Below are 121,896 nucleotides of genomic sequence, written 5' to 3' on the forward strand. Positions count from 1 at the left end.
AAAAAACCAAAACAGAACTCAGGTCTTGTCTGTAATCAAAATAAATGCTGATATTTTCAGGTTCAAGTTGTATCTGTATCCTAGTGGGGTTCATTTGGGAATTGCTTTTTAATTGTTTTATGGAGTCACTACTGGTTAAACTACACCAATATTTCTTATGTATAATTGTGGTGATTTTGTCCTTGTGGGAAATATACAATAACTCCCCTTTTATATAGCGTAGAGCCAGCCTGTAGTGACATATTATGGCGGTGTTGACTTTCAATAATCACAAGGGATGACCATGACAGCCTGTCAGTAGGAACATACGTGCCGAGTCCGGGGGTCCGACACTCCTGTTTACCAAATACAGAGCTCTCCATAGCAGCTTGTTCAGCATTGTGTGAACTCATTTAGCAAAATCTCAGCAGAAGCATTCATTGATTTAGTTTATATATTTAATTCAGCATTTATTTAGTCCTTACTGTGATTATTTATTTACATATGTATTGTTTTGTTTTTTACTTATAGATTTGAATTTTCTTTTTTCTTTGTTGACACTGTCTTTTCCTTTGTTTGTTTTCATGCAAACAGCCAGGTGAGCATTTTATTTTAACCACCTGTGACCTCATATGTGCACTTTAAAGTAAGGTCACCAGCAGTGTGAGTGCACACAGCGGACTACAGGCTGTCATACACAAAATCACATACAGGCCAGAATACATAATGAAAGGTATGCTGTTATATGTGTACTAAAAGGTTGATTTCAACAAACTAATCCTGCAATGACTGAAATGAAATGGGCCGTGTGCCCCAATATTCACACTTTGACATCATGCAAAACTCAGCTAACCTGCAGAGGCCACCAATCATAAATCAGCCGGTGGACAAAAGCACCAATTGTGTTTTGTCAGTCAGGGATAAAGTTTTGCGGGCCGAGGGGCCAAGAAGAACAATTCCATATACAAAGTCACTCTTACAACAAGAGCTTAGGATGTGAAGTTAAACCATCTGTGACTATAATGTTACAGGCACAACATTTTGAGTTAAACAACAAGCCAAAACAAATCTGGTATTAAGACTTCTGTTAAGTTCAGCTCTGAAGGAACCTCGAAGAAGCAGGGACATTTATTTTAAAACCCAGTTTTAGTTAAAGCATCCTGAAAATGATTTGGAGTTATACTACTATGGGGCCACACTGCAAAGTATTCTGTATGAAACGGTATACCGCCAAGCACTACCGTGATACATCCTATTGTTTTGCCTCCTTTCTTGTGGCATAATCAGAGGGGAAAGAAGTACTAAGACCCTTTTTCCCGAGTAAAAGTTCCTAAGTATTACCAACAAAGTGAACTCACTAGTGTGAAATCGCCTATTTGGTATTAAATGTGTCTAGGAGTTGTTGAAATATTTGATTCTTAGGCTGTGACTCTAATGCAGGTTCAAAAGCAAAGTATGTATTCAGAGCTTTGATACAAATGGCAAAGAAAAAAAGGCATACTTTGCTTTTGAACACCCTAGCTTTAATTTAGTATGAAACAACAAAGATTCTGGACAAGAAGTTTAAGAACTGTAATCATTTTTTTTTATTCAGAGGTTTGTTAGAAGGATAAAACAGGTTAAAACAGAAGCAAGAACTGATTTGACGAGCTGCATCAATATTTGTAGTTAGTGCCTTGAGCTTAAATACAATTGATGTTAGCGCAGTAAACGCTTGGTGGCTCAGCATTAGCGTTCGGTGATGATATTAATTGTGTTTTGTTAATGGTTGTGGTCATTCATTTTGTGTATCCTTTTCTTTTGTTTAATTAAATCCATGTAATTTGTACAATGCTAAACAGTTAGCATATTAGCATGGGATTGTTGACTCTCATTACGTTGTAGCTAAGTAAGTTATTAGTTATTTAAAATCAATATTCATTCCCACCTGTTGCTAACGTCCAGACCCCTGTAGCACCTGTGCTGGGCCTCGTTGTTGGTCAATAGGTGCATACTGTTATAAACATAATAACGTTTTCTGTGGTGTTAAAGCAAATATGATAGTGGATCAAATATTAGCCTCTCTACCTAGAGCTCGCATGCCGCCGATAGGTATACAGTATTTATGAATATTTTTCCAACTTCCTGTGTCGCTGTTTGAGTTCTGGCTTTGACCTTGAACTGTTAGGGTCAGGATATTGATCAGCACATAGGACCAGAACAGTAATGGTATTCACATGGACCACTGGCTAATTCTTGCACTTAAATGCTACTAGGCAGATGGGGTTTGCTCTTAAGGCAGTTGGATTCATAATAATCCCTGGACCTTCAGTAGCCAGCTGTAGCGGCTGCCTGCTTTAAATGTTATGCAAAGAATTCTAGTCACGTTGCTGATGGTAACACGTCACATGACCTACATTTTACGACTCATTGCCTGGCTAATGCTCTACGATTTATTTACTCTGGACTGAAACAAAGTAGCAGTAGAATTGAACTGCTTAACTTTGTCATCATAACTGTCAGCTGAGACGACATGAAATGGTTTTAATCACACACATTTGCATGCATTGAGACAACCTTCCCAAGATCAGGGCGAGTTAAGTGTTCAATCTGCTACGTACTACAAAGTGTGGTCTGAACATGTCCTCAGATAAAGGTGTTTGTAGGCTGTTTCCTCTCTGGAAGCAGGATTTGCTTGGTAAAAATACAATGCCCCATGATGGTAGCTGCAAACAGTCCCAGGGCAGCAAAAGTTGCTAAACTAAAGCTAACACTCATGACCATAATACCTTGCTAAATAGATTGTTAGAATTAAATTAGTCATGCCTTGGAAGTGAGCAAACATCCTGTTGTAAAAGCATTAAGGCTGGAGGTTCATGGGGGTTGTGGATGTGTAATACGGCAAAGTGTGATGGAAACAGAGAGGCTATGAGACCTGAAGCCTGACTCTCCCTGATGGAGCCTATACTTCTATCAGCAGTGGCAGATGCTGGAGATGGAGCTCTTAAAAAGATCCCAGGAAATGTCGAAGCTGTGTTGAAGTCAGTAGCACGAGAACAATGCTAACGGAGCAAATCTGGACGACACGTTTACAGGTTATCACTAAATGTGTAAATTACTGCAGAAAGAGCAGATGTGAAATTCAACCTCTATATCCCTCATAGTGCTGATGTTTTATTCAATGACAGCGATGACATTACAAACGCATAAATAGAATCCATTTCCCATGACCCCTTGCAACCTCACCCTGGCAAGCACAAACACACATATCTAGATGCATCCTCTTGAAATAAGACAGCACTATGTGAACAACCTGCCTATTTTATGAGGAAATAAAATGGATTTAATGACAGCAGTGGTACATCCAAAGTGCGTGTGTGTGTGTGGGATTGTTGTGACCCGGGCCACTCCAAGGCACATTAGATGACGCAGCAGCAGCAGCAAATACTGCTCCCTTTCCTCACTCCACGTGATGCATTATGCCACACACACACAGATCAAAATACAGCATGTTTTTAGGATGACACTGTATCCATTATATTACACCAAGAGCTCAAAATATGATCTGGCAGATAAATGCATAGAAAAGACTGGAATTGCTTGTTTTCTGGAAAATGTTATCATAGGTTGAAGAACATTTTAAAATCCGTTTCTCTTGACTGATGAGTCCAAAACAAGAGAGATTTAGCAAAGGACAGCTTTTTTTCAATATCGCCACCTTGTGAAACGTATAGAACACTACAGGTTCACCAAACAGTGGCGTTAGAGTGCACTCTAGTGGCAGAAAACCAGACAGGAGGCGCCCTATACTCTCACTTCTGGTTTTACATAATCTGAGACACTGACCGAAGAAATTCCATTAAGAAAAAATACCCACTTAAAATGGCAACAGCGTATATATCCTTTGGTGTGTTCAAAGACTAAAGCGGAACTATGTAAAATGTAGATTATAGAAGGAACGCTGCAAGCATGCAACAAGGACATGAACTGCTAGATTTTTAAGAAAATGATCAGCATTGCAAATGTTTGAAGGAAATGCACTCTAGGTTTCTAAGACTGATGCACACATTGCATCTGGGGGATTCAAACTGAATGCAGACACATTTTGCTTGAGGAATATATAATAATAAGGGCAGGCTTATTCAATGTGAAGCATTTTTCAAAGGTTTGATAGTAGCATTTCCCTGCAAATGAAGTAGATCCATAAAATATATGTTAGTGGTAGCAAAAAGAAATGTGTACTGCACAATAACGTGTGCAGTTAATTGTGCTTTACATGAGCAAACACCGCACAGACGTGAAATCCAGAACAAGTTGTAATACCTGGATTATTCCTTTAAAAACAGTAATTACGTAAAAACACATTTGCATTAAAGAAAAAAGAGCCAAAGTACAATCAGGGAATTAAATTCTTTTATTAGAATTTCAACAATTTTCTAATGACAGGAATCGATAAAACCAGATGGGTGTTTCTACAGAGGGTTGTGTCCGTCTGACTGTGGGTCAGGAGCGAGCGCCCCTCCTCGTTAAATATACATTATTAGCAGCCCTGTGCAGAGCAGCAGGCAGGAACATAAATATAGAAAACTGCTGTGCGCACCGTGGAAGTTTGGGCGGGGGGGGGGGGGTTTAGATGTGTCACCTGGAGACTGAGGCTCAGTGGAGGAATAAAGTGGGGGGGTTTACTCTGTGAGGCCGAGCTTCTTCTTCAGAGACTCTGGCATCTCGGGGGGAGGGGGGCGGGGCAGGCGGAAGTAGACCTTGACGGAGTCGTAGATGAACCACTGCAGGGCGGTCAGAGTACCGATCATGATGATACGGGCAACCAGACCCTTCCACACACCTGGAGAGACACACACACACACACTATCAGATTCTGAAAACAGCCCAATCATGCTCATGCTGCAAGGTAAGGAGTATCTAAACACTGATATACAGAAGAAATTAGAATACTCGAATATCACTATCTACTTATAAACATAGTGAACTACAGACATGTCATGCAAACACCACATCATTTGTCTGGTTTTAGATGACCAGAGTGTCCGTCCCCCAGGCTAGCATCACTGGGAGCTCCCTGTCTGTAGAGGACAGGGTTGCCAGAGCTGCAGTTGGGCTGGGGGGACAGGTAGACTGCTCTCACACGCCAATGACTCAAGCACCTCCAACTGTACAGCCAGAAAGCTGCAGAGGAGCTCCGTTCAGAGCCCCTCCAGAGGTGGATCTAAGGAGCGTGTTGGCAAAGCCGAATGGTACACAAAGCTACTGCAGGTACATGCGTGACAGGGTTACAGACCTTTGGGTCCCAGCTTCTTGAGGACCTGGGCAGCGGTGCTGCCCTGCTCCTTGTTCAGTACAGACACCACGGAGTCAGCCGGGTGGGACACGATGGCACAGAACACACCAGCTGCACAGAGAGATAACACGTCAGAGACCAGCTGCAGTATCAATGTTAAGAAAAAGGGAATCTAAATGGACACATTACTAGAGCTAGTGCTTATATCATCTTCCTTGGTACCGTTTCATTAACTAGATGGATATTAGGGTTTCTAGCTTACAGAGCGTCATGGCGGGTTAGTGATGTGTTACTCACCAATATAACCGGCAACGAAGGTGACCACCAGCTGCTCAGATTTGCTGCACTCGCTACGGGGCTTGGGAACAGCGTACTTGTAGAGCAACTCCACGGTGCGCTCGAAGCAGGAGAACTTCATCATGGTGTAGGGGATCTGCCTCATCCAGAGGGGAACCACACCCTTATAGAAACTAAAGGGAAAGATGGGAGAGATGAGCTCACCAGGAACAAACTGTTAACATGTGACAGCTGAACTCTCCTTCTGGTTCAAACCCATTGGTGTTGAGTTCTGGTTTAGCAGAACTGAAATGATGAATTGTAGTATGGAACATTCACAGGTACTCTGCTGTGATTGGACGGTTTAGCATTCATCTTTATCAGCTGGCAGGATGACATACGATTAAGTCCCAAAACCTCATACGAGGACATTAAATAACTCCTTGGTGTCTTTTGAAGATGGCTCAGAAAAATCAATGAAAGGACCCAAGCACATTGGCAGGTCGGACTCCATGCAATGGCAAAGTTTGACAGTTTATAAGTCGCTCCCAGAGACGTCGACCTAGGTCTGCAGTTTCAAAATATATTAAAAAAACAAACTGAACATTTGACATGCATGTTATTCCAACAACATATCATTGGTCTGGTTTTACATGACCAGAGTGTCCGTCCCCCAGGCTAGCGTCACTGGGAGCTCCCCGTCTGTAGAAGACAGGGTTGCCAGAGCTGCAGTTGGGCTGGGGGACAGGTATACTGCTCTCACACGCCAATGACTCAAGCACCTCCAACTGTACAGCCAGAAAGCTGCCGAGGAGCTCCGTTCAGAGCCCCTCCAGAGGTGGATCTAAGGAGCGTGTTGTCATCACAAATACATTTATCAATACTACAATCCCTAATAGCACCCTACACTGGAATCACTTGGCAGCCTCACTGAGTGTGACTGAAAACAGAAATGGAGTTTGGAGAAGAAGGTGGTGCACTTACGCCCAAACGCCCTCCTCTGCGTACATCTTGGGGACACACTCTCTGAGGGTGTTTGCGTAGCCTGGCTTGGTTTGGATACGAACTTTGACAGCCTCCATGGGAGCCAGAGCAATGTCTGCAAAGAACTCTGCACTGGCTGAGGCAGCCAGGTACAGCGATGTCCTCCACAGGTAGGTGTTCTCCTGTTTGGTGTAAACAGCACAAATGGTGAGACGGGTCACATGACAGACTTCCCATTATTTGCAAAGCCACAGAAAAAAACAGAAGTAATACAAATAGTCGCCACAGAGCGGAGGTGTGTGTGTCGTTGAAAGCTGTATCTGCACTCACCTCTCCCAACAAGTCACTGTAGAAGATCTTAAACACTTCATAGAAGCCAAACTTGCAGAGTCCCTGCATGGAGTAGCCAATGAAGGTGGGGGCCCAGCCCTTTGCCAGTCCCCTGGCACCATCTTCCCTCACTGTCACTCTGAAGCCGTTACCGATGCTCTTGAACTTTTCAGGGTCCACCTGAGAAGGAAAATCCAGAGTGATGAAGCATGTCATCCTGGTTGGTTCTTGGATCTGTGTTTAATGCTGATATGTTGAAGATTATAAGACAGGAAGTCATCGGTATGGACCTATACAGAAGTTACTGATAACAGTTTTACTTGTATGTGTTAAGTGCTCGGACATTTTAAACTATATTAGCTTAAAAAAGTCATTCTTTGCAAATCCATCATAATGACCTATGCATTAAGCAATGCCAACTAAAGTAGGTGTACTGTTTAACAATGCTGTGCACCACTACTGCTGCTTTGCTGAAGTACATGAGGCCCAGGAGCTGAGAGGGGGTGGGGCTGCTGGCTACGTGTTGCTTCTTTACAAACCTGCAGGCGACACTTGACAAGGTCGAGGGGCACTACTGCTGTGTGTGTGAGGCCGCAGCTCAGGATACCCCCAAAACCACACAGGGCATAGTACTTTGAGGAGCCAAAATCGCAGCTGACCTCTGTGGAAGGGAGGGGGGGACACATACATGCAACATGCAGGGTCACATGCAGCACATGACAAAAATCAACACCAAACCAGAGCCACAAAATGGAAGAGTTGTCAATGAACAATAAAACTGTTGGATTCAGTGACCGGACTCTCCCATTATGTGATGCTCTGCCACTTACAGGCCACCATTTATTAAGATCACACCAATTTTGATTCAAATTATACAAGTGATTCACTTTAAACTTTCATGGACCACAGCACTGTTTGGTTTTTCTAAAGTAACTGAATGCTTAACTTTTTCTAAAGCAAACCAGAAGTTTCTAGGTTTGTTTCCTACCTTCGTTGCAGCCACTGATTTCATTTACAGTCTATAAAAAATGATTGAATCATGAATCATTTATAACAAGGAATAAACTTGAGGATCGAAGATAACAGATTAAATTAGGCATCATAATCACCATAACGCCTCTAGATCAAATTACCTTTTGACTGTCATCATTTACAGATTGAGCAGAGACACAGTTAATCAATCAGTCACCGTCTTAGCAAAGTGACTGGCAATGTCTGCGTTACATTTCTCATCATTGTCTTTACAGTCAGACCAGGTTAAAGAGTACAGAACGCATACAGAAGGACATTTTCTCCTTCGTGCCTGGCACTGCTGACCTTCACAACTCCTCCCCTGTTGACTCAGTGGGGGCTGCTTGGGTAAAAAAAATCTTTCAACATACAGGAACACCGGCGCAAAATCATGCAATCATTAGGATCACTCCAACACATTAGGGAATCAAATACACGATGATAAAAAAAAAAAAGCTTCACAACGGTGCTGACGGCATTTCTTCCATGCAGATTGGTGCATTTTCAAAAAAAGACAAACAGCCATGGGGGGATGACGCGTGACGTTAGAAAAACACGGCACCGAGCCAAACACAGACCTGCAATCTGCATTTGACCAGATCGAGTGGAACGACAGCTGTGTGCGTGGTGCCACAGCTCAGAATCCCACCAAAGCCGCACAGGAGGAAATACTTCTGAGAGCCGAACTCAACCATGTCTCCCTCTGAAGAAACACAGGTTAAACTTTAATAAACAGGACACCTCGGGGCTAGGAAAGGATGATACCGTCTTGGAGCGCAGAACTGACGTGTTAAGATAACTGTTCTAAAAGTGATGTTATATGCAGTCAATGAAGCTGGATGTCACAAGTTAAAAGCTGTAATATGGAGACATTTCTTTTAGGGCCAGTCTCGCCCTTATGCAACAGGTTTCAACTTGCCTACCAACTATTTAGTTTATACACAGAGCTGTGTAAGCCCATAACAAAAAACTATTAAATGAATCACTGTTGTCAACCAGAAACTGTTAGGATAAAGGCTGAGCTTATTACTATAATGGTGGCGAAAAGAGCATATGTACATCTCAAGCGGTTGCTTACATATTCTTGATTCATGCACCTTGAAGGCACAACTTCAAAAGCATCCTTTCACAAACGGTTAAAACAAGTGAAGGTGAACTAGCCCAGTTCTTGTTGCTGTAGCCCGTTGGGGATTGAAAACATGTTAGCAGAAACCTTGTGGGCCTAAAAGGGCAGAGTTGATGTTATGAGGTTCTGTTTGGTATGGATTTAACAACCAGTCATAAATATAATCAAGCTAGGACAATTTGTTCTTGTCAACCCCCTACGTAGTTCAGGGGTCACACTTATTTCTCGAAGTTTGCCAAAACGCAATTTAATAACCGATGCTCCCCTAAAAAAAAAGTTCCAGTCATGGTGCATGCACTAGTTGCACGACACGTCAAATACAATTTGGTGCAGAGCAAAAGCAAGATACCACTGTGTCCTTCCTTGTCCTCCACAGGCAGTAAAGGCCTAGAAGCTTACTGCCTCAACAAATTCTTCAACATGTACACCAATAAAACAGTTGCAACAATAACCTGCAACACGCGCAAAAGGCAATTATGCTAAATAAAAAAGTTGCTGCTCTGGATCACGCAGAGACGTAGGCCGCACCGGGGCGTCTCTGGTGGGCTAAGCTATTGCAGCTAACGCGGACTCTGCAGCGGGGTTTACCGTCAGCGGTGGCTGCTGCTGCCAGTGTTCGGGTCCTCTGTCCATGGAGGCTCTGTTGGGGTTCTTCCACTTTCTGGACGTTGAACAGGGGAGAGCTGAATGGGTTGCCCCGGGCCAGCTGCGTCAGTGCGGTGGGGTACATGGTGGTGTCCTGCCTGCTGGCGGAGCTGCAAAGACCTACAAGTTAGCTGTGCTTCCTAAAGCTAATGGCAGATGTAACTGGAAACACATCGACACATGAACCCAGGGATATCACGTGCTGGTTAGCTTAGCGGACAGGAAACGCTTAATTTAGCTCATTGAATGAACATTGAGCCAATACTAAAATGGTACACAAAGGTTAAAATCTATACAGGCACATGTCAAAATCTCAACGCCGTCTTAAGAGTCAAGTCTTTTAGCATGGCTCTTTTCCCTTTCTAGCATAGCTGAAGCTAAATTTATGCTAAGCTAACTTGACCGCTCCAAGGTTGAAGCTCTCTAAACAGAAAAAAAGTGAAAGTAGCATGAACAAAAGAACGGCCAAAAGAAGTGACTGTTTTGTTAAATACATACTCCATAAATGACTTTAAATGTAATATTGCATATGTCGGATTTTTTTTAGATAAATAATTGTACTCACTCTCTCAGTATCTTAAGATGGCGCCTCCTCTGAGCTGCAACCGGCGACTCGGAGAGAACGGATGACCTCGCTTTAAACCGATTTGTCCTATCGTGACGTCAACTACAACCTTGGGCGGGTTTATCCGCTACTCTGTCCAATAAGGAAAGGCTGTATAGCTGCCAATCAAGATCACTTGTCCAATCAAGGACCGCCTTGATTGTTGGTCTGTGATAAATCAAGGCGGTCCTTGTAGGAACTTTATAGGGAATTCTTTCAGCCAATCTAAATGTTCCTTCTCAGGTTAATTTACACATGCATCTTGAAAAATGTTTTACAGATGTGTGTGACAGAGAATGACTCCTTAATGACAAACCCTGAGAAGAACACAAGTGGGTTACCTGTTGGCAGTTGTTTCTATTCTTGTCGCCAGTAATGCGACTGAGAGTGAAGCCCCCCTCTAGAGATGGTAACTTAGTGATTTCACCTCAAAGGTAGATCTATTTTAGGTCATGTGGTTGTTATTAACCAGAGGATGGGTGCATACCATTTCCCATGTATGAATACACTGGCACTTCCTTACTTGCTATTTGATTGCTGGGCAGAAGAGATAAACCCACTGCATGCCTGAGACTGATGCCTTGTCAACCTGGACATCTTTAAATAGACGTTTGTGAATCAGGAGGAAAGCACTGATGAAAGCCTGGAACAACTAAAGACAGAAGACATTATGCAGACCATGTACCACCTGTTGAAATGCCCCCCAGTTATCACCAAATACCTGGTAAAATCTGACCTTATCAGCTGTGTCCCTCTATTTGGCAGAGCATGTTTGCTATGGAGTCTAAAGGTGACCAGCTTTATGACTGTATAACTGTCAAGCAATCGGTTATTTTTCAATTGTATTTTTTTTACAAGGACTTTTATTATATGAAAGTATTCAGTATTTTAAAAAGGAAGGTAGCACCTATTAATTATACAACAAATATATTTGTAATTATCTTTTGACCACTCGCATTTACCTTGGGGCACCTGGTGGGATCCCAAACCATATGGTAGCAACCAATGCTGGACTAAAGACAAAATAAAGTTGTCAAGTTACATAGCGAGAGATTACAAATTCAGTTCAACTGCTCATATTTTATTTGAACAGGTATTTCATCCATATTCAATGTAAATATTGCTTTATTTGAATGTTCTTAAAATTGTTTTCTATCACTGTTTTATTTTTATGTATGCACCAAAAACACATACCAAGTCACTGTATGTGTTAACCTACTTGGTAAAAAACCTGTTTCTGATTCAGATTTTTAAAAGACGTGAAAGTTTTGTTGCCTTGCAATTGTTTTGTTTAAATATATATATATATATATATATATATATATATAGAACTTATATTACAACTTTATAAAAACAAAAACCTCTTACAGGCACAGTAAAGTCATAATAGTTTATTGAGTGGATATTCAATATTTTTGACAGTGAATACATAATTAAGTAGAACACAATAGGTCATTCAATTTATAAGAGGAACACATTAAGAAAATATCTGTGTGGGGTTTAATAAGATTGAAAAGGAATTGGTGTATAATAACAAGCCTCCCTGTCTCATTAACAATGATGGTCAAGTAAGGAACAAAAAAGAAAGGAAATACAGGTTCAAACTCCATCTTCACAGCTGTTAATGACTAACAGATTTACACTAAGGCATAATGTGAAAAACCCTCACTCACTCTCACACACACACATCAAACACACAACAAAAATGAACATGGTAATACAAAGTTTGAGTCAGCAAAGGAGTTACTTTGCTTTCATAACATGGAGATTTCAGTGTCAATGCAACTGCTACATTGCTTCTCTAAAGGGATTCACTGAATATTGATACAGAAATTTAAAAAAAGGAAAAAACGTGACAAAATGCGGGCGAAGATGTTAGGTCGTTTCACAGCGCCGATGGATAAAATGGCTACAAAGCAGATTCACAATATTTTCACACTTGTGCTTTCTACGCTGTGCCGCCACTGGCCACTTTGGCGTCTGAGGGTTTAAAAGGGGTGAGGATGTTGGTCTCCATGGCTTGGTAAACCAAGAATAGGAAACCAGCCACCACGGCCAGCAAGAACAGCTTTTTCCACAGGGACATGCTGCGGGAGGCTGCTTTGATTTGGCCTGCAGGGGGAACTGCAGAAAGAAGCCTGGAGGAGGAGGAGGAGGAGGAGAAAGAGGAGCTGGAGGTAGAGTTAGAAACGGGCAAGCTGGTGACTCTGTTGTCGGTGTAGCTCTGTGTGTAAGATGAGAAGGAACTTGTTGTCTTGGTGGTCTTTGGTGAAAAGATGCTGTTTTGATCATTCCACAGGTCACTGGACTTCACCGGGCGACGGGCAGCGCCTCTGATGGGTCGTCGGCAGGTAGCACTGAAGAAAAAAGGGAATTCAGTCTTTGTTTTTGAGTGTGAGATTAATCGGAATACTTTATTTATCCCGGGGGGAACTGGGTTTTGTGACTGTTGCTGCAATTTAGAATGAAATAAATGGAAATTTGAATCAAATAAAATGAGCTGGTAAGAGCTTTGGTTCTGTCCTATAAAGTGGTACAGGAATGAGTCCTAAAACCCAGCAATGAGTTAGCATTTTAGCCCTTCTGGTTTGTTCATCACAAATTCAACAGGTATCTTTGAATGGGTATTTTGGTTGAATTACCTAGCTAACAAGTGGCTAGTTATTGATGCTAACTTCTTGATTTACACTATAACTAAATGACTGCTGAATAAAAGCAAAACGTTTTGAGGACTTTTCTTTTGACAACAAAAAGTATTAACTCATAACAAAAGTATATCATTTGTTCCTTACGTGATTCCTGTGGGACTGTTGATGTCATTGGGGAACAGCTCCTTCAGAACCTCAGTCTCCTCCACTTGTGCTGGTTGCTCCCTTGCTGCAATCTTCTCCACCTAAAAAGAGACAAAACAACCATGCACCATTAAACACAGATGATAGAAGGATACATTCCCTCCATTACCTGTAGGGGAGGGTTTGGACCTGCAGAGGGCACCCTACTGGATATTAGACACCTTTCACCACGTGAGCTATTCAAATTGGGTACCACCATGTTGAAGACTGAACCACCTCGTGAAGGTCCCCTGCAGATATAACCCTGTAAGTGTAGGCAACAATCTTACTGGTCATTAATCAATGCCGTTTGAAGCTGGTATGGCATCCTCAACGCAACACTTTCTGAGTACTTACATCAACAACTAAACGGAGAGGTTGCTACTGATGGTACCTCTGGTTTGGGCAGAATGTCCCATGTCTTAAGCTCTCTTGTTACCTCAACCGAGGTGCTACCACAAAAAAAAGCAGGTACGGTTTGAGTTGAGCCTTGCAGTGGCAACAGTCTACCTTTCTCACTAACACATCCTTGGACAGTATAGATGTGCAGCTGAGCGTCTCCACAGGGCTGCACTTGGACATGAAGCTGGTGATTTTCTGCTGCCTCCTTCCATGCAGCAGGACATCTGGAGGGGCACACTCGTCCTGCTCACAAACAATGTATGCGTGTTGATTTTTTAACAAGCCAGCGGCTCAGCTGTCACACAACTGTCTCTGCAGAGCTCGGACAGCTGCACACCCAGCGGAGCGATTGACTGTGAACAACCCTCTACAATTAACTATACATTGTGCACTCTTCATACTGAACCACGGAAAATGTACCACCAATAAGTGAAGGACGGTAAAAAGAAAAAGAGAATAGAATGAAATGCAACCACCACAGATGTACAAATAAAAATGTACCCTAGCTACGGAGACACCATTGGGATTGGATCCAGACCGGTCGGACAGAGACTCGTAGTACACTGGTCTCCTTATGGGTGAGATTTCACACATAGGGCTAAAAGTGAGAGGGTCCACTGTGGCGAGTGGAACCAGAGGGGAAGAAGGTCTTGATGGTTTGGCGGTCAGTAGCTGACTCTGTTTAGCACAAGTCAAAGGTCCTGCCTTAGATATAGCGTTTAGGAATGTACAAATATGACCAAAAAGAGAAAAATCAGTAATACATTTAATTCCACCCACCCTCACTCCTGGTTTCAAAGGTTTAATATTTGGTTCAGGTTCCTAAGACAGCAACAAAAACAGGCAAAGATCAAGTCAAACTGATCAGAATTCAGGATGAGAAACAACACACCGTCTACACCAGCCACATTTCAGCGGCCATCCTTTTCTGTGTTATTAACTACAATATAGACATCCAAACCGCGTGACACTTCAGGTGGCTACATGGCTGATGTAGGCATGTGTGACAAAATCAGGTAAAATAATTGGCACTCAACAACCTCAACAACTGTAATAAGAAGCCTAAGGTTAAAAAAACAAAGCAGTGTGTGCGTCACAGAGCCTACAATACACCATTTCCCACAATTCATCACCAGTGTGCTGCCTGATGAACAGGTGTTGAAATGTGGAAGGTACATTTGTGTAAAGACAATTGCAATTTTTTTCAGTTCTCTTTTTTTTTTAGTTCCAAGAATTATAAATAATGTCAGGTATTTTTGATAATAATAATTTTTAAAAATGTATTAATACATGAGACTCATTGACCAGTCTCAGCCATGCCCAACCACCTGACAACTGGCCGGTTTCAAACAATAGCTTAATTTGTGAAAGGAGTTTTTGTTGAAGACAGATGGCAAACATTCGAAAGGCTCACCTCTAACCAAGTAGTGTTGAGCAGACTGACTGGCTTGCGAGGGGAATCCTTGCTGGGTTTGGGAAGTAGCACAAGTTCTTTGTCTTTGAGCTACCGGTTTCAAACAGAAGGTGTGCAAACATCATCATTTATTTCAGGATTCTTAGAAAAGGAATTCTTTCTCACACCACAGCGTCAGAGCTGGTTAAACTTTGTGGCAATACAGAAAAACAAATAGGAACATCACCAAACACCCCCACAAAAAGTTCCTAATGGCTGATGGTGACAAAGTGACATCCTCACATTTGTGACCATCGGCCTGTTTGATAGCGCAAAACATAGCCACCATTGGGTGCAGTTTGAGAGGGTATGAAAGGCAAAGGGTATCTTTGTTCAGATCTTTGACAGAACAGAAAATATTGGAACCAACCGACCCGTGAGTCCATGGAGGTGTCATTGAGTGAACAAACAGCCCAGAGGTACCTGCACAGGTCTTGACGAGATAGGGGGAGGTTCAGCCCGAACTGGACTGTCCATTCTTTGGCTAACCCTCCTGTTGGACTTTACCTGGAACTGATCCGTCAATAAAGGCCTGAAATCCTCAGGCACTGTCTGATGGGACGGAAAAAAGCAGAACTATTGAGAGAGTATAGAAAGAGCGTTGGACAGGAAGTGATAGATCAGAGGTGCGAAATAGAAGACGGAAATAAAAGGATGAAGGAATAAGTACAAGCATGATGGAGAAGTCTGCTTCCAGACTTCTTCATCATGCTAAAGCACCTCGTCTTGGAACTGGATTGCTTCAATTATGTCTGAATTGAAAACCAGCATGAATAGGAAACCTTTTGGCAGTTTGAGTCAGATTTGTAGGTAGGCGGAGATATGTCCTCCAGGAAGTAGCTGTAAGATGGTGCAGCATTACCAGAGAACGATCAACCAAAATTAAGCTATTGCTGAAATGATCCCCAATTGATAATCAATGTATTATCCAGGTAACTTTACTGGGGAAAAAAACTCATGCTGGTTTGAGCTTAGAGCTTATTTCCCCGTTTTAAAACCTAGTAAACCAACTTTGGGTTTTAGAATACAGAGACCGAGCTGCATGAAGCCAGGTGAGTAGGTGGGGAACGCTTCATGACAGATCGGAGTGAAACTGTACACCGGTGGGTTTACTTCATAGTGTTGAAGTGCAGAGGAAGGGGTGAGAGGAGGTAGAGGAGGGGACAGTATTCACCATTCTATTAGACGGCCTCCTGGATCTGCGCTTTACTTGCAGGACAGACTCGCTATCCTCATCATCTTCCTCATCCATCAACTGGTCTCTCTACACATGGTATGCACATCACAGCGGACAATGAGAATACCGGCGTTTGAAGTACAGCTCATTCATCGGCGTTTATGTCTGCTGTACATTGAGTCCAGACAATGCTTTGGCTGATCAACGGGAAAACTAACACTAAGAATTCTTCAAACCAAAATGTCAACCATTTGCTGTTTGTAGTTTATAAAAGTAGTGAATAACGGCCACATTGTTGTAAAGACTATCAAATAATAACGCAGATACTTCTTTGTCTGACCCATGAATCCAAACGGTGGCAAAACATTCTCAGCGGCGACATTCCTCCCAATTTGACTATTTACCCGGGCAGATACCTGAATGTACACACACACCTCCGGCTCCACCCACACTGCTCCTATCAGTTTATTCTCTGCAACAACAATACAAGCGCCTGTTGTTCCAGATGTCATCAGCTCAACAGGTGCCTGTTCATTGGTGGAACAGCAGGAGGAGCTGTTTGCATTCAGAGGGGCACCCAGCAACACGGCTGAATAACACATGTGGGACACAAGTGTATTTCCCAAAAAGGCTATGGACTTTAATATCTACAGGTTAAAATAAAAAAGGTGGATAGTTTTACTCCAACTGTATAAAAACAGGGATGACAAACACCAGAATAAAATCAATAGAACAAATGGAGGTTGGGGAAAAACATGATCCCTGAATAGAAAAGTCAGTGTGTGAAGAGGTCCAGCACGTGCATGGCAGCCACTAATCCATATCATGTGCTTTGAATCTCACAGGCAGCGAGCCGCACTGATACACTGAACTAGAGGCTCACAGTGAGCTGGGTGTGACTGTTCTCCAATAAAACGGAAAACCGCTTCCGTTACCAGAGTCAGAGGAAAGGGGGTAATGAACCCCAGCTGCTGGGTGTCACATCCTACCTATTTAAATGCACACAAACCCTTTGGTGGACAGGGGGAAAAGAATGCTTGAATTAGTTCACTTTCTTTGCTAAATTTGCCTTAAAGTTAAACAAGTGGTCTTGATTGTTGTTTTTAAATACAGATTGTGAATCTTTAATGGTTAATGAAGTATTGTGAGACCAACTGTTGGCTGCTACTTTACCATATTGTGTCTCGAGAAACAACTGTAAGAGGGAGAGAGTTCTTGTGTTGGCGGATCGACCTTCTGGTTATCAACACCAAGGTAGTGCGCCATTGCGTTGTAGGACTAATGGAGCTGGAAGAAAAATGTTCATCAGCTGCTGTTTACACAGTGATGCTTATGAGATTAGCCCTCCTTCAGAGGGGGGGGGGGATCAGCTGGTCATGATACAGCAATAAGAGTCACTGCTTTATATTGAGAACATCTAATCTCCTTATACAGTGGGGCAAAATAGTATTTAGTCAGCCACCAATTGTGCAAGTTCTCCCATTTAAAAAGATGAGAGATGCCTGTAATGTTCATCATAGGTACACTTCAACTATGAGAGACAGAATGGGGGAAACAATCCAGGAAATCACATTGTAGGATTTTTAATGAATTAATTGGTAAATTCCTCGGTAAAATAAGTATTTGGTCACCTACAAACAAGCAAGATTTCTGGCTCTCACAGACCTGTGACTTCTTCTTTAAGAGGCTCCTCTGTCCTCCACTCGTTACCTGTATTAATGGCACCTTTTTGAACTCGCTATCAGTATAAAAGACACCTGTCCACAACCTCAAACAGTCATACTCCAAACTCCACTATGGCCAAGACCAAAGAGCTGTCAAAGGCGACCAGAGACAAAATTGTAGACCTGCACCAGGCTGGGAAAACTGAATCTGCAATAGGTAAGCAGCTTGGTGTGAAGAAGTCAACTGTGGGAGCAATTATTAGAAAATGGAAGACATACAAGACCACTGCTAATCTCCCTCGATCTGGGGCTCCACGCAAGATCTCACCCCGTGGGGTCAAAATGATCACAAGAACGGTGAGCAAAAATCCCAGAACCACACGGGGGGACCTAGTGAATGACCTGCAGAGAGCTGGGACCAAAGTAACAGAGGCTACCATCAGTAACACACTACGCCGCCAGGGACTTAAATCCTGCAGTTCCAGACGTGTCCCCCTGCTTAAGCCAGTACATGTCCAGGCCCGTCTGAAGTTTGCTAGAGGGCATTTGGATGATCCAGAAGAGGATTGGGAGAATGTCATATGGTCAGATGAAACCAAAATAGAACTTTTTGGTAAAAACTCAACTCGTCGTGTTTGGAGGAGAAAGAATGCAGAGTTGCATCCAAAGAACACCATACCTACTGTGAAGCATGGGGGTGGAAACATCATGCTTTGGGGCTGTTTTTCTGCAAAGGGACCAGGACGACTGATCCGTGTAAAGGAAAGAATGAATGGGGCCATGTATCGTGAGATTTTGAGTGAAAACCTCCTTCCATCAGCAAGGGCACTGAAGATGAAGCGTGGCTGGGTCTTTCAGCATGACAATGATCCCAAACACACCGCCAGGGCAAAGAAGGAGTGGCTTCGTAAGAAGCATTTCAAGGTCCTGGAGTGGCCTAGCCAGTCTCCAGATCTCAACCCTATAGAAAATCTTTGGAGGGAGTTGAAAGTCCGTGTTGCCCAGCGACAGCCCCAAAACATCACTGCTTTAGAGGAGATCTGCATGGAGGAATGGGCCAAAATACCAGCAACAGTGTGTGAAAACCTTGTGAAGACTTACAGAAAACGTTTGACCTCTGTCATTGCCAACAAAGGGTAAATAACAAAGTATTGAGATGAACTTTTGTTATTGACCAAATACTTATTTTCCACAATAATTGGAAAATTACAGGCCTCTCATCTTTTTAAATGGGAGAACTTGCACAATTGGTGGCTGACTAAATACTTTTTTGCCCCACTGTATTTATCCAATATAACATGTGGTCAGTTACTCTCTTACACTGCATAGCACTCTAACTAAATGTAATTTCTCATTGAATTACTTTCAACGGGTCTATCTGAAAGAAATTAAGCAGGCGTTGGGGTTCACTCGCACATTTCTAGAACAAACTTGGATCCATTATTGGATATAAGAAATTGAAGTTGTTGTTTGTCACTGACCGTGTGGTGCTGGCTGCTGCGGGTGCGGGTGGTGACGGGTGTCTTCCCTCGGCTCCGTAGCGGCCTGTCCACCACTGGGATTGGTTCAGGTTCAGGCACAGGTTCTGGCTCTGCTGTCACTTCTGTTAGAACCGAGTACATACACATAATGCTGAGGGACACACAGGTGGGTTTAGTTTATTTAAGAAGGGGTGGCAAGATGACAGAACACATTTTTTTAAACCAAAATTGGTCTAAAAATCATCCCAAATTGTACTTCAAACTTTCTGTTACTAGTATATGAACGTTTAACCTGCCGTAGTGTGGAGCATACCATCAGTAATATCAGATTAAATGGCGTCACACAGTTCTTACCATCCTCCTTGTCGCTGTACAGGTCTGACTCAGAGTTGCCGTTGTGGTTCACTTGTGTCTCTGTGACGATGACCTCCGGCAGCGGCGGCTGTGCAGGACCGTCATCCAGAAGCTTCTGCAGCTTCTTCTCATACAGCTTACGGGTGGAGGCTGCGAGGACGAGGAGGAGGGAGGGACATTTAATTATATTTAAGTTGAATTAATCTGTCAATGACTTTAAATGGCAGGGCAAGTTTATTCATACTCCACATTGCAACAAGGCAATTCAAAATCCTTTGCCAAAAACTGTAATGGCATTTAGACAATAGAAAAACTTTCAGCAGCAGTGGGATGGATCTATAGTAGCTCATTGACTTCTGGGGAAGCATGTAGAACAGGGACTATAAAACCAAAACAATGGAGTAAATACTACTCACATACCTTAACTAACCCTAAGTGCAGCGTGCCACGCCTTTAGTTGACACAGGCCTTTATTACAGCATTAATAACTCACAACAACATGAGTCATGACAGAAACATGATAAACATTAAGATAAGCCATACTATTCTCAGTACATTTTAGCTATCTTAAAGTCTGGTCTTGATAAATTCAACATAACTCATGTCTTGAACAGAAACACTATGCACTAAAATGTAATTTAAAACACTTATTTTATGTTTATCTCATTGATTTTCAGCTATCACTACGGAGCACCCTCCCTCGCGTGGCAGTGTTGATGTAAAACATCTGAAGCTGCTACGTGAAATTAACTGTAGCTCAAAACTGATGGACAAATACAGCATTTCTGTTAAAAAGTGAGCACAGGGGTGAGGATGACACTAATGGAACTGGGGCTCTGCTATAATTACCAGCGGTCCACCTTTCCTTGTCACGGTTTTTATTAGTTGTATTTGTGATTTTATGACAGTGTTGTGCTTACATGACTGTGTCTTGCTTGGCTAAACTAACTGACCATGGATTTCCAGGGTTCAGTCCTCTCAGCACTCACCCACAATCGGCCCCGCGTTCACTCCGTGCTTCAGCAGCTCGTTCTTCAGGCTGTCATCCGTCAGCACAGTGACGTCCATCTCGTCGGGCAAAACCTTGTCCGTTTTCCTGGTGGCTTTCTGCGGGAGGAGGACAAGAGAGCCCGTTTAGAAAATCATAAACTTTCCTTGATGCTAAAAAAAAAAAACTATATATTTTTTAAAGCTTTCACACACACTGCTGAGAAGGTGCCATCTGCTCAGGGACACACACACACATTTACACTTCACTGACCATCAGGGGCAATTTGGGTTTAAGTTTCTTGCCCAAGGATACATTGACATGTCGCCTGCACAAGCTGCTGATCGAACCACCGACCTTCCGGTTGGAAGGCAACCATCTACCACCAACTGGCATGGATTTATTTTTGTCCTGAGGCCGTGTAATCAGCAATGGCAACAGACAGTTGTGTGTCTGCATGTAAGCGGTGTGCGAACCGCAAACCAAGAGGACACACTGTTGAAGCGTGACACTCTTCTAGTTATAGTACAAACTATCGTAGAAATGATCATGAGTCTAATTTAATTTTATACATGTCATTATGGTATGTTTTATACTGCCTTGTCTCCCAGTATATATCAGTTCAACGTAAACTATAGGTGTCCCAGCCAGGCTATTATCACACCTTTAAAGCAAAAGACTGGCAACTTTCTGTTCTCAGGCATTCGACAGACAGAAGGGGACCACTGTGACCATTTTCAGACAAATTACCATTGGTTATACTAACCATGTCAAAGCTTAACCCCATCTAGCCAGCAATCTTGCAATACCCTGTCATGTAGAATTTCATTGGCTGTTCCCCTTCCCATTTTCGTCTTCCTTCCCTTTAAGAGTCTTGTTTTCTGTTTGATCGGGGTCAGACCCTTGTACTACATTGGTTCTGCAGGTTATCTGGCCTTCCAGCTGGAACTTGATTCTGTTAAATGCTTTACTCTTTACTAAATAACACAACTTTGATCTGAAGCTTGTAGATTTGTTCTGTTCTTACCAGAAGGTGATAAGTGTGGAATTTCCAACCACACAAACTTTCACTTTTAAGTTTTCTGGAACGTGGAATGATGAGACGGCTTATTTTTTCAAGTGGCTCGCCTTCTTTTTTCACTGATTAAATTGTCTAATTTACAGCTAGCAGAACTGGTTTACAAGTTGGCCGAATGACTGTTAGCTAAATCCAGCCCCTCGAAGACAGACTCGCCAATCATAGCGCAGCATCGGACAGAGACAGAGGGTTCCACAAAGGATCAACTTTATGCATTGTTGCTTTGAATAAAGACAAATGGATGCCTGTGTTAAAGTTCAGGAAAAGAATGTAGGTGGACTCAAGATTTACGAAAAAAATCAAACGCTGCTTAATTTCATGCACGATCACACATGATTTACAGAGAGGCTTTAACTTGAGGAGTTCCCATCAATAACATGAGGTGGGGAAAACAAAGCAGCATTTCTAGGCAGATGGAGCAGGCACATCATGATAGCAAACAACGTGCTGTTCTGAAGTCGACACACACACACACACACACACACACACACACAAACACAGGAAATTACTTAGTTTGAAACCAGCTGCCTCCGAAATGAAGCTATGTGCCTCGTCCTTAGCTCACATCTGCAGGACGCTCTGCTTTTTGAGTAAATAATGCGTGCGGAAAACGTTGAGCTTGAAAACGATGTGCGCAGATTGTATGCTGCCATGATATGACCTAAATGTCCTTAAGAAAAAGGAATCAAACATTGGTCAGCGTTACGTGTCAAGTTATGCTTCGGTCGGGGTAAAGTTCCTTCCGTAGTTGGCATGGACATGGTTTGGACACGGACATGGTTCGGTGAAGGACGGCCTTGTCCTGGTGCTGCTCAAAGCAACGTGTGAACTGTACATATGTAGGTTTTACAAAAACAAGTAAAGAACCCCCGTTTGGCAGAATCAAACGTGCCGGATGGTTGGTTAAAGAATAATCATTGAGAAGCTGGAATTTCGGAAAGGGGCAGGAACGTTCACAAAACTCCTTGCAGTAGTGTTTTGTCAACTTGAAGAAATAACCAATCCAGAGCAGAGTACGTACATTAAAAAGCCTAAAATAACGCACAAAGGCATCAAACTGATTAGAGGCAAGACACAATCTGCTGCTTCACATCTCCACGCTTGAACACACTGCAATATGTCTTAGTTGAGTAAATAATGCCGCGAAAATTGAAGGCTTTTACTTGTCGCACCAGGAGAATACCTCCATTATTACTTAAGATGCGTAACGATTTTCACCCACAAACTGGAGACGGAAGAATGGGATGTTTTCACTTCCTTCAGGGATGTGGCCTCACTTTTACATTCCCCTGTACTAGGTGTACATATATGGACATTACAGTCATTATCTTGTTTCTTTAAATAGCGCATAGGGTTGTAAAGATAAAATCCTCACTGCATCTGTGTTCCTTAAAACATCTGATGTCAGAGACACCGTCGTCCAGCAGTGGCTCAGTCAGTAGGGGCTTGGACTGGGAATCGTAGGGTCGCCGGTTCAAGTCCCCGAACAGACTTGAAAAAATATGGAAAGTGGACTGCTACTTGGAGAGGTCCCAGTTCACCTCCTAGGCCCTGCTGTGGTGCCCTTGAGCAAGGCACCGGACACATCCAATCCCCCCTCCCCATTGCTCCCCGAGCGCTGCACAATAGCTGCCCACTGCTCCTAGCACTAGGATGGGTTAAAGCATGTATGTGACCAATAAAGAGGGTTCCATCCTCCGATTCTATCTTCTATCTCTATACAAAATACTACATACTAATATAATTTTGCTGCCTAAAATATCTTAACTCTTGCAATACAAGTAATAATATAAATACTCTTCTGTGCTCCTACTTCCTGTTGATGTTAGCTGTTATTTGCAAATGGATAAAAGCCTTTCCTTGAAGTCTAGAATCGAGTAAATTAACCTGTCACATTTGAGTCATTCTCATTGGTGCGCTACCTAGACATTTTAATTAAAGTATCTTTGATAAAAGGGATCAATTTGTGCATACTTTGTTATACACATAACAAACAAGAAGCTATGATGAGCAAACATGGCTGCCTTTTTAGTTGGTGACATAGTAATCCTATAACACAATAAATCTTGTGTGATTCCAAACAACCACCTCTGCTCTTTGATTTACGTCAGTGGATCAAAGTTGGTGAACGTTTAGCAGCACCAAACCCCAAACTTCTCATTGTAATTCTCACTGTGACCACACTTGGACTCAACATCTGGGGCCTGTGGCGACTCTACAACCCATTAAGTTGGCAGCAAATCATCGGAAAATGTGAGGAATGCAAAGATGATATGCTCCACTTCAGTGACGAGAGGCGGCCGTGAGGTGTTCACAGCATGCAAAAAATGTGGGAGACACAGAGAGAGGCTGTCTCACCCCGGGTCTCAGTGGGCCCTCTGCAAGGTTTAGTCTGGAGGTGAGCCAGGCTGTTTCATAATAACATCAGTCTGAGCTGAGGAGAGCAGGGGGAGAGTGGGAGGAGGGGGGGAATGCCTCTGTGATCCCTCCCCTGCAGACCACACCCTGGCCTTTAATGGCATTACTAAAGCTTGAGCTCACAGTTTGGCTCGAGGAGTAAACTCACAACTGAAAAACAACCTCAGACTTTCCTTTACTACTCCTCATTGAAGCCTGGATTGAGTAGCATGAGGGTAAGACACGCCAGGACCTGTGGCTGCGTGATGCAACACCCCTGCTCGGCTGAACAACAGCAGAGGATGTGTGGTGAACCGTAGCTTTGCTCAGATCAACCGCAGCTATTGGAATTGTTGGTGTCACTCTTTCCTCATACTTTTTCAGAATCCAACTATCACAGACAAGCGTAAAAAAAAAAGGAAGACTTCAGTTAACTATGTGAAAAATGTCAGGAATTCATTTTGAGCTGCAAGGCCGACTCCCAACGGCAGCTCGTACCTGCAGCCTGTAATCACTCAGACATGTGAACACTGGGCTTCATTACATAAACTGCGCAACCCTACAAAACAAACAACCGAGACATCACACACGTGCCGCAAGTTTCTGAATACATCCCACTCCACACACACATTCCACTTCCCTAAGAAAAGTATTTCCTGAATGAAGAGGCCAAGCTCAAAAAGATATCAGTACCAGCTGCTTTCCAGCTCTGCCATTTAATGCTCTGCCATTTAATGCTCTGCCATTTAATGCTCCGCCATTCAATGCTCCAGTGGAAAGATCACATTAATACAAAAACCATACTGACCTAAAACTGAGAAGATCTCATCACCCTAACGTCATACACACCGCTTGTTTACATACTGATTTCAGCTGGGCTTAGTAGAAAGACATCCAAACACACAAGTTAAAAACTGGAGGGCACTTCCTAGCTTTAAATCAGGTGTTATTTTACACACAAATAAATGATATTAAACAAGTGGCATTCTCTTAATACTAATTTGACCATGAGACGAGATGGAGAACCCTGTATTCTTTATACAAATGGACCAAGATGGATTGCAGTGGTAAGGATATTTTAAAGTTACATTTCGATCCCCTTATTTTGTTCACTGCTTTCCAATTAAAGTGTAACACGTAAAAACATGATTCTGCTTCTTGATTTCTGAAATGGAAAGAAGTTAGATTTCTTTTGAGAGTCAGCACTTTGGGTCGCTTCTTCACCCTAGAGCACATCTCCAGATCCCGGCATGATAAAGTGACACACCGACAACATACCTGCGTGGAGCTTCTGTTTGATAACCATCGGGGTCAGTGTGCCACGACTCAGCATTCCTCTTTGACACTTGTTCATTATCTCATATCAAGTAGTTCACAATTCAGAGATCCAAATCACACACACATCGCCGCTTGCTGATGTGACTCATCTGGCTTGCGATAAAAACAATAAACAGCATCCCCTCCCCAAATTAGCATTTATTAATGATCAGAAATATTCACCTGACAGCGAGAACTTCATAACTTAAGTGAGTTCAAAGAAGACAGACATTAATCTTCTCTGATGACAGACTCAAATACTACAAGCAGCAGGAAAGGACAAACACACACTCCGTATCCTCCCACACGTCATTTCTCTCAGTCAAGTCCTTTCTTCTGCTCACACCCTTCATTCATTCATTCATCCATCACGGACTACCCCCCCCAAACAAGTTCGGACTGGACACGTCCTGCTGCACACCTGTTTGAGTACTACGCATCCAAGAATCAGTCTCAAAACAGAACAGGTAATATGTGGTGTAGTGTTACAGCAGGACTGCAACGTCCATTCAAAAAGGATTTCAGAGAGAAGCGCATACAGTGCAACTCAAGTCCAAATAATAAAAATGAATAATAATAGGAAAGTGAATAGATACATTTAAAATGTAATTAAAAGTATGTAAAATTATGAATAAATTAAGTAAAATTATAAAAAATACAAAAAAAATAAACCTTAATATTACAAATGAATGGGAGTTCTAGACATATTTATGAAAAGGTGACCCACGCATATCAAAAATAAGTGTGAAATTGTCAGGAGTTTTTTTAATCATAATTATGTTTTTGAATTAAAATACTCGGGTACATGTCTGGAATATTTGCTGCATAGATACAATCAGTCTCCTGTTTGGAGGCTCTGAAGTATGCAGCAGTCGCTGGCTGGAGCGGGATTATCATTATTAAAAACAACAGAGGAATGCTGAGAAACTGAGACCCCTTTCACCGGTACAACCACTTAATGTTGAGAGCAAGACAATCTCAAGGCCCGTCTTAAAAACAAATGGTACTCACGAAAACACAACAGCATTAGCTTCTTTATCTTTAACAGTTTCTGGGCGGGATTCTGTTTTCATGTACCAACAGGTAAAGCTGAGAGCTAATTTGTCCACACTTTTACAAACACAAGTGATTAAATCATCATGTCAAAGAGAATGAATGAATTAAGAATGATTGAACCGGTCTGAGGGAGGAACCCCCACCCAGTCTGCACTTCAGATAAATGATCAGACTGATAACAACCCGTTTCGATCAGCAGATAAATCTAAGGTCGCTGTTGTTTTGTTGTGACCAACAACAGAAAGGCACTCCTCTACATGTTTGAACTGAAGGAACGGGAACCCTTTTTGGGTGGAGGTCGTGCAAACTGAAACATGTGAATCTGGTTAGGTTTGGCCCCTGATTAAAGCTTGGAATGTCCAAACTGGGATACAAAGTGGCTCTCAATATATAGAAAACTTATTTACAGTTCAATTTCAAAATGTTTTTGAGGATATAATTCACATTAGCAATCGAATGCAGGTTCCTAACCAGGCTGTGGTATAGGTGGCAAAACCAGGATTTTTTTTTGGGGTGGGGACGCAAATAGTACTATGGATGAAAGGAGTCTGAGGTCAAAAGCCTATTTAAAATTGTACACTGAAAGAATAGTAGATGTATTCTTTGGTTACTGCATTAGGATCAAATATTTTCCAACATGCAAACTTTTGATGGGTATTTCTTTTGGACTAGTTTAGGCGTGTAGGCTTATTTAGAATAACAAAGTTGACAGTGGTTGATGGGCCTTCATGGTTAGTTACAGCTGTGATATGGTGTATGTATATATTCTATATATGCAATGTAAATTACAAATACTAAGTGGAAAGCAACTCATTTATACTTTTGAGTGAATTAAGGAAACTTGTACCACGATGCATCCTCGTGCTGTGTGAGTTTCTGCAGCGTTTTATGGAGATAACGTTAAATGCGTATGAATAAGTGAACTTACTCTGCCGGAGGAGCGACTTCTGCTGGAGACTACGGGCGGCGGCAGATCCTCGTCGCTGGAGAAGACGTCCACCGACGTGGTGACATGTTTCTTGTTGTTAGCGGTAATGTGCTTCAGATAAAGCTGCACATACACGTCCTTTGTCGGGTTGCCGTTCGGCAGCTCCACGTCATGGGCCACCAGCTCGGTTTTCAGCTTTTCCTTGGTGAGCACAGATGGGTCCAGGTACTCCGACATGTCTGTGTGCAGCTGCAGGGATTGAGGTACCTAAGCCTTGGTAAATTAGCTAGCTAACACCGAGGGGGAAAAGTGGGAAAAACGGAGGAGTTTTACTTCTGAGAGGCACAGCTAACCAGCGCCGCTTACTGGATTTAATTACAAGGAGGTCAGAAACCCTGTGTCAAAGTGAGAAATAATAATGAACGAAAAAGAAATGAATGTATAATTGCCCACGCTTCCTTCTCCACCCAGAAGAATAAAGAAGTGAAACTGGCTATTAATGAGTAACTGGCTTTTGGTAAAAAAAATGTGCTGCGACTCATGGGGACGACCCAGGCCGGAAATGACTGCCCGAAAGACCAGCTCCTATTGGTCAGTCGCTATAAGAAAGTGTGCCCTCATTGGTGGAACACACATGCAACTATTGAAAAGGATTTCTACGTCACGAGATTGTGACACACCTTCCAATCACCTTGTTTGAACAGCACGTTATACAGAGTGAATTATAGAGATTTTATTATACATTACATACACTTTTTCTTTATGTTGTAATTGCTTGATTGCAGGATTGAAATATGTTAAAACAACGTGATTCAATCCCCATTTGGCACAGGTAAAATAGAGAACAATTAAAAAACACCAAAACCCATTTGATCTTTGTGCATTACTTAGAAATAAAATGGTAATGCGTTAGTTTATTTTTTTTCACTGGACATAAATGAAGAAGACAGAAGCCAAAACGGAAAAGAAAAAACCCAGTGACATTTCTTCCTTTGTCACAAAACAATATTTTCTTTTATTTGACACGTATACTCAACCAGTACAGTACAAAAGCAGCAGATACTCAAAGCAGTGTTTTTGAAGAAATAAAAACAACTTACTCTCGCACAAACTGTGCAACTACCTATAGTATTCGTGTAGCTTTGAACTGAAAACAAAAGCCTTCGTCCATCTCATTAAATATCTTAACTTTGAAACCAAAACCATGTAATTGGGGGTGGGACGTTGGGGTTCAAAGCTTTAGGGAAGATCAAATAAAATGTAAGCAGCAAGACAGATCTGGGCTAATCAGAGAGAAAGCAGGCAGCGATGAGCCGATACTCACAGCTCTACTGCTTTACTCTGTAGCCCATACGACTGCATAAAAACATGTGTGTGTGTGTGTGTCAGTTTAAGTGGGGGTAAGTCTAGGACAGAGAGGCAGTCTCTATATCAACATCAGTTTCTGATGGATGGAGATGCTCTGGAATCTGCTCCTTGCTGGGGCTGGATAGAACGCTGGAACACCCCTCCGCTTGTTTCCTCTCGGTCTCTTTTCTCTTCTCATCCCATTTCCAAACCGCAATGCTTTCTGCTCAGGCTTTGATCTCAGGGGGGGAAGTGTACAACTGCTCAGAGTTCTCTACCCCCAGGTCCTCTGAGGAGTAAAGACAGAAAAGAAGAATTAGAAAAAAAAAGGTGTGGAATATGAAAAGCATGGGTGTTTAGAAAGGAGGGAGGCACCAACTAAAGGTGGTCAGTCCGTTGCATTACAGGCAAAAAAAAGGGAAAATAAGATACAACAGGATATGACCAACAAACAGAGATCATGCAAAATACGTCCCTCTATGAAACAATTTTCCTGTGGTAGACAAAGATCAATAACAGTCACTTTTCCTGATTATTCACTTTCACATCTTTCCTTAACCCCATGACGTTTCTCACTGAAGTTACAGAAAAGTGGTTAGGAAAATACACAAGACATTATTTCTTTGTATATTTGATCACAGCCAGGGTGAGAGTTCAAGTGCCATAACTGATGTTCTGTTTTTAAGGGGGCATTTTGTGGCAAATGGAAAACCTCCATTTACAGACACCTCCCACTGGCTGCAACATTTAGCTGTGCTGAAAATATATGTTGTGCTAAATGTCAGATAGGTTGTTCTTGATCTGACTATATAAATGATGCATAGGTTGGAATATTACCAGGTAGGACACACTTCCACAGGCCGTAAGTTTTCCCCACAGCAGTCTGCCACAGTCGGAGTGTGCCATCCTCAGATCCGCTGGCGTACAGCTCACCATCTGGACTGAAGCGAACGCAGTGCACTGGACCAAAATGACCCTTATAGGACTCTGTAGAAAAAGAGAAAACAATGACAAAGATTGTAAATATGTGATGTTTCGTTGTGGTTTTTTACTGCTACCTAAAAGGAAACCACTCAACATTTAGATATCCTCTGTTCCTAAAATGTATCTGTGATAATTCACAGTCAAATCATGAAAATTCATTTTATAGAGCAACTATTTTACAAAAGGTTAACAATGTCTTTAAAATGAGAAAATCTCCTGTCCTCACCCAGCTCTTCCTTGGTGCCGTAGTCAAATTTGTAGAGCTTGAAGTCCTCTCCCCCGGCAACGAAGAAGTCTTTATCTGGGTGGAGGGAGGCGGAGTTGATGGGAGCAGGGGCATCCACTGTCTTGATCAGGTCCAGGCTGGAAAATAATGAAAATAACGTTAGTTGTACTGACTTAATGTAACTGTGTAGAATCTAAATGTTTACAGTCTTTGTTCACCCAGGCTTTTAGATGGTGTCACATTAGTCTCAACCAAGCAACGGTGAACACATACCTCAGAGCATTGTAGAAACCAATTGTCTTTCCATATGTGATCACAAGAATCTCTCCGTCAGCCAAATACTCCATGCTGCTCACTGAGGTGTCGAACTTCAACTGCTTTACCTCCTCCATGGAGCTCCTGTCCCACAGCCTGGACACAATCACAAACAGGTAAAAACAAAGATAAGGTCTCTGCTGCGTACAGCATTGAAATTGAAGTCGAGCAGTCAGGATGTGGAGTTTGAGTTTGACACTAAGATGTTGTCACTAGCCAACCAAAAAATTACCTTATGGTTTTGTCATCAGCGGCAGAGAGGATCTGCTTGTCGTTGTTACACCACAAGGCTTTTTTTATGGCTGAGGTGTGACCTGCAATCTCTTGAGGTGCTAAAAAGGACAAAAAAATAACAGTTAACGACATTAGAAGACAAAAGAGAAACAACGGTCAGGGAAAAGTGATGCCCAGGGCTGAATCTACAGCCAAAAGGGAGACACTTTTTATATACTGAACAAAAAAATGGAATCCTATACGTTTACACATGTATCTTTGCATAAGTAGCTTTCCTCTTTGAAACATTGGCTTACCTGCTTCAGGGTTGATAAGATCGTAGAGGCGCAGCAGCTTGTCGTTTCCTCCAGTCAGCAAACAGGTGCTGTCCTGAGAGCAAAGGCACAGGTATATTGAGAGACTGTTTCAGAAATATCACAATAAATATGAAAAAACACACATATATGCATACAAGATATGAGCAGTACTCAGATAAATAAACATCTTATTTGAATAGCACATCCAAATCCAGACAATACACTCACCTGAGTAAAGTTGACAGTTTTGACGATGTGTTTGTGTGCCAGTGTGAGGACCTCGTCTCCACTTACTGCATCCCACACCTTTCTGAAAAGCACAGAGCACATATTTTCATTGATAACGATTCATGTAGCTGCAGGATAGTTGTTCATTTTCACGTCATTTGTTAGAAAGACGGGTTTTATTCCCATTGAATTAAGAAAGCTAATTAAAAGGACTTGAGAATGAGGGGGTATCATGTGCATGATCAGTACCATTTTACCAGTTACTTTTTTCAAAATAGTTGGAATTATTTTAGACATGTTGTTTCCAGACAGATGGCTAGGCAGGAGTATGTACACCGGTCGGGACCCTCACTCACGCTGTGAAGTCAGCCGCCGCGGTGGCAGCCTTGGTGGCGTCTGTGTTCAGAGTGGCTCCCCAGACAGCACCTTTGTGACCCAGAAACGTTCCAATCCAGTCCCCTGTGTCTCCCTGGCGCAACATGGGCTTGCCATCTGAACAAAAAGAGCCGGGAGCATTTAAACAATGGTTAAATATGCGTCTTATGACCTGTGTGTCAACAGGTGTCTATTAGACAGAATGCCTCACTATGGCAACAACTGATGGAGCATGGTAACGGCAATTTGTGTTTTAAAATAATGTTAATTCAAGGGTTTACATTTAATTAAATATCATTAATAATCATGGTTCAACTGTGAACAGACAGGATGCAAAGCCAAGCTAGCCTTATTATTCATTTAAGTATTGGCAACACTTCCGAGTATAGGCGTTAACCGTTAGGACATGTTTCTATAAAAATTATTTGCCAAGCGTTAATGTCAATCAATTGCTCTCACCCTTGCAGGCGCTGATGAGGAAGTAGCCATACGGAGTGATTCCACTAAAGGCCAGGTCCACAACAGGTCGGGTGTGACCGGAGCAGGTGAGGGGAGTCTGTCTCATCGCCATGGTCCTCCAGCCGGCTGGGAGACTGTTCGCACTGAGGGAGGAGACGGTCGGACGCTAGCGGGTAGCTTGCCAGCTAGCTGGTTAGACCTAGCAGGCTGAGAATGACAAGACAGCAAGCTAGCTAGCAACTGTTCTTCTGTGTAATAACCGTTTGTCAACAGTTGGCTGCCGGTTGGACTATGAATGAGTGAGAATTAATTGTTCATTAAACGAAACGGCGGGTCTCCCTCCCAGCAAAGGAAAGGCTATCGTGCTAATAGCTACAACATTGCAACTAACTAGCAACGTGCAACGCGGCGTAGCTGTAGCAGAGATCATATAGCCGGCGTTCCGCCAGACACAACAAACATAATACTTCCGGTGTGATGTTTTTCACAATAAAAGCACCCATATTCAAACTGACTAAAAGTGGAAATCCAGTGTTAGATATAACAAAAATAACCATGACAAGCCACATAAAAAGCACGCAAATAATTACGATTAAGTTGTGTTTTTGTAATACTGTAGTCATCATCATAATGAAATGGTGTTTAACTGTGCTTCTTTCATTTAAAACGTTTTTTGCAGGATTTTTTTCATGTTACTGTTTTAGCGTTATTAATTATTCATCAATTGATTTACAAAGAAAAAACACAGAAAGACAAAAGGTTTATTTATTTTCTGTTGAAGTCTGTACAACGTCTTCTCCATGTCCTTTATGGCAAATAAACGCAACTCCGGCGTGTTGCTGCCCCCTGCAGGAAATGCATTCATGTTTTTCACTCTCCTTTAAAAGTCTATTTTCTTCACACTAATAAATTGCAGTTGTTCATAACATAATAAAGTATTCATCCTCAGCTTTATTTGTCTTGTTCTCCTGTAGTTTAACTCAAGGACCCAAATTGTAGCTCAATTGTCTCTTAGCTCACACCTAAGAGTACCCATTCTCTCAAAATGTTTTTGTCACGACAGGAATATACAGTAATCTTGTAAATTTAAAGTACTTCAGCACAAAGAGTTTATACTAAAGCACATAAATACAGTTGGCCTCCCAGTGTAAGACCACATGCTGGGTCAGTTTTGATCATTTGGAGCCACCAGGACTAATGTTTAACAGTATTGATGTCTGCATCTGAAACAAACCCAAAATTACAAGCAAAACTGGGATGCCAGACTTCTTGAACTGCTTTAATAGAAATAGTATCATAAAGATACATTGCTGCTTATATTCTATTTAGGATTATAGATTATAGTCTTGGTTTTAGCTAATGGGGTTCTCTAAATCAACAAATAATGTAACACATGCTATTATGCTCTGCTTTTTTCTGCTCCTATTGTAATGATATTTCAATTATTGTAATTTACCTAAGCCTACAATATACTTTGCCAGATAGAAACGAAAATAACTGGAGTTAGTTGAATATAAAATATAGCGTATCCATGAGCTCCTATAATTAAAAAACGTAGACGCTGATAGCACCTAAAAGGACTTTGTGTTTTGCACATCCCTCCTTTTCAAGAGTGTGCCCAGACTGTATATATAAAGAGTGTGCCTTGCCTCCCGGCTGCAGGCAGAGGTGTAGCCTGATGTCGGTGAATAAGCAGAAAAACAGAGCAGAGGGAGGGGATGCGGGACAGGAAGATGAGAAGCTGCATCATTTAGAGCATTGCATGGCCGAAGATGGGTGTCTCTGCTGAGGATGACAACGCTTTATTGAGATGTACGGATGTTTATTTTATATTTAGGTATTTTATTTTAAAAATGAGATTTGAGGCAGCATTGTGATTCCTTTGAGGGGAGGCAGGTTTGTTGGCTACCTCAGCTGTTTCTCCCTCCGGCGGGGCTCTCCGCTCATCCGACGCAGGGAGGAGAGGGCCAGAGGAGGGGGAGAGGGAGCGATGGCTGCCGGTGGAGCAGGATGCGGGGACACGGTGGAGCAATGCCGGGCCGAGGTGGAGCGCCTGACACGGGAGCTGGCCGAGGCCAACCGCGAGAAGATCAGGGCGGCGGAGTGCGGGCTAGTGGTTCTGGAGGAGAACCAGACCCTGAAGCAGCAGTACGCCGAGCTGGAGGCCGAGCAGGAGACGTTGAGGCTGGAGCTGGAGCAGCTGCAGGAGGTGGGCTCAGCAGGGGTATGGCTCCTTACTGGAAGAAGTCTAGCTTTATTAGTTTTATTAGACCCATTAGGCTAGGCTAAGGAAGTTTCTGACTAGTCTATTGTTACATTTGCACTGTTCCTGGACAGGAGTTGGTGTCACATTACAATTAAGTGGACTAAATAACATTGATATTTACAACACTTACTATATTGCTTAGGTTATTTGTGTTGTATAGGCCTGATTCCAATAGGCTTCCTGTAGTTACACCTGCTGAAAGCTAACAATACTGAAGCCCAGCCTATCACATGACTATGGAAGGCCCTTTCATTGTTTTATTTGTTCATTTCTCTTGGTATATTTGGGTAGCCCATTTTACTGTGTTCTGGTGTACATGTTATGTTCTCTGATACCTTCTTATGTTTTCAAATTAGCCTTGACAATTAGTACTATGTTTAAATGAATTTAAATCATGCAGGTCATAATTGACTAATGTTAAGATTGAGATATGAATGTAAACGTCCTTTATTTTATTGGGCTTCCACAACTTCCTATGTGCCACTTCTAAAACCAATTAATGGCACAAGTGAGAAGCTACTGGTTTTGCTCCAAAGTCTTTTTTTCCCGTAGCTTAAAATGTAATGTTAACCATGATTTATTTAAAAGAAACATCAGTCCTTCAGAATAACTCCTTACATTGCTTTCTCAGTACTACAACAGTGCCTTGTGAAGAATTTGCCTCAGCATGATCGTGGCACAGTTGGGGTTTGATGCTAGAATGACTAGGTGATTAGTAATGTGCGTTAAATTGAAGAAGAAAAACAATAACACTGACATATTGTCTTATTAGAAAATAGGTATGCCAAAAATGTTGGCAAACAAATGCCTCCACGGACAAGGAGCAACTTGAGCATTTATTTAGAATTGTGTGATGTGAATCTAAATCAAGTCAACATTCACTCGTGTAGCTCTGGTTGTCCTCTTAGAAAATATCTGATTCTCTGCTAAGAGCTCCACCATGCTCACTCGCTATTGCTAACTATTTCTATTACTATTTCTGCCTGTTTTTTGGTGCCTTGCAGTACTGTGTACAGTTGGTTTATCAGAGCCTTTTCTCTAAAAACAAGTGCCTGCTCCTAGTGGGATCAGGGTTGATGAGTGGAGTTGGTGGTTCGTAAACAACAAGCTGAAAGACGTTAAAAAGCTCAAGAGCTGAACTGCCAGAGTTGGGGATAATTCCCATCGCAATAATTTGTTAAATTATTCATATTAACCCATCGATACATGCAGCTTTAGGCAATGCTGTGCTTCTTGTATTTAAACAATATTTGTAGTATTTCAGTGTTATATTCTTTAAGTATTGTGACGTTGTGTCATGTTCTCAAAAGCACTGAAAATACTTTCCGCCTGAAAAGCAGTATAAAAAGTCATATGTTATCACTGTCAGCCTTCCTCTTTTAATTGTTGTCATGTGCATTAAGTAATTGGGAGACATTGACTTGTTGATTTAGTGTAAACAGTTGTGGGCTTCACAGCAGGAGGATGCTTCAGACATTAGACACAGCTCGCCTTTAATTAGCTCCACATGAGTCGGCCAAATTGATTTGTACAGTGAGCCTCATCTCCACTCTATGCGGGTTGTAATCAGGCTTGGTGCCAACTCAGGTGTCCTGCAGAGAGAAGCTACAATTATATTTAAGAATGAAGGCTTGAAGCATCTTTGTAGTTTGTACAGAAATGATTATAAAATGAGTGTCTCTCCATTTAAGATGTCCTACATTAATTTAAGATGGACAGGTCTTTTTACATGTATTCTCTATCATAGCCCTAAGATGTTTTTATTTTGCAAGTGGACATAGTATGCTCATTTACAGGTTTATATTTTTACTTTGTGCCTCCAGTGTAACACGTTACATGCTTTAATGTTCAAAAAGGTCTTTATTTGTTGTCCTTTGGTGATATGAGGGAGTGCTGTTTTTCTGGAGTAATAGTAATGTAATTACCCTTGACCACTGTGAGAGCTCACAGAAAGGTAGTGTGTGGTTCCACATTAACGCAGCGATGCGATGGGATGAATTGGAGGGTGTGACAGAGCGACGCTGAAAAATGCAGTGGGTGCATCAGTGCATCCTTCAAGGCTAAAAACAGAACAGGACCAAGTGACCCCCGGGACGCTCCATTACTCCTGTGTGACGTCACGCAGCTAGTGGGACCCCTCCCTCCTTGTGCTTTCTACCTCAACTAGCACGGTTTACGATAGGGTGTTCATGTATCCTGCTCATCTGTGAAACGGAAGAAGAAAAAACATTAAGGCAGCAAAAACACTGGGAAATGATTTGGTCCGTTCTGGCTTTGAGAAGATTGTTGAGAGGGTTCAGAGGGTTGGTTTTTGAAGCTGTAGATGTCGTATGGAATTTTGTTACGTAAAGTTGTACCAGATCTTTCCCCATAGTCTGTGATCCTCAGAAAAGCCTTGGATACGCTCTCCTCGGCTCTCTGTTAGTTCTAAAAGTGACACAGCAACATGCTCAGAAGCACTTAGGAGCAGACTGGATGTCTGAAAGTGGGTGTCTGCAACAGTGTGTACTTGCGCGCACACACACACACACATAATGCAAAGAGGACGTGATGAATTTTTCATCATATATGAAGTCAAGATTCCTGAACACAAAGCTGTATATTAATTTAGTATTTAAATAAGAGGGAAGTAGCTTTAAACACAGATTCATGGACGAATGATTCAGTGACTTTATTTTTCGTTAATTTACATCATCGTTTTTTATAATTGTGCTTTGCTACAATCATCAGTTTTCATGTCAATCAAACAGATTAAATAGAAATGACGTTGATTGGTTAGTGACAACGCTGAGTCCATCAGAGGAAATTGAATGTACAGTTGCAACACTTATTTTTCGGAACGCAAAGTCTACTTTACTACAACATTTTCTTATTTTTTAGTTTGGGTCATCATTCTTATGTGTTAAAATAACTGTGTGTTCTCCGTGTACATTATTGACATCTGGAAATGTAGTTATCAGCATAAAAACCTCTGATAAGGGCCCGTCAAAACAAGCAGTCAGATTATCAGACAGATTGGACAGAGTTATTTGGAAGAGAATACAAAGGTCAATGGAAAAATTGAAAATTGAAACCAGTTTGAAAAAGAACAGAATAGCAGCTGAGTCATGATCTGTCGACTAACTGACTGCTCTAATTAATATAATAACTTTAATCAATGACATTTGGATAATCTGTGTTCACTTCCATGTACAGTAAGCATCAAATGCTGTAAATCAGGAGTGGTTCCACTTTGATGTTTAAGTGGAAGTTGTTAATAAGGTAGTCATAAGGGGTCCTGGTGTTGTAAACAATAGAGGAAGGGAAAAACTGGATGACAGTAAAACAAAGAACCTGTGCCAAGGGAGTGGTATGAGCCACTATCAAATGTGATTATCCCTCCTCTCTGTCTGTTCCCCTCCCCCTCTCCCTCTCCTTTTACTCCCTTCATCCCTTTTGCTCTCCCTCACAAGCTGTCTCGTTCTCTTCCCCCTTTCTAAATCCTGAATTTAACCGCATGTGAAGAGAGGAAAGGAGAGATTCTCTGGCAGCTATGCAGAACAACACAGGAGGCCAGGGAAAGAGGAGATAGACGGATGGAGCAGTTTGTCTATTATTTATTTTGTCCTTCTCTTCCCATAAGGATTACGCAATCTTTATAAAATGAACATCTTGATTATAATAAATAACGCTCTATACAGCACATTAAGTTATTAATATGGCTGCCAGCTTAGGGTTCTTCATATGAACCTAAGCTTTGGAATATGTTCATATTTCTTTCAATAAATCTACAAAAAAGTGGTGCAGGAATGAGTCCTAAACCCGGAAATGACATAGCATTTTAGCACTCCTGGGCTTCCTCGTCTCCAAAGTCAATAGGAGTCAAGAAAACAACAAGACAAAAGTGCAGTCAATTTCTAAAATGAAAAGGATAACCCTTAGCTCATGTTTTTTGAGTGAAAAGCCGGAGTATTGATGGCTGCTCACCACACAGCCAAGGTGACATTTATTGACATTATATCCAAAAAGAAATACAGAGAAGTTGATTTGGATTCTACAAAAAGAGATTGGAGCGGTCAGGTAATGCCTGCTGCCTTTCTGGTTTTCTAAATCAGGCATCCTGCAGGTAGGGAAGGGCTTTAAATATAATGTTTCTGCGTGTTCGTTTACATTTATGCAGTATCATTGGCAGTGAACTGACCTTGATTCACAAAATTGGCAGCTCTTCTGCATTTACTTGCACAAAAGGGATCGAACACACACACCCACACACCCCACACACGCATACTGTCCTGTCTTCCCACTGATATGGAGATCTGTGTTTGTTTGTCAGAGCTTCACCTTTGTTTTCCACTAGAGTCTGTCTGCAGCATGATGACATCATGTACTTTAGAAAGTGAAAATGTGAACATGAGAAGGAAGGAAATGCGGAGAGTGCAGGAGTGAGAATGAAAAAATCAGGAGGATGAGAAATTCTAACTAGTAGGCTGCCTTTGTCTGACTGTGTCACATAACACAACTCTAATGGAGATCTACATGATTTGGTTAACCACAGGTAAATATTTGAGCAACTGAACATTACGGGAACCAAAGACGTGTTAAATTATTTCTCCAACAGATGGTTTAAATGTTCTTGGGCCTGGCATTGTGTTTGACAAATTACAATTATAGATGTTGCACTATTTGCAGGTGAACATTCTGTTTTAAAACCAAAGATCCCAGCTTCCATTAGTTGATGAATCATAAAACCACTCTGGTGTCTAAGCCGCTCCCACCGCGTCAGTCAACCAGGGACAGTTTTATGGTAACAAATTTAGCCAGACTGCATTAGTATGCTGACAGAGAGACCTAAGACACAGGAGGGACAGGCAGAGATAAAGAGAACAAAAGCTGGTGTGAAAGGAGAGGAACTAGAGTGTGATAAAGTTGTGGGAAAATTTTGTGTTTTTTGTTATTTAAGTGAAGGAACACGATTATTCCCTTACATCACTGTTATCGTTCATTTCTGTCCTGTGCGGCCACTGTTTTCTGGACTAGTCGGACATACTGTACTGCTGCTTCTCTGTCCCTGTCCTTGTCTCTTTCAGTCTGAGACAGGATGAAGTCAGAGTTGGCAGTAAGTCACTGTGTCAGCTAAGTAGGACACTGTTCCCAGAGCTACAGTAGAAAAAGGACGGCAGATTAACATATTGTTACTAGACATTACAAAGCTCCCAGCAATCACCTCCAACTTTTTAATCAGATGAGATAACTGGGCTCATTTCATTCTTGACCTACATGAGGGCTGGAGGTTATGCTTGGGGGTCATGGGGCAAAATATGCCCCCTTTTGACATTTCCCAATCAACCCACCAGTGCTCTTGTACTAGATTACAAGTGTGTGTCCTTTTTATTTTTGGTATAACAGAAGATAATTTTAGCACCTGTACCATGCAAGCAAAATGTTGACCTTCAATATGTAAAATATTTGATAACCAAGCTTTATTCCAACCCCCTTCCTACTGTCCTTTTACTCAACAGTCTCCAGCAGGATTGTGAACAGGCCACTAAGCCAAATCACAGCTCAACAGTCTCTAAGTGTTATTCATTAGCAACCATTACCCAAATGTTTTTTAAGGAGGCACACTCAAACTATGGTTTAGCCTAGAGCAGGTGTACATGTGTATGCAATTTAGCTTTGTAGCTTTTACAACATTGCTTTGTGCTAGGACTTCCATGTTAACATGCTCAACACCTTAGCGCCTATTAGCATGCTAACATTTCTAAAAGGTAGCGGATGCACCAAAGTCAGTACGATTCATCCTCTCTGAACCAGAATGTATGGTCACGCAACACATGAAGCTACGAATAACAGGAAGCATTGCTTTTGTTTTCGAGACAAACTTTAGCATCATTGCTAGTAGCATGGCTAACATTACTCCAAACAAAAAAACACATCTGTAAGAATCCCAAATAAATTTGAACCCCCATCATAGGGCTATGATAGAGAATAGTTTACCAGGGCTTCATTCCTTTGTCTCTAAAAGGGGCTCTTTAGCTGGGCAGAATTACCACAGGTGCACCGGATGGTTTTTCTGCTATAGCTAGTGTAGGTTGTTGACTTGCCTCTAAAAATGCTTAATACCCTCTGGTGTGACACAGTAAATATTTCTTGGTTTTTCTATTGCATCTAAGGGAGAACGCGACCAGCCAACAAACAGAATTGCTTTAGTGCGTACAAAACTCCAGGAAAAGATGCAGGTGATGTTCATACAAACATATGCTCCTAGTGTCAGAATCACACCTATTCACATTTTCTGGAACTTTGAACCAAAAAGGTCTAGTTGCATATGAACATTATTTGTTGGCAACTTTGTGGGTGTACCTTATTTTAGCAGAGACTCATTAATATTTAAAGTAAACACACTCCAACATGTGTGCATTGTTAAATGCATCACTGGCTCAGTGAGCACAGACCAGAGAACAAACAGCCCAAGGTGTTCTACTCTCAGGTGACTGTTAAATTGTACTTACAGTACACTCTTACCCCTTTGGGAAAAAGCATGCAAAAGGACAGATTTAGCCTATGCACAGGGATTCCAGTAGTTAAGGTATATAAACAAAATCACACATTGACTGGATTTTCCCCATCACATAAAACATGAGGACGGGTTTGAAAGGGGAGATAGTGATTTCCCCACATATTCTTTGCTCTCTACACTTCAGTTCAGCCTACCCCTCCCTTCGGTGTTCAGTGTTGCAGCTCAGTGATCATGACGACGGCTCTCCTGAATCTGAAGCTATGATCTCTGCCAATACTCGAAAGTTGGTGATTCTATCAATATTTGTGCACAGGAGAGGTGCTCTTTCTTCATTTGATATATTAAGCTGATACGAGTGACTTTTCATGGCATAAAAAGCGTATTGATCAAAGGTTGCGTGGTACTTCATAAATACGCTTTTATCAAATGCCCTTAACACATTTGCTTGTGATAGATGTTTCCATATATTTTCTTGCCATGTGGAAAACACGAGCCAATACCAACTATATTGTGGGAAAATGCTTATCATGTCCATGTCTTTACCTCTGCTGCCATGTTGCAGGCGTTCGGCCAGGCCTACTCTACCCAGCGTAGGGTGGCAGAAGATGGGGAGACCAACGAGGAGACGCTGCTGCAGGAGTCTGCCAGCAAGGAGGCCTACTACATGGGCCGCCTCCTTGAGCTCCAGTCGGCTCTGAAGCAAAGCCGGACCACCTCCTCTAACGCTCAGGCTGACAATGAACACCTGAGCACAGTGCTGCAGGAGCTGAGGGAGGTACTGTACAGAAAGAAGGGTAACATATCATAAGGTTCGAGCAGGGTTCCTTTACATACAATAGGTTTGAAATTTAGAGGCCAACCTTTTCTGAGCTATGATTTGATGACATTTTTCCAATGCTATACTCTAAGTGGTACTCACATTTAGTTGACTGTATTCCTGTTCTTGGGTTATGTGTCATAAACAGCATGCAGCTCCATCTATGTTTCCCTGAACTGTCTCAGCAGAGCAATGAGATGTTGGAGCTTCAGCGCAGCCGGATGCGAGAGGAGATCAGGCAGTACAAGTTCGAGAGGCACGGCTGCTCCAGGACTACACGGAGCTGGAGGAGGAGAACATCACGCTGCAGAAACTGGTGTCAACACTCAAACAGAATCAGGTACAGATGGTTGACACACACCCACATGCAAATTACAACCCTGTGTTACAACTGGCTCGAAGCCGCAACACAATGGGGAGCAGACACAAGTTTATAGTCAATTAACAAAAGAGTTAATTGAGATAACAGAAAGAAAATGCCACAGCCACATGCCACGTGGAGTAGGGAAGAGGAAGAGGGAGACCTGCAGTCTTCCTCAGGCCTTTTATGCAGGCCTTGATTAGTTGATGGAGATCACCTGAGGGAGAGACAATCAGGGAAAGGGGGGGGAGACACACACAAACAGACATACTGGTTCGTAACACCTGCAACTGAATCCTGACTGAATCATGGGAAACCAAGTAGATGAAGAATTCAAACCAAGACTTTGTAAATTATTCTATCGTTCGTTTTTCACCAATTTTTTTCCAGACTATTCTTCTTATCGACTTGAATGTAAATTCTGAACATTTCATATGAGGGAGGCTCAAAAAGGAACCTTTACTACCCGCAAAGTGATACAGCACATTGACTGGCCACTTTCTCGATATAACCCTATCCCTCTGTTGCTCAACCCTTGATTCAGGTGGAGTATGAAGGCCTGAAGCATGAGATCAAGGTCCTGGAGGAGGAGACGGAGCTCCTAAACAGCCAGTTACAGCATGCGTTGCGTTTGAAGGACATATCAGACGCTCAGCTGGAGGAGTCCCTGGAGTCTCTGAAGAGCGAGCGTGAGCAGAAGAAGCACCTGCGCAGGGAGCTGGTGCACCACCTCAGCATGTGTGATGTGGCCTACACAGGAAGTGCCCACCTCACGTTCAGCTCTGCCCCGCCCAGTGGAACCGCCACCCCGACCAATTTGCTCTCCCCAAACGCAGAAGATCCAACTAGGTGGATATTAACTTACATGGAAGAAAATGCAATATTTACATTGTTAGGAATCACAAGGCCTAAACATAGTCAAACCTGTGTGACAAATGAATTATATTGTTCTAATTTGCTTTGGAGAATTAAAATATGTATTAAGTAGTAAGGCCTGTTATACGGTAGAGCATAAAGCAAACCACTATATCAACAAGGTTATGTTCAGTGTATGTAAGACACTGCAATATGTAAGACAATGTGGTTGTTTTAATGAATGATTCTATTCATATTATTTGTAATAGTGCCGTTATTACAGAAGGTGTTGGCCTGCACTATTGTACTTTATTGTTCTGGTAATACATCTCTCTCATTGTCTTCCTTGTCTTGTGGAAAGATAAGTGAATCTCCATGATTCTAAGGAAGTGGTGCTCTGATTTGTTAGGTGTAATGGCCACCTCCAGGGTGGGACCGCAGTGGGAACAGCAGGGTCATTGCCCAGAGCTAATGGAGACTGCCGGGTCTCAGGTTGGAAAGCTGATGGTGCGGTGACGTCTGACCTCTTCAATGAGATGAACATGACAGAGATTCAGAAGCTCCAGCAGCAGCTGGTGACGGTGAGTCTGCTCTATGATCAACCATGTGCTATAATCTATTTGAAAAAAGTCAGCATTTAGAACATTTTCAAAATAAGAGCACAAGCACAGTATGGAAGAGAACCAAACTGAATAACCTTTTTCATGTTGAGCAGGGATTTAGGAACAACCGGCAATTTCAAATTCACCAGCTCTTAAAGAGGCCCTATTATGCTTTTTGGGCTATTCCTTTTCCTGCAGTGTAGTTTTTGTGCTTGTTAATGGTCTGGAAAGGCAAAAATTCCAAAGATGCCTCCATGGAGTTTCTGATTTTTAATTTGTATAACCTTTTTGTTCTGATTTACCCATGTGAAAGTTGTATTACTATTTTCCTTAGCGTCTGCTGCAGGGTTCATTATCTAGCTAACGACTCATCTTTAGAAAGCCAAGGCTCTTGAATAATTTATATGTAAAAAACCACATGACATGCAGCATCCCAACTGCGTTAGGAACACTGTCCCTCATTATCCCTTTATCTTACAAACAGTCACACATTCATTTCCTTACACCTTTTCCTTATACACTACCAGAAAAACTCTTATTCAGAGCATCAGATTATGCTCAAATCTCTACAAAGAGGAATTTTGTGAGTATACATCCACGCGTGTGTGCATCTGCTTCGGTTCCTGTAGGTGTAATCCCATCCATTCCTCACCCCCTGCTGCTTTGCTGATAGGCTGCAGAAAGAGCTTATTTATATCTCAGCTGACACACTACACTATCGACCACTCTCCTGTAGATGGGTGGGTTTCAGTGCTGATTCTGCTGTCTGGGCTGCTCCTTTAAATGTTACTGAATCTCCTGTTGTGCTACAGCATTGTTTCTTTTAACTTGATGGAACTATTTCCTTTAATGGTTCAGTATACAGTATGTTCCTGTGTTGTGGAAGTGCTCCGTTTTTAAAAGGGAGTAGGAGATGTGTTTGAGCTGAAATTGGATTCAGATAAACTGCAACCACTTAGAGATTTCCCCTTTATTCTATAATGTACTATGTGTTGGAGAGCTAGACAATAGAAGCGTGTGCTACATACGGAAGTCACTTTGTTACGGAAGAAAACAAAGGAGTATGAAGGAGGCATCAGGCAGTGAGGGGGGAATGTGCTGGAGAGAAAATCCCCAACTGGATTTTAGCCTTTGCAAATCATTAACATGCACAAAAACCTATAACACACTACAGGAAAGGGAAACCCCAAAGAGCATGATTGGGCCCTTTTAAGACATGTTTTGAAGACTTGTTAGCTCTGACTACATTAAACTCAAATACATTTTGATGTCAATTGTTCAACAAACCATAAAGCACATTATGTTGTTTAATTTTCCTATAAACTGCTCACATCAGCAGATATGTGATACAGACCCAGGACCAGATTTCTCCCTTTTATTATTGTGATAGATCGGGAACAGTCCGTGTGTGAACATCCTGTTATTCCAACCTACAGTACACTATACAAAGATTAAGCAGCAGGATGTGATATGGAAATGGATGACAATGTCAGTCTAAGTATGATGTGTTTAATTGTTATGAGCCCGTAAAAAAGGTATGGAAACTTCTGGAATAAAACATATGCTGTGCGTCTTCCTAATCTTGCTGCTGCCCCCTTCAGGTTGAACGTGAGAATGTCTCCTTGATGACAAGTCTGCAGGAGTCCCAGAGTCAGCTTCAACACACCCAGGGGGCCCTGAACGAGCAGCATGAGAAGTCCCTCCGCCTAAGCAAAAGAGTCACTGTCCTTCGGCGCCTGAATCGTAGGGCCCGCCTACACCAGGAAGCTCCTGCTTGTGCCGCCTCTCAACTCAACCCCGAGGCCCTGATGGAGCTGGACAGAGATGAGGAGGAGGCTGAAGAGGAAAGAGGGAATGAGGAGGACAGGAGTGAGACACTTAACAAAAGTCAGATGTTTTCATACCAGACGCCAGGACTGGAGATTCTGCAGTGCAAGTACCGTGTGGCCGTGACAGAGGTGGTGGAGCTCAAGGCGGAGGTGAAAACTCTCCGTGATCGACTGGCTCAGGGTGTAGAGGCAGCAGCAGAGGAGAAGCCAAGGCGAAGCAGTCTCCAGAAGCTGGACAGGCAGGTCAACTCGTTGGAAAAGAGCTGCCGGGAGGGACGTGAGAAGGTATCCACCTCGTACTGACGGTGTCTGTTTGACTAGAATGACAGTTGCTTAAGAGGTTTAATTCCTTCCCCTATTTCTCAGATTTCTAGTCTGGAGTTGGAGTTGCAGGCAGCTCAGTCCGCAGCCAGTGAAAGTCGGGGTGCGTTGAACGCAGCTCAGGATGAGTTGGTGATGCTCAGTGAGGAACTCGCCCAGCTCTACCACCACGTCTGTCTGTGCAACAACGAGACGCCGAACCGTGTCATGCTGGACTACTACAGGTCTGACTGCTGTTTTATTGGTAGATCATATGCTGCAAACTGGAAAAGTTCTTAAAACCTTTTATGATCTTTCTATTTTATTTATCATTTTTATCTACACAGGGAAAGTTTCATAGGTAAAAGAAAATCTAAATCTCTCTGTCTTTCTTTTAGACAAGGCAGAGGGCTCCGGGGCCTCAGTGCCAGTCTTAAAGCCATGTCTGCTGACAACAGCAAAATTCTCCTCACACCACGCCTAGCCAGGCGGCTGGCCGCTGTCGCTTCATCTAACCTGACTCCCGGGGAGTCGCGTAGCCCCTCGCAGTCTCCATCCAAGGAGCCTTTATCTGAGGAAGGTGGCGGGGAAGAGAAGGAAAAGGAGGGCCTCCTGGAGCCTCCTGAACAGGGCCTGCCACCCTGCACACCTTCAACCCGCTCACCTAGCATCAGTGCCTCTTCATCAAGTTCCTCTTCATCGTCGCCTGCCCTGGAGCCAGCTGGTGAGCTGCGCAGGGAGCCCATGAACATCTACAACCTCAACGCCATCATCAGAGACCAGGTAGAACAGTGTTCTCATGTTTGTGTCTCCTTTCTTTCTCTTTATCATTTAGAGAAAAATTAAATCATTTTAATCTTTCTTCTTCGTATCTTATCTCCTCTTGTGCTCATCTCCTCACTAAGGTGAAGCACCTGCAGCGGGCAGTAGACACGTCTCTGCAGCTGTCCAGGCAGAGAGCTGCTGCCAGAGAGCTGGCGCCTCTGCTGGACAAGGACAAGGAGAGCTGCATGGAGGAGATCCTGAAGCTCAAGTCTTGCCTCAGCACCAAGAGAGAGCAGATCGCCACCCTCAGACTGGTACTCAGGGCTAACAAACAGGTGAGACATGTGTGAATACGTAATATGAATAATGGCATGTTTGGGTATGACTTTTTCAGAATGTTATTGACAAAGGCAGCTAGTGTCAAAACTGTGAGAAATTAAGCACCAAATTGTTGTGACTAATGCTAGAACCTATGATCAGAATATGAGTTGCGTAAGCGGGAAAAATGAACACACAAGGTCTTTACTTGCAGCTGACTTGATTATGATGCTTTGGTCACTGGTCAAAATTCCTACCTAAAGAGATTATGCTAAATGAAAGTTGCATGCTCCAAAACATTGCGAGGAAATGATTTGTTCTTTATGTCTATGCATCACCACCTAAGCCAGGGATTTGGATGGTTGCCTCATACAAAAAAGGAAAATCACAGATATTTTGTATCTGTTTAAAAAAGCTAAAACAGCCAGCAGTACCCTGCCCATCAACCAATATGGTTGAATGAGGATTCACATGGCTATCCCAAACGTATCTGATAATGCTACTAGCTGCTATTGTTTGTTTTATATGAATTATCTCCAAGGAATGTGTGCAGTGGAAACGAAGCTAAGGGTACATACTGAGGGAATGTCTGCCACTGAATGAAACAGGATTGGATATATACAGATTGCAACTGTAAAGGCAAATACGCCACTACAATGATTCATCCTGTCATTTCCTGTACTTAAAACTCACTTGAAAGGTGTTGTTGCATTATGCATTGCTATTTGGGGCGTGGCACTTTAAAGAGGAATGATGTTTTTACTTTATCTATCAACACATTTTAAACAGTCTAGTTGGTCGCAAAGTAAAATCATAATATGATCATTTATAATCTGTGTGTGTGTGTGTGTGTGTGTGTGTGTGTGTGTGTGTGTGTGTGTGTGTGTGTGTGTGTGTGTGTGTGTGTGTGTGTGTGTGTGTGTGTGTGTGTGTGTGTGTGTGTGTGTGTGTGTGTGTGTGTGTGTGTGTGTGTGTGTGTGTGTTCACCCAGACCGCAGAAGGGGCTCTGACCAACCTGAAGAGTAAGTATGAGGCGGAGAAGTCCATGGTGAGGGACACCATGATGAGGCTGAGGAACGAGCTGAAGGCCTTGAAGGAAGATGCCGCCACTTTCTCATCTCTGCGCTCCATGTTTGCTAGCAGGTCAGAGAAAAAACAGAACCAATTCAAGTCAAAAACTTTGTATTTAATTAAGATGAACAATTTCTCTCAATCAAACAATCAACAAACGTTTGAATCTTAAGAATGGGTTCACTTAAAATAAGATTACTAAGATGAATGTGCAACTATAAAGCTACGACTAACCACTGGCTAGCTTAGCTTAGCACTGATACTGAAAGCAGCTAACTATCTGAAGGTATCAAAAATCGCTTACCACCAAATCTAACTGTGTGTGTGCAGGATGTGAGGTGTATTTCCAATTGGATGGCCTCTTCTTTCCCCTTTTTGTTTGTGTTTACCTTCTCTTAACCTTTTTTAACCTGCTAACACCCTGCTCTCTTCAGGTGCGATGAGTATGTTACCCAGCTGGATGACATGCAGAGGCAGCTGGCTGCGGCCGAGGATGAGAAGAAGACTTTGAACTCCCTCCTGCGCATGGCCATCCAGCAGAAACTGGCCCTCACCCAGCGCCTGGAGGATTTGGCTTTCGATCAAGAGCAGACCCACCGAACCCGCGGGGGCCGGCTGCACCGCATCAAGACCAGCACCCCCAAAGTAAGTCCCTCGGCCTCTTCTTCGGCATCCAACCTAGCCAAAGGCTCCACTTCAGCTTTGGCCCCTGTCAGCCTTCCCCTTTCCGACCTTCTTAGTTCTACGTCAATTCTTCGTGATGACCCCACTCTGCCCCTTAGTCCATCCATGGTCAGTGCAGCTCTTGCCTCAGCTCTCACCTCCCCCACATCCCATTTACACCTTTGCAGTCCGTCATCACCAGCGGGCGCCTCATTGGTAAGCCCTCTAGCACCAGAGAGCCCCCCGTGTCTGGAGGCCCCCTCCTCTCCCTCACCGCGGACCCAGCCCTCATCCTCTCTGAAGCTGGCTCACTCCCAGTGGACTGTGGGGGTGCGGACGTTTGTGGTTGACTCCCACAGTATCAGTGTCAACATCACCCCAAATCCATCCCCTAGTCCGGGCCCCTCCAGACACATCACCCCAGACTCTTTGAGCTCTTCCCCATCCACCACAACAACCAGGCCCATCCAAACAGGATCAGCCCCCTCTTCCCCCTATCGCTCTCCTGTTTCTGGGCTCAGGCACTCCACATGGAGCCCCTCACCCCGAACTCGGCCTTTGTCCAGCCTGACGCGCTCTTCTATCCTCTACACTCCTTCCTCACCCTCCCTTTACTCCTCCTCTCACTCCCCATCTCACAGCTATTCCTCTGCCCACTATGGCTCTTCTTCTTCTTCTGCTTTCACCCCCTCTCGCTCCTACCTCGCCTCTGGCACCTCCTACGGCCACACCACCAACTACACGCCCCTCTACCCAAGACACTACAGTTCTTACCGGCCCCGGCACTAACCCCTTAATAAATCCTTTAAGCCTTTTGAAGGCTTCTCAACTAAACTCCTTATTGACATAAAAAAAACTGCAACTCCCATCATCCTTCTCTTTCTGTCACCTGAGAGAATGGGCGCTCACAGAGAGGAGGACAGAGTGGTTTCCGGTTTCCCCGTTCCTTTTTTCCTGTGCCTATGCTTTGGCCAATGGGTTCTGAATGTTCAGTGACTTTGCTCAGGGATTTGACAAATGGAGCACAAGCGGCCCCACCTTCCTTCAATTAGGAGACTGCTGATTGGTCCACAGGAGGACTTTAATAGAGACTTTTTATAATGAGAGTTTTTAGGCATCAAGTTCTTCAGATTGAAGTGATCAATGCATGATTAAAGCGCAGAGACATTCAGACACTGACTGGACATTTGGAGGACACATTCATAAGTTTGCCATAAGGGCCATGACACATTGAATAGTGTCCTTTATATTCAATATAATACCCACCGAGTCTGTATACACAAGCACTGTAAACCACATGTCTTTTAAGCAAGCATTCTCCTTGGATGTCCAAGGGTTCAGTATGATTCAAACAAATGAAGTTGCAAGTGAACGCCACAATCAAAGGAAAAAGTGTTTACACCAGTTACAAATGGCCACACTTAAAGGTCTGTTGTCGGTTTTTTTTAAAGTTAGAAAACGTGTCATACGCAGCCCCCCTGAAAGCCAATTATGGATTGTGAAGGGTCGGTACTTGAGAGACTGTTAGTCCTTGCAACAAGGAATTTGTTTAAAGCATAATGACTCCTTGAGTGTTTCCAGCTTTGACCTCACTTTATAATCTCTCTCACAAAAACACACACATACACACACACACACACACACACACACACACACACACACACACACACACACACACACACACACACACACACACACACACACACACACACACACACACACACACACACACACACACGTATGATGACAGTTGTGGATAAGGCTTGATGGACGAGGCTTTGGTACATGTTATGTCGTGGTGGGCATTGCTTTGTAAGTGCACCTCAATGAGTCTTCTTTATTTCTTGTCCATCTCTAGCACCACCAAGTGGTTTGTTCTTATATAGCCATGTACTCAGCTATGCATGCTCACGTTTGGATGCTCTTTAACTGTAGACTTCCTCCCCCTTCCAAATAAAAAAAATAACAGATAGAGGTGCAGGCTGTATGGAAGGTCATGGCAGGGAAGAAGTCACAAGAAAGAGGAAGGAGAGCACTCAAACATGGCATAAGACCAGTCAGCCTAACATCTTCTCATGGTACAGAATAACATTTTGACTTGGAGTTGGCTATGGGAAGTTTCTCAAGAACCTGAAGTTCCCTTCTCCTCGTTTTTTACTTTAACTTGCCTTAAGTTTATGACTAATCAAAGGTAACTATTTCCCAAAAATTACTCTAAAGAGGAAATTCTCCTCTTGCGTAGTGTCAAGCCACTACATCAGTTAGGATTCAAGCTGTAATGTCTTTTTGAGTAACCATTACCTGAAAGGGGAATTAAATCAACATGTTATTTATTGTCAATTGATTCAAAGTATTTCCACATAACACAATGATTTTTTATCTTTATAACTACACATTGACGGGAGGAAGAAGAGGTGATTCAAGACTATTATGACTCCTCATCATGGCTGACTTCAGAGTCATACTAGTAAACTCACAATGTAGCACCTCTATGCCCCTGAGGCTATCTGCAGAGGTTCATCCAGTGACACAGAATGAATGTATTCAGGATTAAGTCTTGCTTACGGCACTGCACCAAACTCAGGGAACGTGACACACCTCATTTAACCTATAATGAGTCCACAACCAAACCAGAATGACTACAAAATGTATGATGTTGTTTTGATTGGGGGAACAGATCTCTGAAATAACATTGAAGGTTATTTCTAATCTAGTTAAAGGTGTTTTACATCTTACCCAGAGTCAGGCAAGAAGATTGATATCAATTGTGTCTCTTTGTCCAGTACAGAGACAGTTCTGTGGTTTGTGGATTCACAATTGAGGTTCCCTTTGACCTGAGTTGACGGCAAATTCATTTCCTAAAAGTATTTTTGTTGTACTTTTAACCGCTGGCTAACATCATATGTGAGACATATGAGTTTAGCACACATGATACCGTATTCCCTGTGTCTGTGTGTGCCTTACAAAACCGATTATACAGCACCTACACAGTGTAGCCTAATAACAAATGACTGTCTGAAACCAAAACCTTTTTTAAGTGCTTCCTTTATTTCCTTTTTGCTGCAGGCTTAAATGCTGTCTTATTGTGTATTTGTTTTTGGCCTGAGTCTGAAGTCAGATAATGCTTATAACTGTCCGAAGATCTTTTTTTTCTGGGTCTGAGAATACAGACTCCTGCCTTTCACTTTTCTGCATTGTACACCTTGCTTTTCCCGCCCTTAGAATCACTGAAAACCTTTAACCGTCACTTCTTTTCCTTTCTTACCAGATCTAGTAATTCAGACTATCACAGTTTTCTGTTGAACACTGACTCTTTGAACACTGTAAATGGATGCATCCACTTGCCTTTAACATACACATCTTTTGATATGCAGAAGATGGGAAAACAGTCATTTGACAGGCACCTTTATTTTCAAGATTTGATTGGCTCCTTTGAAAGTTGTATTTGCCATGGTAACGCCCATATCTTGCCTGTATTTGTATGTTAAACCATTAAAGCTCATGTCTGCAATCACATTTCCAAATGAGTTAATGGCATTTGAGCAGAACAACTTGTACTGCTTGTTCATCACTGTGACATTGTGGAAGATGTCTGACTACAAATGTTTTAGACAGAGTGTTGGATTGTTCGTTCACATCCCTGTATGATCTTCACTGCACTCAAGCTGATCCATTTGTTTGAAATAGTTAAAACCATAACCCAAACCAAAACATGCTTGTTTAAAGCAAGCAGAATGTTTCTCTTGAACCGCTAATCCAAAGAACTTCACGCTTGACCCTAACCCTAAAGGTTTTTTATGGTTTAAAATGATGATATGAAAAGCATTGCATATTTATTATGGTATTTATCAAACTAATTGTACCAAATAATGTACATAAAGCTCCCAAATCTATTGAAAATATGTTACTCAACAGTATACTACTGACTGTGTACTTCTACTTGTCATTGTACGGCTATTGTACATTTACCTGACAGAGAATATGCCTATTTCTGTTTCTTGCAAACAACTGCTTTTAAAAAGTAAAAAGGGATTGAAAAGTGGACTCTGATAGAAGGAACATTAGCACGGTGTGTGGGTGTAATATGTATTTTGGTTAAGGTATACAAAGGAAACCAGTGTGATCTCCTCTCTGTGATACCCTTCCTCCTACAACCTACACAAAGATATCTCCCCTTTCTATGCCAACATACCAATCTGAATTAAGTGAATGTTCAAGTTAACATTTCAAAAAACTGCCTTGAGCTCACTGGATGTTCTCAAAGACACTCACTTTATTTCAGTGAAATCGAAAGAGTTTTTCCCATACAAGCAACGCAACAGAGCTAGTCTTCATTGAAACATTTTCTCGTTGACTGGGTTCGACTTTAATGGCCCAAGATTAAACGTATTCTGTCACTCATTATGTTTAGAAATGAAAAGAGCCGGTGCTAACTAACATAGAAAAACCAACACCAACTTTGTAGTAGCCACACCGGTTGGCCTGTCATCTGCAGAAACTGAAGCATTGCTCAAAAAGCGCCATTGACAGCATTGCCCAGTTTTACAACAATGGAGGTTTAGATGTTGTTGGATTTGGTGCTTTACGAAACGTAAAATATATATATTTAGATACAAATCCAAGTCTTATTACCTGGACTTAATTTATTTAGTGCTTTTACATCTCAATTCAGCTTTCACACACACATCCATACAAAACACCAGCATTCTCACACACTCATACACAGTTGGCTAGGCCATCGGGAACAATTTGGGTTAAGTTTCTTGCCCAGCGACACATGGAACTACAGTAGTTGTCTTCATCATTGGCAATGGTTCTCCTCAGTCAAAGTCAAGTACTACAAAACACACTGTCAGCTGGTGTAGCAGTTTCTCTTTTAAATAGGTTCAATACATCCAGACGGATGAATGTAATACAACTAAAAGTGTCTGACGTTGCTTTGTAACCACTTTAAATGCACGTCTACATAACAGGCGTTTTAAAGCCTTATATTTATTGTAAATGTCTACACATTATTACATTGTGTGTCATATTTTGTGAATGGACGAATTGTTATGATGGGTTCAAGAGCATACAGTAACAACAAAAAACTAGATTTTATTTTCTATCAAAATATCAAATTCAAATGGACTTAATATGCGGGTAAGTGTTAGGTCCTTGACTTTTCCCCCTTGGGACAACCCTTTATGATCACGCATGATGATACGAGTTAATACAGCGTGTATTTGTGCCGTATCTATCTAACAGTGTCAGTCTCTTACAGATCGTCAGTAGCCTTCTGCCACAGTGCCGCTCCTCGTACCCCCCCCATAGCTGAGGGTTTGAGCCTCCTCAGCTCCTTTTACAGGTAAAAGCAACATCACAGTCACACAGCAGTTTTGGAGAAAGGGAAAACATATCATGCTACTAGATGCAAACGACAATATGTAAAGGCATGTGTGGTCCCTAGTTGCACACAGCAGCTCCATTTGCAACAAAACAAGGACAAATACATTTAACATTACAGTCCAATCACCAGAGGCAACGTATTCAAGACCCTTCAACGCTGATTTGGGTTTAAGCTCCATTTGGGCTTTTATGATTGAGTGGTGCACAAAAGAGTCCTTCAGTCTAATCTAGTAGTGTAACGGTGGGGGAAAAGGACCCAGGTGCAGAACCAAATAGAGGAGGCAGGGGTACAAAAGTGGAACAAACAAACTTTTATTCATCGAAAAGCCAACATACAAAACTAGGAACGCAGGAAAAGGTACAACACAGGATTATTGTTAAATTAAAACTCAGACAAACCGGTGGAAAAGGGATATCCAAGACGTCACAGGGAACAGGCAAACTTTGATGACGAAGCGACAAAGAACACAAATGGAAGACAAGACTAAATACACAGGGACTAATCACAAGACAAGACACAGCTGGGAAGGGGAGGTGAAACACAGGGGCAACAGGTGAGCACAATCAGTCAATCAGACAGGAGGGAAACTAAAGACAGGAACCAAACTAGACGAGATACATTTCAAAATAAAACAGCACTACCAAAAAATGAGAGCCTAACAAGTGGTTATAGAACCCTGCATCTGATTGTTCCATTACCTTCCTGTAAGGGCTGTTGAGAGTTTCTTTTATTTTTACGACATGATATACATCGCAGCCTTTGAGTGTCATAGAAAATGGTGGTTCTCTAGGTGGCTAAATAAGACTACGAAAATTAAACACACCAAATATTAGCCGCCTTTAGCTTAGTCCTGGTGACGTGAACTCATGTGACCTTAATGCTTCAACTATTATAAAAGTGGTGTTAATATGTGGAGAATTTATTGCCTTATATATATTCCCAAATTTAAAAATTCCATTGCTATCAGTAGAGTAAGCGCTTGCATGCTAACTTCCGCATCGTCCTTCAAAAACACATCACCACTACACCCTTATATTATGGTCTATGCATGGATTTGACTCCTATATTTTGCACTAAATGTCATCCATGATCTCTACTCCCTGCTCTCTTGTTTTCATCAGCAGTGCGTGGACCCTCTTGGATCACTGACCCACGGTCCGCCCACCATGAGTGCCTACTGTCAGGATTCCTCAGCTGCCTCTGGGTCCTCCGTCTCTGTATTACAACATCTGACCCCTATCTTGTGACACTGTTTGCCCCAAAGACTCGGCCAACAATCTTTCTAGAGGACCTTGCCCACCTAAAAACACATCCCACGATGCCTCTTTTGGGAGTGCCTGGCTGACATTTACTTTGCTGTTATGAAGCAGAAATGACCCTTGCTACTGCCAGTAATGAACTTACTGACACGGCCATTGCTAGAACTGCAGTCCCTTTCTATCCACTTGATCATCCATTCAGTTTGGGTGTTTGAAGGATCAGAATCAAATCCTTTCACCTGCAGTGTTTTACTGTGTGTGTCGGCTTATCTGTATATCAAACAGTATGGCGGCATACATATGTTCACCCTTGTTTGCATTTCATCACGCATGCGCAGCTAGAGGTTCTCCCATCGATGCTTCAGAACTTTCTGCTTATATACGCGCTACTCTGCATTTTCATGTTCTTGCCCCCTTTCATTCATATAAAATTCCTGCACAAGTATGGACGGAAATCACCGTTAAGGATAAGCACAAACTACAGCAAAGCATTCCTAAAACTTGTTGTGTGTGACTGTTAGCATCATATCACAAGCTGAGAGTACGTCAGTGTTCAACATGCCCTCTTTGTGTCGTTGACAATGCTTGGATGTAATGTGAGACTTCAAGTCACAAAGAATAGGGAACTTTTATCGATGTTCTTTTCCCCTATGATGTCACAAGACTGAAAATGCACATGGGAAGAAGACATTTTATCAGCATTAATAAGCAATATTGTTGTAATGTGTTTGTTTTGGACATTTCCCCCTATAGCCTGCCTTTCAAATAAGAAATAAACCACTCATACACATTTCCTTCCTTCCTGTTCTGAAGTCAAAGACTGTTTCATCGGATTTGGTGACACAGTGTGTGCTAAATTAATATTAAAAAGTCTGGGATGGTTGCTTAGATCAGAAGGGAGAATATCCAACTTTTTTGATAAAGGTGAGGAAGTTTGAGTGGGGCTGAGAGAGCAGGTCGCAATCATGTTTGAACAATGACTAGTCTGTCAATCCAGCCCCAAAACATGGTACTTTGTAAATCTGATTATGTCCTTTATAAGACCAGAAAAACCGACCACTGAGACACAAGACAGACATGACTTAGGAGGCTTGAACTTCCTGGAACACGACTAAAAGTCTAAAACCACACCAAAGGGCCCTTTGAGGCTCTATTATTAGGAGATACATGGTTTTGTTAAAATGTCCTTGGCAGGAAACTAAACCACAGTGCTTAATGCACTTAAAGAAGTCACTTTCAAAGATGTTTTTAACTCGACCTCAACATTTCTGAAGGGCACCTCTTTTTAACCATAAGATGCCCAAGAGTCAGAGAAGCTAAGCCAGGAAAATAGTGAGAGTGGATCTGAATATGGAGCACACTGCAGGCAGGTTAAATAACAACATGCAAGCTTTAAAGAACATAAAGCTGGTTACAAAAACAACACAACTGAGGGAGCGGGTTGAAGTCTTACACAAACCCAAAGAAAAAGCAGCCAAAAATAAACAGAGACAGAACACATTAGGAAACGCTGACAACATTCTGAAAGAGAACAATGGGGAACGCAGCGGTACATATACACAGATAACTAGTCACAAGAGCAAGACACAGCTGGAGTGGGCAGGCATAATCACAAGGTGCAGGTGTTTAACTCAGGTGGGTCAATCTAGGGTGGTGCAAACAATCACATTTCTAAGGACCGGTGACTAACTGAAGTGGATTTGTGCAGAGCCAAATATTTTTTCGGACCATAACTATTTTTTGAGAGGGCTTTACCCCAACAAGGAGGCCTTAGTTAAAGGAAATAAACACAGTTCTAAAGTGCTTAATTATTGAAACACATAATTAGTGTATATAGTAAAACCATGCACTCGTAACCGAAACGGGGTCATTTTAAACGCAATTCTGTCTTTCTGTTTACCGCATCATTTATGAGAATACATTTCATAACATGTAAGAATATATTCGAGGGGGGGTTTTCAATAACATATCTGTATTTATTTATTTCTCAAAGTTATGTTGTTGTGTGCACAAATGAATTCTTCATATATGATACATGAGGTAATATTTCCATTAATGGTATTTTCCCTTTCCCTCCATTCTTCCTTCTGCCAACGGTGTCACAGTTTCTCATCCCTCCCGTTTTTGTGCGTACACATGGGTCAGAGTGTGCGTGGTGGACCGCACATTTCCACTCAAGTTTGTCTTTTTATAAATCGCAAATATTGCTTAGAAATTGGCGTACGCCGCGTTTATACACGAGGCCCCTGAACTGCTGGTCGGGTTTCCTCTCTTTGTAGGAGTCGATCAGAGCACTTACTTTAGCAGCATGGTGTTTTATGCTGACAGGGACTACCAGTTATTTTGTTAAGAGATCATTTTTAAAATCACAATCAGGGACAAACGTTGAAATAAGAAACAGCTCTGAGCAGAACATCAGTTTCTTTTGTTTTCTGTTTCACCTGTGTAAAACTATTTTCAAACAGACAAACATTTCACTATCCACTTACCAAAAGGTCGGCCATTCAATCAGAAGCTCTTCAGGTCTGCATGTTGAAGTGTCCTTGGGCAAGATTCTTAACTCTAAATTTCTCCTGAAGGCGGAGGCCCAATTACAATCACAACTAGTTACAACTACACCCTTGAACTCTGGAGAATTTCAGGAATATCAGTAGTATTGCCTCCTGGCAGTCCAAATATTTCCATCACTTGCTCCTGTTCTCCATGAGTGGCAGAAATTAATACATGTTCCTCAAACTGTGACCCAGGCTTCATAAAGAAAATAGTAATAGAGAACTGCTTTTCATACAATTTCACAGACATTTAACTAACTCACTTGGATGTTTGGAAGCCAATTTTCTATGTTGTTACTATTTTTAAAAACCCAAATGTCCATACAACTACAAACAGCTATTAAAAATCAGATGACCAGGAGGAAATGGGTATGTTGTTCTCCCAGGGGAAGTCATATAGGACGAATAGTTGTGTGCATGTTGCTTCTAGCATGAGAAAGGTCTGCAGACAGTGATTGATCGCCTTAATCGACCCGCTGCAGACAATCTCCATTAGGTTCTACGTGAGGAGACTGCGCTCGGCCCTGTGGGAGACTCTCTCTCGCTGTCGCCTTACCTGCCTCGGTCACGGTCATATGTACACTCATCAAGCGAGACGCCGACAAAATGTTAACCTAATCTCCATGAAACTGGAACTACATCAGCTGGAAGAGACCTTGAGATAAAAAACACTGTTAATTAAATCCATCAATCGTTACTGAAAGGTAGTACTTGCTCTGATGGAGATGCTTCAAATATCTTGACCTTAATTATTATTTGATACAATATCAAACCAAAAGATGATTTTTATGAAGCGGTTAACATTCAGGTTAAGGTTAGGGTTAGAGAGGATGGCCAACGTTCATCTGTTATCAACAATATACAAGAGAGGACACGTGGGAACCTTTGACGTAGGCTGTTGTTTTAAGTGAGAATCTGAAGCAGCATTTTCTCTTGAGACACCATGGTGTGCTTTGTCTCAACAGTTTATACAACACAGTTGAAAATAATAGACATATGGAACATGCATTTATTATGTTGGTCGATTACTTGAATATTCTAGTACTGAGAGATCAACTTCAAAAACCCGCTGAAAGGATACAGAGGCCAAACAACATGACCACTAGGTGACAGCATAGAACCACAATTCACTTTTAAACCAAACTTAAGAAAACCAAACGACACTCATCTATAAACATCTCACAGATGGATGTAAAGTTTCTATTATAAGCATCTATGAGTATTTTACAGTTCAACATTTCTTAGTGGTTGATAGTTGCTCTAGTCTGGCTGTCTTTAAATATTATATCATCTTAAAGGTTTGCAGTATTGAATTACTATTAGCTTAAGTTTATGATTGATCAATTTACCATTTTTAATGATGGGATTTATGGTGTTACAAGATTCCTTTTTTTAAAGAGTAAAACGTTGTAAAAACTGTTGAAACTTAATTCTCTCACACTTCTCTTCACCTTTACTTTCTAAATGGACTTGCAGATATTAAATGGCTCTGTTTCTGCCTTTGTGTCTCCCTCTTTTGGAAAAAAACCCCAATACTTGACGCAAAGACAATAAAAGATAAGGAGTGTAATGCAGGCAGCTTTGCTTTTGGCCGTATGGATGGTCCTCCACCTAAACCAAATTTGGGTCAGACATTGATGGATCTCTCTGGATAATATTTACCTAGCATCAGTCATCAGGACAAATCTAGAATTTCTTCAAAACATTGCCACCGGGAGCCTGGTAGCGTGCTTATGTTACCATCTATTATGAAGAGATACGACGGACCTATTTCCCGGTTAGCAAAAATCAGGTGCAGGGACTTATGGCTTCCTTAAGTCTTGACAGAGATGTTACCTTGTATATAGCTTTTATTTTGAAAGGTCAAGCTAAGTTGGATGCTTTGTTGTGCTAAAGAAACACCGCGGCATGTGAAGCTACACCCTCAAAAGTCCCCATTTTGTGGGATCAAAAGGGACAAAACAAGCAATTTATAAAACCCAATAGCAATTCTCCAAACCTTGAAAGAAGTTGTTTCCCTTTTGTTGTCTTTTCTGTTATTCTGTTGTGTTTTGTACATCAGGGTCAGCATACACCACGCTCTGCACTGCACTGCAAGGCTAACTTCAACCAATCCTCTGAATGTACTATCTAAAAAGTCAGCTGAAATTCATGCATTCAATTTTAAATTGAATTAATGAGCAGCTCCACTAAAACTTTTAATAGCCTGAGCGATAAGAGAAATGGTGTCGTGAGACCTTCATTAAAGAGGAGTTAAGGGACGGGCAGACTCTAGGGCCCGATAAACTGGGTGCTCCACTCTCCTGCTCTGATTTCATTTCGAGAGAGGTCAACCCACTGTCCCTTCAGCATCAAACAACCCCGACAGCAGGACCACAGGCTAAAGATAAAACTGTATGAACGGAGAAAAGACTTTTGTAAACAGAAACGAATCAAAAAGAAGTAGAAATGTTCACTCATAGTTTTAAAGTATCTTTGCCTACAACAGAAACCACTTTTCTATAATCACATTTATTTATCTGGCAGATGCTTTTGTCCATAAATCTACAGATGATGTCCCAAGTATGTTGTGGTGGGGTATTTGCATTAGGGTTACACAAAATACAAATGAATGAGCATAAGGTTTATCACAATACCAACAAACGCTGATCAATGAACATCTCAAAGGGTTCTGCATGGCTTCATTTACATATTCGTTCATAGGGGTTGTAATTCAATTCTACACATTAAAAAAGGACCCTTCAGAGGTCTTAAACCACGTCCAAATGTAAGATTTGGCAAAACAATTGACCAGGATAGTTCAAAAATAGATAGGGATATATTCGTCCCAATCCTTTTTTTCAATATGTATTGGTGGCGTTTCCACCCCCCTGGAAATACATGCCTTTTCTTGCATTGAACACTGGGGGGTTTGCTCTGTTTACAATTATAGACATTCAGCTCTCCCAGGAAATATCTACATCATTTCAGGGTTGTAGGGCATTGGTGAAAAGGGGTTATAAAAGAATAAGCAAGGACCTAAGTGTATTGAACCGTGATCCCCGTGTCTTTTATATTTTCGCTCATCTACATGCTACTCATTTTTGGTAGTCACGTGCTGATGTGCTAACAGGGTGCTCAGCGTTCTCACAGCTCATTGCCTGACTTGACAAAGCTTCTCCAGAGACACAAAACTGTTTCATTGGCTCTTTGATGAGTAAACAGAGGTTGACACATAAAACAGAATGGCCCTTTATCTCCCAAAGGTGGTAAACTGTTGTGTGTCCCTGAGAGTATGAACACACACTGTATACTTTGTGTTTGACAGTGAGTGTTCCTGTTTACTTTGAGTTCACAAAGCTAAAACAACACTTTTGAAGAGGGAAATGATGAAACAGGGTAACAGCAGCGTTTGACTCTTTGCTTTTTATTCAGGTAGCAGCATCAGTCAGCACTGTCTTACTTTAAACAATGCAGCTCCTCCCAGCCCTGCAAAGCCATACACACACACTCAGAAACCTCACACACCTGCACACTGATCACAGACACACATCAGACACACAGCGTATGCACACTCACACCTGTATGACTACACAGAAACAGAGAGAGACAGAGAGAGAAAAACAGGCCTCTAGTTTGACGATGGTACAATCTTAAAAATAAGGAAATGTCTCCTACAGATACGTGTGTTTCTCAAGTGGTGTGTTTTGCTAACTCCAGCTGGAATAAACAACATATTGCCCTAACTTATAATAACATTTAAAAATCAATTCCAACTCAAATTCCACCTTTTTTCCATCGCAACACTATTCATCATCAGATTGAGTTTGCTCAGTTGTCATGGATATGGCTTTTGTTGGCATGTGAGCTCTGCAAAAAGAGCTCATTCTTGTCTTTGAAACTTTGACAAAACAATCGTTAAAAGCCACGGCCTCATATCACATTTCATTTGTAACACACAAGATTGATTTTTTCTTTTATTGAATTTATGTATCGAGCCTGAGAGGAGAAGTGGCCGGAGAAGTGTGACTGAATTTTTGAGACGCATACTAGTCCTTTTCTAAAAGCTCTAAATACTTTTCTATCATTCTACCTTAATTACTTATTTTTAATCCTCTCAGCGAGCCATCGGTGGATGTGCAGTCTGCAGACACCTCGGATAATGGCAGCTGAGGTAACACTTCAATTATCCATTTTCCCCCAAGCTCATGGAAGTGAAAGGAAGAAACCAGCTCCAGCAATGTCTACACACATAGTTATAGAGAGTGAACTGTGGCAGTGGTGTTCTGATCCCTGATCAGTTTAACCAATAAATGCTCTGTGTGGTAAAGAGTGAATAAAACCCCTACAGGGTATAACACTTTAGTCTACCTCGTTGTCCATAAATACAATTCAGAAATGACTGAAATGTTTTTGTTGTAACTAAATATCAGAAGTTATTCTTCTTCTAGTGTTACAAAACAGCTTCAGGTGTGTTAGCACCACCCTGTGGATCGGAGTTAACATATTGCAACCGTTTCAGAATGTCTAATTGATCCTTTTTTAATGTCCATATTATCATATTTAATATCACTGATATTAACCTACTTTACATTCTTTGAGGTCATATTTCAGTTATCTGTAGTTCATTCAAACTATAATTTAGTTTGACCTTATCATATAGTAACATGCATCTTAATGCATATACTCAAGACCAGTGTTATGATATGTTTATCATATAACACGAGTATAATGCTACAGTGAATGTCAGTCTGTTGCCCTGTCTAAATTCTCTGGGAGAGATATGCTTGTCTTGATTGTAACAGCTTATCCACAACAAAACATGATCACTACACCTAGCCCGATGGTGTGTGACAACGAAAAAGGAGAACACACACCACTGCAGCGTTACTGGACGCCACGATGTCGTCAAACTAGAGGCCAGTGATAAAGAAAAAGTGAGAGTCAGAGGAAAAATAGCTTCTTTTCAGTTTTCAAACTCTCTTTCAGATCAGGAGACAATACCGCTTCCTGCTCCACCCGCCAGGACTGTAAACACACTGATAAATAACACTGATGGTTGGACAGAAAAGTAAAAACGGAATACTCTGTGTGTTGGGGAATCACAAACTGACAGGCCTTCCAGCAGGTGTTTGTGCAGACCGCACCAACACCCATTTAAAATCCACAAAAGGAAATCACGCTGACCGGCTGCTGTCAGATTGTGTATCGTAAATGAACACTGGAAACATTGTGCAGCAGCTCGCTGATGTGGAGACACCCTGAATATCAACCTCCAGCCTCTGCACTTAACTTCCCTTGTCATACGAGGAGAAGGATTTATTCTGATATGCATCAGCTAGGAAACAAATTAAGCAGCGGCTGGCTGCTCGCCTCGATATCGGAGTGTGTCACTCGTCACAATGAGATTTTCAAAATCTATGTGGACACGGAACCGCTTTGTCTTATCTTGCCGCCTGGTGACGATTTGCATTTGAGTCGGGTTTACTGTCAGTCTGCTGCTTTTCGTTGGCACTTGGAAGGCGTGCAAACAGATTGTAAACCCACAATGCTTCACTTCTTCATCTCTCCTTAAGCTTTTCGCTAAGCACTGTCCTGCAGAAACAAACATCTACCTGCATGTACACACACTCACACGCTCACACTTGCACACACACTTACATAATGTTACACACAGCCAACAACTTTGTCACTGGCCTTACAAACATGACAAGGCATTGAATGTTCTCGTCTGTAAGATTTAAGGGCCAGAGCTCATGGCTCACACAGCCGGGGCCTGTCTCTCACAGCATCTCCATCCTGGCAGAAGTGATCTCCTCCTGGATTATTCCTTCCATCGACAGCCGAGGACAAAGAGTGAACATAAAGACCCATGCAGTCCCACACTGAGGGTCAAACACTCAAACAAAGTCTGAGGGACTCGAGTCTCAAAGTAACCCTGTCTGTTTCCTGTCCCCCCCCTACCCCCCATCCGCAATTCCCCAGCCCACGTGTCAATAGTTCAGGGCCGGGGGGGTGAGGGTCTGCAGTGGTGGCTAGCTGTTGTTCTCAGCCGTCATGTATTTGAGGGCAGCGAAGCCGTAGCGCCGCGACATGTTCTGCTGGAACTCCTCCTTCAGGGTCTTCAGGCAGACCCGGTACTGCTTGTTGGAGCGGAACTTGGTGATGTCGAAGCTGGGCGCGTGAGGCATGTGGATCATGTAGGCGTTGGGCAGAACCACAAACTCATACTCCTGCAGAGAGAGGAGGAAGAGGTGTTTCAGTGTGGACGGCCGATTGCTACAAACACCCACTGACAGAACTGAAACATTGACTTGAATTAAATGTATCATGTCAACAGGTTTCACATAACTGTATTCGGTTAGTTGAAAGCAATAATATTAAGTTGAACCTTTTATTTAAACTTGATATTATTTCTTTCAACTAACCTAATACAGTTTTTCAGCGAGGTCGTATTGTCAAAAAAAATCAGGTCCCATGTCTTATTCCAACTATTTTTCCTTAACCTAATGGAGAATGTCATGCGGTTCAGGAAAGATATGAAGGAGAATTCATCTGGACTTAGGAGAAGACCAACAGCGTGAAATGTTGACTTTATTAATAGTTCACCTTTTGGTTTAACAAAGTGTTGAACGTAAACCATAGCTCACCATCGGTTTCCATGTGTCACGGTAAATTATGCAGCCGTGAGGAATGGGAAGACGGAATCCACGTCCGGACCACAGAACTGATTTCTTAACTTATATTAAGATACTTTTAATCTATAACTTTAATGAGATGCAGACACCATAAAGCCTTGAGAAAAACCTGAGACGTTACGCAGACAACAAAGCGAGGGTCAGGTACCTGTGCGTCCAGCTCCATGATGTGAGCCACCTTGTTCCAGCCGAAGCCGACGAAGCGACGGTCGTACTCCGGACTGTCCCTCCTCACCATGACGTACGGCTCAAAGTCCGCCTCCCACTGCACCCTGTACGGCGTGGTGGCTGTCCGCCATTTGGCAAAGTTAGTTGGTGCGTGGCCTTTGGTCCACACATGGTACCTGGAGGAGGAGGAAAGAACAAAACAAGTTGGATGGAGGGTCAATTATGTTTGAATGCTTTGACATCACTATTTAATCTTGTGTTTTCAATCAATTCTACTATTATTTAGTTGGTTTCTCCATCCTATTTCTGCTCTGTATATTAACTGTTATGTTTTTGTATTAAAAAAAACAATAAACTCTAAAAAAACGATTAAAAATGAGGTGTCAGTTTCATATAACAACGTCATCATAGAAGGTATGGATGTTTCTACAGAGTCTGTCTACCTAACACCGTAGACAAATTCAAAGTCTTTGTGCCATAATAAGACTTCTTCATTGACTAACTAGACTAACAAAAAAAAAGGTATATATTTACAGACTGCAAATTCTAGGCGGGCAAAGCAAAGTAGGTGAGACCGGCAGTACAGGCTGCACACAAGAGGAACAATTAATAACCCTCTTCCCTTCCCTTACCGGCATGTTGTCCCTGTTACTGTAATGGTGTCGGCGGTTTTTAATTGAGATATAGTTAGAGCAAAGCGCTGACGAGGCATAAAATGGAGCGTCTCCCCCTCTCCGTTTACACAGCAGCTGGGAGAGTTTCCAGCTTTAATGTTACAAATGGCGCTTTGTCCCTGGTAATGAGGATATTGATACTGATGTCTCTGCTGAACACTGTTCTCCTGTCCTCTCTGAGTCCAACCTGCAGACAGCCAGGATTGCTTCTCTCCTGATACCCCATCAATTCTCTTTCCAGATTCTGGATTAGTTTCAAATGACACAGCAAATTAACTACGTGTGCGTTTGTTTATCCAATCTTCACGAAACAAGAGCGCCGTTCGAAGAAAGGGCGGTGTATTTCTGCATGAATTAACAAACCAATGTTTAAATGGCATTAAATAAAATCTTCCGTATTTGAATACAATTAAAAAAGGACTGCATTTTGCTTATCAGGGAGGATGATTGGAAGACATGATAGGTATGCTAAAGCTAACGCAAGGAGTTAAATAAGATGTAAGTTAGCTTATAGTTTTATTAAATAATATAGCCTAAAACTAAATTCAACACATTCAATGCAGCTCCGAGTAAGCTCTTCTGAATATCCAAATGCTATACTCCAACAGCGCTCGGGACTCAAAACGGTGCATTTTGTGTTGCTCCAGCCGTCGGATTGACCATTCATGAATGCAAAAAAATAAATAGTGAATGGGAGTTAGAGCTGGTACCTGAAAGTGAAGAGAGTGCCCATGTCCAGCTGAGAGAGCAGCTCAGCCTTGGACTTTGGGTAAGACAGACGATATCGCAGCGTCTCAAAGGCGGGAACCACCAGAGCTTTTTTGTTGTTGGCCATGTCCAGCTGCACTACTGACTTCCTTTAAATACAAAGAGAGGAAAAAGGATTAGACACATCTGCGATATCTAACAATTGTCTAGCCAAAGCCAAGTGTAAGGGTCACTAACGGTCTCCATTTGGCTCCTCTTACCTGAGGTACTCGTACAGGCCGTACATGGGCAGGAAGTCGATGTCTGACAGGAACATGTAAGGCGTGTTGACATGCCGCATGGCCACGTTACGCAGCAGGTTGACCGGGTAGAACTGTCCCTCCTTGTAGACGATATGGTAACCGACGTTCCCACGGCTCATCAGCACCTCGGAGCCCTGAGCGTAGCGCAGGAACTGCTGGGCCTCAGCGTCCGACAGGTAGAGGGCCAGGCTGATCGGGCCCTCCCAGTGCTTACAAATGGCCTCCAGCATCTGCAACCTGCAGGGGGAGGGTCACAGAGATGGTATCTATTCCACTCCACCACTAAGGAGAGGTATCCTAAATACATATTACCTTTGTATTCGAACGATTTCTGTGTTCCTTCCTTAAGTAGTTCAGTGCGGTGTAAACAAAGTACCTGTCCATAGAGAGCTGGGCGACTAAAGTGACGTCGGTGTTGTCAGGGCTTGGCTCGTGCTCGTAGTGGAGGAAGTAGAGGTGCGTTCGATGGACGGTGAATCGCTCTCGACGAAACTCGTAGCAAGGATCGTCTTCGTCCAGCTCTGACAGAGTCTTCTGAAGCTGCAGGCAGAGAGGAGACGGTCGCTTTATGGAAAGAAGGTAAACAGTATCATCCTACCACCATTATTATTAAATGGGTGGAAATCAGACTGAAATAGAACAGCATTACCAAACTGTGCCAGGGTAAGGGTTCAAAACAATTAAGATAAGATATATATGTTTTTATCACAGCAGCATTAAAACAAGGCATTGCACAACATTTAAAAAGTAAAAGGAGTAGAAAATAAACAAACATAAAATATTAATTTCTCAAAGTAGAAAAAAAAACAGAATTAAAACTTAAAATTTGACCGTGATGCAAATCTGTAGACTAGTTGACTGTAGTCAAAGAAACACTGAGAAGGGCCAAATTAAAGCTCAGAAAAAGTAAAAGTAGGATTTTATTTACACGACATCTCCAACATTCAAATGGATATCACGCAATATAATCAGAAGCTCCAGGAAAGGCTGCCTAAAGGACATTAAAGTGAGTTTATTTCTTAAAAATTCGATTTTAAAGGTCAAGTTTTGGTCTCATTTTTAAGGTTGTAGAACCTTTGTTGTCATGGTTACAAATTAAAAGGAAAATGACTGCTGGTAGGTAACAGCGAGCAGACCGTGGGCTCCTGTGTCACATGCTTGCTAAACCCATCCATCAAGCCCACACTCCTCCCTACGAGGTGTTCATGACAACATCATACTACTCCAGTCTTTGCTCCTGAGTCAATGCGCCACTAGAGATCAGGTAAAAAAAAAAGCCTGCATCGTACTTATGTACTTTGAGAAACAGTTGATTGTCACTTGCAGAACTTCAGTGTCCATGTCTGCATTTGTACTGAACTTTTTGGGGGGTTTATGCTGGAGCTTTAGGATTACATATTGAGGGCTATTCTGTGTCCCAGTCGGTACAGAAGACTCGGACGTCTAATCCCACATAAGTCCATTTAGCAACAAGCTGTTGCAATTCATTACAAATAAGTAATCCAGTTTCCAATAATTCCTGATTAGCTCGTGTGTGTTTTTTCTTTGGTCAAATGGTTAGTGTTATTGGGGCAACACATCAATCAAAGTATGAATGGATGCGTTCAGGTGTAGGTAACTCGCTGAATAATTGAAGTGGAGATGGAATCATTGAACTCCAAACAAACAAAAGCAGAGCGGTTGCTAATGGGCTGCCACTTCCTGTGTGGCATGGCCCTGCTTTGAAGGGTGTTATTATTGGAGCGGAGTGACAACTGTGGCCCTGAAGGAGCCCGGACTGCAGTGTGCTGCTGGAGCCAATCCCTCAGTGGCTTCATTAGTCTAATCATCACTTTAATGGGATTTAAATCGCTGATCAACTCTGAAAAATTGAGCGAGCAAAGTATTTCCTGAGTTAAGGACACATTAGAAGTATGGGTTGGGAGAAAAAAAACCTTGCACACCCTGATGGGAAATTATAATTTGATTAAGTGACCACAGAGCTGACACTTGAATTATTCTAGTGGCTGGTCCTGGGAAAACTTCTGACCACAGTGACCTTCAGCAGGTTAGAAGCTAAAACTGGGTACTTAAGATCTCAGTGAGCTTCACATGAACCAGGTATACCACATGTGGTCCAAGAACAAGTGCTGGGACCTGTTCTGAATGGTGCTGATCCATGTTTTTGTGTGTATCATTGCTGTCTTGACTTGCAACCAAGCTGTCCATCGTGTCCCACCCCATCCAGGACACCTTGTCTGTAATATTCAGCTCCTTCAGTGACAGGTTGCTGCACCCGCACGGAGAGATACCGCAGGTCCTTCCTTCCTGCAGCAATCAGACTTAACAACCACCGCGGCCCCTGGTAGACCCCCACACACACATAACAATAGTGACTATGACACCCCTGTTGTTAAATTACACCAATGTGCAATGATATAAAAACACTAAAACCAACCCAGAATAAGACCCCACTGTTGTGCAAATTCACTTGTGTGCAATATGTAAATTGGAAATGACTGTAAATTGAAATATCTTTTTAGAATTTCAAATATTATGGGCATGCCCTTTCTAGCAGTGTTTCATTTTTTAGTCTCTATCATACCTTTTGCTGTAATAATGTACATCTCCCCTCTTGGGACGAATAAAGGTAATCTGATCTGATGAATTAGTTTTATAAATAAGGACTTTTGCAATCAGTGATTACATTTCATTTAGCGGACGCTTCCATCCAAAGTAAATTACAATAACTCCGAAACTGTGAAGACTCAGAAATACCTCTGCAAACTAGCAGAGGAAATACCAAATGCTTGAGTGTATGGTTTGTCTTGAATGTAAGAAGATTCCTTTACAGCACGGAAGGCAAACACCAGCAGAGTTGGGCAGCCTGGTTAGTGAGAGAACCGGAGGAGCCAGTATATAAAGGATTGCATGTCAACATCCCTCATGTAGATATGTTTTAAGTAACCCAACACCATATGGAAGGAGTCAGTGTTGAGTACGTGCTAAGGTAGCACCATCTGTTCGGTCCACACCCGCTCTGACTGACACTTTTTAGCTGTCACACTCCTCAGAGCCAGCTGTTCTTAGATCACAACCACTGAGGAGCTGAAAGAACAACAGCCAGACAAACTGGGTAGGTAACTAGGCAGGTAGATATCAAAGAAACATACACTCTAAGAGAAGGAGCTGGCAGGTCGGCCGTTAAAATACAAGCTTTGTAGACAGAAAACACAGAAGGTAGCCTCAGAGAGATTAAGACTTTCAAGTGTAGCCACCAGAGGAGACATCCAGGGTGTGTCTCTTTAAGTGAGCAGGACCTTCATCTAACTCAGTAAGATTTAAACCTCTCATAAGGTCTTTGAAATCCATATTTAAAAAGAAACCAAAGGGGAGTCTTACATTTATGTTAAAATCACCCTAAAACCAAGATTCTATCAGAGCATGGAGTAATTAAAGTTAATAAATCAGAGAAATACTCCCAAAAACTGGGGGTTCGGTAGAAAAGGACACAACTTAGAGGAACCTTTCATTTGTCATTAAACAAAGTGATTCACATGCGGAAAAGTTCATTAACGAGTTGGTTTTATTGGAGTGTGGTTCATTTAATGTGATCTTAATCCCCTCGACTTTTTAGAGGACACGTTTTATTTAATGCAACACATTTATCTGGAATCAGCATTAAAAAAATCTAACTTAAAAGTATGAAATCAAGGCAGGAAGAAGAAGATGATCCAACATCCCAAACACTACCAAAGTTCTCCATAATAAATCTTCATCTACTCAAGAGTGACCCCCGTACTGTGACGCCTCAAGCACCAAAACACTAACCATTACATCACTGCCTGGTACTCCCCCTGCCCCCCGCCCCATATTCATTTCTGCGTACCAGAAACACAGAAGCAGTTCCACCTACGTTCTCACTGTTGTGGTCGGTTTCGCTCGGACAGCCGAACAGCTCCCGCCGCAGCAGGTTGCCATCGTACTCCAGAAAGGTGAGATAGAGATTCCGGAAAAACTCCACGTGCTTGTTCTTCACTCGCAGCTTTTTGGGGGAGTTCCAGTGGATCACCTGGGCAGAAGAAAAGCGGTGAAAAAGGGGGCCTTTTTTTGTCCTTTTATTGTAAATCACCAACCAGTACACCAGCTGCTTCCCAACAAATCATAAAAGATCCTGGTTCAAGGATTAAGGGAACTGCCATTCTAGCCCAAAGGTCATACACACCATTTGAAAGGAAACATTTTAAAACTTGGAAAGACTAACTGACTAAAAGCTGGCATCAAGCATCTCACTTTTTCTTTACCAAAGACACTTTAAAAGGTGATCTCCAAACCCAACCATCGATACAGGACATGGAAGTGATTCACACCAACTATTACTCCATATCTTTACTCCTTCAGTGATTCACCTTCAATCACTGCTCTCAAAAACAGACAGATCACAGGTTTAATATGACCAAAACAAATGTTACTATTGTAGTTTTTCAGCATTTTCTTTTCGTAAATTAAGACATTTCTGTTTTAGGTGTATTGCGCTTGTATTTTAAGGCTACACCTAGCAACAAAAGTGGTTGCTGTTCATAAAAGTGGAGCTGTTGTTACAGGAAATCCTCAATCCAAAGAGCAGCTTAACTAGAGCCCACATTTAGACATATTTTTTATTCCTACAATAGCTTAACCTGATCTGATCGTAGTGGTTTTCATACACAGTAACAACACAATATCAATACTGTTGTGCCCTTTGGTATGTTTTTGTTGTTGTTTTGAGCACTGGATGGCACAATGGGGCACAAGGTACTAAGGTGACCTCAGCGGCACAGGTGCGGGACTGGGAAGAGCAACAGTTTTTTGACCGTGTAGCTGTGCACACGCTGTTTGTCGTTGGAAAATAAATGGTATTGAACTTTGTGGTAAATGGAAATGACATGTGTCCAATTAGTCAGTTTAGCCAATCCCTGGTGATATTGAGTAGCAATAGTCAGCACAAATACAATAAGTGCAGGGCATAGCATCACATCTATCGAAGGACAGAGGGTGCCGTATACATATTCAGAATCAGAATACCTTTATTCGTCCCACAGAGGGGAAATGTACATTTGTTACAGCAAGTAAAGAGCCATACAAATATTAAAAGATAAAACTGTCCTGTACAAACTGTAAAGTCCCATGAGAGAAATGTTAAATGTGTGATGTTGGTTCATATAGATAAACTTTGATTGATTGATCACATGTGGGCACTCCAAGGCCTTTAGTTAATCGGTTCAGCCTTGAAAAAAGCAGAACATTTAACAAAAATAACTGCTTTTCCATCAGTTTCCAACAAGTGACGTGCAAGTATGTTTTTCTTTATGGGTATTTCACGTAACATGACATTTGTATTTTGTAATCTGCCTGTTCCCTTGCGCTTACTGTGGGGTCAATACTGCTCGGCCAATTTGACAACATCAAGGCTCATTCAGCCATACTGTTATTATTTGGCTATCAACTCATTTGAAAGGCAGTCTAATTTATGCTTGAGCAATGATATTAAACGAGCTGTGACACTGACAAAGTCAATAAAACACCCACAGGCATTATTAAACATTATTAGTGTTGCATCTCTGCTGTGTAGCAAGGCCAATCAGAATGTGTGCTGATGTCAAGGAGTCCCTGCTTCCATTTGTGCTTTTCTTTTGGGGTATACTGCTGGAATTTAGACATTAAGCATGATCAAAAATATCTTAGTCCACACATGCATCAAACCTGCTGTATCAACAAGGAATAACAGGCTTTCTCCCCAATCTCCTAGAACCGTGAAAAGACATGACGTTTTACAAGGTTAACATAATCCATAATGCTCTGCCTATCTCAGTGTGCGGTCCGCAGTGTGTGGCTGGCTTTGAGACTCTTGAATAATGTAGGTCAGGTATTTTGTGTGTGACGTGACAGAGTGTGAGCATATTGGGGACAGCAGGGGCTCACCTTGAGGTCCGACACGTCTTTGTAGCACTTCTCAGAGCGGGTGTGGTCGGACAGCTGGACATTCCAGAAGCAGGGCAGCTGGTGCACCAGGAACGGGTTCTGTTTGATCACAGCGTTGAAGATGTCCTGCGGACACACACACGCAAACGCACACACACACACACACACACACACTGAGCCGTATGCTTTCCCTTATGTTTCATCGTCTACACATCACAGTTCGATTGGTTTTTCGATGACCACAGAAGGATTTAAACTAAAGACCAATTTAGAAAACACAGAAAAACAACCACTCTTTCTTTAACTACCATACAGTATATATACAGTATATATATATATATATATACTATATATATATACAGTATATATATATATAGAGTGTATTTATGAATTTCCTTCCACTATAAGCAGCCAAACACTTTTAAACTGTGCAATCCAGCATTACTATCTCATAGTGTGCTATTTATACTAACACACCACTGTATATATTGTTATATAATAGTATAATAATAGAACTGTTAGATATTTTACTACTCTGCTCATATTTTTGACTTTAATTTCTTATATTTATATAAATATCTTTATTTGATTTGATCTTTTGATTGCACATTCACACATTAACCACCTTTGTTTATGTACATATTTATTATTATGTGCATGCATATACACATCATTTAAAACGTGTATTTATTTATATTTTATTCAATTAATATTCCAATGGAGCAATTATATATTATATACATACCTAAACATGTCTTTGGCAATCTATTATATATTTTAATTGTATTATGCTCTTTTTTTCCTACCTATTTATGAACAGTCCAAATATAAGGGCACACAGTCTCCAAAGATAACAGATCAAGATACATTATTTGTTTTGAATAAAGACGGGGGCTTCCTGTCTCTTCCCTCTGTGTTTTGTACGTCTCCAGATGTTGCAGATGTCATGCTTTATTTCCTAATGCATGTGGAATCGTAAACCTTAATGCTTCAAAAGGCTTTCAGCTTACCTTTTGTCCATTGTTACATTCAGTCAAGACTTTTTTGACTTTGGGATCTTCAGGTTCACAAGACAAAACTCTGAGTGACAGATTCCAGCTTGGTAATTACAGACATAAAGCTCTCTGAATGCTGTGATAAAAATGGCTGACTGTCCATTGGAGGAGCTCATACAGCAAAATGCAGATGGAATGCTCGAGCTATCGCAAAAACCCTGTTCATTTTCCAAACCGCATACCCTGCGGGACTATCCTAATGAAGTTTTAATTAAAATCTCATAAACGCACCTCTCATCTCGATGAGCTCTGAATAGCTCCCAGATAATGAAGAGACCCTTCGCCAAGGTCTCAGTGTCTTGCTATAGTACTTATTACATATAGAATACTGCACAGTTTAAGATAAACATATTTATGACCTTCAGGTACTCTCAACTGGGATGGAAAAAGTACACTAATAGGGGCCCTATTGAGCTCATTCTCAGGTTCAGATTTGTATTTTGAGCCTCTAAAATGCCAGGTTTACATGCTTTAATGTTTTTTTTTGGAAATGAGAGGGAGGGAAATTTAGGATTTTAGCCTTGGCAGACTATTTATATGCACAAACAAAACAACATAAACACACTACAGGTAAGGGATAACCCAAAAAAGGCGTAACAGGGAGTCAGTCTGCTTTATAATACATGTCATATTATTGGATATTTTCTGAAACCTCCTTGGGGGCTACATTTCAATCGCTCTTGTGAAGTTTTCCAAAACCAAACAATCTAACAAGCACTCCCACTTTCACAAAAAAAGATCAGTCAAGTGTGCGGAGGTGAGAAAGTATTCAGGGTTTTGACTTTCAAACACATTTTTTTCATTCTTCAAACAAATTCCCTTCGTCAGTTTTCCAGTGGTGTGAGTGAGTGTAACGCGCTGAAAGAAACTAGAAGAGTGTGTTTACCCTTTTATCCCCCTTTGTTTGGTGTGTGGTGCAGCCCGGAGGAGGCATGTTTTACACCATGTTTTCCAGTGCTGCCATACACAACAGGCAGAAGTGGTTTGACCTTTAGACGCGGTTGGATAACAGGCTGTAAAAGTACTTCACTTAAAGCATACGTAGCGCTTTACTGTAGCTCAGCTTAACTTAATGTTCAGGTAGTAGAAAAAAAACCCAAAAAGCCTTAAAAAGGCCCTATAATGCTTTTTGGGGTTTTCCCTTTCCTGTAGTGTGTTAAATAGGTTTAAGTGCATGTAAATGTTCTCTCCCACACTCCCCCCCGTCTGAAACGCCTCCATTGGACTTCACATCCATAACATAATGTCATCTCTATGTAAAACTAGCGCCATGGCTAACTCCAACACCTTGTACTTGATAGGCTAAGGGGCGGGACTTCTCTAAGCGGTTGACCAATCACGACAGAACCCGCCAGCTAACCAATCAGAGCAGACTGGGCTCTGGTTTCAGACAGAGGGTGAAAAGAGGTGCTGCAGCACAGACAGTAAGAGAAAAATAAAGAGCTTTTTGAACATTAAAGCCTGTAGACATGTCACAGTAGAGCGGAAAAGACAATAAGGAACCTAAAAATAAGCATATGTCCTCTCTACACGGGTTCCCACATACAGTACAGATGTTTTTTGTGATTTGTCCTTGTGAAACGGTTCATTTTCAGAAGTAATGTCTAAAGGTGTGTGTACGTGTGTGTTACCTGGTCTGCCAGGGAGGTGGACAGCATGCTCATTAGTTCTCTCTCTGCAGTCAGCCTCCACATCTGCTCCCATCTCAGCTTCCTCAGACGATCCAGCAGAAGCAAAATCACCCCTGAAAAGCGTGCAGAAAGAGATAGCTTAAGGAACAGAGAGATCCATATCTAGCTGCCTGGTAAAGGTGATAACGTCCAATCACGAGGCTCTAAACCACATCCCTGTGTTTTTCTAAGATAAAGCCGCAGATTTAAAACCTAAAGGCTGACTGTCATTGAATGGGAAAACGGGTTCAAATCCTCCTGAGGACATCAAAAAAAAAATCTTAGAAACTTTACTGCTAACTTTTCTTTTTCTAGGCAGAAAGGAAAATCAAAAGCATCTTCTTCTCAGTTCCCTGGCTAATAAAAGAAATCTTCTGGGCTGGTACCATTAAAATCAAGCCGCCAATTTTAGACGGAGGAAATATGGTGGATTTTTTTGGGTGGAACTGAAAATCTTTCCCACCCTGCTGGGCTCCATCTGTTGCCGTGGCCACGAAGCTGACCAACCACGGCTGAATTTGAGTTTTTTTTGTGTCAAATTGCTCCTGTGGGTAAACGCAACAAATGTCTTTCTGTTTGAGAACTGCTGATAGTCACAATAACAGGAATTTTACACTAAGAGCACACACAGATTGTGTTTTTATTTTGGGTTATAGGTAATAGAACGATTATCCTCCAGCTCCTAACCGAACACAGAGAGAGCTATAAGTCTTCTGAAGGAAAACACCTGCTGGGTTTGAGGGGGAAAAATATATACAAGCAGGGTGAGAAAAATAACAAGGTGTAATGGAATTCAATCAATTCTACTGTCGGCTTTTTGAAAATGTTTTTCCACACAACTTTTGAAAAGCAGAGCAAAGAAACTGCCTCCCTGCTGCTCTACGTTCCCTGTGAGGCTTTGAAATGAATATTTAAAATAAAAAAGGAACACGGAAGATAAAATAAAAATGGACAGCAGTAACAAATACTATTTGAAATCCACACTTTTCTGATATATGTTTTAAAATTAGATTTCATCTTTTGACATTTTTACCTTGCTTATGCTTATATAAGTATGCATATTTAACTTTCAACTGAAAATTCTTACTTTAACTTATTGTATTGAATTCTTTCTTTGCATTTCATTTTATGTTTAAATGGAGCAACTGACACAAAACCCAAATTTCCGCTGGGATAGATAAAAATGTTTCCCCGATTATTACAGAAGGCTATATTGGATACATAGGGAGAAATCCTTACGGTATATGTTGATATATTTTGATGCAATACAACATCATGTGCTATACACATTGTCACAGTAGGATTAACTACAATTTCAAAAGTCTGTAATATTCTGGTTGTAGAAGGCCCTGTTTACAAAGACGTGTTGTATAAAGGGTTTGTTTTGTCCTTTGAAAACGAAAAACTGTACAATTGTTGATCCATACTGACAGTTGCAAGTCAGGAAGAAACAAAGATGAACTGCTGCTCCGTAAGAACTCAAACATCAGTAAAAAGCTTAGCATCAAAAAGTGTGCAGATTTAATAGGAATCTGTTCCTGTTTCAAGTGCACACTGATGTCTATAGAAAAGTTGTTGCCGATGGTGCGGGATCTTCCTGGAGCTGCTTCATTTCCTGGATAACTTTTAATATTTGAATCATACTCAAAACATTAATGAGTAAGCACATGGAAGCATTGTATATAGCACCACATTGCTACCATGGGAACAGAACGTCCTGTGGACTCACCGGTGTTGAAGCCCCTGCCCAGAGCCGGCCACGGCCGATGGTTCTTCCAGAGGTTCCCCAGATACCAGTCGCTCTGATTCTCCACCAGACCAAGAACCTGCTGACCTGAAAACAGCAATCACAACTTATTTTTCACTTTCTTTACAAAAACTTCCGTTCTATCCCTTTTTCATTTACTGATTTTGGCAAACACATTATCGTCTGCTTTCTCAACAGCTTGTGATTTTTAATTATTATATATTCGGAAAACTTTCACATCCGTTTGAACACATTATATACCTCATACAGAAAAAGATTTGGACTTAAAACAAAATGTGATCGTGATAAGTCTCAAATGTTCAGCAGTGGCTCAGTCAGTAGGGGCTTGGACTGGGAATCGTAGGGTCGCTGATTCAAGTCCCCGAACAGACTTGAAATATGGAAGGTGGACTGCTACTTGGAGAGGTCCCAGTTACCTCCTAGGCCCTGCTGTGGTGCCCTTGAGCAAGGCACCGGACACCTCCGATCCCCCCTCCCCATTGCTCCCCGGGCGCTGCACGATAGCTGCCCACTGCTCCTAGTACTAGATGGGTTAAATGCAGAGGACCAATTTCACTGTGTGTGCTCTGCTGTGTGCATCATGTGACTAATAAAGAGGGTTTCATCCTCCGATTCTCTATGGCCAGTTGCAAATACAGGCTTGGCAGAAAACAATAAAAGCAGTACATTGCACTTTTCAAAGCAAGTTTGTTCCTAATATTGGGAACTCTTTTATGAGTGAAAACAACAGTGAAAAGGGAAAAAAACATGTTGTTATGAGAGAACAAAATGAGATTAGCTGATAAATCATCGTCAGAATTGTTTCTGTTTTATTTTTTAAATCTGTGAGCTATATTTATTGGACAATGGAATGAGATTACTGTAGGAATAAAAGACTCCAATACTATCCAAATGAAGACACTGATCTTTCTGCAGTAAGGGTAAAACTTCAATATTCAATATTTGAGAAAGTAAAAGAATAGATCTAAGAACAAAAAGCTCACTGAAAAAATGTTCTTGTTGCGATTGATTTTATCTTGAGATAAGGAGACAATTGAGTCATGATCTCCCAACTAACCAGCTGAGTTTTGTCTCTCGAAAGTTTGAAGTGCGTGCAGACAGAAATAGAGGTTGAGAGGATCAGTGGCAGAAACTTCAACATCAACACAGAAGCGGCGAAAAAAACACATAATCCCCTCCAAAAGAAAGTTTGAGAGTCGACTACAAACCCAGAAAGAATTGTCACTTGAGAAATGTCAGACTGCTGCAAGGAGTTTATGCAATAAGTACAACAAATGTATAGTTTGAGAGCTGCTAGAAAAACTGTATAAAGAGGACAAGAGAGGGATGCAGAATGAAATACAGAGGAGAGGGAAAGAGATAAAATGTGGGGTTTAGGGCGACAGATTAGGGAAGGCAAGCTGGGCAGAGATAAAGGTCAAGGAGATAGGCATTAAGCAGGAGATAGAAGCCTGCAGAGCGAGCATGGGTGTAGCAGTGGCGGCTTTAATGAAGGCTGTAAGGAAGATTAATGAGAGCATATTGGAGCAGGCAGCAGAGAACAGGCAGTCCCTTTAGATAAGCTGCAAAACAACGAACAAAGATCTGCCATCAAGGTGATGACTCAGCGCGACAATTAGAGCTCAAAGACAAAACAGTGCTGCCTTTACTGGGACCAACTTCACAGGGGATTCTACTTTAATTTGGAGTCATAAAAAGTCAGCTGAGGTGGGAACAAAGGATCCAAAGCACATTTGTCCTGTTTATATTCCACTCCATACTTGTTTAAAGGTTAAAGTTTGATGAATATAGGTAATGACAATTGAATTGTTAAATCTGAAACCACAGCCAAGTCTGCTCTGATTGGTTAGCTGGCCGGGCTCTGTTGTGATTGGTCAATTGCTTAGAGATGTCCTGCTTAGCCTATCACGTACAAGGTGTTGGAGCGTTAGCCAATAGAAGCCAAGTGTTTCTTGGTGAAACTTTGGGATTTCAGCCTTTGCGGACCACTCACATGCACAAAAACATATATAAATGCACTACAGGAAGGGGAACCCCCAAAAAAGCACAATAGGGCCCCTTTAAACGTGAGGCAATCATTAAACTGTTCCTTTCCCATCATTATAAATGTCACTTTTATGTTACAGTGTAGCAAAAACGAATATGGAAACATGTTGATGCAGTCGTAAGAAATGCAGTGATGTCCTTTTGGACCACAAAAGGGTGAAGACATTAGGCTTCCCAGGCATACTTTTGTTTCCTCGGCCAAACATCCACAATGAGAAAAACTGAGAAGCAACTGACCATGAACCTTCAACTATCAGTTCTCTCAAAACAGTTTAATACTCCGTTTCTGAGTCAGAGAGCCATGACAGAGCAATATTGATTTTGTTTTGTCCCCCCCCTTGCCTCACCCTGTTTCGATAAAAGAGAAAGAAAGGAATTTCTCTAAGAAGCAGATCATCAAAACAAGGAGATCCTTCACACTGTTTTCTATATTCAATCCAAGCTGTCATCCGCACACACTGCATCAGCATTTAGAACCAACACTTCAGATTTATTCACATTACACTGTTCATTTGCCATTGATTTTGTGATTTGGCCGTTGAGTCCCTGAAGGATTGAGGCCAATACCTGCTATTCAGCGATTAGTGTGTTCTGAATGTATTACTGAGCAGGACATACTAGTATGTATGCACGCCCCACCAAGCAACGTCCTCACACAGGCAAACCTCAGGCAATCCAAAAATCTATTTCCCAGCATGCAGGAGGGCGAGGAGGGAGTGAGCGGAGCTTAAATTAGCTGTGGGAAGGTACAAGGAGATCAGTGGGAGTTTTTCCTGCTGAGTCAGCAATTCTGATACAAGAAAAGACGAATGCCATTGTGGTAGGCCCAACTCTCTCCTCCTCACATTTTATTCTCCTAGTGCACCACACACGGAGCTTCGACCTTATCAGGAGATTAGGGATGCACCGGATCCAGGATCCAGGCGTTTTTGACGAGGTCCGGTTACTGCCGGACCCGGTGCCCCAACCGGACCGGATCCTACAGCACGTACGCACAACGTGATTACGTCGTTAAATGTTTAAAGAAGATAACCTCCATTGTGCTAGCAGTCGTCGGCGGAAATGGATGCATTGAGCCGAAAAAGTGCTGTATGGCAGTACTTTGAACTGAAAGAGGGAGATTCAAGTCGCGCGATATGCAAGCTTTGCAGTACAAATTTGGCTCGTGGAGGTAAAGACACTAGACACTACTCAACATCTCCGCTGTTTAAACATCTCCGTGCAAAGCATCCAACGGAGTATGAGTTGTGCAAGGCCGAGTCTAACGTCAGTGAGGCTACAGGTACCACAGCAGCACAGTCACAGAGTGGTACTCAGACCACTATTGAACAGAAGTTGAACAATAAGCCTGTACACAAATGACGTTAAGCTGCACATTTCAGCGGTGTGTTCCAAGTAACTATTGAAATAAAATAGATAATGTTAGAAGTTATTGCGTATGTTTCATCTGTTAAGGAAAGGAAATGAAGTAATGAACTGTAAAGTGGTTTTCACTGCATTATAATGTACTAGCTGATGATCCGAGTAGGATCCGGTTCCGGTTCCGGTTCCGGCAGTATCTTAAGCAGTGGATCCGGTATCCGGCAGGATCTTAAAAATCAGGATCCGGTGCATCCCTACAGGAGATACATTAACCAAACGACAAATTAAATGATCTCTTAAATTTTGTTCACGTTGTTACTGACATGGTCTGTAATGTGGCTGAGCCAAAAGCGGAATTGTAACGTGTTTTATTTTCTTCTTCCAGATTAATGATTTAAAGTGAACTGTAATTAAAACCTAAGAAGATAGTATTTTAAACGAGAGCTATGTTGTAAAGAAATGTCCTTGCAATAAACATAACTATTTTCAGACAATGTGTTATATCATATGGATGACTAATACAAGATTTTTTAGGAAATGTCTAAAGAAGAAGGGATTGAGGACAAACAAGTCAAAAATCAAATCTGTTTTTTTAAACGGCCCTGGAAGTGGCAAACAACACTATTCCAGCCAATCAGCAACAAGGGAGTTATTGCTTGTGCACTGGCCATAGATGTATCAAAACAGTGAGAGCGAAAGAGACGGTAAATCTGGAGGGGATAATTTGTTTGATGGTAATCTGTGCTATACTGTAGATGGGATGAATCGGGAATGCTGCTGTGCCCCATAACTCTTCTGTTACCCGGAAGCCCCAGTAGCTTTTCTTTTTGCAGACATTAGTAGAGAGCACTATTATCCAGTGGCTGTTTATTTGGCAGCTTGTTCAAACCACTAAGACCTGTGTCTTAGTTGGTCTAATTGGCAATCTTGGTTGTGTCTCCTGTTGCTGTCTGACTGTTGGTAACCCTAACTCTAGCTGTAACCATATAAAACACATTTCCTTCTCTTGGATTCACATTTCCATCAAAACAGAGTACAGTTCTATAGCAGATATTTATGCTGTTACTGAAAAATATAAACCGTAGTCTCTGCAGAATCAGAGTTTCAAGATCATGGCATTTCTGTTCACCTTATAACCTTTCCCCAGCAGGAATTCTGCCTCGTCATAGCACAGGTTTTACTTCTATGGAATTTTCCTAACACACCCTCAGTGTCTTTGTGTTTCTAAATTCAGCAATAATTGAATTATTTAAAGTAGTGCTTTCACACAGAACAGGGACATATGAAAATGCAACCACACAAAACCAGGAGGTAGAACAGGAGGCCGGTCAGTGAGCGTGAGGAAGCAAGTCTCTGTCCCGGTGTCCTTGAACACCAAGTGATCAGCTAAAAAGCATTTCTGTCACACGAGGCTTGAACTGCTGAAAAAGTGAGAAATGATGTCTCATGCACTTTAAGCGGCAATACACTTAAGTGCTCCTAATTCAAGGACAGGTAGATGGTAGGTTATACTGCCAAAGCATCATCTGCCATTAGTTCTGTTGATTGCAGAGGGTCGGGCAATAAAAGGCAAGGCATAACGTTAACCTGCCCTGCTCTGGATACAGTGTAGCATGGGGCAATGTGATGGGGACCACCTACAGGTGACAATTCGCATAATAACTGCAGTGCTGGCTTGAATTGGTTTTATGTTTTTTATAAGAACATCCAGAAACATTGAGTATTCTACAGTATACCATTCCATCTCTGGACGGATTTGGATCATTTAGGGATTCCACTTGGCTAAACCAGTGGGTGTATCACTAACCTTTAATATCCAAAGAAAATCCAAGGTTTCAAGGGGAAGCAGTCGTCATAATTCAACACTTCCATTGCTCCTTTCTCCTATCTTTAACATTCACAACAATCATCGGGAGCCTAGGAAAAGGCTATCAAGCAACTGCAAAAATGGGTATATATGTTACAAGCCAGGTTGAGACACGTCAGGGCTGCAGTTCTTCACAGCGGTTGCTTAACAGCACCTTTGTCGTTCTCATGTCCACAGTCTTTAGTTGCTCTGACTACCATTTCTCCTTAACTGCACAGTGGTTGCTTCCTGGTTAATGTACCTTGACCGCCCGACTAAAGAAAACAGAGCCATCGGGATTGTAACTGGGATTGTAACACATTTGCAGCTTTGAAGGGTGCTTACAACTCTCCAATACAATGAACTACAACATGACTGGCAGGTAATTTGTCTCTTTGACAGATCTAGTGCGTACATGAGTACTTTCCTATTATTTTTTACATTAGCATTACATTTACATTTTATAGAAGCAATATTTTTTGAGGCGAATAAGCCAAACGAAGGCCAAAAATATATCCTATAGGTCGATCCCGAAAGCCATGAAATTGGTCACATCCATTCGCTCTTCACAATCTAAAATATTGGATGGTCTCCAAAGTGTCTGTCTTGCTGTAGCTCTGAAGAAAACACCTTTTTAGATAAATGTGAAAGGGTAGTAAATATGACTTTTCCTGGAACAAAATGCTTTGTGTAGTCCGTTAATACAGGACGGAGGCACTGACAGCTTATTTAGTAGATGTTGAAATACAGTACTACACCCAAGGGATCATTCTCAAATGAGTTTTTCCCCCTGGGGAGATGAGCGATGGAGCCCCTGTCTGCAGGAGTGTCTGGCCCCGGGCTGCACAGTTCTAGATGGGTTACAGTCCCGGTGTCAATGTGTGGCTCTCGCTACAGCTCACCAGCTTTCTGGAACGACTTCATCATAACCGGTGATGGGCAATTATTGCTCATGTCAATCAAAATGATATCAAGTCCATGTTCACTGCTAGGATTCTGTTTCCCTTTGCCTATAACTCCACACTGTTCACCTCCATTACTGTTGTTTCTCACCTACCAGATATTGGGGGTAAATGGTAGAAAATAAAGTATGACAGCTGCTGGGCGATATTTATACCGTTTGATCACATTAGACGATCGAACAGCTTTCATTTCTGAGAGACGTTGTTGCGAGCAGTGTTCGCCACGGCAGCATGCTGATGCAGCTACTAGTTCAAGATATGATTGGATTTCCCTTGTCCTGTATATCTTTTTACATCACTGTTTGAACTTTGATTTGTTTGTCACTGATCTCTCAACGCACTAGGACGACAGCTTTCTGTGACGCAACATGATAGCAACCAGAGGTGGAATGAAGGCCTATTTGGCTCCTTCTCTTTACATGGGTTCATCTGGCTCTGTTTAATTTACCCCTAATTCACATACTCAACACTGGAGTTGTGAGACAGTAATTAAATCCTTGAAGTAACATCCTGGCTCATACCAAATGCAACTTAAGACTCAAAAACCTTCCAGCAGCATGGCCTGGGGAAGTTTAGAAAGGTTTATGCAAATGTCCTCTAAAGCAGGGGAGGAAACAGGTGACTATATTAATTTTAAATGAATTGAAAACAGAAGCTCAGTGCTTTTTGACTCAGTACAAAGAAATGGATAAAAAGGCAATATAGTATAAACAGCTTCTCAATTCTTCAGAACAACACGTTGGCAACCTTAAGGGGACTTAATTAGGCATGCTAATTCATCACTTTGTACCTGGAAGGCAAAACTTAATGCCTTTTTACCTTCAAAAAGTAAGCTACTATTGATGGAGTACTATTTCTCTCCTCACTGTTTAAAACTAATTTTGTGAGGATGAGACCGTATTTCAAGTCGTTTGAATATTCTGTTGGCCTGTTTTCTTTAGTCCCCTTATCAGAATCCCCCACCGCTGCATTTTCTGAGTCTGTCACAGAGTGGCCACAGAATATGTAAATCTGCTCCTTAATGCTCCACTTCCATTGGCCTAAAAATCCACTGAGCACATCATCTGTTAAGTGCTTCATGTTTATGTGTTGCTTTGGGTGATGCTGCTGTGTTGAGTGGAGGCGGAAAATAGGTCACCCTCTGCAAATATGTGAAGACAGCAGGTGTAACAGTGCTGCCGTGAGTTATACAACACTGATGAGCAGAACGTGGTGGATGATAGAAAGGGGTAAACAGTTGTGTTTATTGTATAGGTGTGTGTAGAACGCTGGCAACCTCTTTTGAATCCTTATTGAGGTAAATCAATGTGAGACACGGTTTTCCTGGGGAAGAAAATGAACCCTATTTAACATGTGTGCATGCATGCATTGCAAGTGCTCACATTACGTGTGCATGTTGAGTACAAAGAGAGATACAGAGCCTGTGTATGTATAAAACATCTTATTCATGAGTCTTGTTTGGAAGAAACATTAGCTTCCCTCCAGAAATGATTGCTTCTTTGCACCGGGGACTCTCAGCATTTACTTTGCCTAACATGTATTGGTAAACTCACGGATTTGCCATCACATAAAGAGGACATGTTATTCTAATTTCAGGTTCATATTTGTAGTTTGTAACTCTATTATGACATGTTTCCAGACTTCAATGTTGAAAAAGGTCTTTATTTTTCTCATACTGCCTGTGCTGCAGCACCTCTTTTCACCCCGTCTGAAACCAGAGCCCAGTCTGCTCTGATTGGTTAACTGGGTTGCGGTCGAATAGTCAGTATATCTTAGGAAGGTTCCTAACGGAGTGAAATGACCCGGAAGTACCCAAGTGGCCGCCATGATAAGAGCAGTTCGAATTCTCTAGATGATAGGAAAGGAGCTTTGAAATGTCCTTTATAATCTCCTTTAGCTTAGGATACACTGGACCTTCCTTTACGAAATGAAAGGAGAAAATGCTGTCCCACAATGCCTTGGGGTTGCAACATTTACCGGAGAAATGCGAGGGTGACAAGCATAAGTTTCACTTTCCTTTTTTATTTCAATTCCAACCTTTGTAATGAAGAAGATCTGTCTCTCTGTTGTCCACGTTCATAAAGCATAAGCCACACCATCAGACAGCACGGTGCAAAGGCTCTAGGTGCGCTTTATAGAAACTGTAGTTCCCCCACAGCAGACGCACATTAATAACGTCCTTCATCAGAAATACGTGGGATAGTGTAAGTGCAGTCGGATTCTCAAAGCACCGCAGTCTCTTTTCCTAAGTCCTTTTAAAATTCTCTTATCCACTATTCCTTGACCCCGTGATGTTTCACGCAGAGGTCAAGGAATAGTAGATAGGAACAGATGATAGGAGCAGATTTTTTGACAATTCGACCATACCCCTGGTCAACTGCTTAGAGATGTCCTACCCCTTAGCCTACAGTATAATGCACAACGTGGGAGCGCTATAAAATAGAAGCGTGGGTTTTACATAGTGATGTCACTATGTTACGGATGTAAGTATGCAGCTGATTGTGAGAGATTGATTCCCCTTCTCGAGCAACTTTTGTAAACTTGTACATTCCCCCTCTGTGGGATGAATAAAGGTATTCTGATTTTAAATCCCAACCAACAGTCTTTACTGGTGGATGAAGTTTGCTCGATTGACATTGACAGAGTTGTCTCAGTTTACCTCAGTTTGCTCCTCATCCATAACCACAGCTGAGGTGCCCTTGTGCAATGCCCTCAGGACTTCAGTATGCTTCAAACTAAAAGAACCTGATGGATCAGAGGCAGGCTCATTTTTTAAAGAAAAATGGCGATGACAAAACATACCTATGATTTATTGTGAGACTAAATAAAACACCTTTGCCTCTTGCAGCTTACTTTGTGCCGAGAACTTCCAAAAGGGCTGCTCTCAATGCACTCGAACCATGCAATGTAGATCATGTGCTTTAATGTAGATCCTTTAAATAGGACCCTTGATGTTTCTGATATTTTTCACATTTCCAGTCAGAGTACTGTACCAAATGCATTGCAACACTGTTAAATATTCTCCCCACCTCTCCATTAAACACCTGACCTCCACATGCCTGCCTTTTTCTCCTTGGCACACACCCTTGCAGGCCTCAAGTGGCAAGGGTCATGGATTGTACCCCCTGGAGGACATGGCATATGGGAATGAGGTGAAAATGAAACATGAGGTCACGAGTTGAGCTTTAATTTCCCTGGGGCTACTCACATTACCTCAGGATATCTTCTGATTGCAATTGGAGAGCTAACCCTAATAAATTCCAGGCAGTCACCAGTGATTTCGACAATGGATGGATAAATGGTGGACTGCAGCCCATCAGCAAGAATGTACAATGACCTTTGCGGAAGAGGATCAGTATTGACATTTGCACATTCATGAATGCTACCTGAATCATATGGAGAACACAGAGAGGTGAAAGAAAAAGGACTGCAAGCAAGGAAGGGAAAATATCCTTAAAAAAGACAATTATTTGAATATGTGATGAATCCAATCTCCCAACGACTACACCTAGATTGGATTTACGTTTCTTCCATCCAGAAACATCTAAAACTACTTTCAACATGGATACATAACCGTCCATTGTCTCATAAACTTCAGAAAGTCTCTAAACACAGTTTTTCCGAGATCAAATACAAAATGCCTGAATATGCTACGGCCACGCCGCATCATGTGTGAGAAGCGCTAGGAGCTAAGCTATGAGTTCAAAGGGAAACTGGCTTTCTGTGTTCAGAAGATAGTCTAGCGGTAGTCTAAATAATTCTGTTATGTCATAAACCTCCGAGGGTTGAATATCGGCAAGTCCCTTTTAAAGGAAAGAAAAACGCCCGTAGATAAAACGAGCTTGCAAAAATGTATAATTAAAGTATGTTTGGTCATATTTTATTCTGTTTCCTGATCTACTCCTGTTCTGGGTTAGGGTTACTGACTTCCCCCATGTTTACCTGCAGAGTGATGTCACACTTGCCCCTCAGCTGCCCAGAGTTTATCTTTTCAAACTCAAATACATTTACACTCACTAATTACCACTTTAATCAAGCTGTAATTGGCTCTACTTTGGCTTATTTGTTCAGTGTTATCAACAATAAACAATACAACTCTTATTACACTGATATTTCACATTCAAAGGCTTTCCAGCAGCTTAAACAGCATAATCCTTCATTTGGGAGGATTTTAATGAAAAAACATTAGCGGGAAGTGTTGTGTTTTCTCGATAGTGGCTTACACTGCTAAAACAAAAATGTAGAGGTGATCGGAATTAATGAACACAATATTTCTGTTAAGAAAAGATAGTGAAAGGAGCGGAGGGGGTGAATAATGCTCAACTATCGTACTGCTGGAGGCAGTGAAAATTTGCTGAATTTACCAAGTGAGCCATTTGGGTAAAATAAATTCTAATTCTAGTAATTCTGTTGCCCTGTTAGTGTGTGTGCTTACTACATGTTAACTCCTTGTCTCATTAACTTCTTGGAATAAAACCCTGGCCTGTAAGAGCCTGATACATTTAATGACCAGATAAAATAAGAGCTGTGCCGGCTGAATCATGGCACTGCATCGGCCCTCCTCCCCGTCTTTATAAGTAACGTAAAGAAAGCTGAAGCCAGAGAGTAACATTTATTGAATGTGTCTTGTTGGACAGTGATGCTTTAAAGATAATGGAGCAGGACAGTTCGGCCAGACTGTACAGTAAAAGGAATTGGTTGCAGAGGTGCTGCATTGGAGTCAACTGCTAATTAAGATTGATCCAAACTCCTTCTGGCTGTGCTGCACTATTGGACAGCACCACCTATAAATCTTTGAGGTGACTCACCACCGCCTCCTTCCCTCCTCCTGTCTACGTGCCTACCTCAATATGTACACTCTCCTCTTTTCCCTACCTGCCAGGAACACACTCACAGTGCGTCGTGTCCTTTTGCCTCCTCACTTCTTGCATGTCCTCTCACATACCTTTAACTTAAAGAAAGTGCTTTTCTGATCATCTGAAAGTCTCTGAAACCTCTCTTCCAATGGCAGAATTCGGTAGGGCTGCGTTCAACAAAGTGTGAAGCAATTACACCAGTAGTTAGTCACACATGTCTGACGGTTTGGAAAGTGTTTATAGCTGTTTCAATGAGTCACGATAGAAGGCTGGTGTCATAGAAAGGGTTGAGACCACAGATTGTTAAAATATGTAGTGCCTTTATCCGAGATACAGCGTTGAAAGGGGGGGGGATGGAGGGGATGACATGGCCTGATTTTTTCCGCAGGGTCGGGAGTCAAAACTGCATCCTTGGCAGCCACATATGGGCCGCCAGCTTCAACTACTGAGCTATCCGGCGGCACACGCCCTACGCTGTTTAAATGAAATCTGACAGAAGCTATTGTGTAACAAATGAACAGACAAACTTGAGATTGAAGTTTAAACCGTGCCTCTTTCCGCACATTCATAGAGCTGGCCAATCACCGTGAAGTGGTGGTGAATGAGGGATTGTTTAATTTGAATCGGAGCGGAAAAAAAAAGGCTTTCTAATTTGATGTGAGAACATTTTTGTAGAGGGTTTCCACAGCTGCTCAAACCTCCAAAAAAGCAGTACTAAGTAAGCATCCATGACCTGACAATCATGCCTCCTTAATGCATTGAACACTCTTACGCTTTCTCTTCAATTTGACACTTCTGTCATTGAAAGCGCACCCTCTGTAGTTCATGAAAACATAGCAAGCTACTCCTTCAGCCTGGTCGCAGGAACACCACCTGTGTAACACAAAGCTTCTATCTCCATCTCTCCGACATATTGATTTAGAAGGAAAAATCCTTCATGTTGAGCAACGGTGGTGATTTTCTCAACATGAGTGATGGATCGACCTTTCTTGAGAGCACGTGGGGAGGGAGCAGATCATTTAAACCCGACAGCTGCTGTGACAGAGATTTAGTCTGACACTAGGCATTGATGGGGAAGTTAATTTGAAACCCACAGGGCTACAATAATATTGATTATTGTTTCATTTCCAATAAATGGAATCATTTGTTGATGTCCTTTAACCATAACATTTGAAACACAAAGAAACGACAGTGTTCCATCAAGAAATACCCACATCTTTTCACAAAATAATAATAAGCATCATCGGTTTCAAGACAAAACAAACACTAATAGGGAAAATAGTACGAGCGCATTCAGTGAAATGTCATAGTTTGACAATAAAATAATGAATTACCTTTGAACTTGTGAAAGACAGCCCAGAGCTCAGCGATGTCGGTTGCGAATGTGATGTCCGTGTCCAGGACGATGACTCTCTGCAGGTCGGACGGCAGCGTCTTAGTGAGCACCAGCTTCATCAGGCCGTAGATCCCAGAGTAATGCTTGTTGGGGATCCACGACACCTCAGACTGACACACCAAACAAAGCAAAGTTGTGAATATTTGCTGTCAACAGATAGAATTTTAGTAATGTGTTTCTTTCTCAACAGTCGGTTAACAGAACTTCTCCAGAGAATTAAAGAACGCAATCTGATCATTACAGGACAGCAAGTTAAGTTTGATTCAGTATTTATGAGAGAGGATATATGTCCTTCACCTTCAGCTCATCTGCATCGTAGAAGTCGACTCTAACGGCAGGGACCATCCAGGTGTGGAACAGAGAGGACAGGATCTGCTGAGCTATGGAGTCTGTGATGAAGTGGAAATGAAGCGGGTTCCGCCTGTGGACCAAAACACAAAACCACCCAAACATGAAAAAGATCTATGATCCTTTACAGAAACAACATCCTGATTCAACTAACTTCAACAAGTTCCGACAGAGAGTTCGTCACAGAACTTTTTCATAAAGTCGGAGAGACAATGATGAGCGTCTGTTGGCCAGGTTGTAGTATGTCCCAGGAACTTTTCACCACTGCCACATCGACATGCTGGATTGCCACTCAAAATAAGATTGGTTTGGGGCTTTCATAGAAAATACAATAGCCAAAGATCAAAACCCATGCAACAACAACCAAGATATGTTGAATTTAAGTGTAGCTTGTGTGTCAATCTTCAAAAACCCTAGATCCTTCCTTTGTATATTACTTTATAGCATATTGCTTATAATACTAGCAAATGAGCAATATCTAGCACAGGCTTTTTTATTACAAAAGATAACTCCACAGCCTCAGATGATACACCTGGGTTATCAGGCCGAAGGTACTGTCCATAACAAGTTGTAGCGTAGGTCTTATCCCTGAATAAGTACATTAAATTTGGGCTCCAGACAGAGGAATACTTTATATGCCAATTGTCAATACAATTATACGTCAAACCCACTTTGTTAGAAACAGAGGGATTGCCTGGTGACCAATCTACGGAAGTAACAAGAAAAAACAATAATCAAACAATTTGCTTTCAACAGAAAAGGTCTGTATTTTTAAACTCAAATCATAATCAGTACATCAAAACAAACAAATCATGTCACAGACCACTTATCAAAGAAACTCAAATGCAACAAAGAAGGCAATTTAAACCACAAAACAGCAGTTCATTATTTGACCCAGAGTGATGTGTTTTTTAGGTTTTCCCCTGTCCTGCTACAAAGTCAATTGACTTTAATAAGGTTTGGCTTTCAAACATCAGTGGTACTTTGGTACAGACCATAATCTATCCATAGCACAGAGTTTCAAAACACAACATGATCATGTACTGAATATGGTTTTGTGTACACACGAACAGAAAGCCCCAGATCTTTGACATCATTTTGTCAGATTTGGACTCATTTTTATTTGGGCAAAATAACTTGTATATTCTGGTTGAGGATAAGGGATCTTAAAGAAGAACATATACATTCCTTAAGTATGATTATTATAAAAAGCTTTGGTAATGGTTCCAATACTCAGGGATGTTATTGACCAAAAACTGAAAACGACACTGAAACAAGCCTTCTATTGGCTCATGTAAACCGTGTGATAAATGAAAACTCTCTGAACAAGCGAGTAATTGCTGCTTGACTAGAGAATGTTTAGTCAACGATATACTTTGGAAATTACTGCGTGCAGTCAGCCCTGATGCTGGTGAAGCCGACAGCGCAGTGAAGGAGTTGATTCATCAGAAAAGAAGCGCGCTCTGAACTGTATCTTACAGTTCGCACACACGGAAGAGTGGGAGTATGCAAAATAGGTATTCAAGACTCCCGAATCAGGTCAAGAAATAGTGACACTGAGCTGAGGATGTGAGCACCCTCGGGTGTCTTGTGTTGAATGACTTTGGGAATGAATGTGTCAGCTGCACTTTCTCAATAAGTACCGGGGGGCTGTGAGCTGTCAAAATGTATCGGAACTATGACTCCATACAAGCTGTCAGCAACAGCAGTGCAAATAAGAAAGGGTCTTTACATCCTCCGGACAAACAGCAACAAGCCTTTCACTGGATGCTTGGAATCCTGCCGATACAGAAGCAAGTATATCAAGTGCATCCTGATCATCAGAGCTGGGCCCATGATGATCTAATCGTCCTAATGCACTATGGTTATCTTGTTCTGGTAAAGACTTTTAGAGTGGACACTCCTACAGATTCACCAACTCTCCTCTGCTCATTGAAGGATCTGAACCTGAGCATTTACCTCTGTGTAGATGTGAAGTTACTTCCAAGTACTTGTTCCAATACCCAAAATCATTGTACTGGTTGTTCAGATTGTGTTTTTGTTTTAGATCTAAAAATAGCACTCAATTTTCTTTAGAAGCTTTGTCTCTTTGTAGTCCATGTGCATCTCTTTGTGGTCACATTGCGTCTCTTTATATTAGTTTGATTGCCTCTGAGACACGTTTTTTTAACAGCCACATCACAGTTGAAAAGGTTGTTATTACAGGCGTATGCATTAATGCAGAAAACGATTTCTGTTGAGTATGGCTCCACCTTTTGCCTCACAAACAAAAACCAGCTTCCTTCATAGTTTTTTCACCAAGGACTTTTAATGTCAATCCCTTCTTTTTCTTAAACATGCTTTGGTAAGGAGAAGAGCAAGATGAACCTGTATTTTATCACCAAAGTGGAAATGCAGATGTTCACTCAGTACAATACTGGTGAACCGGCACCTTTCTAGCCATCAGTCCAGACTCTGTATTATTTTGGTTCGATCGGGACGTGAACCGGCGACCCTTTGATTCCCTACAGGCTGAGCCACTGCCGCCCCAATTTATGGTTAAACATGTATTGTTAAAACATTGACTTTATCTATACACTGTCTCAAAGGGACTATATAGCTAGTGTTCATTTATGTCTGAGAAGCATTTAGGGCACATGCAGGTATTGATGAATCAGTTTCAGCGGTAGATTGTTTTTTAAAAGATTTTTCTGGGCAAACAGTGCCTTTAATATAGAGATAGATATGAAAGGGGGAGACAGAGGGGATGACACGCAGCACATGGTCCCAAGCCGGATTCGAACCCGGGTCCTCTGCTCGGGGACCAAACCCCAGTACATGCTCCGTCAGCTCTACCAACTGAGCTATACGACGGCCGTTTCAGCAGTAGCTTAATACCCAACATTATACCACCAAAACAAATACACAGAACTGAACAGACAACAAGGTTCTGCTGTGACTATCACATACAAGTATTATTTAAGAAATGTTTGACCAGTACAAAATATTGAGTTTGTGTTTAAAATGGATTATACCTATTTAGTGAATACCTAATCTGCGTAAGAAGGTCAGAATCAATGCCATTAGGGTGAGGGTTGCAGTAGATCACATAAGCGCGTCCCTAAAGTATAGAGCAATGGCTTTAGTCGACATAAAATAAAAACAACAATGTTCAGGGGTTGTTGACTTAGACAAATTAGATACAATTTGTTGTTTTCAATCCCATTTTGAAGTGTGAATGTGGAAACCAGAGCACTTAGGTAATGTAACTTTATGTCCTTATCTGGCCTATGTCTGCATACCATGACCATAAATTAATTACTCCTTGCACTTTCGCATCTGACAGGACAGTTATTATGTGTACATCCACAAAAAGTCACTCGTCAGTAATAAATAAATAGGTTAAAGCAGAGTCCTGATGCTCTTTATATTTTTCTGGTGCGGGCAGTCTCGGATTATCCCGACGGGACAGCTGCTGTCGCACAGATGTGAAAGATGAGAGGCCCTGCCATCCGACTGAATACAGCAGAAAGCGGCCATCTTTCATGTGGGACAATGAGCTTCTACAGAGCTCTCCATCACTGAGCCATGAGATGAACTGGCGGCCAACATTAGATTTACAGCGCAGGTTAAACAACATATGGCTGGCTGGGTATTACCTCACAGTGTAGTACAGTCACTGGCATATATCGCTTAAATCTTGTTTCACGGTGAATTTATAGCATCTCCAATATTCCATCACAGATCGACAATATAGAGACGAAATCCAGGTGGAGACTATTTGATAAAAGCTGCATGTCAGCTTATCTCAGGGTCAGGTGCTGTTTGACAATCAATGTCCCATCTCATCCTTTCGATCATTCAGCAGAAAGCCGCACACGAGATGACATTCCAAAAGGCTAACCTCTCGGGCATCTGTCCATTCACATATTTGTCACTCAGTGGAAACACAGTGAGCCCACATTTAAACATCCCCTCTGATTAAACAGGGCCTGCAGGCGTTAGCGCATTAGCTATGCTGCTGGCGATCGGTCCTCCTCAAGAAGACTTCAACCCTCATCTGATGAATGAGGGAGGGCGGGGGGGGGGGGTCTGTAACTTCACCCTGTGTCCTACTTTAGGTGGGGGTCATACTTCATTATTTTGGCTGTTTTACAATTTGAGACTATATTGTATGTTAATCTGGGGAGTTCAACAGTTCTTTCTGAGGTTTAAAGTCTAGCATTTCTTCAAATCATGGATTGACTTTTTGAAACTCCTGTCACTGTTAATGGGTTTTGGTTAGTTGTATTTCGAAATGTATCTTCCTCCTTGTGTCTTGTCTGGTGTCACTTCCTGTGTTTGCCCTCCTGTGTCTGATTGTCTCATTGTGCTCACCTGTTGCCCTTGTGTTTCTCCTCCCCTCCCCAGCTGTGGCTTGTCCTGTGATTACCCTTCTGTGTATTGAGTCTTGTCTTCCCTTTTGGTCCTTGTTGGTTCGTCGCCGCTTTTCCCCCGTCACTTTTCCCCCGTCACTCTTCCCCCGTCACTCTTCCCCCGTCACTCTTCCCCCGTCACTCTTCCCCCGTCACTCTTCCCCCATCACTCTTCCCCCATCACTCTTCCCATGAGTTGGACTTCATGTCATGTCTTGATCTCGATCGTCTGCCCTCCCTTGTCCAACTTCGCCTTTGTGGTTTGTTATAGTTTTGTTTTGATACTTTTACTTTTTGTGTGTACTTTGCCTGCTACCCTAGCAGATATATGGACGTCTGGGACAATGACATTATGGCATTTGTGTGTTCTGGTCTGAGGGAAGGTGAGAGTTGTGGAACAGATGATTTCAGTGGTTTGAAAGAGTTATATAATATGTTGACTCTTGAGCGACGGCCCCTTGGATTTTAATTTGAAACCACGCTGACATTTAAGCATAATAAACCTCATGCTTGACTTGAGACCGTCCTTCTTAAGTATCTCTCCTGTCATGATAGAAACAAGGAATGGAAACAGTCTGAAGATGTGTACACCAGCAACAGTTAAAGTTTCCAGCTTAATAAAATACCATTGCACTCATGATTAACTTACCTGCAAATCAGGAGCTAATTAAGATGGAGCCATAGAAGCTGAGATGCTGAATGCACACTGACTGATTAATAACCGATCTTCCATCTACAACTCATATCAAACCATTCATTATTCAGGTTTACACAAGACACCGGTAAGTAAAGTTTCACACTTCTTTACATTCAATTTCTCGTATGACAGATATTTTTACGTTGAAGTGCTGAAAATAATTGCATATATGTACATATATTTATTACCAAATGTATTTATTTCTGCTGATTACTGTTCTATAAATGGCATACATATTATATTTATAAGAGACCTGGTTGGAGTAAGAAGGGTATTAAGTGAAAAAAAAAAGCATTTCTGTACCTGTGGAAGAGGACGGATTTAACCAGCGTCACCACATCTCGACTGGCGTTGTAACCGGCACATACGATGGCCACGTGTATCGTCTGATGGGTTATAAGGAATACATGGAAACAGGGGGAAAAAACACGCTTGAGATTTGATTTATCTCAGCACAAAGAAGAAATAACATATCTAACTTGTAACTTTTAGAAGTGTTTAGAGCAAATCATAGTGCAGAAATGTATAATCACTCCCGGATTTTATGACTCTATTTCAATATGAAATTAGGGTAAGGCTAACCCGGACAAAATATCAAATACGTCCAATCCAAGTAATATGTCCAAAACAATAAATACAAATAGAATAAAAACACTAGATAAGTGCATTAGTATTAACAAGATCATCTTATTATCTCGCAGGACCTCTCCCTCACAGCCCTGGGTTATAGCTTCAGTTTTAGCTTTCTTATGCAAGATGTCTGAACTCCATGTGCATTTCCTTTCCGCTCTCAGACCTTCTGCAGTTATCTCCCTGCGGGGGCGAGGGCAGCTGGGCTAACCCGCTCTAACCCTCCAAACGTTGGTCATGTCCGAGCACTGCTGGAGGGGTGCTACAGTCAGACTGCCCTCTCTTTTTTTTTTGTTGTCCTTTTCACCCCGACAGAGCTCTGCTCTCCCTGCAGTATGCCGGCCTTTAAAAGTGCCTGGCTGTAGCCGAGGAATGTGATTGAGTGACAGCTGGTGTGGGAGGAAAGTAGAAGGTGGTGATAAGAAAAACATCTGAGGGCATATCCTCTCTCAGAGCGCTACACAGCAGAACTGTAGCACAGTCTGTGCTGGGGGACTGTCAGCTCCAAACCTCCTGGTATTTTTTACTGCATTCCTATTATTCAGAACACCTGGATTATATACATGTAATATGAAGAGTTTAAAGTCTCTTTCCACCAATGTGTACAATGCACCTTAATGTATTGAGTACATGTCTCATATGCACCTTCATTAATTTAGCAACCTATTTTGTTTTGTTGGGATCATGAAGTTCAATTTTTGAATGATATACACTTCATTTCTGGCATTTCATACATACTGCACCTTCAAACTTGTAACTAGGTGATGTATCTACATGTTTTGCAGTGCTTGTGTACATATATTTTGGTTCATGGACAACTAACTGTGAAATAAGTCAGAGTGTGTGAGAGAGAAACTCCCTCTGGAGGGAACTTGGGAATTTGAGCCTTTGCAGACCATTTACATGCACAGAAAATGATATAACACACAATAAAAGCACAATAGTACCTAACAGTATATAGGGATGAACTGATTCAATCATTTTTCAATGGTAAATCTGAAAAGGGACTGTGTAAACCCATGAGCTTCATACTCCTGAGCCAATATGCAGAATATGTATCATTACATCTTCCTAACTGCAAGTGTAGGCTTTTCTACTCATCCAGACAAACACCCACTGAGCTAAGAGGTGATGTGCTGTGTTGGTGTGATGTACTATCACTGTGAGGATCAGAGCACGGCTGTGTTAAAGCGCTCACATTATCCAGCCTCCTGACAGTGAGCCATATCCCAACAGAAAGCCATCACTGCTGAGGATTAGGCTAATAGGAGGTTAAAGCCAAGATATAATATGCCAATGTGCTAATGGTACTCTGGTTCCTGGAAAACATCTTCAAGGTCATATTGCATTGCGGAACAAAAAAGCTTTTGATTGATGCGTTAGCGATGGGATGTATTGTTTAAAGAAAAGCTATGACAAATGTACATATCTCACCTCGCACTTATCCACCACTGGCTGCTGCACACAGTCCGAGTTGTTACCCGCTGCACCAGCTTTCTGGCCCTCATTGTCGCCGGTGCCCTCTTCTGAATGGGTTCGGCTCTGGTTGCCACGGGGGCCAGCGTTTTGGAGGCGTGCCGACGGGCTCCTGGGCGGCCGGCTGAGCTCCCGGCGCAGCGCCCGGTTCTCTTCCTCCACGGCCCGGACACGCAGCTCTAAGGCCTGCCGCTCGCCGGCTCCGCCCACCGTCGTCGAGGATTGGGCTTCCAATGGAGACAGGGGGAGGGGCTTCACTGAGGGGCAAAAAAAACGGTGTGTATGAGTCACATATCGCAAGATGTGAAAGGTCTTGGTGTAGGATTTATTTCTGGAAATTCAACAAAGACTAACCCCAACACAACCTGACACTTATAACGGTCTTTAAAATCAAACCGTTATTTATCGTTTTGCTAGAGTGTGTTCATTTCTCTCTTAACGGTAGAATTAGATTTCCTTTAAACAAGCAACAAAGTAATGCAATCAACCATAAAGCACATTTGATCAGATACTACGTGAAGTACTGACTCAGCATAGGTGTTGACTGCCTTTTGTTTCTGGTGATTTATCACTGTAACTCTTTACTGTTTCTACCTACATTTATTTTTTATTACACCCGGGCTGTGTTCCAAATAACATACACACTCCTTACTTTTAGTATGTACTGCAGCATCTCTTACAAAGAATGTACCGCTTCATGCAGTAGCTATAAAATCTGGGCTACTTAGTCATTACATCGTACCTCCTACAGTATGTAAGGATTGCGGGTCAACATAGCCATGAAAGCAGGCCGGCTTTGATACCGCAGTACGTGACATGATGCAGATGGACGTCCTGGTATTTAGACCTACTTCATTTCACACACTTTGTATCTTTTTTCTATGCATATTAAATAGTATGGTAGTATCGGATCTGGGGTGTAAAGCTGGTTTGTCGTCTGCAACCAACAGCATGTTTTGCTTTAGTATTTATAAATTCTTCAATGCACTTTCAGGTTTCTAATCAGGATCCTTATCTTTAAATGCTCTTTTTATCTCCTCTTACATTATCCCGAAATTAAGATACCAAGATCAGGAGTGTCAGCTCAGGTTATCCCTCTGCATGAATAATTATTGTAAGGAACTGTCGTGGATAGGCAACTACAACACTCTAATGCTTATCTAGATAATTGTACTTTCAAGCCACTCATTCAGTTTGAAGACTCCTGTATTTTACTTAAAGGGGACGTATCAAGGTAGACTCACTTTTTCAGCTCTTTGGGGTACTGCGAGTGCCTTTAACCTACAGGCTGGGAAAAATACAACTCTGTCTTACGGACTAACAGAGAACACAACGAAATGTAAATTAGCGTAAGTTTTATTTCACAGTACATTGGGTTTTCGCTAGTATGATAATATCCCCCATAAGTGACTTGGGCGTATGGAGCTTTATATTTTTAGGATAACATGATGATGTATCTCACGATGGAGAGTACACACATACTGTATCTCTCCATCAGGGCTGTCAGTACAGCAGAGAATTTTGAACTCTGCCTATATAAATCCAAGTCAGTAGCAATTTTCCTCCGCTCTTCTCTGACTGCTTCAAATGTGAACAAGCAGCCCTGAGTCTCGCAGAGAGGCAGAGAGATGAATCTTTCGAGAGAAGACGAAGCTCTCTTGGAAACTTCAGCTCCCAGAGGGGCGGGGGAGGCCTTGGTTGAGGATCATTAAAAAATACAATGGGTTCTCCTCCACAATCCCACTGGGGAACACAGACAGCCTTGGAAAACTCCACATATTACAGTATGGCAGGAGCCCAGAGGCATTAGAGCTCGCATTACATGTATTGATCATTGTTGGGAAATAGATAGCTTTCCGGTATGATACCATCTGTCATCTATGTCAACAACCAGCTGCGTTCACCCAACTGGGAGATTTCCTGGTCCCAGTTCAACACAGGAAGATAAAATCCTGTACTGAACAGGCCTACAGAGATTATACCGATACATTCCATCCGCTTTTAAGCGAAAAGATGTCTGGAATGAATTAAAGTAACGTTGCAAACTTTCTCTTAGGTCTCAGCTCTTTAACAATGTGTGTTAATGAATTGATTGATTTCCTTTGCATTTTGGTCCCTTGTGGCCATTTCATATTAAGGCAGTCAGAATGGATCCTTTCAACCATGGAGGGCTACTAAGCCCTCTCCCACAGAACCAACGCACCGTCTGGGCTCCATTTTGTCCAAACTGTCATTAATTTGCAAAGAGGATTTGGTGGACTTAATCCCACTGAACTGGCCATTTGTTTGTGCTGCTCAGAGAATGCATATGGCAGCAGATGCACCGGGTCTTTAAAGCAGCCAAGCCAATTCAATCGGCTTTCAGGTATTTGTTGTTAAGCTCATCACCTGCATGCAAACAAAAGCCTCAATAAAATACATTCAGGTAGCTTATTTGTATTAGCACATAGCAGGTTAATAATCCATGCTAAACTCAAGCAATACATTGTATAAATTGTGTTGTAGTAAAATGATAATTGCTGTAAACCTTGAAGCACTTCTTAGTTCAAATGAAAAATGAAACCATTAGGACCCATTGCAGACAAAATGTAGAGTACGCATCACATTATAATGCTATCCTGCATCCGGTTGTATCTTCTGAGGTATGTTTATGGCCATATAAATGTTAACTGTCTGCCCAGAATGCTAAAATGTTGTTGAGGCTCAAACCAATGTTAAGTCAGGTCGGTGGCCAACACACTCTGAATTTAAACATTAGTTTTGCCGCGGGCAAACATTTTATCCCTCGGAGCAGTTAGGAGACATCTGTAAGCTCACAAAAAATATATTTGAAGACACAATCATCTGCTGCTGATGGAGAGCAGGTATATAAAGTCTGGATTTTACTCAACGGTTTCTGTAAGGGACCTTATGCAGATAATGGATGTGTGTGATCAACTACAGGGCTAAATTGAAGCAGGACGTTGGTTTTCAGACAGTTTCTTTATATTGGGGTTTGTTTTTAACCTGTGTCGCTCAGACTAAATTACCATTTCATAAAGCTTACCTTCAAAGCTACACGAGTCAAGTACCATGCCTTATTAACCAACAGACCTAATGTGAGGTTTCATGAGACAGCAACCTTACTGATGTGTGTGTACCCAACAGGAAGTGTGTGAAGGAGTCATAAATGCAGTTTTCTGGCTCTTGTTAGAAGTTATAAAGGAAAAACTCACACACACACGCAAACAAGACTTATGAACATTTGACCCGAAATACATATTGTATATTATTCCTTTTCAAGGACATCTCTGCAGTGCCCAGAAGGGGAACTTGCCCGTCTCCAGCTACCAGAACATACACCTTTTAAAAAGTTTTATTGTTGAGTACATACAGACTGAGCTACTGCTGCGTAGCCTGTGCATGTGTGTCAAGGTAGACTGATTGTGTCAGCTATCTAATCTTGGCATTGACAGTGATGGTATGATCTGGCGGGTATCATGCAGCGACTCACCACAGCACAGAAATAAAAACTGATGGAGTGTCTGGGTCAGTGACCTTGCATGCTGTTGGACGGTTAGATGGTAAGATGGATGGTGGTCTGCTTGACAGCTGCTAACAGTTTTGGCACCCACACCTGCATTATTTATTTACGCTATATAACACCATGACACAATGTATTAAGTACACAATCATTCAACTTTTACTTTGCTGTACTGCCACGGCATAGATGTGGATGCTAGGGTTGTATACATTGATTTTAGCTCGATTGTATAGTTTCCAAGGATTTTAAGGGTAGAAGTATCTCCATCGCATTAGGACATTGTTGAGCAGCTCTTGTATAATTGGACTTCAGGTAAAACAGACGATTAATAGTAGTATTTAATTAACTCCTAGGAACCATTGTGTTTTCAATTTGGTACAAGTAAAGAGATAATCAGTTCTTAAGGCCATCTTGACTGTTTAAACTTACTTCTAAATGAACTCTCTTGTCCTTACAGCATTAACCTGGTACGCTTTTTTTTTGGTAAATCATGATTCATAAGACACAATTTCAGGATTTTGACATAGACAAGGCTGAAAATGGTGGTCATCGTAACTCCTAATGGACAAAAGGTGTCGGAGAAAGCAACAACAGGAAATTAACCAAGTTTCTGATGTGATTTTTGGCAAAAAGCAAAAAAAGCCCAGGTACCTGTGTTATTATCCACAATGCTTGATGTTTGCTAAGCCCCTGCAGGTGCTCCTTGGACCTGAACCAAAACAGAGTCATGGAACACTTACCTGAATACGAAAAGAGACCCTTATTAGACCTCTGAAAAGCTCTACCTCTCTCCCCATTTAACAAGGCAGAGGCGATACATACCAACTGATATTATCCCGTAATGATTGGCATCCTTTTCACTCACATCACCGCCAAGGTTTGAAATAGAAAGACGCAAAGCCGAGAGATGGATGTTTTCTCTGAACATGCTGATAAGAGCTAAAGCAAGTTGCAGAGACCTGGAACTGTCATGTTATGCACAACTCAAATTACAGTTGTAGAGTGTGCTACACCTTCAAAGATGTTGATTACATTATGGGGAGGACTGGGAAAAGTAGGAGGGCTGATGAAATTAGGAAGCGACTGAAATAGAAACAAGAAAACTGAAGAGAGAAATAATCATTTAGGGTTCACAAGACTTTATGAACAAATATAGTTATACCATCTATTTCCTTTCTTATGTATCTCGTTTAGCTACCTCTCGCTGTAGACTTCAAACCGAGAAACTAGATTGACCATATCGGAACCAGAATACCTAGTTGATTGCCACCAATGGCTGCCAAATCGCACCAACACAAATTCTGCAACTGTTCACAAGCAAAGCACAATGCCACACATCAAGAGTTGTACTTTTGTAGAGCCTGTGTGTGGAATCCTGGCTTGTTAACATGGATTTTTATAATCATCGCTGTTTTGTTTTTTTTGTTGGTGTATAAATTAGTCAAATGGCTCCCGGAACTATACCAGCCAGTCCCAAATGGTTTCTTAGATTAAAAAAAAAAGAAAAGATGTAGTTATCTGTTGTCCAGGTATTGATGTGTGGTCTGTTTACAAGTCATGCTGAGGACACAGGCACATTCATTTCCACTTCTGAGCTACCAAAAGAAATGTTCTCCATAAACCAAATTCCCAAAACTCTTTTCTTATGAATATGGAAGTTTATTGTCCATATATGAAAGCAGAACCCGCAGGTCTTACTACGCCTTGAGGGGAACTTAAATGAATTTGGCAGGAAGGTCAAAGTCATTAAATAATAAGCAGACAATGTGGTTCAAGGCAAGGAGAGAATATATGCAAACTGGGCTTAGGGAAACCGGGAATGGTTCATTTCAATAAGAATATTATATTATATATTTCCGGACCGCATTACTGCCAACTCAAAAAAAGATATGGGGTTCAATAATCAGTTTTTTTGGGTCCAACTGCAATTTGTTTCCCAACATATACAAAATATATTCATACTTGTTATTGCACTTCTGCTTGTTAGGCTGTCTGCCCAAAAGTGGTCATTAAGAGGCTTGGCGATGTTTAAAGAAAAATTGAGTGGAATCAGAAAGTCCTCAGGGGGACAGCATTTGTTCATTGTAACCCAGGGGAAGCCATTTGAAAGTTACCAAGTATTTAACTGGGGACGCTCACAGCAGAGAAAAAACCTCAACAAGCCGAACAATAATCCAGCCATGATGAGATGAAAGCATGGATAACCCTTTTCTCATTTGAGAAACAGACAAGGCTTTAGTTTTTCACAACATTGCTTATATTTATGATATCGAGAGAGAAGATGAAAAGTAATTTTTGGGGCATGTGGGTCGGCATAAAGCATTTGGCCCAAATGAAGAGGCTGGATTAAAAAAGCATAGCTGAGGAGAGGTTTGAGGTTGAAAAAACTGAAACGTTGACTTCAATTCAATAACTAAATAATTAAATAACATAACTTTATTAAGTTAGTTAAAAGCAATAATATTACGTTTAAAAATATTAGCTTCAACTTAATATTATTGCTTTCAACTAACCTAATACAGTTGTGTGAATTTTGTTGACTTAATACATTTCATTAAAGTCAACGTTTCAGTTTTTTCAATGTATGGTGGCTTTTGTGGTCATTAGACTTCAGGCTGCTCACACTTTAATAAATGTTCTGTGCTCTTCTACTAAGCGATACCTTACAACATTGCAGGGTTTTTCAATGCATGACTGTCTGGCGTCAAGTACATAATGCAACAAAGGTGCCCTTGCAAAACATGCAGGAATAGGGAGGCGAGAATGCTGCGTCATACCTTTAGTATGTTTGTCTCTCCAGGGATATTTGGTGTGTACCAGAGTTTGTAAACAGCACTCTTACGGATAAACACAATGGTTCAGTTCATCAGAGCCGAGACGACGGATTTGAGGCTTGGTTCTTGTTCTCGCAACTTTGGATTCAGTCCAATCATGTGACGTTACAAGGAACGTACAATTCCCAGTGCCACAGTAAACAAACAGATGGCTAAGCCTCTCGTGAAGATGATAATACAGCAGTTTCTTTAGACAAGCTCAGAGTTTCATCAGTGTGGTCCAATTGCACCTATTGTTCCTATACTGAATGACAGGCGTAAAATATACACAGTCAATATTTCAAGACTAAATAAAAAGAGAGATATATAGCATTCATACTCAGCCCCGGGAAAATAGACCCCTGAAAGTATGTGGACAACGGTGCCCACATACTTTAAAGCATTAAGGTGTATTTCTCTGTCGATAAGAGCTTATTCTGTCTGCAGGTTTGCTTTTTTGTATTAGCTCATTCAGACACAGCACAGAGGACCCTTGAGACTCGCTATCTCTCTCACTCTGTCCGACATACAAACACAACAGTGAGGAGAAAGAAAAAACAAAGAGAAAATCGAGACGGAGCGACGGAAAAATGGTTAGAGATGGAGAGTGTGAAGTGTCAAAGGGAGTCCAAGGCAGGGAGAGCACATTGTTTCTGTCTAACACATTCAGCCCTCACCTCCAGCTGACGCTCCCTGCAGCGTGGGCCTTTCACAACTTATCACACTCCTAGAAATGACTCCCCAACGCCAGGAATTTACTGCCAAATCTAATAATTACTTTGCAGACTTTGGTGGCTATTGTATTTTGGGAGCCTATTCACACACAGAGTCTCCAGTGACTGTGACCCCAAGTCAAAATTGTCAATTTAATCATAATTAATAATGGCACTGCTGCAGCGTTTCAATCCTGCGAGTCAAAGTCATTAAAATGGCTCCAAGAACTCCTGGACTTTATCGTCTGCAGGAAGTAATCAAGTTTGGATAGGCCTCAGCAATTCATTAATATAGCACCTCCAGAAAATGAAGAGGAGGGAAGGGTGACTTTGTCCACAGGAAATTTGTTTCTTCAGACATTCTAGGAGAAATCATTTAGTTAGATATGCAGGCACGGTGAAAACCTGCTAAAACAATTATGTGGTTAATTCATTCAACACATTTCATTATAATTACAATAATCTATGGTTTCATTTTAGTGGAATTGTTTCAAATATTACAGATTAACCAAGGTGTTTTTATTCAATGGTGGACAACAATTTCCTAGGAATGAACAAAATGTTAGCAGTTTCTTTAAGACAGGGAAGTAATGCAAACCCAAAAATCCCAACACCCTTCATTCAGATACCTATTTTAAAACAACCATGTGCATAACTGGCACCCAATAGCTCAGGGTTTGTACAAATTGCTGGATGATGTATAGTAAAACATGCAGAATGCAAAGCAATGGGACTGTGCTGCAAGATAAGTGTTCATACAGTAAGTTCCGTACAAATAAGGATAACAGATCGTTGTTAAGGACGTTCTGATCAAGGGACAATGTGCAGTCATATTAAAAAGCAGAAAGTAGTCCGACCAATTTATATCAGAAAACACCGTGGAATACTCCATCATGGGATTATAATTGATAGATTTGTGGAGAGCGGTGTCCCCAATGCAGTAAGAATTCAGTCCAAGAGAAGGAAAGAGGATGGCAGAAACAGAGAGCTAGACGACAGATAATTCAGCTTGGCGTTGGGGTTCACCTCAACCTGTCTGAGTTGATCTTGCTATAATGACCGTCTCACTGCACATTTTCCCTTACTTCATTGGGAGTTTCTCTGTGGAAATCTGTGCTTACCTTGAAAGCTCCCGACTGACAGGTAAAGCCAGGTGAGTGCTGGGATGAAGAGCAGGGCAAGAGAGGCCGCCAGGAACTTCCTGCGCCCACGACACATTCCCAGCATCCTCTGGACCAAAGCAAATGGAAAGAGAGGCGAAGTGACCTCTATGTTGGGAGCAGCTGTTGTCCAGGCTGATTCATGGCACTAGGGGAAAGCAGAGAGAAGGAAAATCATGCACTTTACATTCTGTAAGGACAGAACTACAGCTGAGCACATGGCTTCTGCCGTATCCATAAAGAAAATAGTGTTGTGTATTTAATGGAAAATATTACGCAATTTACAGAATCCTTAAATGGCTTTTACCATCTGTGTTTGTATTTCACCAATTTTAGAATGGTCTTGAACACATACCATCAGTCGGGGGAACCATATTTGGTTGATTTTCATCAAAGGGACAATGTACAAACACAGACCAAGTTATGCAGTTAGTTTGGTTTACATGGGCTATTGTGTTTCTTTCTCTAGTAACTTGACCCGTATTGGATCTGCACCTCTAAGGATGTGCGCTGCAACACATTCTTATACTGCAAATAGAACCACTGGTACATCGGATTACACAAGACACATTGGGGATGGACATGACTGAATACCCGATCCATTCATATAGAATATAAATTACACAAATTGACAACCACAAGCACAGAGAAGTTCAACACTGTTTCACCCTCCAGTTTAAATAGATTCACGTTGCTTGAACAGTTACATCCTAATCTGACTTTGATGACCTAGACTAATTTGTCAATTCTAGTGTGATGCAGGGCAGAGAGTATAGAGGTCTCATTATATGATATTAGTCGGAATCCTCTTTCCGTTACAACCACATTTGTCCAATTACCCTGTTGACCTCAGTCGATTTCTAATCTTCACCAGAGACTGCCAAGGGATGAAACTGAATACCTCTGTGTGACACTTTGGAGGGTGGCATAAACACAAGACAGGATGCCAATTACCACCACGTAAAATGAAGTAGAATGTATTTCCAGCACTCTTCCCAGCATTTACTGAATCTCCAGGGATTATTATTGTGGCCTGGGCAATGAGAAGAGCTCAGAGCGAGACAGGGTTAAGTGAGGCTAAAGGAGATTAAACAAGTCTCTCAAGTACGACAACCACTGGTTTGATAGCCGGACTATGAATCATTTGAGAGCTCCTTAGCCTTTGACCCCTGTGTGATATTAGCTGTCCACTGGATACTGTGATTTACATTGCAAATGCTACACTAGAGCCATTTATTAGCATATTAAAGTGAGGTGTCATGCCATTGTGTATACTAAGTAGATCCAGTAATACAGGGATTAAGAGAGAGGGTTAGCATTATGTAGTAAAAAAGGAGCTCCGACTGAGGAGCAGCAGTAGACTGAAGGAAACGTTTGTTGTCAGCTATTAGCGTCCTGGATTAAAAAAAAGTAACAACCCTTGTGACAGCTTTAAAACAGCAGCACAAAGACAGACAACTGTACAGTAAGACAATCGGCATGCACACCTAAATTGAGTACATCAGATAAAAACGGAAACTGGACCTGCTGTACCCGAGACCTTGGTTGTGGTTTGCCATGATCAGTTCCAAAAGAAGTTGAAGCAAGGCCGTTTGAATCCTCTCGAGGATTAGGAAAATAGCTTGGATGCTTCCCTTGTTATCTTCATAAGCATAGGAATACACTGGACCATCGTTTATGAAAGGAAAGGAAATAATGCCCTCCCACAAATCCTTGAGGGCCGCAACATTTAGAATGACGAAGCACTCGGCAATTCACGGAAACAACCAAAGTAAGTGCAGTTGGATTCTCTTAGCACCCGGTTGACTTTTCCTCAGTCCTGATGAGTCTCTTTCACATCTCTTAACCCCCATGACATTTTTCAATGAGGTTGAAGGAAAGTGGTGAGGAAAAGACAAAAGGATCGGATTTTTTTTTTCAGCCCTAATTGATATTAAAAATGTACAGGACAGGGTGGTCTTCACATTCAGTCAGCCCAGAGGCCTCTTAAGGTGCGTCCGATGGCAGCTTCCACTCTTATAACCTGATCTGACAGATTGGAGTAAAACTGATTGATGATTATTTCTTGCTTTAAGGTATGACTGTAAAAGTATAGATTCTGGTTTATTTTTGATATAAGATAGTAGATACTTATTGTAGTGTGTGGCATTAGTGTTACAAGTCCAGATGGCCCATTTGAATTAGATTTAGGGTGTTATTGCACACCGTTATTACATTTAGCTGTTTATTAAATCGGCTTGTGTATTCTTTGTGTTGTAGACACGCCACAAACTGTTTAACGAATTAAAGACCACTTTACTTCACTCGCACTTTAAAAGCCCCAATCTTTCCTTAAACTCACAAACATTTACAATCTGTGACTGAATTGAGCTTTGCATGACATCCAATCTTTTATGAACTTGCCCAGTACTAAAACTAATGTGATTATCATAGCCTGGGCTTCGAATTTATTGTCATTGCTAGAGATGTCAATGGTGATACCTCCCTTGTGGACAAACAATAAGTTAATAGAAAATGGAATTTTATATCCACAGCTCAATGGAAAATAGCTGTGTGTTGACACTAAAAGTGATGAGCGGTGATTATTGGAGCAGCGGGTTATTGGTAGAAAAAGGCCATGGGGAAACGTGCTGAGAGAGTCTGATTGAATTTCTCTGTGTTAAGGAAGCCGCTTCAGTGGAGCTAGGAAATGCTCTGATGCTAAATTTACAGAGGTTAGAAATATAACTGGCTCTGACAGGCGATTTTATTTTATCTGCAGACTCTTTTTTTTATAAAACACTTCAAAAAAGGATTTGGACAAAGGGACAAAACATCAAGACGAATCCAAAATACAGTGTTTTGCTACACTTCAATAAGCACAGTCGTTTTCCTTCTACCTTTATTGATGGAAAAATATAAATACCTAAATGGTCAGTTTAACCACAGTGCTCAGACAGTTTTGGTTTCACATGTCCGTGTTTTGCTTTACCTGTCTTTAATGGTTCTGCCCCTTTACTGAAAACAATATAGACCAATCATTTCCAATAAGACTTGATGAAAACAACTTTCATTGGGACAACTTTCTACAGCACAAACAGATCCTTAAAAACGGTTCACAGTCTTTTGAATGAAAGTATATTCAGACCCTCGCAAGGACGTGACCGGGGTATAACGTAAACAACACATTAGACTATGTCATTGGGGACCACTCTTCTGCTTTTCTCATCAACAGTCAAGTAGATTAATGTTATTCATGACCACAATTTTCCACTTACACTATCTGAGTGGATATCTTAAACTTCCCGGAAGCAGTTTCAGTTTTGTAAACCATTTTCAAAAATCGTATACTTGTGATTACTCTATTAAAAGATATTTACCCCCACATTCTACCGTTTTGTGATGGGTGAAGTATGTTCTAGTTTTCTTCCTCACCTCAGACTTCTGCCAAAGTCCCTTCATTCACAACCAGATGAATGCCGTTCTACTCATAATTTAAATATCATAGCATGCATACTCTTTCCGTCAGACCTTCTTTTGCACAAACTGCCAACGTGGCATCCATAATATGCATAGACTCACACCTCAGGGGTTTTAATGAACCATCTGCCAGCTTTACTCCACCACCACCAGCACCACCACCAGTGTCTAGACTCTCGATGATCCTGTTCTAGCCTCTAACCTCTGTAAGGCTTTTAAGACAATAATATGACATGTAGATGATGCTAATTAATACGATAAAGAAGCTGAGGATTATATAAAGCTTAAGACAATCGATGATTGTTATTGGCGTAACAAATGGCAGACATTCCTGTTCTTTCTCTAGGAGTAGAAAGGGAGCAATGCTTGCAATGACTGTTTGTTCAGGCTCTTTTGGTTGTCTTGACAAGAATGACTGATCAGATTTTGGACATCCAACATAACCTGCAGTATGGTGAAAGGCATGCTAGAGATGTCCTTAGATGCACCGTTAACATATGAAGTTGATCTTTGGTACTGCAAACCCCTCGGCAATCAGTCCGCCCATAAACAAACTGGACTGCTACGATCTGAATGAGTTAACAGCCAATCACGTAACTGGCCCCGTTTGCCTTGATTGTCAAATAAATCAGAAAAAAATGTGGAATAAAAACACTTAGGATACGGAGAGTTTCAAATAAAATACTGACGGAATAAAATGAAATGTGCTGCTATAAAATCCAGTACTGCGAAAATGACAGGATGAATTAACATCTCAGAGTAATGAGCTCAGCTTTGAACATTTATTGGATTATTCCATTATTTTAGAGTCATATAAACGTAATGAATGCATTTCTTTATTCATGTATTCATTCTATTGACTCTCCTGTTTATTCATAACTGAACCATGTGATATATTTGTATAATATTACATATTTTCACAAATGGGGCACTTTCTTGAACAGGGCACCCCTTCATTGATGTTTTTAACCAACTTTTGCCAAAAAACCAATAGCATCCTCCAGCAGTGGCTCAGTCAGTAGGGGCTTGGACTGGGAATCGTAGGGTCGCCGGTTCAAGTCCCCGAACAGACTTGAAAAAATATGGAAAGTGGACTGCTACTTGGAGAGGTCCCAGTTCACCTCCTAGGCGCTGCACAGTAACTGCCCACTGCTCCTAGTACTAGCATGGGTTAAATGCAGAGGACCAATTTCACTGTGTGTGCTCTGCTGTGTGCATGTATGTGACCAATAAAGAGGGTCCCATCCTCCGATTCTTCTTCTATAGTTTCTTTAAGATCGTGGGCATATTCTTGGGCATGGAAGCTTATTTTTAACAGGGATCAGTAGGTGTGACAAAAAAGTCTCAACTTTACATCCACTTAGTAGGTTTTTGAGACGTTTCAGCCACACCTCAGGGTTGCATATGGTCAAAATTAAGTGACCCAAGTCAATCAGTTATAATGTAACTCAATATTAAAAGGTCAAAAGCTGGCACTCTAGCAAATTAAATTAACTAAAGAAGACCATGAGGCGGTAGACCAGAAAAAAGGGGCCGATTTTTCAATCTGTGATAAATACACAAGAGCACAATGGGGTGTGCATATTAAAACCATGCAGTTTGCAATGCAGAAGCAGGATGGTGGCCCTCTGTTCTGTGGAGCAGAGAGAAGAGCAGAGTCTCTCTCTCTCTCGACATGATAATCACGAGTGGCCATAGGTCAAAACAATCCACATTATCCTGACAGGTGTACGAAGCGTACTGAGGACTAAATGGCTCCTGCTTTTCCCACAGAGAGAAGAAAAATATATTGATTATGCAGGGCGAGTTGCCTTCCAATTCATTATGTTACCTTATCTGTATTAGTATTCTGTTATAGTTTGAAGGGACGTGTGCACTGCCATGCAAATCAGGCTCTACAGTTTTTATGTAATTGGCACTGAGAAGCACATAGAGTCCCATATTACGTAAAAGGTTTCCTATTGAATTGCTGTATAAAGCTCACTTATACAGTGGGGCAAAAAAGTATTTAGTCAGCCACCAATTGTGCAAGTTCTCCCATTTAAAAAGATGAGAGATGCCTGTAATTTTCATCATAGGTATACCTCAACTATGAGAGACAGAATGGGGGAAACAATCCAGGAAATCACATTGTAGGATTTTTAATGAATTAATTGGTAAATTCCTCGGTAAAATAAGTATTTGGTCACCTACAAACAAGCAAGATTTCTGGCTCTCACAGACCTGTAACTTCTTCTTTAAGAGGCTCCTCTGTCCTCCACTCGTTACCTGTATTAATGGCACCTTTTTGAACTCGTTATCAGTATAAAAGACACCTGTCCACAACCTCAAACAGTCATACTCCAAACTCCACTATGGCCAAGACCAAAGAGCTGTCAAAGGAGACCAGAGACTAAATTGTAGACCTGCACCAGGCTGGGAAAACTGAATCTGCAATAGGTAAGCAGCTTGGTGTGAAGAAATCAACTGTGGGAGCAATTATTAGAAAATGGAAGACATACAAGACCACTGCTAATCTCCCTCGATCTGGGGCTCCACGCAAGATCTCACCCCGTGGGGTCAAAATGATCACAAGAACGGTGAGCAAAAATCCCAGAACCACACGGGGGGACCTAGTGAATGACCTGCAGAGAGCTGGGACCAAAGTAACAGAGGCTACCATCAGTAACACACTACGCCGCCAGGGACTTAAATCCTGCAGTTCCAGACGTGTCCCCCTGCTTAAGCCAGTACATGTCCAGGCCTGTCTGAAGTTTGCTAGAGGGCATTTGGATGATCCAGAAGAGGATTGGGAGAATGTCATATGGTCAGATGAAACCAAAATAGAACTTTTTGGTAAAAACTCAACTCGTCGTGTTTGGAGGAGAAAGAATGCAGAGTTGCATCCAAAGAACACCATACCTACTGTGAAGCATGGGGGTGGAAACATCATGCTTTGGGGCTGTTTTTCTGCAAAGGGACCAGGACGACTGATCCGTGTAAAGGAAAGAATGAATGGGGCCATGTATCGTGAGATTTTGAGTGAAAACCTCCTTCCATCAGCAAGGGCACTGAAGATGAAGCGTGGCTGGGTCTTTCAGCATGACAATGATCCCAAACACACCGCCAGGGCAACGAAGGAGTGGCTTCGTAAGAAGCATTTCAAGGTCCTGGAGTGGCCTAGCCAGCCTCCAGATCTCAACCCCATAGAAAATCTTTGGAGGGAGTTGAAAGTCCGTGTTGCCCAGCGACAGCCCCAAAACATCACTGCTTTAGAGGAGATCTGCATGGAGGAATGGGCCAAAATACCAGCAACAGTGTGTGAAAACCTTGTGAAGACTTACAGAAAACGTTTGACCTCTGTCATTGCCAACAAAGGGTATATAACAAAGTATTGAGATGAACTTTTGTTATTGACCAAATACTTATTTTCCACAATCATTTGAAAATAAATTCATTAAAAATCAGACAATGTGATTTCCTGGATTTCTCATTCTGTCTCTCATAGTTGAGGTATACCTATGATGAAAATTACAGTCCTCTCTCATCTTTTTAAATGGGAGAACTTGCACAATTGGTGGCTGACTAAATACTTTTTTGCCCCACTGTAGCTGTGGCAACCAGTTGAGCGGTTCGTTATCACTGAGCGATCTTCAGGCTACACTTGGCATTTTAGTTCCAATTCATATAAAGCAGCACTATACATTCACACAGCAGCTCCAAGATAACCCGATGTTCGGAGCAATTATTCTTGGCTACCTCTGAGCTGGGAGCTAAACAGACCGAAAGCGCACGTCCTATACTGAAATCTTCAAGGTGATATTTTCCTCGCGCTGGCTGCAAGTTATTTTTTGTTGTCAAAGGACAAACAGTGCTGTGTTGGTACAGGGAAAGTAACAACTCTAACAGCAGTTTGTTTATTCGAAATGATTACTTGAAATGATGATAACAGAATACTAAAGGGTAACATTCAGGTTTAAAGAAATGTAAATTACCCAAGGCAGAATTACTCCCCTTTGCTCTTTACATGTTTAATATCCAACATTTTGACTTTCCACATACGTAGCATCCCCATCGCAGCTTTTTGAGAGCAACAGCGTTTCTTTTAAATTTGCTTACAAAAAACCACATGCGATCTAATATCTAACATTTTCAGAAAAAAGAGCTGGTGAAATGTCTTGCTTTTGGCTATGTCTTTCAGACCGAAGCTATTGTGTCAAAGACAGGAAAGTATATTTTTTGGAGCAGATCGGCAAGGCAGAAGCTAAATGTTGCTGCCGGTGAGTGCTGTACTTCTATTGCGTCAAGGGTCGTCCTCATTGACCTACGGATGTCAGATTTGGTGGTTACAAGCTCATCCATACAAAGTTTGAGATCTAGAACCTTCCAAAGAACCACACTATGTGGACACATTGACTTAGTGAGATATAATCTGGGTCAGATGCTCTTTGCATTAGTCCATTTTCCAAGGTTGTACGTTCAATAACAAGAATAAAATCACCACTGAGTCATGGTTTGCATGTGACAGTGGTTTCCTACTCTCTCTTAAACCCACCAAACGCATACCATGGGGAGAAAAGTAGGGCACAGGACTAAAAACAGAAATGGTGTCATCAGTGTTTTCCCTATAAAAGCTGACTCTCAGAACAGGAATCAGCTTTCAGCATAAAGGTCCAGAGATTGAACTTGTGTTGTCCAAATTATTTTCCCAACAACATAGTTAGCAATGACTAGCATTAGTGTAAGGGACAAGCCAGGTATTTGTTGGAAGGATCAGTATTAGCTTCAACCTGATCCATCCTCTCTTTAGTGTACCTAAATACTCCAGTATATCCAGAACCCAGAACTCTGCCGCCCATCTCTTCACCCACACCCGCTTCCGTGACCACATCACCCCTGCCCTGCAGAACCTCCACTGGCTCCCCGTCCCACAACACATCCATTTCAAAATCCTTCTCCTCATTCACAGAGTCCTCCATCACCAGGACCCCTCCTACCTCAAAGACCTGCTCCAACACCACACTGTTTCCCGCAGCCTCCGCTCCTCAGACACCAACTTCCTGTCATTTCCTCATAGGACCCAAGTAGCGAACCTTTGGGGGACAGAGCCTTCCCGTCTCTGCCCCCTCCCTCTAGAACTCACTCCCCAAACACATCTGTGACTGATCTCACCATGTTCCAAACACACCTTTTCAAAACTGCTTTTAATCCGTCATTGTGTTTTATATATTTTAAGTTGTTTTGACTATTTTTACTCAGGAAAATGCGTTATTATTATTCCAGCTTGGTTTCATAACTTTATTCTACTTGGTTTTTTCCCCACACACTGCTGGCAGCCTTTAACGGCATACAGTATGTAAATAAGACGGCAGTGTGTGAATGAGATCATGTATTATTGCCAAACTAACAGTTCAGACCCTCCTTGGTTAATCCAACTTTAACAATAATGACCCTGTTGGTATCATTTCCTTTTTTCATGTTGTTCATTCTTTGCACGTGGATGGATGGACAATATAATATAATGCAATCCAATTACTGTCCAACAACAAAATGTACTACAGCAGGAAAAATACCAGCGCTGAATCATCACATCTGAGAGTCTCAGCAATAAATAGAATTTCATGAGCTTTGCAAGATTTATCGTAGCGGTGCTGTTCATGATACCTAGCCATGCATTTAGTTTTAATATCTCTGCCTTTGAGGCTCCTGCCATCAGCCCAACACAACAGAGGTGAATAGATTGTTGTGTGTGGTGCTCACAGCATGACAGGACGTTTGAAAAATTGATGATATTTATATAGTTTACACAAAGGCTTTTTCTTCTCGAACTGCATATAAAAAACAATCCTGACAGCCGGCCACCAGAGAGGCAGACTTGAAACATGCAGTTTATATAGATTTAACATGCTAAGCCACATAGAGATTGTTTAGTTGTACAGTTTGTTTGAAAAAAATACAGTTGGTTTTTCATGAAAGAGTATTTTTATTGTCTGTAGTTTTTTATTTTTTAGAAAGATGCAGCAACATTTCCATCACTTTAGTGGTTGAAAGTGTTTCACACTGTACTGCATTCAGACAAGTCACTCCAATGCACTGTGGCTGTTTGTTTTTTTACCAAAATTGTGTGCTATTGTGAATCAATAGATGTTAGTAAATGTCAATGTGATGTATGTTTGGTTTGAAAATGTCCAAACCAGGGGTTAAGGGTTTTTCTAATTCAATTTACAGTTACCTGTGGTAGGGGAAATAACGCTTCAGCATGCACAATAAGACAACACAAGACAGAGGGTATGGTGTTCGACCCAAAGTCTCTGGGTGATCTCCTACCAGGGTTTTAATTAAGAATATACAATGGAGCAGGTGGATTACTATACTGTTGCTACCTGAGCATCCGCATGGAAAACCAACTGGTGTGGAAAGCCAATGAGGAAGAAGTCTACTCCGGGGGCTCCTTACTTATTCATGCATACCTCCGAGTTATGGTTTGGCCATCTATCCCATGATAAACATGGTAACCTGACGGTAGGTTCAAATGATCACTTCAGCAGCCGATACAGACAGCTATGAAGATCATAGGAGTCAATCAGCAACCCAAACTTCAGCATAGTTTTGGTCAAATCACCTAATTATAATCATCTCAGTGTGCGGGAAATAAACAAAAACATAGATAACAAACTACAGGAAAGGAAAAGGTACAAACAGCATAGGGCCCCTTTAACACCACCTAGGATCCAATATGTGGATGCTCTCCTTGTTGTTGTTAATCACGCAGAAATGAAAAGGCAGCACACAGGCCACTGAGAATGAAATGTTCAGACAATTAAGAATGAATCAAATGTAATCAATGGGACATAATGAATAACAACTGACATCTATAATCAGTTAGTGAGCTGCTGAAACATTCTTAGTTTGCTGAATAAATCAACGGTTTCGATGAAGAAATATTAAGGTTTAGTGACATTTCATTGGCAGACTTTAAGCTAATCTCTGCATTAGCACTCTGAAGCTATCAGGAAAAATGACTTTGGGAAGAAATAAACAATGTTCCAGCACTCGATGCAGAGAGTAGCAGAATCCAAGTGCTGTGAGATACGGTGTGAGGGCAGGAGATAATGAACCTTCAGAAAGTGTTCATGTTCCAAGGATTTTTTTTTGTGTCTAAGATATAATTAAATAGTCTGTATGTCTTAAGAGTGCCACATCAAACTGGTGGGGAAAAAATCCAATTATTAATTCTAACGCTTCATCCTGTAGTCTGTCACCCGTGAGAGCATGACCGGTTACATATGCATGCATTAAGATCAGGAGGAAATATTTTGCCAAGTCGATGGAAAAGAGTGCATTCAAACTGAATTACAGGTGCACTGCTCTAATACACTTCTCCTAACACTAGATTTGGTTCAATTAAGATTCTAAATTTCACTATATGCAAGACAAAACGTTCATTTTATTCAAATCCTCCCTTTCCCATTTTTGATGGTCTTGACGGACGCATTCGTCTTACAAAAGGCTTTTTAAATTCACGTTTGGTTTTCACATGTGCACATAATGCTTTGTGAAGGTTTGGCAACATGTGTGCGCTACCTGCATAATGGATGGTTCATATCCAGTGGTAATCCTGAATGCTACTGCAGGATATGCCCTTTAACCAGCTTAAATACACCTCTTTTGAAATGTGTAGATTGCATCTAAAAAGGCGTGACCGTCATTACCCTGCTACTACTTGGTGTTGCAAAACAAATTGCATTGTTACCTCCACCAGGGAGGTTATGGCTCAGTTTATTGGGTTTGTTTGTCATTATCAGAGGAAAAACTACACACAAAATGCTTTACGGAAATAAATATGACGAAATGACGACCATAAAAGCGAAAACTAACCAATAACAGACCCAATAAAATTACAAAACAGTCAACAGCATGAGTCCAGACTAGGCCAATTTTAAAAAGAGGGCCTCAAGTCGCTTTTTCTGAAAGAGAGCGCACATCGAGTGGAGAGTTCCCCACAGTGTCTGAGCCACTACTTCAAGCAACAAACAGTTCTGATTATAATTACTACTCAGTTAACCTGCTGGGAGAGAATCATGACCTGTCAAACTTTGCAAACAAACCGCAAAGGACTGGGCTGCATTTTTCCATAGGGGTTAGGTATTAGGCCAAGCACACTTTGACATGTTGGCTTCAGGCACTGGGGATCGAACCGCTGACCCTATCATTGTTAGACACATAGTTATCCCCTACGAGTCAAATAAATGCAGCAGTTCGAAGGAATTGTTTTTACAGCTATGTCAAATAAGTATTAGAGAGGGAATAATGCCCCATTTCACTTTCTAAAAGAACAGTATGCAAGCGGTAATAAAGGGTTAGGTTTGGTTTTTTAGACTGATGTTGAATTTTGTCACTTCTCAGTATGTCTCATTGATGTATTTGTCACATTTAGAGAAGATCCTGTAATTTTGCAATAGTGACAGCTGGCTGACACAGTACACTGCAAAGGCTCAGGAAAGAAATTGCTATTAAATCTGAATCTGCATTAGTGTACTGTAGCAGAGAGTGAACAGACAAATGCTGGCGGTAAGCAGCCTTGTAACCAGCCTCTGAATTACTCCCACATCACCGCCCACTGAGGACGGAGAGGAAAGGGCTGGTCCATTCAGTGTGAATGTCAGGGGTTATTTCAGCGGCATCGCTTCAGGGCAGTGAACAGTCACCCCACCGCCTTGCTACATCTGGGAAACACTGCACAACAATCGCAAAGTCACAGCAACTGGCTTCCTCCTGCCTAACATCCACACTCTACAACATCACTCAAACAAACAGACTAAATGTTGCTTTACTACATAGAAATAAGCAGATACAGTAGTAGGCTGGTGAGAGGCTGCGAGCCAATCCCAATCCAATGAAATCATGCACAAAATAAACCTAAACCAAATGTAGATGATATTGTCAGTCAGTATCTCATCAGAGACACAGCATGAAATCGTCTTTAGTAACAAAATAAAAGTCTAAATACAGATTTATTCATGCTGCAGATAATATGGCAAATAGCCAGACCTTCTAAGAATATCTTAAATGGAAAAAAGTATTCATAGTGCAACAGTGCATACACTCTCTCACAAGTGTTCATTCAGCTTCACTACTCATAAGGTAGTCGTTTTAGGAGTCTGAGCTTATCTCCAGCGGATGGACATTAACTTGCCGAACATCTCCAGTGATTACATCGTGATGAGTGCATCACCTGAAATGTGGCTGTTTAATGCCGCCGGGCCGGAATGGGGAAATCAATGAAGCAGTGGACAGAACAGGCTTGTTTGCTGTTCCACCATACAATCCCCGGAGAGTCGGCATCCACACTCATTAATGAAGACAAACAGACATGATACTGATACACTAGGAACAGGGACGGATCATTGTTGCTGGATTGTCTAAAGGTTATTGACTTATGGTGTCTATATCTCATTGCTTAAGTCTTTGGGTTACTTCCTTTAAAAGGTGAGCATGTATAGAATAAAATATATTTTAGAGTCAGAAAAAACTGGACCTATAATTCTTTTGGGTGGTTTCCCTTCCTAGTGTGTTATATAGGTTTTAATGCATGTAAATGGTCTGCAAAGGCTAAACTCCAAACGTTGACACCAGAGCAGTTTCTCTGGAAATGCCTCCATTAGACTGCTTTGTTTACTTCAACGACATGGTGACATCACTATGTAACATGCACGCTTCTATTGGCTAGCACTCCGACACATTGTAAGTGGTGATGATAACTAAGTTGGGAAAATGACATTTTAAAAAGTGCAGTATTTCTCAAGCAAAACATTTCCTGGTTCCATCTGGTCCATTTTACATTATTATGGACTGAATGTTTTGGGATCTTTCATTGTCAGAATATCAAATCTCCAGACACCTCCTTACTCTTGAAAATTGTGGTTGTATTTTCGGACATTTAAGACCAAATGATCAATGAAATAATTGACAAAATATCACCAATAATGGAAATCAGTTGTAGCTCTGGGAACTTGCAGTTAATCGATGTCATTATTATGACATTTAGAAGCGAAAGACTTAACTGAATAAATGATCACTAATGAAATCATCAGCACTTGCTGCCTTTTGGTGAATGCCGGGCTAACTTTCTTCCCCAGTCAGGAGCATCAGATGTAAGCAGCCATTGGAACTGTTTAACCCAATCACTGCCCGGTGAAAACCACAAGTCTCAAATGTATGTTCTTAAGAACCTCTTTCTCTCAGTGTTGAAACCCATCGACTCTATGAAAAATGTTATGGAAAAAACAGAACACAGGGTGCTCTTTGTCCTTTTGTAGCTGAAGGCTTTCAAGGGAGAGCGATAAAAAAACAAAATGAATTCGATATAAAAAACATTAAAATGTCTACACATTGGAATTGAATCCAACAAAGAAGTGGAGAGGAAAGGAACACTTTTTTTCAATGTCCTGAAAAAATGACTTCGGTTGTATCCTTCATAGATTCATAAGCATTTGATTAATATTGTACATTATTTATGACACAAATGTGCACATCTTATTGTACGATGTGCACATTTGTACTTTGACTTCTTGCATTTATATAAACATTAGTATTCTTATGAGTATTATATTTTATATTATTTCATAAATATTCTTTTAAAGGACAGTTTTTTTTTGTTAATGGACTTAACTTCTTCTGTTTGTACAATATTTTTTATCAGATGTTTTTTACTCCTTATGTTAAAAATCAATATTTGCATTCTATTTTTTCATGTAGTTCTTTATTTATCTGAAATGGAGCACCTTTCACAAAACTATCCCCCAGGATAAATGAAGTATTCTGATTCTGATGATTTTTTTTTCAAGCATTTGTTTTAAAGTGAGTAGTGAAAAAAGTAAATGAAGCATCTCACTACTATCTGTCCTCTCTGCTGTTACATTGTGTGTCTGTGCAACTGTTGCTGCTCCACTCTCCACTGTGACCAATGTCTGCTGATGCACCGAACAGAAAGCACAAGAGCCGAAACACACATTAGCATACTTATAAAACACAAAAAAGAAAGATGTTTCTTTTATTCCCAGATTTCCCACAGACGATATGGAAACATATGGAAGAGGATGGCTGAGTAGAGCAAGGTGCCGTCATCCTGCCCCCTCCTGTATTTAGGGTAATTAAAAAAGAAGCTGTTTTCTTGTGGGTTTGCAAGATACAGATCCTAAATCAGCTGCGATGCTGGCTGTATTAACAAAACATTGGCTATAAATAGAGGCCTTGATGGACATTTGATCGCAAGGACTTTTTAAGGTTATGATCACAAGTGACACACAAGTCGTGCCAAAAATATCGCAGCTACAATGAAGCTGGTGGTGAGGTAAGGTCAGAAAAACTGCGGAATCCACTCACCTGATGCAGAGGCTTTTAGATGTCCTAAACCAAATAAATCCCCAGGAATAAATCGCTTCTTCAGAACGCGAGTGCAGGTGACAGTTCTTGCGCAAAATAAGACAGTGTTCCGCCGCTGACTTGTTCCTGTAGTTGGGTCTGTAGCGGGATGTTTACCCGGGCTTGCAGCCTCAGCTGTTAGCCATGGCTACCGGCAGCAACAGCTGAGCCTATCGCCTTCCTCACACTCAAATCTCACACAGGTTTTGTGGTGTCTGTTTTGTCTCCTTTCAATCTCATTACCAGGGTCTGGCTTACTGTGACCAGCAGGCAGAGACACACAGGCGGCGGGGAGCAGCGGACCCGCGGCGGCCTCCGTAGCAGAAGCCCGGGGACTCGGTCGGAGCTCCGCTGGTTAGTGAAAACCACTTCCTACTGTCCGGTGGAGTAGATATATCCCTTCCACGGGGGTAAGTCCAGTATCTTCCAGGTCCTGCTTGTGTGTCTGAGTTTTCGGCCTCAACACAGCAGCTCTTTCTTCCTGACAAGCTTCCAGCGTCCAATCACAGCGCGGCATCCAGAGAGGGGACGCGGGGGAAGAAGGAGTGGATCAGGACGGACTGGAGTCTGGACCGGACCGGCTGGGTTTAGGGACTCCGGACGCTAAAGCAGGGCTGGATTAACACCCTACTTTGCCCCGGGGCTAAAAGTAAGCTTGAGGATCCTACAGGGGGTGTTCCTGTGAAGTGATTATCACCATGATCATTACAATTCCATCTGGCACCTACACCCTCCAAACTTAGAGAGAATTTATAGCAGTTGAAGTTTAAAGGTTCAGAATAACAACATAAGAAAATGAATTGTAGTAGAAAATATAACGACTATAAAAAACACAAGTCAAGTCATGAAAGGCTGCATTCTCATATGCACAGATACAGTGAAGTGATGGCAATGCAAATCTTAAGTCCCAGGCTCCTCCAACAATGCAACATGAATATATATATAAGACATAAAACAAATACAGTAATAATACAAATAGTGCAAGAAGAAACAGAGTAGGGATATAACATAGTGCAAGAGAATGTTGCAAGAAGTTACCTACAAGTAAAACACAATAGGATGAGCACAGAAATGTAATTTAAAATGAAATGCTGTACGGTGAAATAAAATACTGCTTATTGTAACAATAGATAAATATATGAGATGCAAACAGATGAAATAGTGTATGACAGTCTATATAATAATTGTATATGAATAGTAGTACAGACACTGACTATACTAGTATGTTGAAAGCATTACAGACAGAATGAGTAATATATGAATATGACCGTCATTGACACCTATTAATATATAAATGATATGAATAATTATTATTAAACTTTAGAAGACATAGCTGTTGGAACAGTTTTGTAAATAAAATGAGTACATTTGAGCACATTTATCTGCTTAATGTCCACATATTTATGTATTACATAATAGGCTTATTCTTTTACTCCATTGTGTTGTGGAGCTTCTTGCTGCCTATTGTTCTTTTGCAGCATTTTTTCCATTGATACTTGTGTTGTGAAATTGGTGGAGATATGTTCTTTGTTTGCAGTGCGATTCCCTCTCAGAACCACTTTATCTGCCCTTTCCTGCCCTAAAAGTGGTACTTCTGAATGTGCTGTTGTCAATTGCATACAGTATGACAAGAGTGAGGCTGATCCTTTGTTTGCCCTTGTGTCCTCTACTGCAGACCATTATTCACTGCTGATGGTGTGACACCCCCCGTCCATACTTAATAACAGCAAGCTGAGTTTTGTTTTGCACACAGGCACGCACACACACATGCACAGGCACATTCATGCACACACTCTGCTATAGCCTGACAGTCTACAAGGTAATCCATTCATTATCTACACTGCGGACTGACGAGGTCATTCATTACAGTCGGTGTGTTTATGTATATTTAAAACCTTTCGTAGAGACCATTGGTCAATTTAAGAAAAAAAACTCCTCAGTGTTTGCATGACCATTTACATAAATGATTTTCAGAGCTTTCCTTTTCCACTTTTGGTTCTGACTTAAATCTCACAACAACTATTGGAATAATTGAACTGTTTTGGATATAAGGATTCATGGTCCACAGAGGATGAATCCCACTTCAATCTGCTTTGTTTTTATGGACCTATTTTAAAATCCTAGCTTTAATCATTGTCATTTGAACCACAGTCACAGACTCTTTTAGTATTGCATCCTTTTGCTGATTTCAACATCTAGATAATCACACACACAAGTGAAGGTCCTCTCTTGTTGTATGCATTCATGTCTTTATAAACACATGTTACTAAATCTGAATCCTTCTTCGTCTAGTAGATTGCCACATGGATGCGTCTGGACCATGAATCAGGGCTGCTCCTGTTGCCGTCGTTGTGCTTAAAGCTGTTATTATTGCTGACACCTGGAAGCTATTGAAATCCTGCTGGGTCTTTCTTTTTCATATATCTTCATATCATCATTTTGTATTGTCTCTGTTATTACATTGTTTTGTACTGTTCACAGAAC

At 41.6% G+C, this 121,896-nt stretch overlaps 5 protein-coding genes and 2 non-coding genes across 13 annotated transcripts; 1 reads left to right on the forward strand and 6 right to left on the reverse strand.

Annotated features, from left to right (window-relative positions):
• Nucleotides 1–4,354: 4,354 nt before the first annotated feature.
• slc25a3a (solute carrier family 25 member 3a) lies at nucleotides 4,355–10,312 on the reverse strand. 4 transcript variants are annotated; one of them, XM_063905566.1, is made up of 8 exons: nucleotides 10,192–10,312; nucleotides 9,570–9,736; nucleotides 7,384–7,505; nucleotides 6,845–7,024; nucleotides 6,515–6,696; nucleotides 5,552–5,724; nucleotides 5,255–5,365; nucleotides 4,355–4,801 (listed from the first exon to the last, which is right to left on the reverse strand). In XM_063905566.1, the coding sequence occupies exons 2-8, from the start codon at nucleotides 9,709–9,711 to the stop codon at nucleotides 4,641–4,643; spliced, it is 1,071 nt and encodes a 356-aa protein (XP_063761636.1). In that variant the 5' UTR covers nucleotides 9,712–9,736; nucleotides 10,192–10,312; the 3' UTR covers nucleotides 4,355–4,640. The 4 variants fall into 4 exon arrangements, with proteins under 4 accessions (XP_063761636.1, XP_063761634.1, XP_063761635.1 ...); XM_063905564.1 differs by lacking the exon at nucleotides 7,384–7,505 and adding an exon at nucleotides 8,434–8,558; XM_063905565.1 differs by lacking the exon at nucleotides 7,384–7,505 and adding an exon at nucleotides 8,434–8,558 and having other exon boundaries at nucleotides 9,570–9,724; nucleotides 10,192–10,267.
• Nucleotides 4,999–5,196, reverse strand: LOC134879572 (small nucleolar RNA SNORA53). Its single transcript, XR_010167857.1, has one exon. It is a non-coding gene; the product is annotated as a small nucleolar RNA SNORA53 (small nucleolar RNA).
• LOC134879571 (small nucleolar RNA SNORA53) lies at nucleotides 6,192–6,388 on the reverse strand. The gene has a single exon (XR_010167856.1). It is a non-coding gene; the product is annotated as a small nucleolar RNA SNORA53 (small nucleolar RNA).
• A 1,294-nt stretch (nucleotides 10,313–11,606) lies between the features above and the next one.
• tmpoa (thymopoietin a) lies at nucleotides 11,607–27,911 on the reverse strand. 3 transcript variants are annotated; one of them, XM_063905976.1, is made up of 12 exons: nucleotides 27,357–27,911; nucleotides 20,582–20,699; nucleotides 19,593–19,742; nucleotides 19,239–19,360; nucleotides 16,091–16,180; nucleotides 15,340–15,468; nucleotides 14,878–14,967; nucleotides 14,244–14,285; nucleotides 13,965–14,141; nucleotides 13,572–13,706; nucleotides 13,023–13,123; nucleotides 11,607–12,587 (listed from the first exon to the last, which is right to left on the reverse strand). In XM_063905976.1, the coding sequence occupies exons 1-12, from the start codon at nucleotides 27,591–27,593 to the stop codon at nucleotides 12,179–12,181; spliced, it is 1,800 nt and encodes a 599-aa protein (XP_063762046.1). In that variant the 5' UTR covers nucleotides 27,594–27,911; the 3' UTR covers nucleotides 11,607–12,178. The 3 variants fall into 3 exon arrangements, 2 of the variants coding, with proteins under 2 accessions (XP_063762046.1, XP_063762047.1); XR_010167846.1 differs by having other exon boundaries at nucleotides 12,542–12,587; nucleotides 13,572–13,687; XM_063905977.1 differs by lacking the exons at nucleotides 13,572–13,706; nucleotides 13,965–14,141; nucleotides 14,244–14,285; ... (1 more) ...; nucleotides 15,340–15,468; nucleotides 16,091–16,180.
• Nucleotides 27,912–28,224: 313 nt separating this feature from the next.
• Nucleotides 28,225–32,271, reverse strand: strap (serine/threonine kinase receptor associated protein). Its single transcript, XM_063906135.1, has 9 exons — nucleotides 31,821–32,271; nucleotides 31,343–31,478; nucleotides 30,987–31,068; nucleotides 30,759–30,831; nucleotides 30,461–30,560; nucleotides 30,187–30,324; nucleotides 29,914–30,050; nucleotides 29,541–29,690; nucleotides 28,225–28,992 (listed from the first exon to the last, which is right to left on the reverse strand). Exons 1-9 carry the CDS (start codon nucleotides 31,930–31,932, stop codon nucleotides 28,931–28,933), a joined length of 990 nt encoding a protein of 329 aa, XP_063762205.1. The 5' UTR covers nucleotides 31,933–32,271; the 3' UTR covers nucleotides 28,225–28,930.
• Nucleotides 32,272–33,810: 1,539 nt separating this feature from the next.
• LOC134879519 (protein bicaudal D homolog 1-like) lies at nucleotides 33,811–48,955 on the forward strand. The gene is given in 12 exon segments (XM_063906070.1): nucleotides 33,811–34,029; nucleotides 41,148–41,360; nucleotides 41,591–41,648; nucleotides 41,651–41,742; nucleotides 42,308–42,612; nucleotides 43,028–43,199; nucleotides 44,822–45,334; nucleotides 45,416–45,594; nucleotides 45,748–46,132; nucleotides 46,255–46,449; nucleotides 47,424–47,575; nucleotides 47,938–48,955. Coding segments are annotated over 12 exon segments (3,501 nt in total).
• Nucleotides 48,956–60,756: 11,801 nt separating this feature from the next.
• On the reverse strand, nucleotides 60,757–119,900 carry large1 (LARGE xylosyl- and glucuronyltransferase 1). 2 transcript variants are annotated; one of them, XM_063906106.1, is made up of 15 exons: nucleotides 119,374–119,900; nucleotides 104,512–104,698; nucleotides 96,300–96,598; nucleotides 94,539–94,621; nucleotides 89,094–89,217; nucleotides 88,735–88,906; nucleotides 76,290–76,394; nucleotides 74,522–74,634; nucleotides 71,836–71,961; nucleotides 69,791–69,946; nucleotides 66,272–66,435; nucleotides 65,854–66,132; nucleotides 65,596–65,742; nucleotides 64,192–64,387; nucleotides 60,757–63,578 (listed from the first exon to the last, which is right to left on the reverse strand). In XM_063906106.1, the coding sequence occupies exons 2-15, from the start codon at nucleotides 104,615–104,617 to the stop codon at nucleotides 63,381–63,383; spliced, it is 2,268 nt and encodes a 755-aa protein (XP_063762176.1). In that variant the 5' UTR covers nucleotides 104,618–104,698; nucleotides 119,374–119,900; the 3' UTR covers nucleotides 60,757–63,380. The 2 variants fall into 2 exon arrangements, with proteins under 2 accessions (XP_063762176.1, XP_063762175.1); XM_063906105.1 differs by having other exon boundaries at nucleotides 66,272–66,459.
• Nucleotides 119,901–121,896: the final 1,996 nt, after the last annotated feature.

Source organism: Eleginops maclovinus, chromosome 17 (genome assembly GCF_036324505.1).
Source record: "Eleginops maclovinus isolate JMC-PN-2008 ecotype Puerto Natales chromosome 17, JC_Emac_rtc_rv5, whole genome shotgun sequence".
NCBI lineage: Eukaryota > Metazoa > Chordata > Actinopteri > Perciformes > Eleginopidae > Eleginops > Eleginops maclovinus.

Excerpts from the sequence above, each read along its gene's own strand:
- strap (XM_063906135.1), bottom strand. The coding sequence starts at position 31,932 with ATGGCGATGAGACAGACTCCCCTCACCTGCTCCGGTCACACCCGACCT. Across the intron at positions 30,325-30,460 it reads GCTGATGACAAAACCATAAG|GCTGTGGGACAGGAGCTCCA; the intron begins GTAATTTTTTGG and ends GATTGTGTCCAG. Across the intron at positions 29,691-29,913 it reads CGGCACCAAGGAAGAGCTGG|AGTCCTATAAGGGTCATTTT; the intron begins GTGAGGACAGGA and ends CTTTTTCTACAG.
- slc25a3a (XM_063905564.1), bottom strand. The coding sequence starts at position 9,711 with ATGTACCCCACCGCACTGACGCAGCTGGCCCGGGGCAACCCATTCAGC. Across the intron at positions 6,697-6,844 it reads ACAGTGACTTGTTGGGAGAG|GAGAACACCTACCTGTGGAG; the intron begins GTGAGTGCAGAT and ends TACACCAAACAG. Across the intron at positions 5,366-5,551 it reads CTTCGTTGCCGGTTATATTG|CTGGTGTGTTCTGTGCCATC; the intron begins GTGAGTAACACA and ends CTCTCTGTGCAG.
- large1 (XM_063906105.1), bottom strand. The coding sequence starts at position 104,617 with ATGCTGGGAATGTGTCGTGGGCGCAGGAAGTTCCTGGCGGCCTCTCTT. Across the intron at positions 94,622-96,299 it reads CAGTGGTGGATAAGTGCGAG|ACGATACACGTGGCCATCGT; the intron begins GTGAGATATGTA and ends ATAACCCATCAG. Across the intron at positions 76,395-88,734 it reads TGTCTTTCACAAGTTCAAAG|GTCAGCAGGTTCTTGGTCTG; the intron begins GTAATTCATTAT and ends TGCTGTTTTCAG.
- tmpoa (XM_063905976.1), bottom strand. The coding sequence starts at position 27,593 with ATGTCGGAGTACCTGGACCCATCTGTGCTCACCAAGGAAAAGCTGAAA. Across the intron at positions 19,361-19,592 it reads GTACAGCGACAAGGAGGATG|AAGTGACAGCAGAGCCAGAA; the intron begins GTAAGAACTGTG and ends CGGTTCTAACAG. Across the intron at positions 15,469-16,090 it reads GGAGGCCGTCTAATAGAATG|ACAGTGCCTGAGGATTTCAG; the intron begins GTGAATACTGTC and ends CCGTCCCATCAG.